This window comes from Stegostoma tigrinum, chromosome 19 (assembly GCF_030684315.1).
Source record: "Stegostoma tigrinum isolate sSteTig4 chromosome 19, sSteTig4.hap1, whole genome shotgun sequence".
NCBI lineage: Eukaryota > Metazoa > Chordata > Chondrichthyes > Orectolobiformes > Stegostomatidae > Stegostoma > Stegostoma tigrinum.
Window position 1 is genome coordinate 59,871,010 of NC_081372.1, and position 117,780 is coordinate 59,988,789.

A 117,780-nucleotide genomic window follows, 5' to 3' on the forward strand; every position below is an offset into this window, starting at 1 on the left:
CAGCCAGGGGCATCCTGATCTTGCAGCAGGGTCATTCGCTGATCACAGCCAGGAGCACCCTGATCTGGGGGGAGCAGGGTCATTGTATAATCCCAGTCAGAAGCATCCTGGCCTCAGGGGGGTAGAATTGACTGTATGACCCCCTCCTGACCTGGGGGTGGGGGGAGGGGTGGCACAGGGTTCGGTGTATGACCCCAGCTGGCATAGTCACCCCATGTGCCGGATCTGGGAGAGGGGATGTGCTTTGGTGGGGGGGGGGGGGGGGTGCGGTGGTGTGTGTGGGCTGGGAGTGGGGGCGAGGGTGAGGGTGAGGGCAGGTGCAGGTTTGGCCCAGGACCTGACGAGGTACCAAGCCAATGGGGTGAAGGTGAAAGGGATCCTGGGAAGGAGATTGGGATGTTTTGGGGGCTCACCCACACATTCATGTGGAGGCTGGGACCCTCCGGGTGAGGAGCAGTCACTGTCTCTGTTCATCGAGCTGGAAATGGACAGTACACAAAGGGCCAAGAAAATGGCAGTGAGTGGGTGGGGTGAGGGTCTCGATCTGTGAGGGAGGGGGTTGCAGCACCCACCCAATGTGAGGTTCTTTAATATCATACAAGGAGCCATGGGCTCCCTTGTCCATGACCACTCTCATGTGTAGTCTTCAGTACATTGTCTGCTTCCTCTTCCTCTTCCTCCCACTCTGTCTTTGCACGCTCCCTGGTTCCACAGCTGGGATGGACAGAGCCCATTGGCCCTATAGGTTTGGCTGGAGACCCTGTAGATGTTTGTGTTTGGGCAGCCCAGACAATACCAATGGTCTTCTTACCAGAAGCAAGTGAAGCCTCCTTGGAGTGAGTTCCTGAGGGTTGGGGGAGATAGGCAGAGTGGAGGGTCTGCGTAATCTCTAGACTGTCCTGACAGGAGACTCTGATGGATGATACAGGCTCTCTCTGCCCCATCATGGACTGTCTTCTCCTGGAGTATGAGAAAGGAAGGGATTGAGGGAGGGACACACTGATAGAAACGGTCTTTAGCCCAGATGCAGGTGGACAAAAGGAGGTGAGGGTGCGTTATCCTGAGCGAGTGAAGAGGGGAGCTTCGAGGCCATGCCAGGTTACAGTGTGGGAGGTGGGAAGGGGACAGAGTGAGGGAGGGGCGGAGGATGCTGATAGCCACACTGAGGGTGGCAAAGCCTGAGTCTCAGGGGGAGGAGGTTGCTAGAGCAGAGATTGAGGGAGTATGAGGCAGCAGTGAGAAGAGGGTGACAGAGAGGGGAAGATCATTCTCACAGCATTGATGGCCAGTCGTTCCCACCCTGGAGATAGCTCTGACCACAGCAGTGACCATGGACCAAGCTGCCAGGGTCTGGTGATGTGACCTTCTCTGCTGATCCTCTGAGGAGAGGAGACCCGTCCTCTGCACCATCCCCTCAATCAGGATCTACGGGTCCCTGTCGGAGAATTCTGGTGCCACCTTCCTTTTCTCCAACATGTTCAGACTGTGTCCTTGAGTGAGAAGCTTGCCTTCAGACTTCCAGCTCACCCAGGTACATGACAGCTTTTTAAAGATGATGGCTCAGACACAAGGGATGCTGGTCTTTCGGCAGATATCCATGGAGGTGTCCTGGGCAGCTGGGAAGATGGGGCTGGAATCAGATGTGAGAGATGCCATAGCGGGTGGGTGAGTAATTAATGTAGCGCGTTTAGTATGATACAACCTCACTGGGCCTCAGAACAGAAATCACTCCAAAAGTCTCAACACAATTTCGATTTAGTTGAAAGAAAATGTAAGAGCCGGGTCATTGTGTTTAACAGTGTCAGGAGGAAGGTCTTCAGTTTTAGACCCTTTGCCAGGGCAAAGTTATATTGGCTGGGACTCTGCTGCATTTATGAAGGTGGAACAGTCAGAATTCCCTGCGCCTTCACTAGCAGGAGGGCCAGGAACTTTGCGACAGCCTGCTGTGGCCTACGAACATAACAGTTGTGGTGGCCCTTTTTCTGCTGCTCGGCAAGTTTCACTATTACACATGCTGACCTCAAGGTTCAAAGGGAAGAAATAGCCATGGGTGAGAATGTGAACTTCCTGCTCACTCCTGCTTCATCATTTGTCATTTCAGGGCTGGGTGTTGTATCTCTGGGAACCCCATCATCAATAATTCAAAACTACAACTTAGCCCAAGAAGTGACTGGTATTTCAACTAGCTGTCAGCGGGGATCTGACTTTGTCAACTAGCTGTCAGCGGGGATCTGACTTTGTCAACTAGTTGTCAGAGGGGATCTGACTTTGTCAATTATTTAATTTGAGGACAATTGATTCTGACACAACATCAAACATACCAAAGATGTTCGTAACACTATGGTTTTCTATATGTTATCAGATAGAACCATAGGATAGTTATAGCACAGAAAGGTATTCAGCCAATTGTGCCAACTGAATAAACTGACTGTCCATTCTGACCCTATTTGCCAGCACATAACCCACAGCCTTGCAGGTTACAGAGCTACAGGTCCAGATCCATGTTCCTTCTCAATGAGATGAGGGTTTGCACTGGGCAGTGAAATCCAGTCACCCACTAAGCTCTGGATGGAAAAGGATTTCATCATGGTCCCTCTCATCCTTCTCCCAATCACCTTAAATCGGGTCCCCTGGTTACTGACATCTTCACTCAAGGAAACAGGTCTTCCTTGTTGACGATATCCCAGCACCTCATTATTTTGTGGACTTCCATAAAGTCTCCCCTCAGCCTCCTCTGTTCTAAGGAAAACAATCCTTGCCTGTCCAGTGTCCCTCCAATTGCAGCAATTCTCACGCCCTGACAACAATCTTGTAAATCATTCCTGAGCTCCCCTCTTTCTCTGGAGTAATTGTGTTCTTCCTGTAATGTGGTGCCCAAAACTACAGCTGTGATCTAACAGTGTGTTACACATTTCAAGTCATGCATCCCTGGTCTTGTATGGTATTGTCCACCCAATGAAGTAAAGCAGTTCATATGTCTTCTTTATAACCGTCCGCACTGCTGCCGCTATCAGGGCTCTAAGGACATGAACTCCAAGGTCTCTCAATAGACCTTTCAATATCCACCTGTTTATTGTGTTCTACCATGATCCGAGTGCACTCCCCAAATACATGATCTCACACTTGCAAATGAATTCCATTTGTCAGTTTCCAACCACCAAACCACTGATATCACTCTGTACCTGAGAGCTAGCTTCTTCATGATATGATGTCCAGGTCAATTTTTGTCTTATTTGTAAATTTCCAACCATGCCTGCTATATTTAAGTCCAAATCATTAAAATATACCACAAACAGTGAGGGGGCTAACACTGAGTCCTGCAAACTGACGTTCTGTGACAAAAACATCCATCAACCTCTGTTACCTGTCACGGAGCAGGTTTTGGATTCAACTCACCATATTCCCCTATATCTCAGGGTCTGTCATTTTTCTGACCTGTCTGACATGTTGGACCTTATCAAATGCCTAATTGAAGTTGACCTAGATAACACCCACTGTACTACCATCATCAATGTTCACAACTTACCCACCAAAGGAAACAGCCCCATTTCTATCTACGCTGACAATAACAAGATGGTGGTGGTGCAGGGAGGGTAGTATTCTGGCTCCTAAGCACATCCACGCCCCAGCAACAGGACGGATGCATCATTCTTCCTCCTTTTCTCTTTCAACTTCAGCGCCTTCTTCTTTTCAGCTGTGACAGAAAAAAAAGCAGCATCAGTGGGATCGGGTGTGCCCGCAATGAGAGAGGGATCAGGCGTACCCGTGGTGAGACAGGGATCAGGTGTGCCCGCAATGAGAGAGGGATCAGGCGTACCCGTGGTGAGACAGGGATCAGGTGTGCCCGCAGTGAGAGAGGGATCAGGCGTGCCCATGGTGAGACAGGGATCAGGTGTGCCCGCAGTGAGAGAGGGATCAGGCGTGCCCATGGTGAGAGAGGGATCAGGTGTGCCTGCGGGGAGAGAGGGATCAGGTGTGTCCGGGGTGAGAGAGGGATCAGGCGTGCCTGTGGAGAGAGTGGGATCAGGCGTGGTCATGGGGAGAGAGGGATCAGGCATGCCCGCGGTGAGAGGGGGATCAGGCATGTCCGTGGTGAGAGTGGGAACAGGAAGCCCAGGATGTGCTCGCGGTGAGAGTGGGATGAGCCATGCCTGTGGTGAGACTGGGATCAGGCGTACCCACGGTGAGAGTGGGATCAGGCATACCCATGGTGAGAGGGGGATCAGGCATGCCTGTGGTGAGAGAGGGATCAGGCATGCTTGTGGAGAGAGTGGGATGAGTCGTGCCCATGGTGAGAGTGGGATCAGGGGTGCCCATGGAGAGTGTGGGTTCAGGTGTGCTCGCGGGGAGAGATGGATCAAACATGTCCACGGAGAGAGTGGGATGAGTCGTGCCCGTGGTGAGAGAGGGATCAGGCGTGCCAGTGGGGAGAGAGGGATCAGGCGTGCCCATGGTGAGAGCGGGATCAGGCGTGCCCATGGAGGAGTGGGTTCAGGTGTGCTCACGGGGAGAGATGGATCAAGCATGTCCACGGAGAGAGTGGGATGAGTCGTGCCCGTGGTGGGAGTGGGATCAAGCGTACCCATGGTGAGAGAGGGATTGGGGGCCCATGTTGAGTATGGGATCAGGCATGCCCGTGGTGACAGTGGGATCAGGCGTGCCCGGGGAGAGAGAGGGAGCAGGCGTGCCCGTGGTGAGACAGGGATCAGGCATGCCCCTGGTGAGAGAGGGATCAGGCGTGCCTGTGGTGAGAGAGGGGTCAGGCATGTCCGCGGTGAGAGAGGGATCAGGCGTGCCCGGGGAGAGAGAGGGATCAGGCGTGCCCATGGTGAGAGAGGGATCAGGCATGTCGCGGCGCGAGAGGGATCGGGGTGCCCATGGTGAGTATGGGATCAGGCGTGCCTGTGGTGAGTGTAGGATCAGGCATGCCTGTGTTGAGAGAGGGATCGGGGTGCCCATGGTGAGTATGGGATCAGGCGTGCCCGTGGTGACAGTGGGATCAGTCAGCCCAGGATGTGCTCGCGGTGAGAGTGGGATGAGCCATGCCTGTGGTGAGAGTGGGATCAGGCATACCCATGGGGAGAGAGGGATCAGGCGCGCCTGTGGTGAGAGTGGGATCAGGCGTGCTTGTGGAGAGAGTGCAATGAGTCGTGCCCATGGTGAGAGAGGGATCAGGCGTGCCTGTGGTGAGAGAGGGATCAGGTATGCCTGTGGTGAGAGAGGGGTCAGGCATGTCCGCGGTGAGAGAGGGATCAGGCGTGCCCGTGGTGAGAGAGGGATCAGGTGTGCCCGGGGAGAGAGAGGGATCAGGCGTGCCCATGGTGAGAGAGGGATCAGGCATGTCACAGTGGGACAGGGATTAGGCGTGCCTGCGGTGAGAGAGGGATCAGGCGTGCCCGGGGAGAGAGAGGGATCAGGCGTGCCCGTGGTGAGAGAGGGATCAGGCGTGCCCGGGGAGTGAGAGGGGTCAGGCGTGCCCATGGTGAGAGAGGGATCAGGCATGTCCGCGGTGAGACAGGGATTAGGCATGCCTGCAGTGAGAGAGGGATCTGGTGTGCCCACGGTGAGAGTGGGATCAGACGTGCCTGTGGTGAGAGAGGGATCAGGCGTGCCCACAGTGAGAGAGGGATCAGGCGTGCCCACGGAGAGAGTGGGATCAGGTGTGCCCACGGGAAGAGAGGGATCAGGTGTGCCCACAATGAGAGAGGGATCATGCATGCCTGTGGTGAGAGAGGGATCAGGTGTGCCCACGGGGAGAGAGGGATCAGGCGTGCCCGGGGTGAGAGAGGGATCAGGCGTGCCTGTGGTGAGAGAGGGTTCAGGCGTGCCTGTGGTGAGAGAGGGATCAGGCGTGCCTGTGGAGAGAGTGGGATCAGGCATGTTCATGGGAGAGAGGGTTCAGGCGTGCCCGCGGTGAGAGGGGGATCAGGCATGTCCGTGGTGAGAGTGGGATCAGGCAGCCCAAGAAGTACTCGCGGTGAGAGTGGGATGAACCATGCCTGTGGCGAGACTGGGATCAGGCGTACCCATGGTGAGAGTGGGATCAGGCATACCCATGGTGAGAGAGGGATCAGGCATGCCTGTGGTGAGAGAGGGATCAGGCATGCTTGTGGAGAGAGTGGGATGAGTCGTGCCCATGGTGAGAGCGGGATCAGGGGTGCCCATGGAGAGAGTGGGTTCAGGTGTGCTCGCGGGGAGAGGTGGATCAAGCATGTCCACGGAGAGAGTGGGATGAGTTGTGCCCGTGGTGAGAGAGGGATCAAGCGTACCCGTGGTGAGAGAGGGTTTGGGGTGCCCATGTTGAGTATGGGATCAGGCGTGCCCGTGGTGAGAGAGGGATCAGGCATGCCCGTGGCGCGAGATGGATCTGGGTGCCCATGGTGAGTATGGGATCAGGCATGCCTGTGGTGAGAGTAGGATCAGGCATGCCTGCGGTCAGAGAGGGATCGGGGTGCCCATGGTGAGTATAGGATCAGGCGTGCCCGTGGTGAGACTGGGATCAGTCAGCCCAGGATGTGCTCGCTGTGAGAGTGGGATGAGCCATGCCCGTGGTGAGAGTGGGATTGGGCGTACCCATGGTGAGAGAGGGATCAGGCATGCCTGTGGTGAGAGAAGGATCAGGCGTGCTTGTGGTGAGAGTGGGATCAGGCGTGCTTGTGGAGAGAGTGGGGTGAGTCGTGCCCATGGTGAGAGTGGGATCGGGTGTACCCGTGGTGAGAGAGGGATCAGGCGTGCCTGTGGTGAGAGAGGGATCAGGCGTGCCTGTGGTGAGAGAGGGATCAGGCATGTCCGCGGTGAGAGAGGAATCAGGCGTGCCCGTGGTGAGAGAGGGATCAGGCGTGCCCGGGGAGAGAGAGGGATCAGCCGTGCCCGGGGAGAGAGAGGGATCAGGCGTGCCCGTGGTGAGAGAGGGATCAGGCATGCCCGTGGTGAGAGAGGGATCAGGCATGCCCAGGGAGAGAGAGGGATCAGGCACGTCCGCGGTGAGAGAGGGATCAGGCATGCCTGTGGTGAGAGAGGGATCAGGCATATCTGCGGTGAGAGAGGGATCAGACGTGCCTGTGGTGAGAGAGGGATCAGGCGTGACGGCAGTGAGAGATGGATCAGGTGTGCCTGCGGAGAGAGTGGGAGCAGGTGTGCCCACAATGAGAGAGGGATCAGGCATGCCTGTGGTGAGAGTTGGATCAGGCGTGCCTGTGGAGAGAGTGGGATGAGTCGTGCCCATGATGACAGCGGGGATCAGGAGTGCCCATGGAGAGAGTGGATCAGGCGTGCTCGTGGGGAGAGAGGGATCAGGCATGCCCGCGGTGAGAGGGGGATTAGGCAGCCCAGGATGTGCTCGCGGTGAGAGTGGGATGAGCCATGCCTGTGGTGAGACTGGGATCAGGTGTACCCATGGTGAGACGGGGATCAGGCATGCCTGTGGTGAGAGGGGGATCAGGCATGCCTGTGGTGAGAGTGGGATCAGGCATACCCATGGTGAGAGAGGGATCAGGCGTGCCCGCGGTGAGGGAGGGATCAGGTGTGTCCACGGAGAGAGTGGGATGAGTCGTGCCCGTGGTGAGAGTGGGATCAAGTCTGCCCGCGGCGCAAGAGGGATCGGGGTGCCCATGGTGAGTATGTGATCAGGCGTGCCCGTGGTGAGAGTGGGATCAGGCGTGCCTGTGGTGAGTATGTGATCAGGCGTGCCCGTGGTGAGAGTGGGATCAGGCGTGCCTGTGGTGAGTATGTGATCAGGCGTGCCCGTGGTGAGAGTGGGATCAGGCGTGCCTGTAGTGAGTATGTGATCAGGCGTGCCCGTGGTGAGAGTGGGATCAGTCAGCCCAGGTTGTGCTCGCGGTGAGAGTGGGATGAGCCATGCCTGTGGTGAGAGAGGGATCAGGCAGCTATGGAAAATACAAAGCAATAAGAGAATCGATTATGGCTATGCAGAACAAATTAAATATACATGAATGAAAAACAGTAAGAGTAGGTTAGTCAAGTCAAATCACGTGATCATCAGATGAAGGGTCTAGGCCCGAAACGTCAGCTTTCCTGCTCCTCTGATGCTGCTTGGCCTGCTGTGTTCATCCAGCTTCACACCTTGTTATCTTGGTCATGCTGATAACGTCAGAAAGAGCATGATAACTGAAAAGGTATAAAAGATAACAAACCCTGAGGATCAGGGGTGATCGGGAAATCATTTTCTGATTGTCACAGCTTTTGTTTGCAAATAAAAGTTTAACTTCTTGAAGAATTCTCTACATATCCTGGTGATCCTCCATGGCAAATTTGGCGCTGCGAGCAGGGTCGCGAAGAGACCTACCTGAAGACGGGCGGCAGCAACGGGGCGCTTCGTGGTCCGCTGGGGACACTCCCGAGGCTGGCAGAATAAGGGTGCACCTCACAAAAAGGTAAGCGTTTCGCTGCTAATTCGGACTGTATTCTGTTGGCTTTGGTTGGGGGGTGTCCTCAGGGACACGGAAGTACAGGGAAACTGCTGAAGGGTCTCTCCGATCCAAAGATCCAAACAGCGGGAGGCAAATTAAAGTGGAGGAGACGTGGAGGACTGTTCAAGAAAACTGCGCAGTGGGGTAAGATGTAAATAAGTGTAGTACGAATGGGTTGGCTGAAATTAAAATTCCACGTGGTGTAAGTAAGTCCCTGTGGATACCACCTCGCGGGTAAAGAGGGTCTGAACGGGCAGGGCAGAGAGTTCTGTGGATACCGCCCTGGAGAAAGCCGGGGTCTGTACCGGCAGAGCAAGTAAATTAGAGATTGTTTTACTAATAGCACTATTGAACTCGTTTAGAATTAAAAGTAGGCAGATTGGTAATAGTCGATTAGAGTAAAGTATAAGGAACAGCAAATTCTTCAAAGCATCATCAGATTGCTGAGCTGTGTGAAAACAAGGACCGTTTGCCAGTCAGAGATAATGGGAACTGCAGATGCTGGAGAATTCCAAGATAATAAAACGTGAGGCTGGATGAACACAGCAGGCCAAGCAGCATCTCAGGAGCACAAAAGCTGACGTTTCGGGCCTAGACCCTTCATCAGAGAGGGGGATGGGGAGAGGGAACTGGAATAAATAGGGGGAGGGGTTATATTCCCTCTCCCCATCCCCCTCTCTGATGAAGGGTCTAGGCCCGAAACGTCAGCTTTTGTGCTCTTTAGATGCTGCTTGGCCTGCTTTGTTCATCCACCCTCACATTTTATTACCGTTTGCCAGTCAGACTGACGTGACTTTAACCATAGGGTGGGCTACACTTGTCCCCACACCTCCTCGCTCACACCATTCCAGGCCCCAAGATGACATTCCACATTAAGTAGAGGTTCACCTGCACATCTGCAAATGTGGTATACTGCATCCACTGTACCCGGTGCGGCTTCCTCTACATTGGGGAAACCAAGCGGAGGCTTGGGGACCACTTTGCAGAACACCTCCGCTCAGTTTGCAACAAACAACTGCACCTCCCAGTCGCAAACCATTTCCACTCCCCCTCCCATTCTCTAGATGACATGTCCATCATGGGCCTCCTGCACTGCCACAATGAGGCCACCCGAAGGTTGCAGGAACAGCAACTCATATTCCGCCTGGGAACCCTGCAGCCATATGGTATCAATGTGGACTTCACCATTTTCAAAATCTCCCCTTCCCCTACTGCATCCCTAAACCAGCCCAGTTCGTCCCCTCCCCTGACTGCACCACACAACCAGCCCAGCTCTTCCCCCCCACCCACTGCATCCCAAAACCAGTCCAACCTGTCTCTGCCTCCCTAACCGGTTCTTCCTCTCACCCATCCCTTCCTCCCACCCCAAGCCGCACCCACAGCTACCTACTAACCTCATCCCACTTCCTTGACCTATCCGTCTTCCCTGGACTGACCTATCCCCTCCCTACCTCCCCACCTATACTCTCTCCACCTATCTTCTTTACTCTCATCTTCGGTCCGCCTCCCCCTCTCTCCCTATTTATTCCAGTTCCCTCTCCCCATCCCCCTCTCTGATGAAGGGTCTAGGCCCGAAACGTCAGCTTTTGTGCTCCTGAGATGCTGCTTGGCCTGCTGTGTTCATCCAGCCTCACATTTTATTACCGTTTGCCAGTCAGACTGACGTGACTTTAACCATGAACAAAGGGACTGTAGCTGAAATACTGAGTAGAAAATTCCCAGTAGCAAGGAATGATATGCTAAAAATTTCTGAGAAATTATTGACTAAATGGCCAAAACAGGGTACTTTTCATATAAGCCTATGAGATGAAATGGAAGGGTTAATTAAAAACCACAAACCAAAAGATAAATCTAAAAAGTGGAACAAGAAGAGGGAACAGGAGGCAGAGACACTAAAATGTTTTAGGAAGGAGAGCGAAGAGTTGAGAAATTCTCTTATCAGGGACCAGTTGTGACCCGGAGAGGTGCTAAAGAACAGATTAACCAGACTTTGGAAGCTGAGGAACAAGGGAAGGAATCCTCCCTGTATCCAAACGTGGAAGAACTGGATAGACCCCCTCCCTACTCAGATGATGGGAAAACGAGACAGTGTCCTGTTATAAGGGGAATGGTAGAGATAGAGGGAGAATTGGAATGGGAAAGAGGTGAAAAAGAGAAGAACGCTTTAAAGGAAAAAAGAGAGGCAGAGAAAAAGATGAGGCAAGAAGAAATGGAAGCTATACAAAATGAACAGGAGCTAAGGCATGAGATTAACGTGTTGTAAGAATTAAGGGAGCAAAAAAAGTATGAGGACTATCTGAATCGTAAAAGGAATGTGCAGCGGGGACAGAGTGGAGGTGACTTAGTGGTGAGGAAGAGGCTGCTGAGAGTGGGCAAGATGCGCAGGAAGCCAGTACTTCTCAGCAGGGCATTGAACAGTTGGTAAGGGAGACATCTGAGAACACTGACAACTCTGGAACTATTGGTGATGGGTCTGTGGCAGCTAGTTCTTCTCCTGATGGTGAGGCCGGAGAAGGGGTGGGGGAAACCACAGCTGCACCCCTCACCAGCGCCAGGGTTTCCTACCCATCTGCAGACTTGGAAACCATCACCTTGGCGGGCCTGGCAGATCTGGCCCCACAGTGTCACTAATGTGCAGGCCACAAGGCAGAGAGGGGTCACGAGTGTGGAGCCCATGTCCCTGGAATGGACAAGTGCCCGTAATAATTATTGGTACCAATGGGGGAATTACACAGCAGTGATGCTGGCCAGACAGGACTGTTTCCTGTGCGCCAAGGCAAAACCATCATATTTTGCTGTCCCTATGCGTTATACCTCGTCCACCTGCATCCAATGGCAGCAACAAAGGTCCAGTCGTCCATTTGACCCAAATGACTCATCATATTTGCAGCCCCATTGCCCTTTCTGGTGGCTTCTACTCCAGGCTTCTCCATTCTTTCAGTAAGACGACTCGGGGAGGCGGTACCTCCAACAGTGGTGCAGTTATAGCACTCCTTGGTCTACCAGTAAAAATAATCACATGTTCCCCATGACTATTTTTGACATACGTGAAGGTTTGAGCTTTGAATGCTTCAAATGAAATGGCTCTGCGCAAGTTGCCCAATTTGGAGGCCTTTGTGGAAACACTATTGACCTTTGGTGCAGTCCTGAATTCTCAACACACCCCATTAGCAGGTACCTGGTGGCTGTGTGGTTGGAAAGGGTGGTTGCGTCCGACAATTCCCTATGACTGGAATGGTATCTGTGCTCTGGTAATGCTCCTTCATGAAATTGTTGTGTCACCACGAGCTCAGCTTGATGCTCTATCGCAACCAACTTTGCGCCGCCCTAAACAACAGTATGTCCCTGATCCAGCGGTACGACTTGATAGCATAGGTCAGCCTAGGAGGATCCCCAATGAGTTTAAGGCCCGAAACGAGATTGCTGCAGGGTGGGAAGCTCTTCTCCCAGTTATAGGGGTTAGCAAGAATACTGAGTGGATTAATTTCATCTATTACAATCAACAAAGATTTATTAGCTTCCCTAATGATGCCCTCTCAGCCTTGGGAGAGCAGTTGGATGACATGGCAAAACAGACAGGTTGTGGATTGGATGCTAGCTGAGAAGGGAGGAGTACGTGTAATGTTTGGGGAGCACTGTTGCACCATTATACCTAACAATACCAGTCCCGAGGGGTCAATTACTCAGGCAACGGAGAAGCTGAAGAGCCTTAGGCAGGAGCTTAAGGACAACACAGGCTTTGGCCATCAGGTTTTTGGTTGGATAATGTGTTAAGGGGATGGGGGGGCTTGGTTTGCCAGGGTCAGAATTATTATATATGTCGTGCAGCTTCTCATTGCTCTTGTGTTTTGCTGTGCTCTACCTCTTATTAAGTCTCTTCTAGTGCTTTTCACTGCATGGCAACTCCTGGTTGTTTCGGCAACCTCCAAACAATCCCCCTCTTTGGTGGAGTTTCGAAGCTTTATTACTGTGATTTGACATCCGCAGAGGTGCAGAGGCCTGTCAGGACGAAGGCACCTGAGCTGTTTTTATGAAGTGCGCAAGTTTAGATTGTAAGGGTATTGGGTCTTTTTTCCCACCCTGGCTATTGACGGGCAGGTTTTTGGCCCAGTGACTCCAGGGACCAGAGAGAGAACCCTTTAAGAATTAGACCCCGAGATTATTTCTGCCCACTTTCGGGCCTGCAACTCCCCCATTGGCTAATATGGGTCTAGTCTTATTGCCTTCTTTCTCCCAGTGAGGCCAGTAGGTCTCAAAGGGGGGAACATATGGAAAATAAAATGGAACATAAAAAGCTATAAGATAATTGATTAGGGCTATGTAGCACAAATTAAGTATATATGAATGGAAAACAGTATGAATAGGTTAGTCAAATCACATGACATAAAGGTAAACATGCTGAGGTCCATAATGACATAATGTAATAGATTAGGTGGTATTAGATGGTACTAGGGGTACTGGAACAATGGGAGCACAGTATGATTAGGATAGTACCATCATGTGACATGTAATCTTAAATATTAAAGGCCAAGATGGCCTAATGTAATAGATTAGGTGTGGGGTAGGAGACGTTGCAGCAGAAAATAATCATAGTCCAATAAGTTGAGAAATCATTGTAGCAGAGATGATTCAGCAGACGAATAGCTTGGAGAGATAATGCTAACTAACACACTTGGTCATACTGATAACCTCAGAAAGAGCATGATAACTGAAAAGGTATAAAAGATAACAAACCCCGAGGATCGGGGGTGATCAGGAAACCATTTTCTGATTGTCACAGCTTTTGTTTGCAAATAAAAGTTTAACTTCTTGAAGAATTCTCTACGTCTTCTGGTGATTCTCCACGACACAGCCCAGGATGTGCCCGCGGTAAGAGCAGGATCAGGCGTGCCCATGGTGAGAGCAGGATCAGGCGTGCCCATGGTGAGAGCAGGATCAGGCGTGCTCATGGTGAGAGCAGGATCAGGCATGCTCACGGTGAGAGCAGGATCAGGCGTGCTCACGGTGAGAGCGGGATCAGGCATGCCCACGGTGAGAGCGGGATCAGGCGTGCTCGCGGTGAGAGCGGGATCAGACGTGCCCGCGGTAAGAGCGGGATCAGGCGTGCCCACGGTGAGAGTGGGATCAGGCGTGCCCACGGTGAGAATGGGATCAGGCATGCCCATGGTGAGAGCAGGATCAGGTGTGCCCACGGTGAGAATGGGATCAGGCGTGCCCATGGTGAGAGTGGGATCAGGCGTTCCCATGGTGAGAATGAGGTCAGGCAGCCCAGGATGTGCCAGCAGTGAGGGCGGGAGCAAGCCGTCTGCCAATTTAGAATTCTTACTCCTGCAGAATTATTGTTCCGTTCCATAATCTAACTATTTTATGATCACTATCTCCAAAATGGTCACATATTGCTACTTCATCCAGCCATTTATCTCCTAATATGGATTCCAGATTAGCCATTTATCTGACTTTTAAAAGTAAGTATAAAATTGTTGAATGCAAATTGTTTGGTCCCCACAATACTAGCTACCAATTTATAAATATTATGAAATTAAAAGTACCTGTTAGTGTGTAAAGTATTTTGGGATGATCTGAGTTGTTGAAGCTGCTTCATAACTCATAACTGCAACAAAAAAAACATGCAGTAAGCGAAAGGCTGGAGAAAATCTATGTCCGTGAACATTTGGTGCTTTATCTAATGTTATGTGTTCTCCATAGGTTAGTGCAGAGTCTTCATTTGGATAGATAGAGGTTCATATTTGTATTGTTAACGCGTATGAGTGGATATATTAACAACAAAATGTAATTTCCATCAAACATTACTGGAGTTTTTTTCGACCAGCTCATGGAATCATACAGTACAAAAAAGGCCCTTTGATCCATCAAAAATACCCTGCCCACCTACACTTTCCAGCACTACACCCATAGCCTTGACTAGTATTGATTTGATTTGATTTATTATTATCACATGTACTGAGATACAGTGAAAAGCAGTGTTTTGTGTGCTAACCGGACAAATCATGCCTTACATAAGTACATTGGGGTAACTGAACAGAATGCAGAATATAGTGTTACAGCTACAGAGAAGGAGTAGAGAAAGATCAACTCTAATATAGAAGAGGTCTGTTCAGAAGTCTGATAATTGGGGCAGAAGCAGCTCTTAAATTTGTTGGTATGTGTTTTCAAACTTATGTATCTTTTGCCTGATGGAAGAGGGTAGAAGAGAGTAGAATAGTGTATGGGAAGGTCTTTAGTTATGTTGGCAGCTTTCCTAAGGCAGCAGGAAGAATCAATGAAAGGAATGCTGGTTTTCATGATGGAATGGGCTATGTTCACAACTCTCTGTAATTTTTTGCGGTCTTGAGCACAGCAATTGCCAAATCAAGCTGTGATGCATTCACATAGGATGCTTTCTATGGTGTGTCTATAAAAATTGGTAAGAGTCGTTGCAAACGTGCCAAATTTCCTTAGCCTTCTGAGGAAGTTAGAAGCTTTGGTGTACTTTCTTGATGTAGTGTCAACGTGGATGGACCGGAAAAGTTTATTAGTGATATTTACACCTCGGAGCTTGAAGCTCTCAATCACCTCCACCTCAGGGTTCACCCAAATACTTCCTAAAGGTTGTGGGGCTTCCTTCTTCAGCTACTTTCACAGGCAGTGCATTCAAGACTCCCACCACTCTCTGGGTCACAGAAGATTTGCCTCAAATCCCCTCTAAACCTCCTGCTTTTCACTTCAAAAATGTGGCCCCTTGTCCTTGACCCTTTGGCTAAGGGGAACAGCTGCTTTCTATCCTCGCTGTCCATGCCCCCCATAATCTCGGAAATCCAGGTCTTCCTGGTTGTGTGCTGTCAGTGCACAGTAGCCAGTTCAGCAGTATTTTTTTTCTCTGGCTCAGATGTTAGCTTCTTAACCAAATCTTGCAAAATCTCAGCAAGGGGTCATGTAGAAATGATTGGCTGGTTAAGAAAAGCCAATCAAAATGGAACAATTGAATGAGGAAGCAGTGATCTTGTGGAAAGACCAGAGCAATCTCCCTGCCCAGTCATGTTCAATGGTCCAGTTCAGATTCACTAGACTGACTTACTTGAAGGGTCAGATAATTAACTCATCAATCTGTTTAATCTGACTGGGTCTTCCACTTCCACAGAGCATCTAGTGCCTTTTTGGGTTCACTATCCTTACCTCAGCTATTGCTCTTGATAAATGTGAGGTGATGCATTCTGGAAGATCCAATTCAAGAGTGAACAATGCGGTAAATGGATTAGCCCTGGGTCAAATTGATGCACAGACAAATCTGGGTGTTCAGGTCCATTGTACCCTGAAGGTGGCAACGCAGGTCAATAGAGTGGTCAAGAAGGCATACGACATGCTTTCGTTCATCAGACAGGATATTGAGTACAAGAGTTGACAGGTTATGTTACGGTTGTATAGGACTTTGGTTTGACCACATTCAGAATGCTGTGTACAGTTCTGGTCACCACATTATTAAAAAGATGTGGATGCTTTGGAGAGGGTGCAGAAGAGGTTTGCCAGGACCTTGCCTGGTATGGAGGGCACTAGCTATGAAGAGAGGTTGAGTAGATTCTGATTATTTACATTAGAAAGACGGAAGTTAAGGGCGGACCTGATTGAGGTCATGAGAGCTATAGACAGGGTGGACAGCAGAGCGTGATGGGTACCTAGAATGCGTTGCCAGCAGAGGTGGTAGAAGTGGGCATGATAGCATCATTTACGATGTATCTAGATAGATACATGAATGAGCAGGGAGCGGAGGGATACAGATCCTTGGAAAATAGGCAATAGGTTTAGATAGAGGATCTGGATCGGTGCAGGCTTGGAGGGCCGAAGGGTCTGTTCCTGTGCTGTAATTTACTTAGTTGTTATAATCAGTTCCAGTTGTTAAATACACTCGGGGAAACCAACACTGCTCACTGTCACGTCAATAATTTGATCATCACCCTGGTCAGACATCAGTCAGGGTGATGTGGGTGGCCTTGAACCTGTCAGCATTCTCTTGTAAAATCCCAACCGGTTCAATGAAGTCTCGTAGAGGAGGAAATCTGCTGTCCTTACCCAGTCTGGTCTACATGTGACTCCAGACCCACAGCAATGAGCTTGACTTTTAACTGCCCTCTGAAATGGTCCAGCAAACCATTCAGTTGTAGCGAACCACAACAGAAAAATCTAATTATAAAGCTGAACACCAAAAAAGGGCCCCACTAGAGCAGTCAGCATACCATAGTCCTTTTTAACATGTCTGGACTTGTCCAAAGGTCTGCAAGCCATCCCACAGGCTCATCAACTAGCAGTCCAACACTGCTCAACAAATCATATGTTCTGGTCAATATTTGAGATTCCTCCAACACCATCCTTGGGCATATCCTGTCTCAGCAGCAGGGGGTGGGCTGGTCCTAAGAGTCCTCAATGTTGACTGAACATCATGAAGTCTCATGGCACCAGATCAAACATGGGGAAGGAAACCTTCTGCTAATTATCACCTATCATCTTCATCCAGAACTACTGAACGGATAATCCCAGCTGAGCCTTCCCATACGGCTGCTACCTGGTTCACTAATGTCCTTCAGAGAAAGATACTTGCCATCCTTGCCTGATCAGGCCTACACATGACCCCAGACCCACAGCAACCTGGTTGGCTCTTAACTGCCCCCTGAAATGATCCCAACAAGCCACTCAGTTCGAGGACCATGAAAGTTGGGCCATGGATGCTAGCCATATTGGTGATGTCCATGTCCAATCAAAGAATAAAAGCCACCGTTTAAAAACCAAATTCACACTCAGTGTTTGACATGAATGACTCCCTGTTTCTTTGTGCAAATGGTGATATGTTTTTCCCTGCAATCAAGTTGAGAGCCCATACTTCATTACCGAGACACTCTTGTGAGGGGAATGAGAGTGGATTCTTGGAACTAAATGATCTGCTTGTGAATGAGAAGGCACAGTTTGAAAATCAATTTCAAACAAGGCAAAATTGATACTTCATTCAGTAAGTGGTTGAGTTCTGGAATGCACTACTGTTAAGTGTGGATGGGGCACATTCAAGACATTCCAAGGTGAATTAGACTGGTATCTGAAAAGAAGTAGACGTAGGGCTAAGAGAAGAGGCAGGAGAATTAAATTTGGAGAGCTAATAGAGGCATGATGGGCCAAATGGCCTCCATTTGGTCTAGCTCACAATGATATAAAAATGGACTTTGATCCTGAATTTTGATCTTTAACACGTGGGACCTTCATAGACGGTTTTAAAAGGGGGACAAAGACATTGATTAAAACTGGCCCTAGGCATCACTTCACCAGGCTGGCAAAGTTTTATAAAAATAATCTGGATTGGATAAGAGGTGCCAAGCTGGAATTAACATTTCATTCAAAGGAAATGAAAGTAGTTAATGCCCAACCAGGATTCTCATTTCCAACCTGTTTTTGCCCATCATGGGTATTTTCACGCTTTAAAGGTGAAACATTGCCTTCAGAGAGAATAGACAAACAAGCAGGTATTTTCCTTTTCTGGTGAAGGGTCTGGGCCCAAAACATCAGCTATTTTGAGCAACCTTTAGAATGGCAGAAACAAAGGAGATGGAGTTTTGACTGCAGAAAGCGAAACAGAGGAAATGGAGTCTTGACTGCAGAAAGCGAAACAGAGGAGATGGGGTTTTGACTGCAGAAAGCGAAACAGAGGAGATGGAGTCTTGACTGCAGAAAGTGAAACAGGCTGGAAAAGGCTCGCTCTCTTGCTCTCAAGAAAAGAAGCTTTCCAGCGACTAGAAAGAAACGTCTAGGAAATGAGGATGTAAAAATAGTTTCCAACTTACTGCCGACAGTCCTGGAAATCAAGCAACCTACTATCCTGGTGTCAGGTTAAAAATCTGATCCTCAGCTCAAGGACATGGAAAGTACTTCAATCTGCATTTCACTGTGCTTCCTTTTCTAGTATATTATCCCCTGTTTGCTTTGTATCTGCCTGTCTGGATCTGAGAGCGTGAGGGCCAAAAACCTGCATGCTTCATGTTACGCCTTATGAAGTTTCTCAGGGTGATGGTTAAATTTTATTTAGTTGGGGATGGTTATTGCCTGGCACTTGTGTGTTGAGAATGTGATTTGCCACTTGTCAGGATATTATCTGGGTATTTTTCAGAACTTATTGCAAATTGAACATAACAAAGTGTAGAGCTGGATGAATACAGCATATTTCGGATTCTCCAGCATTTGCAGTTCCTATTATCTCTGATGCAAATTGAACATGGACTCCTTCAGTATATGAGGAGTTGCAAATGGTGTTGACCATTGTGTAATCATCAGCGAATATCTCCAATTCTGACCTTCCAATGGAGGGAAGGTCACTGATGAAGCATCTGAAGGTGGTTGGGTCTTAGGATACTACCCTAAGGAACTCCTCCAGTGATGTCCTGGAGCTGAGATGACTGATATCCAACAACCCCAGCCCATCTTCTTCCTAAGTTTCTGAAGAAGGGTCCCGACCCAAAGCTTCAAGCTTTCCTGCTCCTCTGATGCTGCTTGGCCTGCTGTGTTATCACTGAGCAGGGTATTGCTTGACAGTGCTGCTGACATCTTCCCTCACTCTACTGATGACCTAGAGTGGATGAATGGGGTGGGAACTGATCAGGTTGGATTGCTGCTGCTTTTTACGTACATACCTTGGTAACTTTCCATGTTGTCATATAGATGCCAGAGCTGTAACTTTACTGGAACAGCTTAGCAAGGAGAGCGGCAAGTTTTAGTTCACTGCAGAAAGGTCTTTAGACAGCACCTTCCACCGCCACAAACATTCCATCTTGAAAGACAAAGGCAGCAAATACATAGGAACACAACCAAGTTCCTCTCCAAGTCACTCACCAGCCTGACTTGGAAATATATGCTCCTTCACTGTCACTGGGTCAAACTCCTGGAATTCCCTCCCAAAGGGCATTGTGGGTCAACCTACTGCATGTAGAGAAGGCAGCTCACCACCACCTTCTCAGGGGCAACTAGGGACAATCAATAACTACTGGCCAGTCAGTGATGACCGCATCCCTTGAATGGCTATCAAAATATTCAGTGCCTCCAACTGTTTCCTGATCTTACAGGCTGGTATCTGTGATGCTGGGGACCATTGGTAGAGGCCAACATGCATCATCTACTTGGCACTTCTGGTTAAATACAGACGCAAACAATTCAGCCTGATATTTTGCACTGGTGTGCTGGGCTCCCCTAACACTGAAGCTGTGGATTTTGTCAAACCTACATTTAGTTCTTTTATCTGTCCACTACTATGACTGGACATAGCAGGACTGCAGAGCTTGGATCTGATCTGTTGTTGTGGATTCACTTAGCTCTGTTTATCATTTGTCGCTAATGCTTTTTTTTGACATGCAAGTAGTCCTGTTTTGTAACTTCAGCAAGTTGACACTTCATTTTTATGTATGCCTGGTGCTGCTGCTGGCATGCCTGTTGTACTCTGCACTGAACCAGAGCTCTTGGCTTGATGGTAATGATCCAGTTTGAGGAGAGGGCAGTATTCTAGGCTGTTGGTTGATTCCAGTTGAATGCAATGCCGCTAATGGTCTCGGAACATCGTGGAAACCTGAAATAAAATATATCAGCCAATTCACAAATAGAAGTTGATGTGTTCTAGCCATTAGCTGAGATATAAGATTTGCACAGCAGACTGAACTCATCTATCTTCAAAATGGTGACTTTTAGTGGTCTTTTTCTTATTGTGAGGGCAGATGGAACCTCATTTTAATGTCTTATGCAAAAGTCAGCACCTTTAGCAATCCAGTACTCCCTTTGTCCTGCACGGGAATTTCCGCCTGCTGTTGAACCGACAAACTCTGTGGCTCAAATAGCAGCATGGCATGGAGCCAGGGATGACTGTGAAAGAAATGCTGTGTCCCTGCAACACCTGAACGTCAGTACCAGTTGAGAAGGAAACAGTGGAATTTGAATTGGATCAGAGATAATGGGAACTGCAGATGCTGGAGAAACCAAGACAACAAAGTGTGAAGCTGGTTGAACACAGCAGGGCAAGCAGCATCTTAGGAGCACAAAAGCTGACGTTTCGGGCCTAGACCCTTCATCAGAAAAGTGGGGTGGGGAGAGGGTTCTGAAATAAATAGGGAGAGAAGGGGAGGCGGATCGAAGATGGATAGAGGAGAAGATAGGGGGAGAGGAGAGTATAGGTGGGGAAGTAGGGAGGGGATAGGTCAGTCTGGGGAGGACAGACAGGTAAAGGGGGCAGGATGAAGTTAGTAGGTAGGAAATGGGGGTGCGGCTTGAGGTGGGGGGAGGGGATGGGTGAGAGGAAGAACAGGTTAGGGAGGCAGGGACAAGCTGGGCTGGTTTTGGGATGCAGTGGGGGGAGGGGAAGAGCTGGGCTGGTTTAGGGATGCAGTGGGGGGAGGGGAGAGTTTGAAGCTTGTGAAATCCACATTGACACCATTGGGCTGCAGGGTTCCCAAGCGGAAAATGAGTTGCTGTTCCTGCAACCTTTGGTTGGCATCATCGTGGCACTGCAGGAGGCCCATGATGGACATGTCGTCTGAGGAATGGGAGGGGGAGTGGAAATGGTTTGCGACTGGGAGGTGCAGTTGTTTGTTGTGAACTGAGCGGAGGTGTTCTGCAAAGTGGTCCCCAAGCCTCCGCTTGGTTTCTCCAATGTAGAGGAAGCCACACCGGGTACAGTGGATGCAGTATACCACATTGGCAGATGTGCAGGTGAACATCTGCTTAAAATGAAAAGTCATCTTGGGGCCTGGGATAGGGGTGAGGGAGGAGGTGTGGGGGCAAGTGTAGCACTTCCTGCGGTTGCAGGGAAAAGTGCCGGGTGTGGTGGGGTTGGATGGGAGTGTGGAGCGGACAAGGGAGTCCCAGAGAGAGTGGAAGGCAGACAAGTGTGGGGATGAAAAAGTGTCTTTGGTGGTGGGGTCGGATTGTAGACGGTGCAAGTGTCAGAGGTTGTATCCGGAGGTTGGTGGGGTGGTACGTGAGGAAGAGGGGTTCTCTTTTGGCGGTTATTGCGCGGATGGTATGTGAGGGATGAGGTACGGGAAATGCGGGAGACACAGTCGAGGGCATTCTCAACCACTGTAGGGGGGTGGGGTGGAAGTTGCGGTCCTTGAAGAATGAGGACATCTGGGATGTACGGGAGTGGAATGCCTCATCCTGGGAGCAGATGCGGCAGAAGCGAAGGAATTGGGAATAGGGGTTGGAATTTTTGCAGGAAGTTGGGTGGGAGTCGGTGGGCTTGAAATGGATATCAGTTGCTAGTTAGTTGCCTGAGATGGAGGCAGACAGGTCCAGGAAGGGGAGGCATGTGTTAGAGATGATCCAGGTGAACTTGAGGTTGGGGTGGAAGGTGTTGGTGAAGTGGACGAATTATTCGAGCTCCTCTTGGGAGCATGCGGCAGCACCAATACAGTCATCGATGTAACAGAGGAAGAGGTCCCCAACGGACTACAGTCCGCATTCAAGCCTTCCCAATTTGGCCCCAACCGTGACCATATCTACATTGAGACCCTTCAGAAGCGTTTCTCCGTGAGTCCTGAAACACATACTCGCAGCAATGCGCTGGCATCTCCAGGCACTACAATCCTGCCAATCCCAGCTCAGAGCCTCCTTCTCCCAGGCCTGCAAAGGACCGCTCCTGTTTTTTATCCTTCATAGGATCCACAAACTGAATACACAGTTCTACTCAGCTTTACTGGAACTAAAAATCGTAAGTAAAACACTCACTGGTCCCTGCCACCTTAAACAGGATTCCTCCACCTCCCACATCCCCAGCCTGACCCTACACCTCCCCCACAATGTACCTGCTGCCATTGGCCACGAGGACACTGCCGGAGAACCCACCGATGATGTCACATCCGCCACCGCTGGGTACACCACTTCCTGGGACCGCAAACGTGACCGCTGCTGGGGCCACCACCTCCACTTCTACAACGAACACCACACACATCACCGTTACCGCTGCCGCCTGTCCTGCTCCGACCACCGCCGATGCCACTTTGCCCATCAAGGACGTCGTCTCCACTCCACCCACCGTTGACGCCGATGGAACTCCGCCCACTGCCCTCAGCTGTCGCCTACATCGCTCCGCCCACAGCCTCCACAGCCAGCAACCCCAGAGGAGACAGCCACACTGAGCCCTGCCGAATCTTCACCTTCCCCTCAGACCTCCCACTGATAGAAGACGAACAGTCAGTCCTCAGCAAGGGGCTCACCTTTGTCCCCCTCCACCCACACATCAACGAATACCAGTCACATTTGGACTTTGAGCAGTTTTCCTGCCGCCTTCTCCTCCACGTTTACTTCTTTAACCGGGAGCCTAACCCTTCCTCCACTGACCCCTTCAACTGCCTCCAACGCACTCCCTCCTCCTGGACACCACCTCCAGGCTTCCTACCCTCCCTCGACCCTTTCATCTCCAATTGGCATCGAGACATCAACCGCCTCAACCTGTCCAGCCCTCTCACCCACTCCAAACTCTCCCCTACAGAACAGGCAGCCCTCCGTTCCCTCCGCTCCAACCACAACCTCACCATCAAGCCCACAGACAAGGGGGGGGGCGCAGTGGTAATATGGCGCACTGACTTCTACATCATTGAGGCCAGACGCCAACTCTCCGACACCTCCTCTTCGACACGTCCCCTGGATCATGACCCCACCCCCAAGCACCAAACCATTGTCTCCCAAATCATCCACAACCTCATCACCTCAGGTGACCTCCCACCCACAGCCTCCAACCTCATTGTTCCCCAACCCCACACCGCCCACTTCTATCTCCTTCCCAAAATCCACAAACCTGCCTGCCCTGGTTGACCCATTGTCTCCATCTGCTCCTGCCCCACCGAACTCATCTCTACCTATCTGGACTCCATTTTCTCCCCCTTGGTCAAGGAACTCCCTACCTACGTCCGTGACACCACCCACGCCATCCACCTCCTCCAGAACTTCCAATTCCCCGGTCCCCAACAACTCATTTTCACCATGGACGTCCAGTCCCTATACACCTGCATTCCACATGCAGATGGCCTAAAGGCCTCTGCTTCTTCCTGTCCCGCAGGCCCGACCAGTTCCCCCTCCACCGATACCCTCATCTGCCTAGCCGAAATCATCCTCACCGTCAACTTCTCTTTCGACTATTCCCACTTCCTACAGACTAAGGGGGTGGCCATGGGTATCCGCATGGGCCCAAGCTAAGCCTGCCTCTTTGTAGGTTACGTGGAACAGTCCTTCTTTCGCACCTACACTGGCCCTAAACCCCACCTCTTCCTCCATTACATCGACGACTGTATCAGTGCCACCTCATGCTCCTAGGAGGAGCTCAAACAGTTAACCCACTTCACCAACACCTTCCACCCCAACCTCAAGTTCACCTGGATCATCTCCAACACATCCCTCCCCTTCATGGACCTGCCTGTCTCCATCTCAGGCAACCAACTAGCAACTGTTATCCATTAAGCCCACCAACTCCCACAGCTACCTGGAATACACCACCTCCCACCCAACTTCCTGCAAAAATTGCATCCCCTATTCCCAATTCCTTCGATTCTGCCGCATCTGCTCCCAGGATGAGGAATTCCACTCCCGTACATCCCAGATGTCCTCATTCTTCAAGGACCGCAACTTTGCCCCCCTCCCACAGTGGTTGAGAATGCCCTCGACTGTGTCTCCCACATTTCCTGTACCTCATCCCTCACACACCGTCCCCGCAATAACCACCAAAAGAGAACCCCTCTTCCTCATGTACCACCCCACCAACCTCCGGATACAATGCTTCATCCTCCGACCCTTCCGCCATCTACAATCCGACCCCACCACCAAAGACATTTTTCCATCCCTTTCTTGTCTGCCTTCCGCAAAGACCACTCTCTCTGGGACTCCCTTGTCCGCTCCACACTCCCCTCCAACCCCACCACACCCGGCACCTTCTCCTGCAACCGCAGGAAGTGATACACCTGTCCTCACACCTCCTCCCTCACCCCCATCCCAGGCCCCAAGATGACTTTCCACATCAAGCAGATGTTCACCTGCACATCTGCCAATGTGGGATACTGCATCCGCTGTACCCGTTGTGGCTACCACTACATTGGGGAAACCAAGCAGAGGCTCAGGGACCGCTTTGCAGAACACCTCCGCTTGGTTCGCAATAAACAACTGCACTTCCCAGCCACGAACCATTTCAACTCCCCCTCCTATTCCTTAGATGACATGTCCATCCTGGGCCTCCTGCAAAGCCATAATGATGCCACCCGAAGGTTGCAGGAACAGCAACTCATATTCCGCTTGGGAACCCAGCAGTCCAATGGTATCAATGTGGATTCACCAGCTTCAAAATCTCCCCTCCCCCCACGCATCCCAAAACCAGCCCAGCTTGTCCCTGCCTCCCTAACCTGTTCTTCCTCTCACCTATCCCCTCCTCCTACCTCAAGCCGCACCTCCATTCCCTCCCTCCTAACCTCATCCATCCCTTTGACCTGTCCATCCTCCCTGTACTGACCTATCCCCTCCCTACCTCCCCACCTACACTCACCTCTACAGGTTCCATCCCCACCCCTTTAACTTGTCTGTCTCTTCTCCTCTACCCATCTTCGATTCACCACCCCCTCTCTCCCTATTTATTCCATAACCCTCTCCCCATTCCCCCTTTCTGATGAAGGGTCTCAGCCCGAAACGTCAGCTTTTGTGCTCCTGAGATGCTGCTTGTCCTGCTGTGTTCATCCAACTTCACACTTTGTTATCTCGGATTCTCCAGCATCTGCAGTTCCCATTATCTCTGGTCACGTATACCTTGAGGTAGGGCTGCTGACCAGAGCAAAAGCAGCCAGTGGCCAGCTTTGAATTGCAGTGAGCAACAGCGGGGCATAGAGGCTGTACCCAGAGATCAGTGCAGTTCACTGAGAAGGAAGCAAACGTGTTGGAAACAAGGGGAAAACCAACCGCTGCAAATACTAACACATCCCACTTCCTCTTCTCGGCGTCATGTGACCAGCCGGGGACAGGGTCACGTGATTACCGGTCACATGATCGGAGTCCAGGCATCGCAGTGAATGGGAGCGAGTGCCCCCTCTGAACAAGCGGATAGCGCAGCATCGGGGTAATGCCCGGTACCGGAACTGGCTTGGGTGGGGGCGACGCTGCTCTCGAGGAGCGGGAGCTGTGTCTCCATGGGGTACAGTGCACGGTTCCAGCCCATACTCCGCACCTCCCTGTCTGTGCCATCTCAGGAACTTGGGCAATGAACCTACACCGACATTCTCAGTGGGCTGCTGAGGGCCCCTTCGTCAGCTCACCGCAGAACTGGCGGAGGCCATTCGGCCCAGATTTTGAGTGGGAGTTCTGCTGGTTGTTGTGGCAGTGAGCTCTTTTAAGCTGCGGGATATCTCTGGACCCAGGAGAGAAAAACAAAGGGGTATGTAACTCGCTAGTTTGACAAAACAAAAAGCTCTTGGTTTCTTTCACACAGATGGTTTGGCTCGGGTTGTTAGCCGTGCTGTTGGAAGTCTCTCTTAGCGAATCTGCTCCAGCCAAGGACGAGATCACTTACCTCCCAGGGCTGCTCAAGCAACCCAGCTTTAGACAGTACTCCGGATACCTGAATGCGTCTGAAAACATACACCTCCATTACTGGTTAGTGATTTAGCTTCACTTTTTAGCTGCGAGTGACCTTGCTGAGCTACCTCACGTTTTTGTATTCACTTCCTCTTTCACCAGTGTGCAGCGGCCGCTCTATTTACAGGCGGCACGGCCGCAATGTCGGGACCTACATATAGACAAAGTAAATATCTGTCCCTAAGAAGCAGAGACAGGAGACGTTACCGTGGGGATTGAAGAATTGACAAACATTCTGCATGTTAGAGGATACAATTTACATACCAGTAATGGAGGGTAAACTAGGTGAGTGAGGAACCAGTGATTTAATACCAGCGGGTGAAATCTGAGAGTCTAAAATCTGGTAAATTCCGAGGACCAGATGATCTACATTCTCAGGGACAGCTACAGAGATATGGGATGCTGGCTGTGATTTTACAAAATTCCACAGATTTTTGTTATGGTCCCACTGGTTTGGAAGTTTAAGTGTAGTACTACTGTTCAAAGAGAGAGAGAGAGAGAAGACTGGGAAGTGCAGGCCAGGTGGGTGCCCATCAGTTGTTGAATAAATAATCATAGTTATACAGCATAGAAACATCTTCAGTCCAATTTGTCTGTGCCGACCAGATGTCCTAAACTGATCTAGTCCCATTTGCCAGCATTTGACCCACTTCCCTCTTAAACCCTTCCTATTCATGTACCCGTCCAGATGCCTTTTAAATGTTGTAATTGTACCAGCCTCCTCCACTTCCTCTGGCAGCTCATTCCATACACACACCATCTTCTGTGTGAAAAAGTTGTCCCTTAGGTCCCTTTTAAATCTTTCCCCTCTCACCTTAAATGTATGCCCTCCTAGTTTTGGACTCTCTTACCCTGGGATAAAGACCTTGGCTATTTACTCTGTCCGTGCCCCTCATGAGAATCCTGTTTTATGGAAATCTGATCAATACATTTAGAACATGATCAGACAAGGCAGTATAGATTTTGCTTTGAAAAAGGAATTGTTTTATAGATTCATTACTGTTAGACATGTACATGTGACTCCTACCGGTATTTCTGCTCCTTGCTTCTTAGCTCCATTTGATCCAACATATTATTTTCTGAAATCAAATCCTTCCTTTCCACTATCTCTATCCCATTCTTTATTGAGGGTAAGCTCACTCTCTTACTATTTTGCATGTCCCTTCGAAAAGTGAACTAATCTGAAACATCCACTTCCCAATCTAGATCACTGAGCAACCACATCTTTGTAATGACATCGATCAAACCCATTTGTTTCTGTCTGTGCCATTAATTGCTATTAATTGTGTATCTTTTATACCTTCAGATATAATACCTTTAGCTTTTAACACTCTTCTGTTTTATCCCAGTATCACCTTAGTCACAGATAACCTGATATATTTGGTAAACTATCTGGGTTGGAGGCTTTGAGCTATAGGAACTACGCTGGGGCTATTTTCCCTGGAGCGTCAGAGGCTTAAGAATGGCCTTATTGAGAATTGTAAAATCATGAAGGGCATGGATAGGTAAATACACATGGTCTTTTTCCTAGGGTGGGGAAGTCCAAATCTAGAAGACGTAGATTTAAGGCAAGAGGGGAAAGATTTAAAAGGGACCTGAAGGGTGAACTTTTTCACACAGACGGTCGTGTCTGTGTGGAATGAGCTGCCAGAGGAAGTGGTGGAGACAGGTACAATTACAACATTTAAATGGCACCTAGATGGATTTATGAATAGGAAGGGTTTAGAGGGATATGGGCCAAATGCTGACAAATGGGACCAGATTGATTTAGGATATCAGGTTGGCACTGATGATTTGGACTGAAAGGTCTGTTTCCATGCTGTATATTTTTATGACTCTTCTTGACCACATCTGCTTATTTATTTCATCCAATTGGAGATGCTAGAGTCTTGTTGTTTCTCATCCTGCTTTCGACGTTAACATATTTAAATCCTCCCTGTCTCCCACCTCAATTCCATGTGTAAAGCCCTGCCCATAGCATGGGCTGTTGGATTTGTTGGGACACTGCTCCCAGTTCTGTTTAAATGTAGCTCATTACAGGAGAATGACTTACTTTTTCTCTGCAGCTATCAGTGGCTCATGAATTGAACATTTTGTCTGTCGCACCAGTTCCTCGGCTTGTTTCTTTTAACTTTCTAATCTATTTATCCCTACATCCATTCGTGATTTGGTCAGGTAAGAACCCAGACATTACCCTGATGCTCAGTGTTTTAACCTTAACTCTTCCTCCTGAAGAATTCTTTGCAGAACCTAATTCCTGGGGGTACAAATGTCAGTTTCTATATTTTGGCAGGGGACCGGTGGAGGCTGACAAGTAGAAACCTCAGCAGCCCTCCACACACCACCCATTCCTAGTTCTTCTCTCATGTGGGGAAATGGCCTCAAGCATTCGGAACTGCTGGTTACGCTAGCGTTTTATTTTTCTTCTCTTGTGCAACATGTACACCACTGACTGGGCCAGGATTTATCGTGGAACTTGCTCGGCTCTTTGTGTGGAGTGAACAATCAGCCGCGTTACTGTTGGCCTAGAGTCACATGTTGGCTCAGATCAGGAAAGGAAGGCAGCTTTCCTTCCCTAAAAGGGCGCTAGTGAACCAGATGGGCTTTTACAACGATCATTGATTCATGATGATCAGTTATTGAGGCTAGTTTTCACTGGCAGATTCTTTATTAACTGAAACTAAATTCACCATCTGCTGTGGTAGAATTTGAAACTGTGTACCTAGAACATTAGCCTAGACCTCTGGATTATTAGCCACTTGACACTATAAGAATGCCACACTTCACCTTCTCTGTGCTTCTGTCTTCTGCTGTTACACCAGCACCATCCCTCACCTCTTTCTCTGCTGTATTGATGACTGCATTGGTGCAGCTTCATGCTCCTGCTCCAGCAGTTTATCAAACTTACCAACGTCTTCCACCCTGCTCTCAAATTCACCAGGACTATTTCTGACACCTCCCTCCCATTCCTGGATCCCTCTGTCTCTATCTCCAGAAACTGACTCCCCCCACCAACATCCATTTCAAACTCACTGACTCCCACAACTACACCTCCTTTCAGTGGCCATCCCAAAAAAAAATGCTCTGATAATCCCAATTGCTCCACTTCAGCTGCATCTGCTCCCAAGATAAGGCGTTTCACTCCACGAGATCCCAGATAGCCTCCTTTAGGGACTGTAATTTCCCCTCCTCAGTTAGTAAGGATACGTCGCCCTCATTTCCCGTGTTTCTGCCCTCAAACTCTCTTCCCCCAGCGACAATAAGGATGGAGTCCCCATAGTCTTCGCATACCACCGCACCAACCTCCGAACACACCATCCTCCAACATTTCTGCCACCTACAATCAGACCCCACCACCAAAAAGAGATTTCCCTCCCCACTCCTGTCCGCCTTCCCCAGGCACCATGCGCTCCATAACTTTCTCGGCAGATCAACGCTCCTCACCAATTTCTCCCTGACACCCGGTACCTTTCCCCGCAACTGCAGGAGGTGCAACATCTGCCCCATACCTCCCCTCTCACCTCCACCCAAGGCCCAAAACAATCCTTCCAAATTCATCAGAGATTCACCTGCACCTCATCCAACATGATCTATTGCATCTGTTGCTCCTGGTTTGGCCTCCTCTGTATCCGGGAGACAAAATACAGACTTGGGGACCAGTTTGTGGAACGTCTGCGCTCTGCACGCAACAACCAAACTGACCTTCTGGTTGCCATCCATTTTAATCTCCCCTCCCATTCCACAATAACATGCCTGTCCTTGGCCTCCACTGTCAGAGTGAGGCTAAACATAAACTTGAGGAACAACATCTGATATTTCACCATTGGGCAGTAAGGTCCCAAGGCCTTAATAATGACTTCACCAGCATATTAACCCATGTTCAGCCCTCCCCTTCCTGACATGACCTAACTTGTCCGAGTTCCTACTCACCTATTTGCTCAACCCTTCCCATAGACCCATCACAATAACCTTCTACCTGTATCCACCTATCACCATCTCTCCTACCCTTCCCCCAGCCCCTCCCTCTATTTATTTCTGGGCCTCCCTCCCCATTCCCAGTCCTGATGAAGGGTTTCAGCCTGAAACATTGACTTACCTGCTCCTCGGATGCCGTGTTTCTCCAGCCTCTCACCTATAGGCTCTGGCCTCTGGTTTGTGCAGTCCTTATTGGCTCCAACTCCGAGCTAACGTTGGTGATGTAGATGCTTCCTGCTGAAGTTGTTGTTCAGGAATACAATGTTGTCCATAAACTCCCCTGATCTGCTGTTACAGGACCGAAGCTATACTGCTATCCCCAACTAACCTTAATTGTTTAAGGTTTATTAATGTCATAAGCTTTTTTATTTGAAAAAATACAATGATATCCTCATTGGAAAAATATAAAGTACTCCATCTAACTTTAATTTGGAAGGATTTCTATGTAAAATTCCATTTAACTTGCCTTGCTCTCCAGCTTGATTCGGGTCCTGCTCCACACTCTCTCCTACTCCTGGGCTCGGCCTTTTTATTTGCCCCAGCCCGTTACAGTGTGTACCATGCTGCAGTCAGCAAGTTTCTTTGTGCTGAATATTTACCGGCCCTTGTCCTGCAGGTTTGTGGAGTCTCAGGGCCATCCTGAAAGTGATCCTGTTGTACTGTGGCTGAACGGAGGACCTGGCTGCAGCTCCTTGAATGGGCTTCTAAATGAACATGGGCCTTTCTTGGTAAGCAAGTAGGAATTTGGTGCTGGTGGGGTTAGGCCAGGCCAATGATAGATTTGATGGGTTTGGGATCCTGCTGAGAAATATGTGGAATATGTTGATCAGGTAGATGCATGCCCTGAATGAGGTTGTGTGGTTCAATGGATTTCCCTCGTGTGCTGAGCTGGTTAGCTTTGGCAAATTTCCAATTTGTCTCCATATTGCAAGGTCAGGGAAGTTTGGTGCATGGGATTAATGGGCTGTGCATCAGCTGCGTTCCTGCTGCTGACTTGGCAAAACTCCAGAACAATCATGGAACCCAGCCAGAGGATCAGAGATGGATTCTAGAGGTGACGGGTCTGTTTTATCAGGAAAGATTGTTGGGCCTATCCTCTCTGAAGTTTAGAAGAATAAGAGCCAATCTCATTGAGGGTATGGAAGATCATAAAAGTGGTTGACAAAGTTGACATTGGTTGTTTCTCTATTTGGGGCAATTTGGAGTGAGAGGAAGTAGTTTTAAGGTAAGGGGTATGTAGCAGATTTAAAACTAAGATGAGAAATGCCTTCCCTTCAAAGGTTGTAAATCTGTGGAATTCACTACACCAGTGAGCAGTGGACGCTGGCTCTTGATTGTATTTGAGTTATTATTGTCACATGTACTGAGATACAGTGAAAAGTATGGTTTTTCATGCTACCCAGACAAATGCTGCCTTATACAAGAACATCAGGGTTATAGAACAGAATGCAGAATACAGTGTTACAGCTACAGAGAAAGATCAGCTCTAATATATGAGAGGTCTGCTCGTAAATCTGATAATTGTGGGGGAGAAGCTGTTCTTGATTCTGCTGGTATGTTTTCAAGCTTTCTGCCTGATGGGAGAGAGTATAACTGGGGTGGGAGCGGCCTTTGATTATGTTGACTGTTGTGCCGAGGAAAGCAAAGTAAGACATTGAGTGACTGTGAGGAGGAGATCATTCATTAATTATTAATGCGTTAAAGGGTAATGGAGAGTGGGCAGGAAAGTGAAGTTGAAGGAGAAATAATCAACCGTGATCATATTAAATGGCACAGCAAGCTCGAGGGCTGAATGGCCGACTCCTACACATTGGTTTGATGTAATTGTGATGTTGTCTGAGATGAACAGCCTCTGAGAAACATTACTTCAGTGAGGATCGAGAGGAGGTCAGAGACTATTGAACTGTGGGTGCGCTGGAATGGCTTAGGGTGGTTTTCAAGCAACACCAACCTTGCAAAGTCCCACATACAAAAGAAAGAGCGTGCGTTTAAATAAGAAACAGGAGCACGAGTAGAGCAGTGATAATGAGCACTTGGGCCGGGCCCTTGCTTACTGCATTACTCAACACAACCGTAGCTAATCATTTGATCTGTCTCTGCTCCTCTTTCTTTATTAGCTGAGAGATCAGAAATTCTTCATCTTGGATGTACGGAACCATGGAGAACTGCAGTCCCCAAAGATTCACAACCCTTTGAGTGAAACTTCTTTTCATGTGTATGACTTTAATGATTGACCCCTGAAATAGATTTGATATGTATAGTGGAGCAGGCACAGTTCCCAGAAGTCACTACAACTTTGCCATGGTCCTCTCATTGACAGACACACCGAGAGGTAACTATCTGAATTCTCAGATAGGAGTCAGAGACAGCTCACAGTTCAGAATAGACTTGGTGACCTGTGAGGTGACATGTATGACATCATTGCTAAGCGTCATGGGAATCTTCAGTCCAACCCGTCCAATGCCAACCAGTCTTCCTAAACTGAACTAGTGCAATTTGCTTGCATTTGGCCCATATCTGTCTAAACCTATTCAGGTACCGATTTAAATGTTGTAATCGTACTCGCCTCCACAGTCACCTCTGGCAGCTTGTTCTATAGATGCACAACTCCTCACTGTGGATGAAGTTGCCCGTAGATCTGTTTTAAATCTTTCTCCTCTCACCTTAAACCTATGCAGTTTAGTTTTGTACTCCCCTACTACACAGGAAAATATCATGTGTATTCACTCACTATCCATGCCCCTTATGATTTTATAAACCTCTATCAGGTCACCACTCAGTCTGTGACACTCCAGTGAAAAAAGTTCTAGACTATCCGGCCTGTCCTTATAACTCCAACCTTCCAGCCTCAGTAACATCCTCGTAAATGGTTTTTTTACTCCTTTTCCAAGTGAACAACACTCTTTTCCTATAACGTGGAGACCAGAATTGTATGCTATACTCCAAATGTCACCTTATCAATGTCTTGGCTTAAATCAGATGTGCTGTTTCAGGATGATTTCTTGAACTCTATTAAATCTGTGCACCACTCACCTCAACGGCCCACCTCTCCTTGCAGTTGCCTGGTACATATCCATTGAGAGGAGAGAAAATCCTTACGGCAGTATGGACTGTGCCTGAACTGGTGCCAGTGTCCCCAATACAGTCATAACCATACAGCGTGGAAACAGACCCTTCAGTCCAATCAGTTTATGCTGACCGTAATCCCAAACTAAACTAGTCCCACGTGCCTGCTCCTGGCCCATATCCCTCCAAATTTTTCCTATTCATGTACTTGTCCAAATGTCTTAACTGTGCCCATGTTCACCACTTCTTTCTGAGCAAGTTCATTCTACATGCAAACTATCCTCTGCGTGGGGGGAGAAAAAGTTTCCCCTCATTGTCTTTTTTAAATCTCTCACCTCTCGCCTTAAAATTGTGCCCCCTAGTCTTGCAATCTCCCATCCTAGGGAAAAGGTAACTCCCATGTACTCTATCTATATGTCTCATTGTTTTATAAACTTGTGTCAGGTCACTTTTCTCAATCTCCTACGCTCCAGTGAGAAAAGTCCTCAGTTTATCTGAGATAACAAAGTGTGGAGCTGGATGAACACAGCAGGCCAAGCAGCATCTCGGGAGCACAAAAGCTGATGTTTCGGGTCTAGACCCTTCATCAGAGAGGGGGCTGGGGGGAGCGGAGGTGGACCCAAGATGGAGAGAAAAGAAGATAGGTAGAGAGGAGAGGAGAGGTGGGGAGGTAGGGAGGGGATAGGTCAGTCCAGGGAAGACGGACAGGTCAAGGAGGTGGGATGAGGTAGTAGGTAGGAAATGGAGGTGCAGCTTGAGGTGGGAGGAAGGGATGGGTGAGAGGAAGAGGGAGGCGGAGACAGGCTGGAGTGGCTTTGGGATGCAGTGGGGGGAGGGGACGAGCTGGGCTGGTTTTGGGATGCAGTGGGGGAAGGGGAGATTTTGAAGCTTGTGAAGTCCGCATTTGATACCATTGGGCTGCAGGGTTCTCGGTCTGTCCAGCCTTTCTCTGTAACGCAAACCTTCCAAATCCAGCAACATCCAGGTAGCTCTCTTCTGAAATCTTAATAATATCCCACATCTTTTGACTGTCAACAAACCTGACCCCAAAAGTGCAACTCTTAAAATGCTGCAGACGTTGATTTTTAAAAAGGAAAGTGTTGAAAGTCTTTCAGCATTACAGAAACTTAGGTAAGTGGCCATTTCAGAAACTCGGGTAACTCGAGGACAGGAATGGTTGTCGGAAGTTCCGGGATTTAGATCCTTTAAAAGAAATAGGGATGGTGGAAAGAGGCGGGAGACTGGCATTGCTAGTCAGGGCTAGTATAGCAGTTTCTGAAGGGCAGTTCAAGAATGATATGTATACAGAATCAGTTTGGGTTGAGATCAGGAACAAGAAAGGAGCAATCACTTTGCTGGGGTTTTTTTAACAGACCCCCTAATAGTTGCAGAGAAGTAGTGGAGCAGATTGGGAGGCAGATACTGGAAAGGTGCAGAAGTCACAGGGTCGTAGTCACGGGTGACTTCAACTTTCCAAATATTGATTGGAAACATTTTAGTTGTAATAGTTTAGATGGAGTGGACTTTGTCCAGTGCATTCAGGAAGGATTCCTGACACAGTATGTAGATAGACCAACACAAGGAGAGGCCACTTTGGATTTGGTGCTTGGCAATGAACTGGGCCAAATGTTAGACCTGTTGTTAGGAGAGCATTTTGGCAGCAGCGATCATAACTCTGTTACTTTTACGATAGTCATGGAAAAGGATATGTACACACTGCAGGGTAAGGTTTATAATTGGGGGGAAGGGTAATTACAATTTAGTTAGGCAAGTACTGGGTAACATAAAATGGGAACAGATGCTGTCAGGGAAGCGCACTATTGAAATGTGGAGATTATTTAAGGAATGCATACTGCGTGTGCTTGATGTGTTTATCCCTAGCAGGCAGGGAAGATGCGGTCGAGGTGAGGGAGCCTTGGTTCTCGAGAGGTCGAACGATTGGTTGAGGAAGAAGGATGCTTATGTAAGGTTTAGGAAACAAGGAACAGAAAAGGCTCCAGAGGGATACAAGTTATCTAGGAAGGAGTTGGAGAAAGGGCTTAGGGGAGCTATAAGGTGGTATGAGAAAACTTTGGCAGATAGGATGTAGGAAAACTTCGAGGCTTTTTACATGTATGTGTGAAACAAGAGGATGACCAGGGAAAGGGTAGGGCTGATTAAGGATTGTAAGGGGAATTTGTGCACGGAGCCTAAAGAGATAGGAGAGGTCATTAATGAATACATTTTTCTTCAGTATTCACAACTGAGAGGGACCTAGTTGTAGAGGAGGACAGTGTGAAATAGGCTGGTAGGCTAGAGGAGGTTGATGTTAGTAAGGAAGATGTACAAGGAATTTTGAGGAAATTGAAGATAGATAAGTCCCCTGGGCCTAATGGGACTTATCCAAGGATTCTATGGGAAGCGAGGGAAGAGAATGTAGGCCTTTGGCGATGATCTTTTCATCCTCGCTGTCCACGGGTATAGTGCCAGAAGACTGGAGAGAGGCAAGCGTCATTCCCTTGCTTAAAAAAGGGAATAGGGACAACCCAGGAGATTACAGGCCAACTAGTGTTACTTCACTGGTGGGCAAATTATTGGAAAGGGCTCTGAGAGATAGGATTTATGATTACTTGGAAAGGCACAGTTTGATTCATGATAGTCAGCATGGATTAGTGCAGGATCATGCCTGAAACCTTATTGAATTCTTTGAAGTGACCGAACATGTGGAGGACGGTAGAGCAGTGAATGTGGTATACATGGATTTAAGTAAGGCGTTTGATAAGGTTCCCCCATGGTAGGCTCATGAAGGTAAGGAGGCATGGGGTAGGGGGAAGTGTGGCAGATTGGATTGAGAATTGGCTGACCCCTAGAAGACAAAGGGTGGTAGTGGGCAGAAAATATTCAACATGGTGTTCAGTTACGTGTGGTGTACCACAAGGATCTGTTCTGGGTCCTCTTCTATTTGTGATTTTTGTAAATGATTCGACTGAAAGAGTGGAAGGGTGGATTAGTAAGTTTGCGGACGATATGAAGGTGGGTTGCATTGTGGACAGTGCGGAGGCCTGTTCTAAGTTACAAAGGGACACTGATAGGATGCAGAGCTGGGCTGAGAAGTGGCAGATGGAGTTTAACCCTGAAAAGCGTGAGGTGATTCATTTTGGAAGGACAAACTTGAAAGCAGAATGCAGGGTTAAAGGAAAGATTCTTGGTAGTGTGGAGGAGCAGAGGGATCTTGGGGCTCATGTCCACAGTTCCCTGGTGGATAGAGTTGTTAAGAAGGCACACGGTGTGTTAGCTTTCATTAAAAGAGGGGTTGAGTTCAAGAACTGTGAAGTTATTCTCCAACTATACAAAACCCTGATTCGGCCACATTTCAAGTATTGTGTCCAGTTCTTGTCGCCTCATTACAGGAAAGATGTGGAAGCACTGGAAAAGGTGCGGAGGAGATTTACCAGGATAGTAAGAACGGCTGATGCTGGAGAATCTGAGATAACAAGGTGTAGAGCTGGATGAACACAGCAGACCAAGCAGCATCAGAGGAGCCGGAAAACTGATGTTTTGGGTCTAGACCTTTCTGAAGATTTACCAGGATGTTGCCTGGAATGGAGGGAAGGTCTTACGAGGAAAGGTTGACAGAGCTAAGGCTTTTCTCTTTAGAATGAGGAAGGATGAGAGGTGACTTGATAGGTGTACAAAATGATCAGAGGTATAAAGAGAGTAGACAGCCAAACACTCTTTCCTCGGGTGGAGGTAGCTATTACAAGGTGGCATGGTTTTAAAGTGAGTGAAGGTAGATATAGGGGAGATGTCAGAGGTAGGTTCTTTACTCGGAGAGTGGTAGGGGCATGGAATGCATTGCCAGAGAGGGTAGTGGAGTTGGCCTCATTAGGAGCATTTAAGCAGCTATTAGATAGGCACATGGATAATAGTATAAGGTAGGGGTGGAGGTTAGATAGACCTTGGATTTAGGGTAAAAGTTTGGCACAACGTTGTGGGCCGAAGGGCTTGTACTGTTCTATGTTCTATGTCCTCAGCTGGTCTGAGCATCTGTGGAGAGAGGAAAACAATTCATATTTCAATTTGACTGTCCTTCATTGCACTCTGCAAAGAGTGTCAAGGTGCAGTAGACTTGTTTATCCTGTGCTTTCTATTCTCCTAGTACTGTATTAAATGTTTTCTAAAGCCTCCTTTCACAGCCACTTCCTTCCTCTGACTATCTCTGTTTTTATTATATTTGGTGTTCTGGTTTATTTTCTTTGCGTTTAGTTGAGAGGACCCATTCCCTCTCTTTATTTAAACCTTTGTATATATCTGTCTCATTCATCGCCATTTAAAGTGTTGTCATTTTGACTGGGCCTCTGCCTCTATCAAAGGCATTAAACCTATTTTCCAACACCTTGCAGTTCTAAAAAGTAATTCTGGACTCAAAACGTTAGCTGGGTTTCCCTTTGCAGGTCTGGGCAGCATCTGCTGAGTTTCTCCAGCATGCTGTTTTTTGGTTTTAAAACCAGGGAAGTATCTTGCTGTGAAGTTGCTGAACTTTTCATATAATGAAAGGAAAAGATTTTCACCTCACTGCTCACTCTGATGTTCTTTGTACCCTGTCATAATAACATTGCAAGTTTCTCTGACAAGACACTGGTGATCTTCACATATGGAGTCTCTTAAATGTACCAAGAGTTTAATATGTAATGTAACTGGATCTCTATGACTATTCATCCATTTGAAAAGATATCTTTCAGCTAACATTGGCAAACCATAGCACAATCCCAGAATTGCCCTCAGTACTGCATAAGCTGATCCAAATATTGCTGTTTACCTCGTAGATCCAACCAGATGGGAAGACACTCCAATACAATCCTTACTCCTGGAATCTGGTACGTATTTTTTTCCATTGCAATTTCTTTTTTTTGTTGCTGGTTTAATTGGCTTTTGTCTCCCTCTTCTTCTCCCCTCCAACGCTATGAGGAAATTTTGTGCAAGAAACCCACATAATTTCATCCCTTTAGCCCCAGTATCGCTTTAGAGCAGGGGAAGTCTGTTAGCCCCTCCAGCCTATTCCTTCATACTTGATCATGTACCTCAATGCTCCACTGCCACACTATCCTCCTATTCCACGACATTATTAGCAACTAGAAATTTATCAGTCTTAGTACAGAAGCATAGAAATGTGATGTTACTCACCGAGCTTTCGATGTATTTGTGGATAATCTGCGGTAAATATATCCTTTTTGAGGTGCTGTCCAAATCTGAACGCTGTATTCCAGATACAGTTTGTTCAAGGCAAATGAAGCACAATTTCCACCTCCTTTTGGTATTTATTTCAAGAGGATTAGTTAAAATGAGAGAGAGAGATCTTTGATTAGTTTTGGTACATATTACTCATTTTTAATGATCTCTGAATTTGGACTCTGAAATTGATTTGCCTTTCCATCACCCCACTTTCTGACTGTTTACAAAGTGTTTGAAGGAGAGAACTTCCTGCTTTTCCCCACTAAACTCTATTTGTATTGATGCACACACTCTCTGATAGCTATGAATCTATCCAGTGGAAATTGGAAGAGAGAATTTTGTGAATGGGGCACTTAGAAACATGCTGATTTTCTAAATTAGAGCAAGGCCAATTTTGACAATATTAGGCTGGAACTTTGAAAGGTTGATTGGGGTAGGCTAGTCACAGTTAAAGGGACAGTTGGGAAATGGGAGGCCTTTAAGAATGAGATAACGAGAGTTCAGAGACTGTTTGTTCTTGTTAGGGTGAAGGGCAAGGCTGGTAGGTGTCGGAATTCTGGATAACTGGAGAAATTGAAGCTCTGGTTAAGAAAAAGAAGGGAGCGTATGTCAGATGTAGACAGCTGCGACTAAGTGAATCGGGGAAGGCAAAGGCCAAGTGGTATTATCACTGGACTGTTAATCTGGGAGCCCAGATAACATTGAGGACCCAAGTTCGAATCCCACCACGATGGACGATGGAATTTGAGTTCAATGAAAATATCAGGAATTAGGAATCTAATGATGACAATAAATCAATAAGTCAATTATCAGGAAAAACCCCTCTGGTTCATTAATGTCCTTTAGGGAAGGAACCTGCCATCCTTACCTGGTCTGGTCAACATCTGACTGTAGACCCACAGCAATGTGGTTTACTCTAAACTGTCCCCTGGGCAATTAAGGATGGGCAATGAATGCTGCCTGATCAGCGATGTCCTCATCCCTTGAATGAATAATGGTTTTAAAAAAAAACTTCCCTAGAAGATTATACTGACAGTAGGAGTGTACTTGAGGGAAATTAGGAGAGCAAAAGTTAGTTTTGGCAATTAGAGTTAAGGAGAATCCAAAGAGATTCTATAAATATGTTGAGGGCAAAAAGAGTAATAACGGAGAGAATAGGGCCACTTAAAGATCAATATAGCCATCTTAATGTGGAACCACAGGAAATGGGTGAGATACTAAACGTATATTTCACCACAGTATTTACTGTGGAGGAGGACATGGCAACTAGGGAATTTAGGAAAATAAACCGTGATGTCTTGATAATTCATATTACAGAAGCGGTGGTGCTGGAGGTCTTAAAATGCATAAAAGGAGATACATCCCTGAGAACTGATGAGGTGTTTCCCAGAACTCTGTGGGAAGCTAGGGAAGAGATTGGTAGGCTCCTTGCTGAAATGTTTGTATCATCGATGCTGGAAGGCTGGAGGTTGGTTAATGGTGTCTTTATTTAAGAGAAGTTGTAAGGAAAGCAAGGGGATTGTAGCCAGGTGAACCTTATGTCACTGGTGAGTAAGTTGTTGGAGGGGATTCTGAAGGACAGGATTTACATGCATTTGGAAAGGCAAGGACTGGTTAGCATGGCTTTGTGTGGAAAATAACATCTCACTAACTTGAGTTTTTAAAGAGATGCCAAAGAAGATTGATTGAAGACAGAGCAGTCGATGTTGTCTATATGGACTTCAGCAAAGTATTTGACAAGGTTCTATATGGTAGACTAGTTAGTAGGTTAGATCACATGGGATCCAGGGAGAGCTAACCAGTTGGATGTAAAACTGGCTTGAATATAGGAGACAGAGGGAGGTGGTGGAGGGTTGTTTTTCACACTAGAGGCCTGTGACCAGCAGAGTGCACAAGGATCTGTGCTGAGTCCACTGCTTTTCATCAATTACATAAATGACTTGAATGTGAATATAGGAGGTATGGTTAGTAAGTGTGCAGATGACACCAAAACAGGTGGTGTAATGGAGTATGAGGGAGGCTACCCAGAGTTCAACAGTACCTTGATCAGATGGGCCAAGGGGTGGCAAATGAAGTTTAATTCAGATAAATGTGAGGTGTTGCATTTTGCTAAGGCAACCCAGGGCAGGACTTACACAGTTAATGGTGGGGCCCTGTGGAGTGTTGCTGAACAAGGAGACCTAGGGATGCAGGGGCATAGTTCCTTGAAAGTGGAGTCACAGGTAGCCAGGATGGTGAAGAAGTCATTTAGCATGTTTGCCTTCATTGGTTATAACACTTGAGTATGGGTGTTGGGATGTCATGTTGCGGCTGTACAGGATGTTTGGTGAGGCCACTTTTCTACTGTACCTGGAGTCACCAGCAGGGGTCGGATCCTACAGGAAGGATGATGTTAAACTTGAGAGAGTGCAGAAAAAAGATTTATAAGGATGTTTCTGGTACTGGAGGGTTTGAGCTATAGGGAGAGGCTGGATAGACTGGTGCTTTTTCCCCTGGAGTGTCGGAGACTGGGGCGTGACCTGAGGGGTTTATAAAATCTTGAGGGGCATGGATAAGGTGAATGGCCAAGGTCTTTTTACCCCAGGGTAGGGGAGTACAAAACTAGAGGATATAGGTTTAAGGTGAAAGCGGAAAGATTTGAAAAAGACCTGAGGGGTACCTTTCATGCTGAGGGCCGTGCATACATAGAATGAGTTGCCAGAGGAAGTAGTGGACATGCGTACAATTACAACATTTAAGAGGCATCTGGATGATTAGGAAGGGTTTGGAGGGAAATGCTGGCAAATGGGGACTAAATCAGATTGGGATGTCTGGTTGGTATGGATGATTTGGACCTATGGAGGCTGATTATCTGGGTGTAATTGTTAGTCTGCCCTTTCACCTGGTTATTTATTCTACTTTAACGGTATAATGAACCATATTTCCATTGTAGATTGCAAACGTACTGTACCTGGAGTCACCAGCCGGGGTCGGATTCTCCTATGCCAATGACCAGCAGTACCGGACCAATGATACTGCGGTAAGACCATGGGAAGGATAGTGAGATGGAGCATAATTACACAGTATAACTGCAACATAATCTGTCTCCTTTTATTTCATTCCCCTTGTGATGTATTATAACATTTCATTTGCTTTATTTAATCACTTGCTGAGTCTGTACAATATAATCTGGTGATTCATACAGGATGACACTCTGAACCCTCAGCATCTCGGAGGTCTGTATTCTCCCAACATTTAGATAATAGGCTTTTTTGTTTTGTTCATCTTGCCAAAATGGACAATTTTACATTTTTCCTAATGTCTGTCTCAATTATACTAGGGTTCGCAATCCTCAAGGATTAGCCTGGGGTCTCTGGGAATCGAAGCTCAATCTCCAAACCACTGTTGTGTGTAACAGCTGAGAAAAATGGGAGACACTGAAAATAAAGTCTTGCTCACTTTCTTTTAACATTTCCCTGTCACACACAAAATTCTGCATCTTGGTACAGAGGCAGGAGAAAAACAGAAGAATGAAAATCCAGCAGGCCAAGCAGCATCAGAGGAGCAGCAAGGCTGACATTTTGGGCCTAGACCCCTCTTCAGAAGTCTAGACTCAAAATGTCAGCTTTCCTGCTCCTCTGACGCTGCTTGGCCTGGTGTGTTCATCCAGCTCTACACCTTGTTATCTCAGGTTCTCCAGCATCTGCAATTCCTACTATCTCAAAGAAAATCCAGTTGGTTTATGTGTCATTTGCTTTCCAATTGCTGTAGGAAGACTGTCAGTTTATTGTCTGACTACGCAGCATGATGGTTCAGTGGTTAGCATGCTGCCTCTCAGTGCCAGGGACCTGGGTTTGATTCTAGCTTCGGAAAACCCTAAGTGTGGAGTTTGCATGTTCTCACCTTGTCTGTGTGAGTGTCCTCTGGGTGCTGCAGTTTCCTCCGACAGTCCCAACCTGTGCAGGCTAGACGGATTGGCCACGTTAACTTGCCCCATTGTGTCCAGGGATATGCAGGCTAGATGGGTTAGCCATGGTAAATGAGGGTTGCAAGATAGGGTAGGATGATGGGTTTGGATGGATTGCTCTTCAGAGGATTGATATGGACCTGATGGGTCATACAATCATACAGCATCGAAGCAGACCCTTTGGTCCGTCTCATCTGCACCAACCAGGCGTCCCAATCCCATTTCCCAACATTTGAACCCTATCCCTGTGAACCCTTTCTATTGGTGTACCCATCCAGATGATTTTTAAACGTTGGAATTGAACCAGCCTGCAACACCTCCCCCGGCAGCTTGTTCCATTACACTCACCACCCTCTGCATGAAAAAGCTACCCCTCAGGTCCCTTATAAATCTTTCCCCTCTCGCTTTAAACCTGTGTCCTCTAGTTTTAACTCCCCCACCCTAGGAAAAAGACCATGGCTATTCACCCTATCCATGCCCTGCATGATTTCATAAAGCTGGAAAGGTCACACCTCTTTCCACACCTTAGGGAATCTATGACTACTGGCTGGAGTCTGATCATGAGATGAAATCTCCAGGAATTGATTTCATCACAGTTGGCAGCCCTAAATGGTGCCATCATTTTGCTTGTTACAAACTGTATTCATAGATAGGAATGGGGACTGGGCAGTCTGACCTGAGGACTTCAAACTGCAGCTGTATGAAAAGGATCATCTTGTTTGACTAGCCTGTTCCACCATCCTGACAGATGGAGCATATGATTAGACTTTTTCTACCTTCCCCTCTATCCTGTTATGTCTTGCATCCATGAAGAAGCGAATCCCAGCACCTATAGTGGAATATATATCCTGCAAAATTCCTCATCCACCTCTTCTGGTGATCCAAATGAAGCTGGGAGACCATGGATCAGAAGTATAGTCCAGTCATGCTCTACGATTCAGAATCATAAGATTTTTATTTTGAACCATTTTGGAACTCTTGTAGTCCAAATAATTACAAAAGGAAGCAACAACGTTGGAGGGATATGGCCGAGTGCAGGCATGTGGGACTGTATACTTTAGAAACATGGTCGGCATGGACTGGTTGGACTGAAGGGACTACTTCCATGCTGTGTGATTCTATGACTCTAACATGGTTTAATGCCCTCTCATGGTCCTCTGTTTAAAACCGGTATCTCTCGATCTCGAGCAATCTCTCAATAGGTGTAACATGGTGCTCTCCTGTGATTTTTTTTTTAATCTAAATCTCTTACCAGATCACTGCAGTTGCTCAAGTAAATAGATGAAGCTTATTGGAGTAGTCTTTAAAACCAGGAATTATTCTTTTAACTCCCCTCTGGACCTTGTCCAAAGCCAACGTTCAGAAGTTGGGTTGAAGTGTGCCTGTGTAGCTGTCTCTGGAACTACATTATCATAGAATCATACAATTCCTAAATTGTGGAAGCAGGCTATTTAGCCCATCAGGTCCACACCAACCCTTCAGAGGGTCCCACCTAAACCCATTCCCTAGTCTATTCCTGTAACCCTGCATTTTCCATGGCTGATCCACTTAGCCCCCACATCCCTGGGCACGATGGGCAACTTCACATGGCCAACCCACCTAAACCTGCACATCTTTGGACTGTGGGAGACATGGGGAGAATGTGCAGACTCCACTCGGTAGCCTGAGGCTGGAATCAAACCAAGGTCCTTGGCACTGAGGCAGCTGTACTAACCAGTGAGCCACCGTGCTGCCCTTATGCTGTTAGAGAAATAAAATTATTTTCTTTCCCATGTTCATTTTAAGTCACAGATAACTGAAGTGACACACCATTTGTAGTTTATGCTGGGCCTGTTTTTCTTTTAACACCAGGGTTTCCCAGACTGTAGGTTGTGACCGTCATTGGAGGGTTCTGACAGTGATATGAGTCTGCTGTGGAGCTCTGACTCTCCACAACCTCAGGGTTTCTTTAAATCCTGCATGTTCTTTGACAAATGTATGTGGCTTCACTGCCTGATATTAATAGGCTGCAACCTGTCTGCAAGCAAAACTAATGGGAAGTAGCTATGTACTTAAAAGCCCAGTGATTAAACATACCGTACACATCTCCACCCCCTTACCACTGTCATGGGTCTCTGGCACCCACTTCTCCCTTATGTCCTGTGTTCCCTACAGCATTTCCCCCATACGCAAGCATCTTCCCTCGACATCCCCATCTCCCGTGTCCCCTCCACCATCTCCTCCCTTAGGTTGGGGGTCTTGGTGTCTTTTCAGCCCCAGAATAGGAGTCACAATGAGACCAGTTGAGCTTTGCCTTACACCATGACCTGGTTCACCAGGAATCCTCATTACCTGCACTGTCTGAACTGATGGAACATTTTTCTCTGTCTATTCCCACCCTATCTGTGTTTCTCCTGTCTCAGGTTTCATTCAATAACTACCTGGCTCTGAAGGACTTCTTCCGCCTGTTCCCTGAATACAGCAAGAATAGTTTCTACATCACAGGGGAGAGTTATGGAGGAATCTACGTGCCAACACTGGCAGAGCGTGTCATGACTGATCACAGCATCCGCTTTCAGGTAGGGAATCATGCAACGGAAAAGCATGAAGAAAATGCCAGAAAGTTTTTGAGTTGGTCAGGCACCATCGGTGGGGGTGGGAATCCCAGTTAATACCCCATGTCAGTGACTTTTTGTGTCCGTAAGTGGCTCAATGCTCGTTGTTGATCGGAATGGAGGAAATGGGATGTGTAGCCATCCTGATGGGAGTATCCTCGACTGGTGAAATGTCAGAGTTCGTGACCATTTGGAGAGTAACTCTTAAGGTTTCAAGAGCCAATGTTACCCTCAACTGACATTGCTAATAACAAAATAACCAGGTTGTCTGCTTGTTGCTGTTTGTGGGATCTCGCTGTGCATTATTGGATGACCATGTTTCCTATATTACAACAATTACTATATATCACAAGCACTTTGGAATATCCTGCTGTAAAATGCATGCAGTCCTTTTTTTATTGTTTTACTTCAGGGAAAACCAATAATTCTTTTGGTTTCACTTCAGAGGAGTCCAGGCAGGCATTAATTGCCCATCCTGTCTTTGCCTGAAGAAGGAGTTTTCCAAGTGGTTTCCTTCGTTGTGATCATATTCTGTGTCTTGCTGGAAGAATTCAGGTGTTTAGTAATTAATGGCATCAGACCAGCAACTCGAGATTATAATTCTGCTATGAAAATTGTAAAAGTCAGGTTGTTGCATGGTAACAAGAAGCTGTTGGGTTGTTGTGAAATAACCTCTGGGACATAAATCTGTTCTTTACAGCTGGTCCAGTTTACATGTGACTCCAGTCCCACAGTAGAAGGTGGACTGTCCTCATATTTAGCTGCATGTTCGTGATGCCAAAGGCTATGGGCCAAGTGCTAGAAAATTGAAATAATTAGGGGCTTGTTTTAGACTGTGGGCAGCATGGTGGCTCAGTGGTTAGCACTGCTGCCTCGATTCCACCCTCGAGTGACTGTCTGGGTGGAATCTGTACATTCTCCCTGTTGTCTGTGTGGGTTTCCTCTGGCTGTTCTGGTTTTTTCCCCACAGTCCAGGGATATGCAGGCTAGGTGGATTAGCCATGGGAAATTCGGGTTACAGGGGTGGGGTGCTCTTTAGATGGTTAGTGTGGACGTAAGGATTGAATGGCCTACTTCTGCACTGTAAGAATTCTATGACTGGCACAGATTCAGTGGGCCGAAGGACCTATTCCTGTCCTAAAGGCATCCGAGTGAAAAATGCTACTTTTTCAGAGTAGCCTTCATTTCAAGAAGTAATCTGATAAATTTTTCATTTCATTCCCCCTTGCCTTCTCAATTCTAGGACAATCTGAGCCCAATCCCTCAGGATATTTCCCCACAATCCAGTGACCATGACACTGGATGTCCTGCTTCAATCCAGACCAACTCTCCGTGCAAGTAGCTGGCCAGTGCTCTTGGGTCGGATCATCAGACAGATCTCCAATTATGAACAACAGCTTTCTAAATTCGCTTGCATTTTCCATCATTTCCTGGGCAGCCTAGTCAAAGCATTTAACAGGATTGGGTAGGAGCAATGCAGAGGAACTACTCACTGTTGCAGGCGAAACAACCAGAGAGTTCAATAGCCCTGTATGATGTGGATTCAGGAAGCATTTGTCTACTGGAAGACAGTGGAAATCTGGAACTTTCTCCATTAAAGGCTATGGATATTGAGATGTTAGCCAGGTAAGGATATAGAGGGTATCGAATAAAAGTGAGTGCATCTTTTAAAGAAGATTAGTCATGATCAAACTGAATGAGGGCCGATGCATCCCCTGGTTCCTTTGTTCCATAGTAATGTTAATGTTGCTTTTCCAGGGAATGGCTGTTGGAAATGGATTATCCAGCTGGGAATACAATGACAACTCTTTGGTTTACTTTGCTTTCTACCATGGCCTGTTGAGATCTACGTGAGTAGCAACAACTGATTTTGAGCCTTGAGCTATGCTTTGTGTGGTTTAGTGTTGCTGTTGTTTAGAGTTCAGGGCACCAGGGGGCGCAGGTTTCCCAAATGTCATGCACCTTTTCAAATGCAGGGCTTCTAAAATGTTGCCTTTTAGTTCCTGGGCAGCAGGATTAATATAGCGGAAGCCTTTTGAGCTGGAACTCTGCTTCATGAGGATGAAGTTGATGAGGATGGAAACAGTGCAAGATAAACTTAGTAGGCCTGGCAGCATCTGTAGAGAGAGAGTGTGTTTCAGGGCTGACCCATCACCTGGGCTGAGGAAAGTGCAAACTTGCTGCACTCCATTCTCTGCACTCCAAGCCCAACACTGTCATTAACACATGCTGCAGTTTGATGTTTGCAGTTATTTAATGAAACTCCTCTACCTTGGAGGTGGAAGGTCTATTCTCTGACACTTCCTCTTGCCTGCCCCCAGACTAAAACCTGACCATTAAACATCAGGCCTTTTTTTTCCATACCTATCACTAACCCTTTTCCTCCATATCCTTCACACCCATGGCCCCAAGATCCATAAGAAAATATTTGTTGGCAGCACCTTCATTGCAGCTTGCTACCCCCTCACACAGCTGGTTTCCTCCAAAAGATTTGGGATTTGGATTTTGGAAGATTTTTCTTCCTTTGTCCAGCCTTATGATGACCCCCAGCAGCATCACCACCAGAGACCCTCACTTCTCATTTTCCTACTCCTCCTCATTTCATTAACATAACCTACCACATGTCTAACTTCTCCCAACAATATTGGATGCTCCCAGACCTTGTACATTAATACAGAACAAACAGAAGAATTAGGAGAAAGATCAGGCCATTCAATTCCTTGACAATGTTCCATGATTCAGTGTGACCATTGTTGACCCAAATGTAAATCTCAAATCCACATTCCTGCTTGCTCCTGATCATCAGCTTTTACTCCTTTACTCACCAAGAATCTATTTACCATCATCTTTTTTTTTTTAAAAATCTAAATCTGTCGTGTTATAACAAGACATTTTGAAAATAGCAAAGGGATTACACAGTCAGGATAGATTTATGAGGTAAACTGATTTTGACAAACCTGCTGATGTTTTTCTTAATGTAACAGTAGACCAGATAAGGGAGTACCAGTGGGTGTGGTGTATTTGGACCTTCAAAAAGCAGTGGATAAAACTGAAACACGGGATTGCAATGGAACGGATTGAGAATTAGTCAGCTGTCAGGAAAAGGTTCAAATAAATAGGTCCTTTTCAGAGTTGCAGGCATTGACAAGTGGGGTACCACAAGCTTCAGTGCATGGCCTCCATGTGTATTATATGTAAAAATAATGTTCAAATATGTATGGAAATGTAGAGTAACAGTTTGAATGAGGGAATCAAATTTGATATTTCTAAGTTTACTGATGATGTAAAACTAAGTGGGACAGTGAGTACTGCAGATGATCTGAGGGGGCTACAGGGTGAAGAAGGTAAATGCATAATTAATAAGGTTTAACATTGACAAGTATGTCTTTGGCTTTCGTTCTTCCAACTAAGTGGACAGTATTATTTAAATGTCGACAGATTGGGAAAGGTAGAATTTGTGTGTCCTACACCAGTCATTGAAAGCAAGCATACAGGTGCCACAAGCAGTTAGGAAGGTAAACAATTGGCTTTCATTACTAGAGGGATTGAGTACAGGAGTATGTAGCTATGTAGGGGTTTGGTAAGACTACACCTGCAGTATTACATGAAGATTTGGTTTCCTTGCCTAAGAAGATCTATCCTTGTCACAGAGGGAGTGCAGCAAAGGTTCACCGGACTGATTCCTGCAAAAGCAAGTTTTGTTTCAGAGGAGAGATCAGTTTGATTGGGCCTATATTCAGAGGAGTTCAGAAGAATGAAAGGGGATCTTGTTGATATGGGGTTGGAGAGACTGGATCCAGGAATGATGTTTTAATGCAGCTGGGGGTCCAGAACAAGGTGTCAGGAGATGAGATGGACTGAAATGATGAAATATATTTTCACTGAAAGGGTGGTGAACCAGTGGAATTCTCTCCCACAGAAAACTAAGAAGACCGAGTCACTAAATGTAATCAAGAATGAAGTAGACTTCTAAAAGCTGAAGACATCAAGGGATATAGGGAGAGACAGTAATCAGCGATAATCATGTTGAACAGCAGGGAGGATTCAATGGGCCAAATGGCCTTCTCCTCCTCCTCCTATGTTTCTGTTTCCACCCTCTTATCAGAAAGAGTTCCAAAGATGTACGATCCTCTGAGGGACAAACATGTCTCCTAATCTGAGTGTTAAATGGGCAATCCCTTGTTTTTTAAACAGTGACCCACATCTCCAGATTTTCTATTAAGAAAACATGCTCTCCATATCCTCTTGGTCAAGGCCACTCAGGATCTTCAAACAAGGCTCCTCTTCATCTTCTAAATTCCAATTTTCTTTATAAGACCTCCTGCCCACTTCCAGGTGTTAATCTAGTAAACCATCTTTAAACTGCCTCCAATGTATTTACTTCCATAAATAAGGAGACCAAGAATGTACACAGCACTTCAGATATTGACTCTGTCCTGCAAAACTGAAGCACACCCTCCATTCTTTATTATTCGATTCCCTTGCAATAAATAATATTCCATTTGCTTTCCTGCTTACTTGCTGTACCCACATACTAGCATTTGCAATTCTTTCACAAGGATACTCCAATCTCTCTCTGTGGTCCTTCACAATTTAGATGATGTTCTATTTTATTCTTCCTGCCAAAATGGACAATACCGCATGTTCTCACATTATGCTATATTTGCCACATCTTTGCCCACTCGACTTCTCCTCTTCGTTTGTGGGATGCAGGTACTGCTGGCTAGGTCAGCATTTATTGCCCAACCCTAAAATCACTTGAACTGAATGGCTTGATGGACCTTTTTCCATTGCCCAAGAAAAGGTCCATTGACGACTCCTGTCTGTACCAGAGATCTTAAAAATTAAAGCTAACCACATTGCTGTCTGTCTGGGGTCCAATGTAGGCCAGACTGGGTAAGGACAGCAGATCTCCCCCCCCCCCCCCCCCCCCCACCCCCCCAAGCAGATATATGAACCTAAACCTAAAGCCCTTCTGTAAATCTAATGTTGTACGTTCACTTGTTACATTCTGAATAAAATGGATGTCACTTCTTCAAAGAGCTCCATTAGTTACACATGATTTCCCTTTGTCAAAACCACATTGATTCTGCCCGATTTCCTTGCCATGCTCTCAATGCCCTGTTGTACTGCCTTTAATTTTAGCTTCTAAGATTTTCCCTCTGGATGTTAAGCTAACAGGCCTGCAGTTTCCTGCTGTCTGCCTCCCTCCCTCTTTAAATAAAGAAGTTACATTCAAGGTCTTCCAGTGTAATGGGATTTTCTGCATGGAAGACATGTCTCCTGCAGTCCCACAGTGATGTTTGTGAGAGTTGGGCATAGCAGAAAACATGTCTTTCAAATGATACCTTGTCTATTTCTGATACGTAGACACTGCATTTGCTATGTTTGTATCCACAGCCTCAGAATCCCTACAGCGTGGGCTCTTGCAGCCTCCTGTCCAGTACCTTCTCAAAAGTCTTCTTGAAAACCAAATAGATCACCTCCACTGGCTGTCCTTTTAACTTGTTTGTTAGCTCCTCAAAGAATTCAAACAGATTTGTCAGGCATGATATCCCCTTGATGAAGTGTAACTGAGCACTTCCAAGTCCACAGCAATCTCAACCTTTTAATAATGGGTCTTAAAAATGTATCAATGACTGAGGTCAGATTAACTGGCCTACGTTTTCCTGTCTGCTACGTCCCTTCCTCCTTAAACAGGGGTATTACATTAGCCTTTTCCAGTCCTCTGGGACTCTGCCTGACTCCAATGATTCCTGAAAGACCACCAGCAATGCCTCTACAGCCTCCTCATCTATATTCTTCAGAACTCTGGGGTGTAGTTCATCTTATCTTGGTGATTTATCAACCACAGACTTCTCAGCTTCCCCAGCACCACCTCCTTTGTGATGGCCACTGCACTCACTTCTACCAACCCCCCCCCCCCCCAAACTTGAAGTTCTGATGTGTTACTGGTGTCTTCCACCATGAGGACTGATGCAAAGTACCCATCCAGTTAGAATCACAGAATCCCAACAATGCAGAAGGATGTTATTCGGCCCATCGAGTCGCACCAATCTGTCAAATGCTCCCAACCAGACCCAGCACCCTACCGTATCCCCATAACCCCACGTGGTTAACGCACTTAGCATGCGCAACCCTGAACACTGGGACTATTTTTTTAAGCCAGGCCAACCACCTAACCTGCACAGCTTTGGACTGAGAGGGGCAACTGGAGGGCCCTGAGGTAACCCACGCAGTCACAGGGAGAACGTGCAAACTCCACACAGACGGTCACCCAAGGCTGAAATCGAGCTGTGGTCCCTGGTGCTGTCAGGGAGCAGTGCGAACCACTGAGCTACGTGCCAGTTCCCTCAACTTTTCCTCATATAGTTATTGAGCTATATAGCACAGAAACAGACCCTTCAGATCCCAACTAAACTAGTTCTACCTGCCTGTGTTTGGTCCACATCCCTTCACCCATTTCCAATTCATCTACTTATCTAAATGTCTTTTAAACCTTGTAACTCTATGCACATCCACCATAACCAATGGAAGTTCATTCTCCACATGAACCATTCTATATTCATATAAAAATTGCCCCCATGTCTCTTTTTTTAATCTTTCACCTCTCGCCTTAAAAATATGTCCCCAATCTTGAAATCCCTTACCTGAGGGAAAAGACAGCTGTCACTAACCTATCTGCACCCGTCATGATTTTATAAACAGGAATTCCCTGTTACTGCTTCTTTAGCCTCGTCGTCCAGTAGTCCAACATCCACTTTTTGACTCTTTTAGATATCTAAATAAATTCTTGCAATTTTCCTCTATATTACTAACTAGCCTGCTGTCCTATTTCATCTTCTAACCTTCCTCATTGCTTGTTTGGTTGTCCTCTGCTGATTTAAGCGCTTCCCAATCCTCTGGCTTCCCAGTGATCTTCGCCACATTGTACGCTTTTTTTTTTGCTTTTACGCTATCCCTGACTTCCTTTATCAGCCGTGATAGCCTTATCCTCCCCTCGATATGTTTCTTCCTCCTTGGGATGAATGTTTGCTGTGCCCCATTAATTACGCCCAGAAATTCCTACCATTGCTACTCCACTGCCTTCCCTACAGTAATTATAACCTTTTTGTGGTGCTTGTTATTTTGGTGCCTCGCTCCGCATATTGGCTATGCGTAGCCTCTATCCTTGCCTTGCCTATATTGTGGTATTTACATGGACCCACATCCTATTCCACCTATTCCTGAAGAAATGTCCAAAACAAGCAACACATCCTGTGGATGCACACTCTTTGCTGGTGTCGGTCCATCCCCTTCAGTCTGCAGTCCCTGACTGTCCCTGCATTCGGTCCCCACCATGGACTCCATTCACATACAGCTCACTTCCCCCACCCTGACACACTGCAGTGTCTGCAGCTTGGCCTCCTTCTCCAAACCCTGAACTGAAACTCCTTGAGCCATAAACACAGCAGAGGCGTTTGCCTGGGATGATACTGGCATCCAGGAGCTTTCATGTGCGTCAGCTGTCGATGTACATCCTGTGTCCCACCACAGAGTCATACAGCATGGAAACTGGCCCTTTGGTCCAACCAGTCCATGTCAACCATAACCCCAAACTAAACTAGTCCCACCTGCCTGCTCCTGGCCTGTATCCCTCCACAAACCTTTCCTATTCATGTACTTATCCAAATGCCTTTTAAATGTTATAATCGTAAGCACATCCACTACTACTTCAGGAAGTTCATTCCAAATGCAAACCGCCCTCCGTGTTTAAAACAAAATTGTCCATCATATCTTTCATTAACTACTTCTTTTGCTCAATTAAATATATATATTTTAACCTTACCATCAATACTATAGTATTTTAATTCTTGCGAAAGGATATATCTTTAAATATCTACCAGCTTCTCCCTCTGTTGTGGGGTAAATGCTAAATCTTGGACAGTGACAAAAGTTAGAAAAAGCATAAACAAAGGGGCACCTCCTTCCCCAAATCCCCTACTCCCCAAACTCCTAGCACTCCATTCAAAGCCACAATCAACTGCTCCTTCAGTAGAGACCTCATGAAATCCTCTCGTGCATTAGAAGCTGGCGAATTGAAACAGCAGATTTCAGTTCAATATTAACGCTTTCTCTCTCTCTCTCTCCATGGATCTGCTGAGCATTTCCATAACTTTGTTTTTTTACTATGTCTAGTGAGGCCTGGGACAAAATAATTAAACAATGTTCTTTATTTTTTTCAGACTGTGGTCTGATCTCCAGAAGTTCTGCTGTTCTGAAGGAAAATGCAACTTCCATGACAATAAAAACAAGGACTGTCAGTTGAGGGTGAGTAGTGTTTTGCATGTTCATTCGGTCACAATAGATTATTTCAGCATCTGGGCTTCCCTCTGCTCCTTGAGTTTTAAAGAATCATAACACCAAAAACATTAGAAGGAAGTGGAGTTCATTGATGCATTTAAGATTGTTCCAGTGATCAGTAAGATTACAGCTGATTTTTACACTAGCTTCATTGCCTTGCCATGTCCACCCTCTCAAGGCCAAAATAAAACTTCTCAATCTCAGTCTCGAACAAATACAATGACTGAACAATCCATCTTCTTTGGTAGAGAGTTACAAACATCCGTAACTTCCTGAAGAAATTCCTCCTCCCTAAGGGCATTGTAGGTCTACCTACAGCACATTGACTTCAGTGGGTCAAGGAGGCAGCTCTCCATCACATTCTCAAGGGTGACTAAGGTCGGGTAATAAATCCAGCCAACAACAACATTTTACAAACAAAACAAAACCTCTGGGATTGAGAAAAGTCAGATGTTTTCATTAGGGAGGAAATTCTAGGCTTTTGACTTAGCCACCCTGAATGAAAGGTGATACATTTCCAAATAGGATGGTGAGTGGCTTGGAGAAGAACTTGCAGGTAGCAGCGTCCCCCATATAGCTGCTGAACTTGTACTTCTAGATGAAGTGCTTGTGGATCTGGAAGGTGCTGTCTAAGGAGTTTTGATGAATTCCTGAAGTGCACCTTGTAGATAGTACACACTGCGATAGGGGAGGGAGTGGATGTCTGTGGATATGGTGCCAATCAAGCGGGCTGCTTTGACCTGGATGATGTCAAGCTTCCGGAGCACTGTTGGAGTTGTACCTATCCAGGGCTGGTGGGGAGTATTCCGTCACATTCTTGACTTGTGTCTTGCAGATGGTGGACTGGCTTTGGGAGTCAGGAGGTGAGTTACTCACCATGGTATTCCTAACCTCTGACCTGCTCCTGTAGACACTATTTATGTGGCAAGTGCTGTTCTGTTCCTGATATAGTTGAAGTCACTATCTTCTCATGACACCGCCTCCCACAGAGTTCCCCCCCCCCCCCCCGCCTCCCCCAAACAAAAAGGAACATTATAATATTTCTTGGTTGTTCCTGTCAAACTGGGAAAGTTCACATTTTCACAAATCTGCCCAATCCCTTTAACCAATCTGTTTCTCCCTCCAACCTCTGTCTCTTCCTCATAGCTTACGTTATTTATTCTTTTGTGGGATGTGGGCATTGTTGGCAAGGCCAGCATTTGTTGACCATCCCTATTTACCCTTGAACTGAGTTGACATTTCAGAGGGTATATGAATCAATCGCATTCCTCAGTCTGGAGTGACATGTAGGCTGGACCGAGTAAAGATAACTGATTTCTTTTCATTACTGAACTTGATTGTTTTTTGTGACAATCGATCAGGGATGTTAGCAATGAAAAAAGTTGGATTGACTGGTTTGTTTTCACTGGAATGCAGGAGGTTGAGGGGTGACCTGATAAAGGTTTATAAGATTGTGGATGGCATGGTTAGAGTGGCAAGTGTGAGGCTATTTCCCAGGGTGAAAGGGTCACTTACTAGGGGACACTGATTCAAGTTGGTGGTGGGGAGGGGGTGGTGGTGGTGTGGGTGTACGGTGCTGTGGAGTTTAATAGAGATGTGTGAGGCAAGTTTTTCACACAAAGGGTGGTGAGTGCCTGGAACCCTGGATTACTAGTCCAGTGACATTATCACTATACCAGCACCTTAGTTCTAGCTTTGTTATTATCAGCAATCTCCAATAACAGTACTTTTGATCTTCCAATCCACATCATTAATAGAGATTGGAAATAGCTAAGGTCCAAGGACTGATCCTTGTGACACCACGCTATTTGCAAGTAAAAGCACTAATAAAAAAAATTATTTCTCCTATATTCAATCTATAATCCATTGTAATATAATATCCTCACTTCTAACTTTAAGTTGTAGCCTCTTATATGGTACATTAGTGGATGCTTTTCAAAATTCAAATTCGACAGCTCCACTGGTTCTCCTTTGCCCAGCTGATAGCTGTTCGGTTGATTTGTCAAATATTATTTCTCTTTCATAAAACTGACTCTCAAAATTCTAAGATTGTTTTCTAAGTGCCCTGTTGTTACCTTCCCAATAATGGATTGTAGTATTTTCTTGTTGATTGGTGTTGGGCCAATTGGTCTATCAACTCCATGTTCACTCTTTGCCCTTCCCCAAGGGTAGTGTTGTATTTGCTAACTTCTGATTTGTGGGGATCAGTACAGAATCTAAAGAATTCTGAAAGGTCAAAACTAATTCTGTCCTCATTTAGAATCATGGACTCTTAGCATAAAAGTAGGCCTTTCGGCCCATTGTGCTGTGTGACTTCCTCAAAGGGGTTATCCTACTAGTCCTACTCCTGTGTTCTTTTCCCCATAGCCCTGCACAGTTCCTTTCCATCTATTTATCCATTTCCCTTTTTGCTTCCTGCTCCTTCAGGGAGCACATTCTTGCCCATAGTGGAGGGGGGGTAAAACATTCTTCTCTGCTTTCCACAATGTTAATGCCAATTATCTATAACCTTTGCCCTTTACTATATAATCTCCATACCACTGCACACCATTTCCCTCCGGTTTACTGACTGATATTCCTAATGTTGAACCCTTCATTTTAAATTACTCTTTAACATTCTCTGCTTCATGTGGAATAATCCTACGCTCTCCAGTCTCTGCACATAACTCCAGTCTCTGTCAAGACCATGAGTCTGAGAAGTAGTAGGCCATTTAGGCCATTTAGCCCTTTGGGTCTGCTCTGCCATTTAGTGAGATCATGCCTGATCTGATCACCCTCAGTGGGGGAGGCGATGGCCTAGTGGTATTATCTCTAGACTGTTAATCCAGAGACCCAGATAATGTTCTAGTGACCTGGGTTCAAATCCCAGTGTAGCAGATGGTGTAATTTGAATTCAATAAATTGCCGGGATTAAGAGTGTGATGATCATAAATCCATTGTCGATTGTCAGGAAAAACCCATCTGGTTCACTAATGTCCTTTTAGGGAAGGAAACTTTCATCCTTACCTGGTCTGGCCTACATGTGGCTCCTGACCCACAGTAATGTGGCTGATTCTTAACTGCCCTCTGGGTAACTAGGGACAGGCAACAAATGCTGCCCTGCCGGTGACGCTTGTATCCCATGAATAAATAAAGGAAAAAATGTCCATTTTCCTACCTTATCCCCATAAAACTCAATCCCCTTACCGATTTAAAAATCTGTCTCCACCTTGGATATACTTAAAGACTCCGCCTCAACAGCCCCTCTGTGGTGAAGAATTCCATAGAATCATACCATTTAAGAGAAGAAATTCTTCTTCATCTGCCTTAAATATACGACCCCTGTTCTAAGTTTATGCCCTGTGGTCCTAGACTCTCCCACAACAGGAAACAATCTTTCTGCATCACCCTGTCAAGTCCTCTAAGAATCTTAGATAACAAAGTGTGAAGCTGGATGAACACATCAGGCCAAGCAGCATCTCAGGAGCACAAAAGCCTCTCTGATGGAGGGTCTAGACCCGAAACGTCAGCTTTTGTGCTCCTGAGATGCTGCTTGGCCTGCTGTGTTCATCCAGCTTCACACTTTTTGTTATCTTGTATTCTCCAGCATCTGCAGTTCCCATTATCACCTCGAAGAATCTTGTCTGTTTCAATAAGGTCGCCTATCATTCTTCTCTATGTAGTAGATTGAGTAGAAGCTCAATCTAGTCAATATCTCCTCAGAAGACAGCCCTTCCATACCCGGATTCAGCCTAGTGAACCTTCTTTGGACTGCCTCCAATGCCAGCACATCTAGCTTTCCTCCGATAAGGGACACAGAACTGTTGACAGTATTCCAGTCACCCCTGTTATATCTTGGTAAATCTCTTCTGCCCCTTCTCAGCGGTGCCTAGAATTGAACACATGGCTGAGATCAACGTAGTGGTTTAAAGAAGCTTAACTTGCATTTGCACTCTTCTTTCCAATAATATTGCTTCCCTGTGAAAGTGTTAACATTGCTCATGGTGTTCTGCAACTCTGATTATCCCAATCTTATGGTCATCCAGTTGCTGGAGATTAGCAGGTATTTTGAAGTGGAAAGCCAGAATGGAAGTGAATATTGGAATGTAGTTTTACTGGCATGGGGTGTTTTTTGTTTATGTGAACTGCAATGCAGTGATTTCTAAATTTCTTTTCAGGTTAAAGATGTGTCATTCATCGTGTGGTTCTCTGGTCTGAACGTGTACAATTTGTATGCTGATTGTGTTGGAGGTGTGCCTGGTGAGATTCAGTAAGTAATACAGGGTGAGAGTTAGGACTCCAGCAAGGTGTTACCACCCAAAAGATTTGGCTATGGCTGATGGTTCAGGTGGGCGAGGGGAGGTAACTTTAATAGACTATTCCATTATCATCTGTGTTTATCCAATGACCATTTAAATACCCTTAAAGTTGGCAGGTTTACTACTGCAGGCAGGTCATTCCATTCCCTTACTACTCTGAGTAAAGAACCTACCTCTGACATCTGTCCTATATCTATCACCCCTCAATTTAAAGCTACGTCCCCTCGTGCTAGCCATTTCCATCCGAGGAAAAAGGCTTTCACTATCCACCCTATCTAATCCTCTGATTATTTTATATGTTTCAATTAAGTCACCTCTCAACCTTCTCTCCAATGAAAACAGCCTCAAGTCCCTCAGCATTTCCTCATAAGACCTTCTCTCCATACCAGGCAACATCCTGCTAAACCTCCTCTGCACCCTTTCCAGTACTTCCACATCCTCCTTATAATGTGGCGACCAGAACTGTACGCAGTATTCCAAGTGCAGCCGCACCAGAGTTTTGTACAGCTGCAACATGGCTCCGAAACTCAATCCCTCTACCAATAAAACCTAACACACCGTAGGGTTGTTAAGGCAGCCTATCAACCTGGGTGGCAACTTTCAGGGATCTATGCACATGGACACAGATCTCTATGCTCATCCACACTACCAAGAATCTTACCATTAGCCCAGTACTCTGTTTTCCTGTTACTCCTTCCAAAGTGAAACATCTCACACTTTTCCGCATTAAATTCCATTTTCCACCTCTCCGCCCATCTCTGCAGTTTATCTATGCCCTTCTGTAACCTGCAACATCCTTCCACACTATCCACAATTCCACCAATATTCCTCTATCAGTCTACAAACTGACACCCTGTGGGAAGACCTTTCTTCACCTTGACCTTCCCACCTTCAGAACTCTGACTCTTCATTGGAACTGTAGAAAAGTTTCAAGAGGAGACTCACTGTAATGAGTATTTTGTGTTGTGTGCCTGTCAGAAGTCGTCCCTGTCCAATAAACAGGAACCAGACTCTGCTTGCTGAAAGTAAATAATCTGGCATTAAAATAAACTGGGGTCAGAGAAAGTGGACAGGGCAGTAAATTTGCTGACACTGGAGCATTTGTGCTATTCCCTGTGAATAGAGACCTTGTACGTTGTTGTATCATGGACAAAACCTGCACTGCACATGTGCACTGAGCATTGACACAGGAATCAGATGAGGGTTGGAAAGGAGCTGTGTGCAGTCTGTTCTCCCCCACTTTTTCCACCACTACCACCATTCATTCAAAACCCCCCATGCTGCTTATGGCCACGCCCATTAATGTATTTGCATACAGTCATGACAAATAGTGTGCATGCTTCAGTGTGAGCATACGCAGCTGTTTGGCTGTTTGCTGTGTATGTGACCAACACTAGGACTAGGTAGAGCACCGCTTCTGTGTATAAACCCACACAAACCCTTGCTAAGGGGCTTTACTCTGCAACGGGGGGGACATTAGGGCAATGTAAAGTACGACTCTGCCGGAAAGTGAAAGGCAACATATATCCAGTAGGGTAAAAGAAAAATATTGTGGATGCTGGAAATTTGAAACTACCAAACCACTGGAGAAACGCAGCAGGTCTGACAGTGTCTGCGAACAGAAGAGTCATACAGGACTCTGTGGAGACAGAAACAGAATTATCAGACGTATTGAGTTTCGCCAGCGTTCTGTGCTCATATCATACATCCAGTACCTCAGTTTAAAGTGGTATGAGACCACCATTAGAAGCAAACATGGACATGTCTGAGTCAGAATACGTGTTTAATGGGGATGCGGCAGCAATCAGTGCACTACAGGACAAACGTGAGTGTGTGTACATCTTAAACACTGTATTAGAACCAACATCAAATTCAGAGATAACAAGGTGTACAGCTGGATGAACACAGCAGGCCAAGCAGCAACAGAGGAGCAGGAAAGCTGACATTTAGGGCCCTCTGATGCTGCTTGGCCTGCTGTGTTCAACCAGCTCTACACCTTGTTATCTCAGATTTTCCAGCATCGGCAGTTCTATCTCTGTAGCATTCAAACGGATTCATTTGCTTTTGACTTGGAGCACACAACTCCGACAAAAATTCACACCCTGCAGCTAGATAAAGGCAAGCAGTTGGCTGTTTGTGCCATCTTGACTGTGTTGGGAACACCCTGTTAGTTGTTAAACCTGAGGCAGGAGTTAATTTAAAAGATGCAAACCAGTCTCCAAGTTCAACTCAAATTATCCAAATTTAAAATAGTTTTGGATGTGAGTTTGCTTGCTGAGCTGTAAGGTTAGTTTTCAGACGTTTCGTCACCATTCTAGGTAACAACACCAGCGCTTCGTCAGAGGCTCACTGATATGTCCCACTTTCTATTTATCTGGTTAGGTTTCCTTGGGTTGGTGATGTCATTTCCTGCATTGGTGATGTCATTTCCTGTTCTTTTTCTCAGCGACTGGTTAGATGGGCTCCAAATCAATGTGTTTGTTGATGGAGTTCCGGTTGGAATGCCATGCTTCTAGGAATTCTCATGCATGTCTCTGTTTGGCTTGTCCTAGATCGGATGTGTTGTCCCAATCAAAGTGGTGTCCTTCCTCATATGTATGTAAGGATACGAGTGATAGTGGGTCATGATATCACCAATGCGGGAAATGACATCACCAACCCAAGGAAACCTAACCAGATAAATAGAAAGCGGGACATAACACCAGCGCTTCGTCGGAGGCTCACTGATGATGTTACCTAGAATGGTGACGAAACGTCTGAAAACAAATCTTCCAGCTCAGCGAGCAAACTTACATCCAGAACCTCAACCTGAGCTACAAATCTTCTCAAAACTCGTTAAAATAGTTTCCCAGAATGAACTCTTGTTCAGATTTTGCAGTCCCTTATTTTATAATAGGACTTTGGTTTTTACACAAGTAGCAGGGTAATGTAAGATATATTTTTTATATGTCATTATTTAGTGAAACACTCATTATATCCCAGCACTTTTCTTTCAAATTTTCTCAGTTTTTATCATTAATTTTTAAGTTGACACTTTCTTTTGTGTTAACTTTCTTCTTCCACTTTTTAGTTCAAATGACAAATGCCTGCTAATCTTTCTTTTCATGACCCACTGGAAGGGTGTTCCTGGAACATTCCTGCCTGGGGGAAGTTGGAAATAGGAGTATATACAGAATGATTTGCCCTTTGAGTCCTGTTTTGCCATTGGGCCACTAAATGATTGACCCCTTGATCCAGTTGACCTGTCTTTGTTCCATATCCCTGGATGCCCTTGGCTTAAGTCGAACTGGCATGGACTGCTTTGGGCTGAATGACCAGTTCACACTATGTTCCAGTGACGTTTACAGAATAAAAATATATCTGCCTCAGTTTTGCGGGGGCAAAAAAACTTGATTCTCCCCCCCCCAGCATTTCCATCCTCTGTAAAGAGTGAATTCTCCCTAGGCATTGAGGATACTGTCAGTTTCCTGATTGTCTCACAATACAGTGTGAGCAGGTGTGTAAGGGAGAGGATAGAGAATCACTCGGAGTGGTGGCAACACTGCATCCTTTCAGAAGGTAGTGAGTTTAAATCTCAGCCCAGAAACACTGGCATTCTGTCCAGTATGTACCCCTCAACCGGTGTTGATTAATCACACTTTCTATTTGCTGTGCGTATCATGGTAGCCAAGTTTCATACATTAAAATGTTCTCTGTATTTCATAAATGTTTTAATGTCTGCAAAGCACTTTGGTGCTTCCAGAAGTTGTGAAAGGGGCTACGTAAATGCATTTAAATTGTTGGGAAAGCCCTGCAGGAGTGGCAGCATCTGTGGAGAGAAATCAGAGTTAACGCTACGGATCGAGTGACCCTTTCTCAGGAGTCCTGCTGAGCTTTTCCAGCATATTGTTGTTCTTTCAGATTTACAGCATCCACAGTTGTTTCCATTTTTATTTAATTTTTTTTAGAAATATACTATTTTTAGTACTCACCCCTCAGCTAGTATTGAGAGCTTCTTACCTTTAGCATCACATGGAAGTGGGAGGAATCTTTAAGAGAGGATTCCTGCAATTGCAAAGCAGGGGAGATTAGAACAATCAGAACAATTTATGTAAATAATCTTTATTCTCTATAGATCTCTGAGTATTAGAAGCACTCAGATAATGTATCTCAAAAGACAGTTTTTCCCAGTGCGGGACAAAATATCTTTTCAAAAAATAAATGGAAAGATCTGCAGAAGCTGGAAATAAACAAAAACAGAATTTGCTGGAAAAGCTCAGTTGGAGAGAAATCAGAGTTAATGTTTCGGGTCCGGTTTCGAAGAAGGGTCACTGAACCCGAAATGTTAACTCTGATTTCTCTCCCCGGATGCTGGCAGTCCTGCTGTACTTTTCCAGCAATTTATGTTTTTCTTTGGGAGAAATGTTTATCTTAGAGCTTTCAGATAAAACTTTAAGTATTGGATATTGTATTCCTAGCTATTGCTAGATATCCTTAAATATTCTTAAATGCTGTTAGATATTCTTGACTAGTCATAAATAACACCAACATAGATTCTTAGAGATTTGAATTATATTTTTTACTTAAAGTATAAAGCTTAATTTCAAAAGAAATTGTCAAATTAATATACTCTCATTTAAGTTTCTCTACAACTGAGATGAACCCTATTCTGAAGTGGGGAACTGTATCTTCTCAAGAGAAATCCCAGACTCTTAAAATATCTAGGATGCTGATTGCATAGATAGGGCTTATAAAATTTAGCAGGCTAGTTAGAGGAAGGTAACATTCTTGGGTCACTTGCCCTGTAAGGTAGTACTGAGAAAACTTAAGACTCAAGTATAAGCGTTTGTGAGATGGACTGACTGGAATGAACAAAATGGACAGTAGTTATCAGGGAAATACTCCTGATCCAAGTTAGTTCCGAACGAGGACTAAAAGCTATAAATCCCTTTAAAGAACCAAGCTTTAAACCAACAAGTGATCTGCTGTTTCATCTTTCACAGATTTGATGGGAATCGCAAACAGCTGGTCATCAATGACTTGGGAAACTTGTTCCCCAAAAATCAAATGAGTCTCTGGTGGCAGAAGGTAAACTCCATTCATCCTTTGCTGAAGGTGATAGCCAGGTTTATAATTTGGCAAAAATCTGCATTTATATCGCAGTTTTAAGATAGAACATTCAAGGCTGGAGTGTAATCAGATAATAAAATGTGAAACCAAGCCATGGGTGATCCAAAACTCGGTTAAAGTAGAGTTGAAAGGACTTCTTTGAGGTTGGTAAGTGTGACCACTGAACTGGTGCAGCTGCCAATGTTGGAGCAAAGATGTGGGGTGGTGAATAAGAGTCACTGATGATTTTTCATGTTGTAGTGGTGAATCTGGCGATACTTTTCTGAAATTGGTCTTTGGGAGAAAGACCCCGTTCAGACAACAATCCCTGTAAATTGAGACTGTTGTAGCACCTTCTACAGAGAAAAGACTGGGCTCCCACTGGGTTCACTTGTCAGGAACACAAAGCTTGCCTTGGTTTATTTGGGAAGGATTGAACAGAAACACAGGAATTTGAACAAAAAGACCGTGGCAGTGCTGGTTGAGGAGGGTAGAAGGTGCTCTAGCGTTGCCTGTTTACAGGGTGGGCGTTAGTGGTGCCATCTCTGCTGGCACAGAGTGAGCTGGATGGGATGCTAATGCTGCCGTGGGCATCAGGCTGTGCACTGCATTTGATTGGTGAAGATAATCTGAGGTCTCGTACAAAGATTCCTTCAGTTGAATTAAAGAAAGTGGAATAGAGGATGGGACTGAAACTAGATCTCAGTCAAAGCCTCAGGAAAATGTAGGTGATTGGATCTGGCTAATGGAACCAGTGCGGGCACCTTGGGCCAAATGGGCTCCTCCTGCACCTTAACATTTCCATGATATGTCAATGAGATTATCCCTCTTCCTTCAAATATGGACTTCCCTGTCCAATCTCCAAGTTCACCTTCTGTATGTCTTCCCCAGAAACTGCAAGATGTACATCAGAGACACAGAAATGTTCGGCTTGATCCCCCATGCACCAACACCACTGCCTGCAGCAACTACCTGAATGACCCGGCGGTGCGGAAGGCTCTGCATATTCCTGCCTTTGTGCAGAAATGGGAGATGTGCAGGTAACATCCAGCATCTGAATTAGAATGCAAATCTGTGATCAATATGAGAGTGAGAATGTCAATTTCATCTTTTTATCCTGTCCATTCTGTATTTTGACATAGTCATAGAGGCATGGAGCATGGAACGAGACCCTTTGGTCCAACTTGTTCGTGTCAACCAGATATCCTACATAAATCTAGTCCCATTTGCCAGCACTTGGCCCACATCCCTCTGAACCCTTCCTGTTCATATACCCATCCAGGTGCCTTTTAAATGTTGTAATCATACCAGCTTCCACCACTTCCTCTGGCAGCTCGTTCCATAAATGCACCATCCTCTGCATGAAAAAGATATCCCTTGGGTTCTTTTTGAATCTTTCCCCCTGACCTTAACTATGCCCTCTAGTTTTGGACTACCCCACCCCAGGGAAAAGACTTTGTCTATTTAGCCTATCTATGCCCCTCAGGATTTTATAAACTGGTATAAGGTCATCCCTCAGCCTCTGATGCTCCAGGAAAAATAGCCCCATCCTATTCAGCCTCTCCCTGTAGCTCAAACCCTCCAACCCTGGCAATGTCCTTGTAAATTTTTTCTGAACCCTTTCTAGTTTCACAACATCCTTCCCACAGCAAAGACACCAGAATTGCATACAGTCCTCCAAAAGTGGCCGAAGTAGTGTCCTATACTGCCACAGCATGACCTCCTAACTCCTACACTCAGTTCACTGACCAATAAAGGCAAATGTACCAAACGCCACCTTCACAATCCTATCTACATGCGACTCCACTTTCAAAAACTTATGAACCGGCATTGCAAGGTGTCTTTGTTCAGAAACTCTCCCCAGAACCTTACTATGAAGTGTATAAGTCCTGTCCCGATTTGCCTTTCCAAAATGCAGCACCTCACATTTATCGAAATTAAACTCCATCTGCCACCCTTGGCCCATTTGATCAAGATCCTGTCGTACTGAGATAACCTCCTTCACTGTCCACTACACCACATGAGATGTGTGTCCTTGCTTTGGGGTGGGTTCCAATCAGATGTGTCCCTTTTTGGTGGCGATCAATTTGTTTCAAGCCACCTAAAAAGTGAGCAATGTGCCACAAGTATTAGACAGTTCGCATCTGGTGTTTTGATGTGATCTACAAGCAAGTAATTAGAAAATTGTATAATTTATCACAAGCTGTTTCATCAATGCCCTTCTCTATTATATGGTCAGAAGTGGGGATGTTCACTGATGGTTGCACAATGTTCAGCACCGTTTGCAACTATGATATACTGAAGCAGTCCGTGTTCACATGCAACAAGGTCTGTTGAATATTCAGGCTTGGGCTGATGAGTGGCAAGTAACATTCGCGCCACACAATTGTTAAGCAATCTAACCACTGCCCCTTGACGTTCAATGGTGTTACCATCACTGTATCCCCCATTGTGAACATCCTGGTGGTTACCATTGACCAGAAACTCAATGGGACTCACCATACAAACACTGCCTACAAGACAGGTCAGAATCTAGGAATACTGCAGCAAGTAACTCCCTAAAGCCTGTCTACCATCTACAAGGCAAAAGTAGAGACTATGATTGAATATTCCCTGCTTGCCTGGCTGAACGCAGCTCTAGCAACACTCAAGAAGCTTGACACCACCATACGGGTCAAAGCAGCTCACCTTGATTGGTACCACATCCACTCCCTCCATCACCAACACTCAGTACACACTGCTGCTATTATCTACAAAATGCACAGCAGAATTTCACCAAAGATCCTCGGACAGCACTTTCCAAACCCACTATCATTTCCATTCAGAAGGACAGGGCAGCAGATGCATGGGAACACCACCTCCTGCAAATTCCCCTCTGAGCGACTCACCATCCTGACTTTGGAAATATGTTGATGTTACTGCACAGTCACTGGATCAAAATCCTGGAATTCCATCCCTAAGGGTATTTTGGTTCAAGCTACAGCATATGGACTGCAGTAGTTCAAGAAGGCAGCTCACCACCACCACAGGATGGATAATACTGGCTAGTGAGCAACGCCTGTGTCTCCCAAGAGAATTATTTTTTTAAAATACAAATATTGGGAGGTTATGCTTCAGTTATACAGGGTATTGGTAAGACCACATGTGGAGTACTGTGCACAATACTTAAGAAAGGATGTAAATGTATTGGGTGCACTGTAGAGAAAGAAACAAGCCTAATACCTAGAATGGCCAGGTTGTCTGATGAGGAAGGGTTCATCAGGCCAAGTTTGTATTCCTGGAGTTTAGAAGAGTAAGCGAGAACTTGACTGAAACATGTAAAGCCCTGAAGGGTCTTGGAAGGGTAGATGTGGGGAGTCACTGTGTAAAAATCAGGATTGGCTCATTTAAAACCGACATTAGGTTAATTTTCTTTTCTCGAGTTCAGAGTCTTTGGAACTGTCTTCATGAATGATGGTGGAAGCTTGAATCTTCGTTAAACTGAGGTAGATAGCTTCTTGGTAAGCTAGGGGCTGAAAGGTTACTGAGGATAGGTGGTGAAATCAAATTTACAATCAGATAAGCTGTGATCTTATTGAATGGCAGAACAGGCTTGAGGGGCTGATTGGCCTATTCCTGTTCCTTTGTTAGTATGTTGAATAATGTCCTTACAAAGTGTCACTGATTTGTAACTGAGGTATAAATGGTGTTCACACTGGCTGGGACATGACAGCGTACGTAGATGGTATGCTCACAGTCACACAATATTGGACATTATATGGCATCTTGTTTCTCCAGTCTTGAAGGTCCTGCCTCCTCACACTTGATTGTGAATCGACTTCAATTTTTTATTCTGTTGGACTTGGCCTTTGTTGCTACACAATAGCTTGCATTTGGTAATGCAGGCAGATCTCTCTCTCGCTAGTCTGGAGTATTTGGCTTTGTGTGGTTACAGGTGCCAGTATCCGTCCCAGCTTTACTGTACAGCCCCACGCAGGCTTCCTGGTGAGCCCAGGGCAGTTAATGGGGGCACACACCGAAATTATAATATCTATCACTCACTGCAACAGAATAGTTACCACGACATTTTTCCAGATGTATAGCTGCTGTCTGGGTCCAGCTACCTTTCACCTCGGTGTCAGCATGTCTGAGGGACTTTATCAAATGCTTCTAAAACCACGAGGTGTGCCGCATGATCCTTCATAAATAATTCTAGCATTTGCTGAGAACTTGCTGTACCTATCTCGGGCTGCAAAAGGGCAGCCAGCCTTCCTTGTCTTGATGCCATCAATGTTCTATCATCAAGTTTGTCCAGTAGTTATTCCAAATGAACTGGCCACCTTACTTCCAACAATCGCAACCCAGCAACATGACTCGTCTCTCCCATTGACTGCAAAAGATTAGTACTGTTATTCAGACTGGATTACAGTTTTCTGGAGGAGGATATATAATGCTGATGGTTTGGCACTCTGGGGAGGAAAGGAGCAGACCATTTAGCCCTTCCACGCTGTCCTGCTGTTCAGTGAGCTCCTGGTTGGTCTAGGACCTAACTCCACTTATCCACCTATGCTCCTTGATAACACAGATCCATCAATCTCCAATTTAAAATGAATATTTCATTGAATCCCTATAATGCGGAAACAGGCCCTTTGGCCCAACAAGTCCACACTAACCCTCAGAGCATTCCACCCAGACCCATTTCCCCCCGCCACCACCCTAGAACCCACCTAATCCGCACATCCCTGTACACTATATATATATATATGTATATATATATATATATGGGCAATTTAGCATGGCCACTCCACCTACATCTCTGGACTGTGGCAGGAAACTGTAACACCCGGAGGAAACTCATGCAGATTCAGCGTTAATGGGGATTGTACAAGTATTTTTTGATTTCATACTTAAAGCATCTGGCTCAAATCCTTAGACCATGGCCTAGACTCCGCAAAGAGCAGAGAATTTTCTCCATCTCTCCCTTTCTCATGTTCCTCTTCTCTCAATAACCTCAACCAAATTAACCTCTTAAACTGCGAATTCTAAGGGATACATTCCTAATTTGTGTAATCCCGCCTCAAAATAAAACATATCCTTGGCATTTGGATATAATTCTGAAAGAACTAGGTTGTATCTATCCTTCCTAATGTGTGGTGCTCACAGCACTGGACATGTGGCCTAACCAGGATTTTGTATGGCTGTAGTGTGATCTCTATGCTGTTCTATTTTAGTCATCCAGAACCTGATACTGTCAGTTTGTAGCTGAGGATTAAGTTCAGATTACCTGCATTAATTCTATATTATGTGAATTTTTAAAAAAATTTTCAACAAGAGTTTGACTGTTTTCCTTGGATTGCCTGCTTTATTGTGGGATTGAGATGGGGTGAAAGGAAGACTTTTCCTGGTGGGGTGAGTTCTATAGTCACAGGAAAGGTCTGGAGAAGGCTGTGACATTTTGCAAGTATTGCCTCCTTTAGGACATGTGGATGATGACTGGGTTACTTTTTAGTGTTTACTTTGATTTTTTTTTAAACTCCTGTTTAGCGCACTAGTGAACCTGTTATATCGCCGGCAGTACAGTGATATGAAAGATCAGTACCTGAAACTGCTGTCTACTGGGGTAATTAAACATTCTTTTCATTCCACTGTTTAATTTTAAATTAGTGGTTGATTTTCAGGGATTGTGCATGTTCTAATCATATAGAACTGGTTTAGGACTGTGGGAATGTAAAACTTCAATGCATTGTTGCAACAGCATGCGTTTATATTTCCCACTGTCGTGCCTACTATAACAAAAAGAAAACAGGAGCATTTATATTGCCCCTTTTTGCAGATGTCCCAAATTACTTTGTAGTCTGTGAAGCAGGTTTGAAGTACACTTACTGTTGTAACATAGGAAAACTCAGCAGCCTGGTTGTGCACAGCAAGATTCCATAAACAATCAGTTGGAACTGATGAAATAATTTGGTCCAATGATATTGATTTGAGGATGATGATTTGACCAGAATGATTTGGTGAGGTGGTTCACCCCTTGAGCCTGCTCTATCATGCCACTAGATCATGGCTGATTTCCCATGTCATTTTCCTGCACTATTCCCATATCCCCTAAAAAGCTTTGATATTTAGAAATCTATTGATTTCTCCCTTTTAATGTATCCATTGCCTGACTGTCCACAGCCTCTGGGGTGGAGAATCTGAGATTCACCACCCTCTGAAGAAATTCCTCCCCATCTCAGTCCTAAATGGCCTCCACCTTATCCTGATACTCTGCCCCTCACAGTTTGCTAGTACTAGAGTCCTTCTGATGTCTAGCTTGTGAGGCTATGTATCATACAAGCTAAGACCATTACTGTTGACAGCCTACCAATTGTGATTGCCTTTTTCAACCTTGCCAAGTACTGCCTTTACTGTGGGGCAGGCGATGGCCTAATGGTATTATTTGCTAGACTATTAATCCAGAGACCCAGATCATGTGCGGGGGACCTGGGTTTGAATCCTACCAATGAATGTTCAGTTAACCTGTGTGTTACTTTTTTTTTGGTCACATTGACTGACTGAGAAGAGAATGTTGATCAGGTTTACACACACTCTGACTTGTGCTGTAAAATCTCTTCACAGACACCTGACAGCGTCTTGGTTTTAATATTCATCCACAGATTTCCCATGTGCTAACAGCATGCTCCCCAATTGTTGCATTTAAAAATTCAGATTAATCCTTTACAGAACCCTTGCAAAAGGATACATTGTAATTGTTAAAATAGTTTAATACCTTAGATGAATTGCAGAAAGGACTTAGTAACTTACCTCCAAACCACGTTTTAGTCAATACTTTTGTGACCTGCCAGCAACATTTTAAGTGCAAATCCAGCTTGAAATCCTTGGGAGTCCACAATCAGCTCAAAGATTTAGAATTCCTGGCTGACAAACATGTAATTGCTGCTCTTGTACATCATTATAAATACTTTCCATTGCGTTGGCACTGCTTGACTTTGAGTAGCTGATGTTGTCACTTGGCTGTGAAGCTCCAGGCAATTTGTACACAGTCCAAATTTGAAAGCCAATGGTTTATATTTCCCACTATCGTGCCCACTGTAACAAAAAGAAAATAGGAGCACTTATATAGCCCCTTTTTGCAGTTGTCCCAAATTACTCTCTAGTCTGAAGCAGGTTTGAAGTTATAACAAGGAAAACTCAGCAGCCTGGTTGTGCACAGCAAGATCCCACAAACAAGTTGGAACTGATGAGATATTTTGGTCCAATGATATTGATTTGAGGATGATTTGACCAGAATGATTTGGTGAGGTGGTTCACTCAGATGCTGGGGGAGAGATTGCATTCATCTGAGGGGTGAAACAAGGCCTTCATTTAATGTCTAGTCTAAATTGTGGCATCTCTAACAATGTAGTATTTCCTCACCACTGCACTGAGTGTCAGGGTCATGTGTGTGAGGATCTATAGCCCCAGGTGTCTGCTCTGTCTGTAATGCAATGCTTTACAATCTCTTCAGAATCATTATTAATCTTAGTGGTTTGTTTCCCTCTCAATTTCCTGGATTTCTGGCAACAGCAATACCAGCTCCTAGTTTATAATGGCGACGTGGACATGGCCTGTAACTTCATGGGAGATGAGTGGTTTGTGGAGTCACTTCAACAAAAGGTGAGCTGCTTATTTCCATTGTTCATTGTTCTCATGACTGAGTTGGGTGGAAGTAGTAGGGGACTAACTGTGTGCACCTACATGCGAGTACTGTCTCACAATTCTGACACCAAATCAAAATTCAGATTCATTAAAGAAAGAAGATTCTTGCATAACCTCAATATGGCTAGAGAAAGAGAGTCTGAAAGAGAGCAGTATTGGGTTTTCAACTTATTGAAACAAAAATTCTTATGAACTATCCTCAATATTAAATTGGGATTCACTGATTATGAGCAATATCTGTTCAGCACATGAATTCATACTACCTACTCTTTGGACTTGGCAACTTGAATCTGAGATAACAAGGCGTAGAGCTGGATGAACACAGCAGGCCAAGCAGCAGAGGAGCAGGAAGGCTGATATTTCAGGCCTAGACCTCATTTCTGAAGAAGGGTCTAGGCCTGAAACTTCAGCCTTCCTGCTCCTCTGCTGCTTGGCCTGTGTTCATCCAGCTCTTCACCTTGTTATCTCAGATTCTCCAGTATCTGCAGTTCCTACTATCTACGAAGAATGTTATTGCTTAAATTTTTTGCAAAGATTTGTAGCTTAGCTTGTGGATGCTCACTGAGCCGTTGTTTGGTTGCAGGTGTTTTCTCGCCATATTACGTAACTTCATCAGTGTGCCTCTGGTGAAGCGTTGGTGTTCTGTCCTGCTTGTTATTTACATGCCTGCGTTTGCTGGAGTGGTTGGCATTACTTCCAGTTCTTCTTTTTTTAGTGGTTTGTATATCGGGTCCATGTTGATGGAGTTCTGGTTGGAATGCCAGGCCTCCAGAAATTCCCTGGCATGTCTCTGTTTGGCTCATGCTATTGTGGGTCTGTTGTCCCAGTCGAATTTGTGTCCTTCTTTGTGTGTATTGAAACCAGTGAGAATTGAAGTATATGGACGAGATACTTAATTACTCCAGCAACCACCCCAACACCCATAAATAGAGCTACATTGAGACATTATTCAAGGGGGCCATAACACTGCAGCAACCCGGAATTGTGCAAAGCAGAACAGGAGTACTTATACAGAGTTTCGAAAGGAATGGATTGCCAAAGAGCACATTCCACCGTTATGTCTGTGATGGACCACAGCAAGGCCAGACACATTAGTCACCTTACCGTACATCAGAGACATCTCAGAGTTGACCCCAAGACATCAGGGTAATCCACAATCAATCAATCAATCACCCTCTGACAACTACTGATGAATGTAAAGGATCCCATACCCACAACCAGTAAAACTAATGTAATATACAAAATATCATGCAAGGTCCATGAAAAATATTACATAAGACAAACTGGAAGAAAACTGGCAATCAAGATACACTAACACCAACTAACCACCAGGAGACATGACCAATTCTCACTCGCAGGGTGACGAAACGTCTTGCAACCAAACACACTGGCTTGGTGAGCAAGTTTACAACCTAATGTTATCGCTTTTATTGCAAATACTTTATTTAACAAAGTTTATTCAGACTTTGAGCCATCTTGTTTTTGTTTTCTTTTATTCATTCACAGGATGAGGATGTCGCTAGCTAGGCAGCATTTATTGCCCATCCCTAATTGCCCAGAGGGCTGTTAAGAGTCAACCACACTGCTGTGGGTCTGGAATCGCATGTAGCCCAGACCAGGTAAGGATTGCAGTTTCCTGCAAGGACATTAGCGAACCAGGTGGGTTTTTCCAGTAATGGATTCAGGGTCATCATTAGATTCTTAATTCCAGATATTTTATTGAATTAAAATCCCACCATCTGCCACGGTGGGATTCAAACCCAGGTCCCCAGAATGTTGCCTGGGTCTCTGAATTAACAGTCCAGCAATAATACCACCAAGGGAACTGAAATTTTGCCAGTTGTCTATCAGTAATCATGAGCTTTCAGTCTTTTGACACAATGCAGTGTGGAGCCAGAGGAGCACAGCCGGCCAGGCAGCATCAGAGGAGCAGAAAAGTTGATGTTTTGGGTTGGGACCCTTCTTCAGAAATGGGAAGGGAGCTCAGAAATAAATAGAGGAGTGGTGGGATAGTGATAGGTGAATGGAGTAGGGAGTAGTGGGGATTCGTCAGTGGGACAGATAGGTGGGAGAGACGATGGACAGGTGGTCTCAGGTTAAGGAGATGGGAATGAGAGGGAGGGTTGGACGTGGGATGAGGCTGGGGGATGGAGGGATTTCAAAATTGGTGAATTCTGTGTTTAGGCCATCAGGCTGCAGGCTCCCAATGCAGAATATGAGGTGCTGCTCCTCCAGTTTGCAAGTGGTGTCATTATGACACTGGAGGAGGCCCAGAATGGACATGTCACCCAGGAAGTGGGAGAGGGAGCTAAAATGGTTGACACCTGGAATATGTTGTCGTCTGTCATGTACCGAGTGCAGATGCTCTACAAAACGGTCTGAGTCCACGCTAGTACTCGCCGATATAGAGGCGGGCACATCGGGAGCAGTGGATACAGTCGACCAAGTTGATGGATGTACAGGTGAACGCCTGTCTGATGTGAAAGGTTTGTTTTAGGCCTTGAATGGAGGGGGGGGGGGGGCAGTACAGGGGCAGGTGTAGCAGTTGTGGTTGCAGGGAAAGGTGCCAGGGATGATGGGGCTAGTGGGAAATGTGAAATGGACAAGGGAGTCATGGAGAGAACAGTCTCAATGAAAAGCAGATAGGGGAGGGAAATATCTCTTTGGTTATGGAGTCAGATTGTGGGTGGCAGAAGTGGCGAAGAATGAAATGCTGGATGCAGAGGTTGATGGGATGATATGTGAGGACAAGGGGGATTCTGTCTTTATTTTGGGGGGGGGGGGCACGTCTGAAGGCAGAAGTACAGGAAATGCAAGAGGGCCTTTTTGATCACTGCTGACACCATCCGACCTAACTTCCCTAGCCCCACCCTCCTTTCTCTTTATTTCCCAGCTCCCTGCCCCCTCCCCATTTCTGAAGAAGGGTCCCAACCCGAAATGTCAATTTTCCTGCTTTTCTGCTCCTAAGATGCTGCTTGGCCTGCTGTGTTCATCCAGCTCCACACTTTGTTATCTCCGTTTCTCCAGCATCTGCAGTTCCCGTTATCTCTGATCACTATTTCCTGCTCCTCTGCTGCCTGGCCTGCTGTGTTCCTCCATCTCTGCACTGTGTTGTCTCTGACCCCAGCATTGGCAGTTCTTGCTATCTCTGTCTTTTTGCAGATGGAGGAGTCCCCTGAGGCGGTGCAGGAGCTGCAGGTTTTGGAATCTCTCTAGAATCTGGGCAAAGCAAACTTTATGCTTAAGACTGGGTATGGGAGGGCAATCACCTAGTAGTATTATTACTGGACTGTTAATTCTGAGATCTTGTTATGTACTGAGGGTGTGGATCTGAATTCCAGGGGATGCTGGAATTAAAAGTCTATTGAATACCATAAATTCATGTTGATCGGCATGAAAAGCCCAACTGGTTCACTAATGTCCTTTAGCGAAAGAAACTGCCATCCTCACTTGGGCTGGCCTACATATGACTCCAGATCCACAGCAATGTGGTGGACTCTTAACTGCCCTCTGGATGGGTTAAAGATGCCAGAGTAGTCAGTGATGCCCTCATCCCATGAATGAATAATGTTAAAAAAAACTACTCTACCTTCTGACCTTGTTCACAAAGATTGTTCTAGTGGAAGAGTTCTAAACTGGGGGAAGGCCAACTATACCAAAATTTGGCAGGATCTGGGGAATGTAGATTGGCAGAAACTGTTTGAAGGTAAATCCACATTTGATAACGTGGGAGGCTTTTAGAGAGGTTGATTAGCGTACAGGAGAGACATGTTCCTGTGAAAATGAGGGATAGAAATGGCAAGATTAGGGAACCATGGATGACGGGTGAAATTGTGAGACTCCCTAAGAGGAAAAGGGAAGCATACATAAGGTCTAGGCGACTGAAGACAGATGAAGCTTTGGGAGAGTACTGGGAATGTAGGGGGAATCTGAAACGAGGAATTAAGAGGGGACATGAGATGTTGTTAGCAAACATGGTTAAGGAAAATCCCAAAGCCTTTTCTCATATATAAAGGGCATGAGGGTAACTAGAGAAAGGATTGGCCCACTTAAAGAAGTTTATGCGTAGAGTCAGAAAATGGGTGACATTCTGAAAGAGTACTTTGCATCGGTATTCACCAAGGAGAGGGACGTGACACATGTTGAAGTTAGGGATAGATGTTTGCTTGCTCTAGGTCAAGTCGGTATAAGGAGGGAGGAAGTGTTGGGTATCCTAAAAGGCATCCAGGTGGACAAGTCCCCAGGTCCGGATGGGATCTATCCCAGGTTAGTGAGGAAATAGCCAGGGCTTTAACTGATATCTTTCCAGCATCTTTAAACATGGGTGAGGTCCCGGAGGACTGGAGACTTGCTAATGTTGTCCCCTTGTTTGAGAAGGGTAGCAAGGATAATCCAAGTAATTATTGACTGGTAAGCCTGATGTCAGTGGTAGGGAAGCTGCTGGAGAAGATACTGAGAGATAGGATCTATTTACATTTGGAAGAAAATGGGCTTATTAGTGATAGGCAAAATGGTTTTGTGCAGGGAAGGTCATGTCCTACCAACTTAATAGAATTCTTTGAGGACGTGACAAAGTTGGTTGATTGAGGGAAAGGCGGTAGATGTCATATACATGGACTTCAGTAAGGCATTTGATAAGGTTCCCCATGGCAGGCTGATGGAGAAAGTGAAGTCACATGGGGTCCAAGGTGTGCTAGCTAGATGGATTTTAAAAAACTGGCTAGGCAACAGGAGACTTGGTAGTAGTGGAAGGGGGTTTCTCAAATTGGAGACCTGTGACCAGTGGTGTTCCATAGGGATCTGTGCTGGGACCACTGTTGTTTGTGATATACGTAACAGATTTGGAGGAAGGGAGAGGTGGTCTGATTTAGCAAGTTTGCAGCTGACACTACAATTGGTGGAGTAGCTGATAGTGAAGGGGCCTGTCAGAGATTACAGCAGAATATAGATAGATTGGAGAGTTGGGCAGATAAATGACAGATGGAGTTCAATCCAGGCAAATGCAAGGTGATGCATTTTGGAAGAGTGAACTATACAGTAAATGGAAAAGTCCTGGGGTAAATTGATGTACAGAGACCTGGGTGTTCAGGTCCACTGTTCTCTGAAGGTGGCAACGCAGGTCAATAGGGTGGTCAAGAAGGCATATACGGCATGCTTTCCTTCAACGGACAGGGTATTGAGTACAAGAGTTGGCAGGTCATGTTACACTTGTATAAGACTTTGTTTCAGCCCCATGTGGAGTACTGTGTACAGTTCTGTTTGCCACATTACCAAAAGGATGTGGATGCTTCGGAGAGGGTGCAGCGGAGGTTCACGAGGATGTTGCCTGGTATGGAGGGTGCTAGCTATGAAGAAAGGTTGAGTAGATTAGGATTATTTTCATTAGAAAGACGGAGATTGAGGGGGTTCCTGATTTGAGGTCTACAAAATCATGGGGGGTTTCGACAATTTGGATAGCAAGAAGCTCTTTCCCAGAGTGGGGGACTCAATTACTAGGGGCATGAGTTCAAAATGAGAGGAGGAAAGTTTAAAGGAGATATGCGTGGAAAGGTCTTTACGTGGAGGGTGGTGGGTGCCTGGAACGCGTGGCCAGCGGAGGTGGTAGACGCAGACACGTTAGTGTCTTTTAAGATGTATCTGGACAAGTACATGGATGGGCAGGGAGCAAAGGGATACAGACCCTTAGAAAATAGATGACAGGCTTAGACAGAGGATCTCAATCGGCACAGGCTTGGAGGGCCGAAGGGCCTGTTCCTGTGCTGTAATTTTCTTTGCTCTTTGTTCAATGCATTGTCAGACCTGGGTCTCCTGTAATGGAAACTTGCTGTCTGTGTCAACCTGTTTTGTTTTCCCCTTAGGTGACGGTGAACCGTCGGACCTGGCTGTATAATGATAGGAATGGTGAACAGGTGGGCGGATTTGTCAAAGAGTTTGGCAACCTCACTTTCTTGACAATAAAGGTATGGCCACCTAGTTGTAAATAATACTTCTGGATATTAAAGTTACTGAGATATATGGGGGTTGTGCAGGAAAATGACATTGAGGTATGTGGTCCAGCACAAACTGACTGAATGATAGACTGGGCTTGAGGAGCCAAATGACTGCCGCCTCCTGCTGTTTCCTATGGTCCCAGTATTAGATAAGAGCAGGAAATGCTGGAAATGTTCAACAGGTATGGCAGTGTCTGTGGACAGAGAAAACTGGAAATTTTTATAATCCATGTCTTTGCAAAACAACTGCAAGAACTTTGAGATTTAACAGTTCATAGCTAACAGATTGGGGGAGGGAAAGAAAAATTCAATTATCTGAGGGACAGAATTTCATCTTTTGGGGATAGTTTACGTTCTTTGGGATTTAAATTGAGTTCACTATTTCAGATTGTAGCCTCTGCTTCATTCCACAACGGCAGTCATTTAAGCCAGTCAAGCACAGCGCATTGTGGCTATACCTGTGGACTCCCACTTTCACCCCAATGCCAAACATGTCACCATCAACATCCCTGGGTATGTGTGAGTGATATTGGGAACTTCAGATGCTGGAGAATCCAAGATAATAAAATGTGAGGCTGGATGAACACAGCAGGCCCAGCAGCATCTCAGGAGCATAAAAGCTGACGTTTTGGGCCTAGACCTTTCATCTCTCTGATGAAGGGTCTAGGCCCGAAACGTCAGCTTTTGTGCTCCTGAGATGCTGCCGGGCCTGCTGTGTTCATCCAGCCTCTCACTTTATTATCGCTGGGTATGTCCTGTCTTACGAGCAGGTCCACTCAGCAGAGGTGGTGGTACAATGCATACAGTCAGGGGAATTTGTCCTCAACATTGCCTTTGGATCCCATGATGGAGTCAGCTCCAGCACAAGTAATCTGCTAGTTATCACTTACTGTCCTTACCAAACTGATGTATCTATACTCCTAGATGCTGAACAGAACGCACCCAGTGTTCACCACCAAGTGTGTTTCAGTCAGACTATCTCTGTCCAACTAGATTCTTGGCGGCCTGGGAAAACTATGAATGGCCTACTTGATTCATCCTCGCCAATCTATCTGTTGTTGATAAGTCCGATGACAATGTCAGTAGAATGACCACCTCTCAGTCATGCCTTCATATTAAGAATATCCTCCATTACGTTATGTGGCACCACTGTCACGTGAAATGGGTTTTTTCCAGACACACTATCATTGACTTCCAAACCTGGACCCTCTAGGACAAGGACAGCAGATACATGGGAACACCACCGGTTGCACGTTCCCCTCCAAACTATTCAGTATCTAAACTTCGAAATATATTGTTCCTTCACAGTCTCTAGGTCAAAATACTGGAACTTCCTCCCTGTCAGCATTGTGGCTTTTCTTATAGTTCATGGCATCTTTTGATGTTTTACTTCATTATTTGTTTTCATTTAGTTTTTAGTCGTAATTCCTGTTGACATTTAATCCTAGCTTCTACCTTTCACACACCTTCCTTTCTCCTCTTCCTCTTTCCCTTGCCTGTGTTAACTCTCACCTCTCAATCTAATTTGTTTTCCTATTTTGATGAAATGGGCCATTGCAGCAAATATCAATGCAACTTTCTCCATAGATGCTGCCTGACCTGTTTGTCCAGTATTTATATCTGCCTCCAAACAGTGAAGTTGAAGACCACTTTCAGCTGGCGTGTGGCTAATGGGGTCGGCCTAAGCAGATGGATCTAGTCCTTCACAGTCTGAGTATTTGTCAGGATGTCATTTTGAACATTATCATGTGAAGCAGGAGCGAGTGATGCAGGGTATAACAGACTGGCATGGATATATGATTTGCTGGCAGAAAACTGTATTACTTAAACTGTGTTTCTTTGATTGGCAGGATTGGACAAGTCAGTGCTTACTCCTTCACTTTTTTGCAACATTTTTAATGAGTTAGAGGGGAGCAAAAGCATTGTAACTAAATTTATGAATGACACCAAGATAAATAGAAAAGTACATTGTGAAAAGGACATCAGAAAAATGCAAACAGACATGTTGATTAAGTGAGCATCAAATTTAAAAAACAGTCTTCTAGGTGGAATATAATGAAAAAATGTGAAATTTGTCACTTTGGAGAACAACTGTAGAATTCTGCAATGGGTTTGAGGTGTTCTAATACATGACAGTAGGCAAGTACTGCAAGTAATTGAGGCTAATTGGGTACTGCCCTTTTTACAGGGGGGATTGAACATGCAAATAAGAATGCTTTAGTTTTACAGTTTCTTGTGTCATTTCTGAAATGATGTGCAATTTTAGTGTCTTTATTTAAAAGAAGGATGTAAGTGTGTTGGAAACAGATCAGAGGAACTTTACTAGATTGACACCTGGATTGAACAGGTTGAGGTAACGTTGGAAAGACCAGGCTTATCTCCACTGGAATTCAGAAGAGTGAAAGATGATTCAATCAAAGTATACAAGATCCTGATCTTGACAAGCTAGACTTAGAAAGAATGTTTCCTCTTGGAGGTGAGTCCAGAACTGGGTGGCACTCTTTAAAAATTACAGGTCACTCTTTTAGGACTGAGATGAGCATTTTTTTTTTAGTTGTGTGCATATTTGGAACTTTCTGCCCCAGAAGGCAATGGAGCGGGGGTCTTTTGAATAAAGTTGCCAGTGTTACTAGATCTTAGGGCTGCCCTCTCATCAGAGGGAGACGTCTCGTGGTTTAGCCTGAAGGTGATCGCACCTCAGGTGAAGGGAGAGGTGGAGAAGTGGGTTCTTCATGATAACCTCAGCTGATGAGGGAATTGAACCTGCACTATTGGCATCAGTCTGCATTGCAAACCAGCTGTCCAGCCAACTGAGCTAACCTATCATGTTTAAGGTGAAGATACTTTCTTGTTTAGGCAGGAGAATCAAAACTTGAGGTGGTACATGAAAATGTGGAATTCAAAACACAAACAAGTCAGCCATGACCTTACTGAGAGGCTATAAATGGCTAATTTTTACTTCTGTTTTGTAAGTATGTTCATATGCTTTACCATGCTTATTAAAAACTGACCTCTCGATGCCTTTGCACAGAATTGAAATCAGTGCCTCCACTGTTATTGCACAGAATGATTATTTGATCACATCAGGAGACTGAGTTGGTCACTCCAGTAGCAAATGAGGAAGTTTAGAAGAAAATAGATTTGAATAATTGGGCATTGCATTGCAACAGGGTATTTCATTCATTTTGTCCCATCTTTGATCGACAGGGAGCAGGACACATGGTGCCAACAGACAAACCTCTGGCTGCATTTACGTTTTTCAGCCGTTTCCTTCATAACGAACCATACTGAGACTGACACAAGATGAACTGCACCAAGAAATCCACGGATTGAGGTGACGTTGCTGGACAAGTGTGCACCTAAATAAGAGTTTCAAGTTTGTTTTGAGGCAATACTTTGCAGGATTGAGAGTTGATGTTGGAGAGCTGTGAGCAATTCATGAAACATCACTTCCAAACTGAAAGGGTTATTGCCTCCTGACACACTCTTAAACCAAGTCTTTTCTGTGTTTGAGACCTATCTATAAATATTAAGTACTCCCTTTCATTATTGGCACGCTCCTAAGAATCACTCCTGAGGCCCAGCCTCTTTGTAGTTATTTGCATGTTACAGGTGACATTAGAAACACAAATGAAATTCTTCTATCTTTAAAATGATTCAGCAACTTTCTAGCAAAAAATAATTGTCCAACATAAGAAATGAAATGTTCTAAGGCTGAGCATTAGGGAGAGTGTGCAACTTTAAATTGTATGGTTTGCCATTTCTAACCTTTGCTGCTGTGCCACGTGTTATTTACTGTGATTGATTTCTCTTGTAAATCTGGGGCAATCAGATACATGGATTTTCTGAAGAAGGGTCTAGACCTGAAACATCAGCCTTCCTGCTCCTCTGATGCTGCTTGGCCTGCTGTGTTCACTCAGCTCTACACCTTGTTATCTCTCTTACCATGGGAAAGTGTCCTGCGTACAGCACCTAAACTGTCCACCCTTCGTGCTACTGTGCTGTTGTCTTCGACTTTCTTGTTCACAGCAAAGCACCTTGTTAGACAGATCTAGCAATCTGTGGGTGAGAACTGTTTTTGATGAGCAATTGATTGTACATGTGAGGTTGAGCCACAGTGATACCATTAAGCCATCTAAACAGCGCTTTGTTTTAAAGAATTCTCACAGGCAGAAAATGAAAATTGATGATCCAATCACTGAGTTGAGGCATGCAAACAAAAGTGAGATAGGACGTGGCGTATCACGAACAAACTTTAAAAATAGATTATTTTAAACAATGTTACTAACCATTATGGAGGTATTAAACAATATTCCACAGTCATAAAATTACTTGCTCAAAGCCAAATCAATTGTTCAGTATTAATTACTACTCTGATCACTCTTGAAAACCCCTGTTACACCTTGGAGTCAAGTTTAACTTGGAGTTTTCAACAGTGATGGGACTGGAAATTCTCACCAACTCAATTGATTTCATTGATCACTGGCTCAGGTTAGCAGATAGGACTTGGCCCATTATGTAATAAAAACCAAAAGAACTGCAGATGCTGTACATCAGGAACGAAAACAGAGTTGCTAGAAAGGTCTGGCAGCATCTGTGAGGGGAATAAACAGTTAACGTTTCAGGTCGGGTGACCCTCGGAACTGGGAAAGCATAACCTTTCCAGAAACGTTAACTCTGTTTTTTCATTCACAGATGCTGCCAGACCTGCTGAGCTTTTCCAGCAACTTTGTTTTGCTCTCGGTCCATTATGTGCCTCATGATAGAGCTGTCAATGGCGGACCACAACATCAGGATTTCTGCATTAATTTGCACTTGTGCTAAATCCCCAGGCTGTCAGTTTCAAAGTGGCAATGACGACAATGATTGCTAACAGTTCACCACCCAAAAATCCCACTCAGTTTCTGGACCATTAGCTTTCTACCTTCTCCCTGCTATTGTAAAGGGCTTTTGGTGGAAAGTCTCTTTTAACCCGAATAACTATCAAGTTATTTCGAATGAATATTCTTTTGCAAGCAGGTTCGATAATAACTTTAAAACAAACTGGGATAGATGTTTGATAATTCAAATCGATGCAGAGTTTTGAGAAGAGTGGGGGAATGGGACTTAGTGAATTCAAAGAACCAACATGAGTTTGAAGGGCTGAATAGCTCTGTGTATGGAAAAAAAAATCGCTCCTCCATTAATAGGATCCTAAGGCTCCACACACATCTGCCAGCTTGCTGATTAATGAAGATAGAAAGGTGAAGCCAGCACTGTCTTCACTGAAGACTTTCCTCCAAAATTTGCTCTTAGACTTGAATTACTCTTTGCTGTAATAAATGTTGCCAATTTGGCCTGGTCCCTTCTGTATTCAGGCTAATTATGTACAAAGAACAACCCAGGATAAATGTTCAAACATTCAGCTATTGAGAACAGTCAGGCTTCCCTGCAAAGGCTAGTCAGGTTTCAGGTTGGTGAGCAGGAAAAGTAACCAAAGTAGACAGTGTAAGGTTCAAGGAAGTTGAATATATTTCTGGATTGCGCAATGGTAGAGAGATTGGTTGATTTTAGGCAACGAATAAAGAGGGAACAAATTTGTTCAATGTTAGCTTTAATTGTTGTTGTGAATTGAGCACAGAGTAGGGATCAAGCTATTTCTGGTGGTTGGCCCGGGGGTTGGTTAACATTGTATCTGTAGACATGCCCTGTTAAAATAAGGTGGCTTTGTCTTTTCTCTGGGTGAAGTCTGGCCACAATGTTTGATTTACTGTACATTTTTGATATGTTAGTGTTGATAAAATTAAACTTGCAGAAATTTTAATGGAATGTTTTTGAGAACTTTTGTTGGTTTCTTGCTGAGTTCTTTCCTCATTTCTGAAAGTTGTCTCATGGACTTCTGTTGGATTGGCACATGCTTATGGGCAAACTACTGAGTAGTTTGTAGTTGCCTTCTGCAGAAAGACCAACCAGTAGACTCCCCCACTGTTACTGCCTGCCTTCAGGCATTGGAAGGATTTACAGGCTGATTATCAACTTGCGCAGTCATGCTGTGACTACAGCTTACTAAGTCACCAAGTCCTGGCATGGTACTCAAACCTGGCATTACAGACAGACAAAGATACTCCCACTACACCAAGATTTCCACTGGTTTCTTACTACCCAGACTCAATCTGTCAGCTGTGCTTTGCTGGTTACTTAAAGTAACAGATTGAAACGTGATTACAAATTTGAGGCTGATTCCCTAATGCAGCGCTAAGAATGCTCTACTTTTGGAAGTATTGGTTATGAGATATTAAACTGAAGACCTGTCAGTGCTTCCAAACAAATGTAAAGACTTCTACTCCAGACCTGCGATGTGGTTGACTCTGAATTATCCTCTGAAGTGGCTGAGTAAACTACTCTGCTGTATCAAATATTTGGTGAGAAATGAAACAGAACTGGACAAACCAACCAGGCATCAACTAAGGCACAGGAAATAACAAGGGCAAACACAGTGCTGTCAACTCTGCAAAACTCTCTTTACAAATATCTGGGAGCTAGTGCCAAAATTTGGGACAGCTGTCTCAGTCTAGTCAAGCAAGAGCCTGACACACAGTCATACTGATGGAATCATACCTTACAAACAATGTCCCAGATGACGACACCACCATCTTTGGGTATGACCTGTTCTATACACACACACACACACACACACACACACACACACACACACACACACACACACACACACACACACACACACACACACACACACACGCGCGCCAGCAGGACAAACCCAGCAGAGGTAGTGGCGCATTGGTATACAGGTAGGAAGCAGTGGCATTGGCTATCCTCAACATTGATCAAGGAGCCCCTGAACTGTCAAAGCATCAGGTCAAGCATGGACGAGTACAGTTGTTGCATACATACCTTGCTTTTGGCCGTTGAGCTAGCATTTTGGGTTGGAGAATGTACTCTGGGTGAGGAATTTCAATGTCCACCACCAAAAGTGTCTTGGCAGCAGTATTACTGATCAAGTCCTAAAGAACATCGCTGCTAGATTGGGTCTATACCAGATGAGGAGGGAATCAACGACAGAAAAAAAAATTAAAATAAAGAACTGTGAATTTTGGAATCTGAAACAAAAACAGAAATCCTTTCTAAATGAGGTTACTGGACTTAATGCACTACTCCCTCTCCAAAGATGTTGCCAGACCTGCTGAGTTTCTCCAGTAATTTGTTTTTATTACAGGGAAGCCTTGATCTTAATCTGTCCAATGACACATCTGTTAGAATAAAGGGGCACCAGTAATACTGAGGTGAGGAGGACTTTCTTCTGAGGATCAAGAGACTTTGGAACTCCTTGCAACAGAGCTTTGGGGACAGTGACCTTTTGTATATTTAAGGCTCTGACAGACAGATTTTTGAATCTGGGGAATCAGGGCTATTGAGAAAATGCAGGAAAGCGGATATGAGAATGTCAGATCAGCCATGATCCTACTGAATGGCTGACCAGTCTACCCCCCCCATTCCTATTTCAATGGCCTTGTGGACAGTATCAGTAAGGCGAACTGTGTGGTGGTCATTAGGGAGACAAAACATCATCTTAATCTAAATGTGTCACCATGCTGTGTGGCTTTATCAATGTGATAAATGGGATTGACTTCAAACAGATTATTAGATTAGACTAGATTCTGTACAGTATGGAAACAGGCCCTTCAGCCCAACAAGTCCACACTGCCCCTTGGAGCATCTAACAACTCAAGTCCAGACATCCATAAGGTGCTGTGGGTCTTCAGCAAAATAATAGCCCAACACAATCTGTAACCTCGTGGCTTGGCATACCCCCTCTATCAAGTCTACCTTGTTCAATTAAAAAAAAACACAGCAGTGTATGCCAAGAGCAGCATCAGACATACCCAAAAAATTGAGATGCCAGTCTCCAAAGCAGGACAGCTTGTGTGCAAAACAGCATGAGCAGCACATGATGCACTGCTAGCGCCTCACCGCTCCCTGTCCACATAACTCCCTCCCAACACCACAACCTCAATATCCTTACTACTCCAGTTAGACCCTCTTATTGCTATGCTTTAAGTGGAAAACGCCTTAACTAAGCCTGGATTTTCCTCACGAAATCTGAAATATCTTCTGACAAGAATTTCCCACCCTGCCCCCAAAGTAAATAGCTCTCCAAACTTTCGCTCACGGAGTGTAGATAATCTTGTGTGACTTTGCATCCAATGTTGTTCGATTATGGGAAAGATGTGACTATTCTTGGAGAGGGTGCGGAGGGGAGTGACTGGGATGTGTCCTGGAATGGTGTGGAGAGACCAGACATTTAATAAAGGGTCGGAATTTTCTGATGAACGGTCTAGGCCCGAAACATCAGCTTTTGTGCTCCTCTGATGCTGCTTGGCCTGCTGTGTTCCTCCAGCCCCACACCTTGTTATCTCTGGTCAAAATATGAACTCTGTTTCTCTACACAGAGGCTGTCTAGCATTCTCAGACAATAGACAGGGCTGGTGGTGTTGCCCTCAGGACGGGGGAAGCTGAGATTGTACATAATTGTGAAAGCCACAGGCAGGGACATACAAATGGACTCACTCACCCAGAGGGCAATTGCAATAGGTCAAACGGCCAGGGACTCAGCGTGCTGACGTAGTGACGAAGCCAGGTGTGACGCCCAAGGTCGCGCGGACGTCAGCGAAATGACGTTCTGACGTCGGGGGCGCGTCGACGCACGATCTGCGTGATGACGTAAGGGCCGGCCGGCGGGACCTGGCGGAGGCTGAGGTGAAGCCCGCTCCTGGTCTGAGGAGGATCCGCGACAAAATGAAGATCTGGACCTCGGAGCATGTCTTCAAGTGAGTGACCGCCTCACGGGCCGCGACCTGATTTCCAGCCGGCCCCGGGTGGGTGGGGCCGCGCCCGACTGCTGTCCCATCATGTGGTTCCTAAGGAGAGAAAGGGAGCGGCCTGGGGCTGGCCCACCGCCACCCTCGGCCATGCGGATTCTGGTTGCGGTCAAGGTGACCGCGCCGAGCATACTCCCCTCTCTCCCTTTGCCTGACATCTCCTTCCCCTGCCCCTCCATCCCTGACATCTCCCTTCCATCAGACGGTTTCCTCCTTCCCTTCCTGATATCTAACCCCCATTTCCGACCTCTCCCTAAGTCCCTGTCTAAACGCCGACCTCCCCACTCTCTGTTTATGTCTCTTTCCCCTCCTGACCTTGGATTCACAGTGGAGTCAGGCTTGCACTGTGCCCAACCTGTGACCCATCTGCCTTCCTGACTGCGGGGATTTGTGGACTACCCTGGAAATGGGCACACTCCAGCCTAACTTCCATCACCTCTGGTAGTTCTAACAGCTAGCTCATGTTTTCACTTCTCTCACTTGTCACATGCCTGGAGATGCATTATTTCTGAAAACAACATGGTGCATAGAGAAGACATGACTGAATTACCTTAATAGATAATTTGTTTTCCCTTTGGTCACAGATAACATTAGAGGGAGACAAACGCAAAGTCACTGTTCCTTTATTGTGATGTAAGCATTATGCAAGACCAGCATTTATTGCCCAACTCTAAATGCCCTTGAGAAACTGGTCAGCTGTCATCTTCAACCAGTTGCTGTATATGCACCCACAGTGTTGTTAGGGAGCGAGTTCTAGGATTTTGACCCAGTGACACAGAAGGAACAACAGTACATTTGGAGATAGTGGGAATTGCTGATGCTGGAGAATCTGAGATAACAAGATGTAGAGTTGGATGAACACAGTCGGTCCAGACCTGAAACGTCAGCTTTCCTGCTCCTCTGATGCTCCTTGGCCTGTTGTGTTTTTGAAGAGTTGTCCAGACCCTCCCCCTCTCTCCTATTTATTTCATAACCCTCTTCCCCTTTCCCATTTCTGAAGAAGGGTCTAGGCCCAAAACATCAGCCTTCCTGCTCCTCTGATACTGCTTGACCTGCTGTGCGCATTCAGCTCTATACCTTGTTATCTCAGTACATTTGGAGGCTGATCAGTAGTTTGGAGAGGAGAGGAACTTGTAGGTGGTGGTGTTCCAACTTATCTGCTGCCCTTGTCCTCTTTGGTAGCAGTCACAAGTTTGGAGATAATGGGAACTGCAGATGCTGGAGAATCCAAGACAACAAAATGTGAGGCTGGATGAACACAGCAGGCCAAGCAGCATCTCAGGAGCACAAAAGCTGACGTTTCGGGCCTAGACCCTTCATCAGAAAGGGGGATGGGGTGAGGGTTCTGGAATAAATAGGGAGAGGGGGGAGGCGGACCGAAGATGGAGAGAAAAGAAGATAGGTGGAGAGAGTATAGGTGGGGAGGTAGGGAGGGGATAGGTCAGCCCAGGGAAGACGGACAGGTCAAGGAGGTGGGATGAGGTTAGTAGGTAGATGGGGGTGCGGCTTGGGGTGGGAGGAAGGGATGGGTGAGAGGAAGAACAGGTTAGGGAGGGGGATCCTCTTTGGGCGGTTGTGTCTCAGTCTCCATCTCAGGCAACCAGCTTGTAACTGATGTCCATTTCAAGCCCACCGACTCCCACAGCTACCTAGAGTACACCTCCTCTCACCCACCCTCCTGCAAAAATTCCATCCCCTATTCCCAATTCCTCCGCCTCCGCTGCATCTGCTCCCACGATAAGACATTCCACTCCTGCACATCCCAGATGTCCAAGTTCTTCCAGGACCGCAACTTTCCCCCCACAGTGATCGAGAACACCCTCGACCGCGTCTCCCGTATTTCCCGCAACATGTCCCTCACAGCCCGCCCCCGCCACAACCGCCCAAAGAGGATCCCCCTCGTTCTCACACACCACCCCACCAACCTCCGGATACAACGCATCATCCTCCGACACTTCCGCCATCTACAATCCGACCCCACCACCCAAGACATTTTTCCATCCCCACCCCTGTCTGCTTTCCGGAGAGACCACTCTCTCCGTGACTCCCTTGTTCGCTCCACACTGCCCTCCAACCCCACCACACCCGGCACCTTCCCCTGCAACCGCAGGAAATGCTACACTTGCCCCCACACCTCCCCCCTCACCCCCATCCCAGGCCCCAAGATGACATTCCACATTAAGCAGAGGTTCACCTGCACATCTGCCAACGTGGTATACTGCATCCACTGTACCCGGTGTGGCTTCCTCTACATTGGGGAAACCAAGCGGAGGCTTGGAGACCGCTTTGCAGAACAGCTCCGCTCAGTTCGCAACAAACTACTGCACCTCCCAGTCGCAAACCATTTCCACTCCCCCTCCCATTCTTTAGATGACATGTCCATCATGGGCCTCCTGCAGTGCCACAATGATGCCACCCGAAGGTTGCAGGAACAGCAACTCATATTCCGCCTGGGAACCCTGCAGCCTAATGGTATCAATGTGGACTTCACCAGTTTCAAAATCTCCCCTTCCCCAACTGCATCCCCAAACCAGCCCAGTTCGTCCCCTCCCCCGACTGCACCACACAACCAGCCCAGCTCTTCCCCTCCACCCACTGCATCCCAAAACCAGTCCAACCTGTCTCTGCCTCCCTAATCTGTTCTTCCTCTCACCCATCCCTTCCTCCCACCCCAAGCCGCACACCCATCTACCTACTAGCCTCAGCCCACCTCCTTGACCTGTCCGTCTTCCCTGGACTGACCTATCCCCTCCCTACCTCCCCACCTATACTCTCTCCACTGTCTTCTTTTCTCTCCATCTTCGGTCCGCCTCCCCCTCTCTCCCTATTTATTCCAGAACCCTCCCCCCATCCCCCTCTCTGATGAAGGGTCTAGGCCCGAAACATCAGCTTTTGTGCTCCTGAGATGCTGCTTGGCCTGTTGTGTTCATCCAGCCTCACATTTTGTTGTCACAAGTTTGGAAGTGCTTTTGAACAAGTTTTGATGAATTGAGGCAATTATTTTGTGAATGGTGTGCACAGCTACTACTATGCCTCTGTGATTAAGGGCGTGAATGGCAAATGTGACAGATGGATCGCTGAGCAAGCAGGCTGCTTTGTCCTGGATAATTTCGAACATTTTGAGTTAGAGCTGCACCTATCCAGGCAACTGGGGAGTATTCCATCACATTCCTCACTTGTGCCTCGTCAATGGTAGACATGGTTTTGGGAGTTGGTTAAATAAACAGATATTGCTCGCCAAAGATTTTGGCTGCAAGGAGAGAACTATTTTGCATGGAGATACTAGCCACTGAAAATTTGCTGATGTTCTCATTCAGCCAACACATGGTTAGCATTCAGGAAACCCTGTGCCTATGAATCATACTCCAGCAAGGTTCTATACCAGGGGAGGAAAATTTGACAGATCAAATACTTTTTTAAAAAAGGAAATAATTTTCAGTTTGAAGCAGTCTTAACAACTCACTTGATAAACCCGAGCACAGTGTGCTTTAACTGTATTTCACAGTCAGTGAAGGTCTTAATGCATCTCCACAATAAGTTAGAGTTTGGTGTTGTTGTCGCAACAAACCCAGCTACTTTGTGTACAAATGGCAGAGTTTGGAGTTGTAATTTGATCTTCTAATTTATTGACTCCAGTGGTGTGTGTGGCAGTTTGTGTAAAAACCAGTGGATCTGATACTGTTAGAATAAATGAGACAATGTACAATACTATAATAAAAGTAATATCCATTCAGTGGACTATTCTGTCATTTTGTAGGATGATTTTAAACCAACAGTTTTAAGTCTGTGAAGCAGCTTTGTGTAAAAGTCTTCAGTTCACTTTGGGTTAATTGTCATATGTGAGGTTTGTTCCTGATCACAAGTTTGTAAATTTCTAGTTTTTACAATGCAAGAATAAAAGGCTTTCTACATGTTTTTACTTAATTAACATCTCCCTTCAACGCATTATCTTTAAAATACGCTATAACCTTGGATGAAACACGTGTCGTTTAAGTCCCCAGCATGTTGATAATGGGGAATTCAGTAATGGCAAGATCGGAGCTTGGTTAGGCAGCACCTGGAGTATTATGTGGAATTTTGGTCTCCTTATCTCAGAAAATAGTATTCCCATACAGGGGGTGCAATGAAAGTTCATCAGAGGTAACAGGACTGTCCTATGAAGAGAGATTGAATAAAACCAGCCTGTATTCTCTAGAGTTTTAAAGAATGAGAGGTAATCACATTGACACTTGAATGATAAGGGTAAACATTGGGTTCTCTGTGGTTGGAGATGATCAATGCCTGTCACTTGTAAAGTGGGTGTTACTTGCCATCTGTCCAGGGTTTATAGAATGCCAGCCCTGACTGTCTTTGCTATATATGTAGCAAATGGTGCTCAACATTGTGCGATCACCAGGAAATATCCCCAGTTCTGCCCTACAGATGGATGGTGGGTCATTATTGGGACTGGAACAGTATCCTGAGAAACTGTGGATTCTTGTGGTCCAGTTGTGGCATCCCTCCCTCTGAGCTGGGAGGCCTGTGGTTCAAATCCAACCTGCTTTAGAGATGTGTAATAATATCTCTGAACATGTTGATTAGCCAATACATCTACTCTGAAGACCTCCTGCACTAATTTCTTGAAACTGGAATGACTGGCGTCCAACAACTACCGTTGGATTGTTCTGCTACCTGGACATACCGAGGGAATTTTCAATATTGCTGGGTAGCTGTCAGTGCTGTGGCTATACTGGAACACCTAGACAAAAGGCATCAGTAGTCCTGGGACTTATGCCATCAGTACTATTGCTGAATGAACTCTGAGTCCTTTGTTTTTATAGTATCTAATGTCTTCAACTGTTCATTGATATCATATGGAGTGATTTGAAATGGCTGAAGACTGGCACTTTTGTTACTGAGGATCTCAGGAAGAGGTCAAGTTGGATCATCTACTTGACAATTTTGGCTGGTGGATGCAAATAGTTCAGCTTTTTCTTTTGTACTGACGTGCTGGGCTCCAGCTAAGCCTCCATTTTTCTCTCAGATAGTGCCTAGTTAGCATTTAGTGCTACAAGAATACTTTTCTGAAGTGGATTTCCAGTGGATTTTTCAGTGATGCCAAAAGTATTTAAAAATGAAAGCCCACTTTCAGAAACCCAGGATTAAGAAGGACAGGAAAAAAAAATCCATATTTGTACCTTGCCATATCCTAGCTAGGAGCCTTAGCCAGCAATACCAAATCAAATATTATAAGATCTTTGAGATGATTGCAGCATATGTCAAAGACAGTGGGCCACTTGCCAGGAATTCATGGTCAGCAGTGAAGCAACAATGCTCACCACTAACCTCAAAGTGTTCTTCACAAAGGTCTTACAATTTTGTGGCATGGATTTCCTCTTTTCTGACTTGAGTTTGACTCTAATGCAAAGTGAAAGGGCATCTCCAGGGGTCCAGCAGAAGCAATGTCATCAAACAATTTAAACAATGAAGCATATTGTAGTATTTTTTTCAGATAGCAAACCTGCAAATAAAATGCATTGGGACATACGCATGTGAGAACAGTAGAAGCAGCTTTATCATTAGCTTTTGAAAAATGTGCGTTTGTAAATTTACATTTTACAAGCGTACTGTTTCTCGATACAGTAATTATGCACATTATGTATGCAGTTAAAAATCAAATTACACCACAAAATGCTGTACCTTTCTGATTTGCTTTTACAGTGAACTACTAATATATAAAAATGAAGTGCTCTTCAGTTCAGTGAGATCGCAAACAATTGATTACTGCCTGGGGGACTTAAATTCTGCACCTTAAAAAATGTAGAATTGCTGACTGCTCATAGATTTCCATGCTAATCTATGCAAATTCCAAAAGTTATTGAGTGGTGGTGAACTTTGACAATTTCTTTGTCATTATCACCCGCCAGATCTGACTGGTGTTTGATCAACTTCTGTTAAATAAAAATAACTTATTTAATTCTTGTGTGGTTATGCTAATTGTAAGTGGATTGATAGAGTATTAAGGAATCAGATCTATCAAATCTAAATGAGGGTTTTTGTGCGTCTAGACTGATTCAAGTTCTAGTTTTAGACCCTTGCATTTCTTAATATTTTTATATAGTGCCTAATTCCCTCTGAGAATATTTGTGAGTTCTGCTTGAGTAACTTTTTTGCAGAATAAGAAAGTTACACAGCTTCGCTGGAATTTAGGATAAGCAACAAATGTTGGCAGGGTCAGGACTGATTTTTTTACAAGCTAAAATTTAATGAAATTGGAGTTCTAACCTGGAAAACTAACATTTCTCCCTCCTCACCTATTCCCTGACCTCTTGAGTTTTTTCATAATTTTCTGTCTTTGTTTCTAACCTTTAATGGTAATGAATTTGAGTCACAATCGGACAAACTGTCTGACCAGTGGGAAAGGTCCACCATTTATGTTATCACTATTCAAAAGTTGAGACTGTTCTTTAAATTTCACAATTCAAGTGAAAACATCCTTGAATGACTGACTGATTATTCTTTTTGCACATTTTTATTGCTTTTAAAAGAACATAGAACATAGAACAGTACAGCACAGAACAGGCCCTTCAGCCCACAATGTTGTGCCGACCATTGATCCTCATGTATGCACCCTCAAATTTCTGTGACCATATACATGTCCAGCAGTCTCTTAAATGACCCCAATGACCTTGCTTCCACAACTGCTGCTGGCAACGCATTCCATGCTCTCACAACTCTCTGCGTAAAGAACCTGCCTCTGACATCCCCTCTATACTTTCCACCAACCAGCTTAAAACTATGACCCCTCGTGCTAGCCATTTCTGCCCTGGGAAATAGTCTCTGGCTATCTATCTATGCCTCTCATTATCTTGTATACCTCAATTAGGTCCCCTCTCCTCCTCCTTTTCTCCAATGAAAAGAGACTGAGCTCAGTCAACCTCTCTTCATAAGATAAGCCTTCCAGTCCAGGCAGCATCCTGGAAAACCTCCTCTGAACCCTCTCCAAAGCATCCACATCTTTCCTATAATAGGGCACCCAGAACTGGACGCAGTATTCCAAGTGCGGTCTAACCAAAGTTTTATAGAGCTGCAACAAGATCTCACAACTCTTAAACTCAATCCCCCTGTTAATGAAAGCCAAAACACCATATGCTTTCTTAACAACCCTGTCCACTTGGGTGGCCATTTTAAGGGATCTATGTATCTGCACACCAAGATCCCTCTGTTCCTCCACGCTGCCAAGAATCCTATCCTTAATCCTGTACTCAGCTTTCAAATTCGACCTTCCAAAATGCATCACCTCGCATTTATCCAGGTTGAACTCCATCTGCCACCTCTCAGCCCATCTCTGCATCCTGTCAATGTCCCGCTGCAGCCTACAACAGCCCTCTACACTGTCAACGACACCTCCGACCTTTGTGTCGTGTGCAAACTTGCTGACCCATCCTTCAATCCCCTCATCCAAGTCATTAATAAAAATTACAAACAGTAGAGGCCCAAGGACAGAGCCCTGTGGAACCCCACTCACCACTGACTTCCAGGCAGAATATTCCAGGCAGAAAAGTGTCCTTATGACCTCAGTTACAAACTTAGATGATACTCCAACTAAACTTAATTGTCACATCCTAAAAATTCGACATTAATGTTGTATTCTACATCTTTAAGTGTAAAACCAAGGATTCTACTTTTTTTGTGGGTCATTTACATGTAGCAATTCTTAGTGCTTATATATTTGCACCCTAAGGTTCCTCGAAATTATTATAAATCTTTACAATCAATGTATTCTTCATTGACTTAAAATAATTTTGGATTGTTACTGAATGTGTTTCCATTTTTAAAAATTGAACTATATTCATTACCTAACTGCTGTACCCTTTAGCTATCTTTCATGATCTTTGTTAGTTTGCAGTTCGTAACTCCAGGTCATTTATATAGGGAGTTATTAAGAGCAGCCCCACATCACCCACCATATCCAAGTGTCCTCTGTTTCTATTTCCTTCAAGAAACAGCTCCCTACATTTTTTTTTAAAAGGCTGTGGAAACCAATTTTACTGCATTCTCCTGTGAATTTCCTAGGCTTTTCTTTACTACTACAAGGGATTCTAGAATCTTTGTCAGGCTCAGTTTGCTTTTAAGAGATCCAGGTAGATGGCCCCTGGTTGCAGGAACAGCAACTCATATTCCGCTTGGGAACCCTGCAGCCCAATGGTATCAATGTGGACTTCACCAGCTTCAAAATCTCCCCTTCCCCCACCGCATCCCAAAACCAGCCCAGTTCGTCCCCTCCCCCCACTGTATCACACAACCAGCCCAACTCGTCCCCTCCCCCCACTGCATCCCAAAACCAGCCCAGCCTGCCTCTGCCTCCCTAACCTGTTCTTCCTCTCACCCATCCCTTCCTCCCACCTCAAGCTGCACCTCCATTTCCTACCTACTAACCTCATCCCACCTCCTTGATCTGTCCGTTTTCCCTGGACTGACCTATCCCCTCCCTACCTCCCCACCTATACTCTCTCCACCTATCTTCTTTTCTCTCCATCTTGGGTCCGCCTCCCCCTCTCTCCCTATTTATTCCAGAACCCTCACCCCATCCCCCTCTCTGATGAAGGGTCTAGGCCCAAAACGTCAGCTTTTGTGCTCCTGAGATGTGCTTGGCCTGCTGTGTTCATCCAGCTCCACACATTGTTATCTTAGATGGCCCCTGGTTGGCCTGTTTCTCTGATCTGTTTGTAATTTTATTTCAAGACTGTATACACCAACATCTTATTTTGAAGTAAGATTTTGTTTTACTTTTAAAGAAGTGTCATATTTGCCTCCTTCCATTTCTTTGCCATAGTTTTCTGTCCTGAAGGAGTTGAAATTAATCAGTGGGATTCTGTTTGGCCCTGACTTCCCTCAACCTGCTAGGATATGGTCCCATTGTGTTTTTTTTGCCCAGTTTATCTTGGAAGCATTTGTAAAGTCTGCCACCTAGGGTCGTAGAGTCATACAGCACGGAAATAGAATCTTTGGCCCAACTCAAATTTATTGAAAATTATCAATGTTTACGCCTTAGTAATTGGTATCTCAGAATTTTCCTAAATTACTTGTTTAGTATTTCTGCCATTTCTTCACTTTATTTTGTTTCATTCAGCGTGTATCTTTTTAAGTATTTGCTAATATACATAGAAAAATCCTTTCTTTTACAGTTTTTTGAGATATCCTCTTAACATTTTCATAGTTCCTTAAATTTCTGACAGCTTTTGTTGTCTGTCCTTATTAGTTTTCATGTTTTAAATTGTAAATTCAGGACATACATTTGTATAAGTAAGTTACAGGCTTATTTTAAGAATGGTAATTAGTTAGTGTTGGTACGGTACTTGTCTACAGATTCTTATTGGGCATGATAATTTGAAACTTTCTGACCTCTTAATCTCTGGAAATACAATACTGTAGATTCTAGAAGCAATGTTGCAATTGGCATGCTGGACAGTGGAACTGGTAGAATCTTCTGAACGTGTAAAATTGTATTTTTAAATATCTAAATTTTGAATCATGATTCATTTAGGAATTAACAAACCACGGATAATGTCTTTAAATGAGACACTAATGCTTGAACAAGTAAGTTCGCAACAGAGTTGAAGTTTCTAAACTGTTAGAATTATCCTACTTCGTTGTTTTCAAGGCAAAATTCACCTATACACTTATGCAGTCTGTAATTTTTCTTTTCCAGTGTTTTGTTGCTGAATCTTTTTATTTCTTTCTTCAGCCACCCTTGGGAAACGGTTTTCAAAGCTGCCATGCAGAAGTATCCCAATCCCATGAATCCGTGTGTTGTAGGAGTAGATGTATTAGATCGACGTGTTGATGACCAAGGCAAGTTACATAGTCAAAGGCTTCTCAGTACGGAATGGGGTCTACCATCTGTTGTTAAATCAGTAAGTATTGTTCTTCTACTATGAACAATTAACCATCACTTTTAGATATTAAGGGGCAGAAAACGTTATCGAATTTTTCCATGTATTCTCTCGATCTTGTCAATTTTTGTTTTCTCACAAGCACAAACATTTTTAAAACCTCTGGCCCTATTTTATTTTAACCCTGCAAGGACAACGTCAGTCTGCAGTTGAATGAGTAAAAGATTTGTTTCCCAGCCTATATCAGTACTGCTCTTTAACTTTGCATGATCATCCTGGCAAATATTATCCTTTTGACTTTGTCCCAGTTGGTTGAGCCACAATGTACCTGTTCACCAAAGTGCTTTCTGTAAATCCTGTTATGTTATCCCAGTTTCTAAAAGATTTTGAACACTTTGCTTCACCATAACATCTCCTCTTCCTACCACTGATCCTCCTTTTTTTATCCCCCCTACTTTTAATTCTCTTATAGAAGTGAATGGTTACACCATAGAAAAAGGTCATATGTCCCATTGTGTGTGTGCTGGCTCTCTACAGGAACAACTTAGCTGCTGTTCATTTGCCTCCCTCCCATCTTCCCATAGCCCCTCTTGTTTTTTTTTAAGCAGCATATCTCATTCCCTTGTGAATGACCTGAAGTGGGTGGTCAAGGTTAGTGAGTGCACCTTCTCACAAAGCTTCAGATCCCCCAAACTCTTGCCCTGCTCAATGAACCATAACTATCGCTCAACCTGCAGCAATCCCTAGTAACCAGGCCACGTGCCAAATATTCCATCTCGCCCTCAAACCCATTTCGTTGATTCTGTGTACTAGGGATGCTATCCAAATGTACATTTTATTAGCCTGAAAATAATTCTGGGAAGTGGTGTAGCAGTGTTATATTGTAGCACGGTGTTTGTCTAACAAGTCAGTCATTTGTTTGTGACATTTTGAATTATATGTTAGTATATTTGGTGACATGTCTAATTACTGCTTTTCCAAATATAGTAGCCCCTAACCCATGATAGCGCAACTAAAATATCCCAATGAAGAACGAGTGTAAAAACGTATTCCAAACTGTTATCGTTAAGCAGGATCAAACTATAGGGTCATCATTAGCCACGTTTTAGAGTTGTCACTATGACATTAATCAATCTGGACCAGTGCCCAACCACCCAGAAGTTGATGAAATGGAATCTGATGACTTCATAATAGACTGTGAACAGCCCCTTTATTCAGGAAGAGAACCATATGCAACTTCGTATCAGCAGCTCGGGAGGATCCATAGTCAGGAGGGAAAGTTGGATCAAAATCAGCACTCTAAGTGTTTGGTAAAACAATAATCATTAAGAATGCCCATTTTTAAATTCTTGAGCATTCTAAATAAATATTTCGAAAGTAATTCAACCCTCTAACTGGATTTCCAGTTTTGATAGTGAGATAGTGATAGTGAGATGGTTTCAAGCTGTCTCATCAGTCCAGTTGAATTCTCAATATCATGTATAGATCCCTTAAAATGGCCACCCAAGTAGACAGGGTTGTTAAGAAAGCATATGGTGTTTTGGCTTTCATGAACAGGGGGATTGAGTTTTAGAGTCGTGAGATCTTGTTGCAGCTCTATAAAACTTTGGCTAGACCGCACTTGGAATACTGCGTCCAGTTCTGGTCGCCCTATGATAGGAAAGATGTGGATGCTTTGGAGAGGGTTCAGAGGAGGTTTACCAGGATGCTGCCTGGACTGGAGGGTTTATCTTATGAGGAGAGGTTGACTGTGCTCGGTCTCTTTTCATTGGAGAAAAGGAGGAGGAGAGGGGGACTAATTGATGTATACAAGATAATGAGAGGCATAGATAGAGTTGATAGCCAGAGACTATTTCCCAGGGCAGAAATGGCTAGCACGAGGGGTCATAGTTTTAAACTGGTTGGTGGAAAGTATAGAGGGGATGTCAGAGGTGGGTTCTTTACACAGAGAGTTGTGAGAGCATGGAATGCGTTGCCAGCAGCAGTTGTGGAAGCAAGGTCATTGGGGTCATTTAAGAGACTGCTGGACATGCAGATGGTCACAGAAATTTGAGGGTGCATACATGAGGATCAATGGTCGGCACAACATTGTGGGCTGAAGGGCCTGTTCTGTGCTGTACTGTTCTATGTTCTATGTTCTATGTGGTCATAGCTTGTATTAATTTGTCATCCAGTAATGGTTGGTAAATTTATAAAGCGGGTTTATTGATACGCATTTACATTTAAGTCTGAAACCCGTTATCTGTACAGTTTCTAAGCCACGTGTGGCCCACGAGCCTTGGCACCAAGATGTATTAATGGCTTCTTGGTGACAAACTAGATTGTCCTTTTTGGCTTTCATGTTCCTGGATGTTCCAAAAGACCTGTTCTGAGTCCTGTTAGAAGTAACTTGCATTTATGTAGCACCTTGTCGGTTTTCTTAATCATGTGATTGAAATCATTAAAATTTTACATGGGAAATCTGTTTAGTTATATAGGTAAGTTGTTGTCTTGCTGTATAAATTTTGAGTTATTGTACCCGGTTTTGTTGGATTGACTAGTTTTCAACATATAATTTAAGTGGCCCAGTCTGATAGATGTATGCACTTGGGGATCAAGAAACTAGAGTGTGCTTCATAGATGTTGTGGCCCTCCAGCTTCAATCTCCAGTCTCCCTATAAGGAGTTCTCTTTTCATAGATCTGAATTGTGTTTGGTTCACTGTTCAGGTTGGACTTGTGAATTTGGATGAGTGACATTCTAGCCTGCGTCCTGTTATGAGTAGCTATATATATTGTGCTGGGTTAACTCAGTCCATTGTATATAATGGCAGGATGAGGGAAGATGAAGTTATAAAAGAACTTAATCCTAGTAGGCTGAGTTTTGTGGTTTAGGTTTATAGCATTGCTATTTATTTTATCAAATGAATGTATGAGTTGCATAATGCATTTACTTTATCAGTTCAGCCTGACAAAACAGGTAAAGTTCAATCATAATAGCAACGATCATGGACTTGGATTCTGTCATGGAATGTATGTTAAAGGTTACACTGGTTGCGTTAACTTCAGTTGTGTAATTCTGTATCAGGCTACCTCCTATTGCACAGCACAACAATTTAATGCATCAAAAAGTAGGTCAAGGTCAACTTTCTGTTCTTTTACTATGTCTCCTGGGTGGATCAGCAAGTTACTACTAAGAATTTTTTAGAAAGTAAGGAATGGATATGCGCGTGAGAGAAAGTCAGGAATTGCACACTCCCTTTATTTGATGCTAATTCCTGTTTGCGTGTGATACCTTATCTGATGACTTCGATTGCATTACTTCCCAAACTAGGTCAGGAGCCAAGAGTCTAACTCATTGCTTTAGTCTAAGTAGAGGAATTTAACCCATGGGAGGAGTTTTTTTAAATTGGATGGTATCAGTTTACAGCTTAATTACATTCAAGTGTTTCCCATTTTGAGATTTACTGGAATGATACCAGGAATGAAGGATTTTAGATACAAGGAAAGAGATTGGTTGTCTTCTCCTTCGAGCAGACAAGATTAAGAGGTGCCTTTATTGAGGTGTTCAAAATTACAAAAACTCTTATTGAGGATTTTCTGGATATTCTGTTTCCACTAGCTGGTATGCTAGGAGTCACAATTTCAAGATTGTCAGTTAGAGAGCTAGGAGTGAGATGAGGCTTTCTGGGAGACTGCTAGAAGTGGATTACATATGAAATTTCAAAAGAGAGCTGAGTATTTGAAAGTGATGAATTTAGAGGGCTACATATATGGCTGGAGAGTGGGACTAGGTGGGTAGCTCTTTTGGGAGTTGGTATAGACAACAATGGGTCAAATGGGGTCCTTCTGTACTGAAAAATTCTATTAGTCTATGTGGCACAGCTCATCTGTAGGATAGACCATGGTGTCTGTTTCCAACAGCTTGATAAATAAATTATTTGTGCAAGATGTAGCTAGAGTGTTGTTGCAATTGAGAATGTTCGGGCATCTAGAGTCCTTAAAAACAAATTATCTACAACTTCCTTTATTTCTTGTGTAGCTTGACCTAATACTCTTTGTCCATTGTTTAGAGTCATTATAGCCCATGAGCAGTCCATTCACCCATCCATGTCTGCTCTAGAGAAACTCAGTCAGTCATATTTGTTTACTGTCTGGCTGTAGTCCAACAACTTATTCCCTCAAGTGCTGATGAACAAGGGGTTCCTGGTTAACTGAAGTGGATCAATGTAATTGAGGCTTTTATGTTTAACCAGCTGAAATAGAAGGGAGTATCTTGATTGTTGAATGTGTTAGATATCTCTGTTACCCCACTTATCCACCACTTCTATCTGGCTCCGCAATCCAAACATTCTGCATATGTGTCCAAGCAGGATGAGAGACATACCTTAGGTTTTTCTGTATGATGAGGGAGAAAGGGCTGGACAACTAATTGAATGATTAAAGCTCTGCTACAGGGAGACATTTGTAAAAGTGACCTGGAGATCTTGAACCAGGGAATCACTCAGCGGTGACACAGTAAAATGGCAACACGTCCCATGGGCTGTGGATGACCACCACAACCAGTGGGTAAAATGTTTGGCAACAAATGCCAATGCTAAATGCAACAATTGACAGCAATTAGCAACTTCATGTGCAGCAAGTGGCAAAGCCTGCCTCAAGGATTGGCCTCCTAGCCCTTTGCAATGGTGCATCACGTTAAAACGCATCATCAGAAATGGCCATTTCGTCCATGTATGTCACCTTTCATAGGTGGACAGGTAATGGGAGAAAGGACTGTAACACAATAAATGGTTGTCTCTGCTTTGACAAGGAACTGAAATATGCTGGGGCTTCTCGGCTGTGTCCACGAATGCAGCATTGGGAATCTGGAGAGTCTCACTTAAAAACTATGTGGTTGGGGAGCAGTCATGTGGCTAGTTCCACCGTAACATAAAATGTCATTTTTGTCAAATGCTAAATTATTGCTGACTGGTAACATCGATCTTTCTTTCAATTTTTCAGCTCATTGGTGCATCGAGGACACGGACGTACGTGCATGAACACTCTGTTGTGGACCCTGTGAAACGGACCATGGAGCTAAGATCTGCAAATGTCAGTCAAGTAACGTGACTAGAAATCGTACATGGTTTTCCCTTGCCTAATGCATGGGGATTAGTTGGAGTTTTAATACGTGACCAAAGATTCTCCATCATTTTAGAAACTCCAGATTTGGCTAGTAATCAGTCCCATATTCTGAAATGATGAGACCTTGCTTTATGTAATGGCCTGCATTTGAAGTCCAAGATGTGGTGTTTCTTGATCTGTATTTCCTTCTGTAGGGTTAACAGATAAAAATTAACCATTAAATTCCAAGCATGGTGACTTAAGTGCCAGGGAAAAATCACACACCAAAAATGTCTTGTGGCAACCGGTTTGTACCAGTGAGTTGCAGGTATAAGCAAACTAATTAGTATCTTTTAGGTACACAGTGGATCATACTTTATTCTTGCTATGACGGCATTTCAACTATATTATCTTACCCAAAAGTAGATCTATTATTTATTACTTTTGCTTATTTGTTCCAAGGTGTATCACATTTATGGTATAACAGGAAGGTTTTGCACTAATCTTTGGATAGTTTACTCTGAAACTGTTGCTATAACCTGGCTGTACATTGGGCAGCATCTTGCCAGTGCCCTAGTCCATGTGTGAGGCAGCTATTTGATGTAAGGGCACCATAAGCTGAACCCAGCTTACTCATGTCAAGTGCACATTTTCCACAGTGTCTTTGCTTTGTGAATGGGTGCTAAAGCTGGCACTTCCACCCCGCTCCCTTTCCTAATCGAGAGATCCTGCAGTCAATTCTGTTAATATTACTTCAATTTGGCACAGACTGGGTATCAAATCGACGACTCTCTAATGCAAAACAGAGTAGATCTGGAGAACATTAAGCGTCTGAACATTACTTTAAAGATTTGCCAAATCAGTAAATACTTTTTTTTTCCCAGTGTGCCTTTGTCATCTAAAACATGCTCGTGGAATTATTCACTGTTATGGACTACTCTGAGCTGAATTCTTAGCAAAATTCTTAAATGTTGAATACTGAGTCTGTTTTGGAATCTTGGCAATCATATCCACTGGAAGCAGTATCATTGTGGTCAAATGACCTTGATTGTGCTCAGGTATTGGAGATTAGGAAAGCTTGCACTTTTTTCCAAGATAAAATTAATTTCCTTTAGTTTCAGTCTGCCAAAAGTGTGATCAACTCCATTCTGTGCAATTAACTGCTGCACACCTAACAGTAAAAGCAAAGGTTGACAAGTCCATAAAAATATAAACAAGACACTAGAGTAAACTTGTCGAGTAATAGAATTGAAAAGCAGGACTGACAGGCTGCACCCTGACTGACTACAACTAACTCCTATCTCTCTATCTGAAACCAAAAAATGCTGGAGATCGCAGCTGCCTGACCTGTGATCTCCAGTAATTTTTGTTTTCAGTACAGATTCCAGCATTTGCAGTAATTTACTCCTTTATCTCCATCAATCTACTCTGCCTCTCTACTGCTTGTGTCCCCAGATTTCTTGTATTACACTCAGTTTTAGGAAGCGTTAATTTTCTCCTTTCACATGTTGGTGACACGGCTCAGTGTTTAGCACTGCTGCCTCACAGAGCCAGAGACCCAGGTTCAATTCCAGCCTGGGCCAACTGAATGTATGGGCTTCCGCCAGGTACTCCAGTTTCATAGAAATCATAGAATCCGAACAGTGTGGAAACAGACCCTTCAGCACAACAAGTCCACACCGACCCACAGAGCATCCCACCCACATCCACCCACCTAATCTACACATCCCTGAACGCTACAGGCCATTTAGCATGGCCAATCCATCTAGCATGCACACCTTTGGACTGTGGGAGAAAACCGGAGGAAACCCACGCTGACATGGGGAGAATGTATAAACTCCACACTGACAGTCATCTGTGGGTAGAATCGCACCCGGGTCCTTGGCACTGTGAGGCAGCAGTGCTAACCACTGAGCCACTTTTCCTCCCACAGTCCAAAGATGTGTAAGTTAGGTGGATTGACCGTGCTAAGTTGTCCATCATGTAGGTTAGGTGCATTAGGTATTGGAAATACAAGGATAGAGTTAGGGGATAGGTCTGGGTAGGATGGTTTTCAGAAGGTCTGTGTGGATTTGTTGGGTTGAATGGCTTGTTTCCACACTGGGGATTCTATGTTTCTAAAAGGTGATGGGTTTGGCATAAACTCTATTACTTTGCTGCTAATCCTGTCACTCACCTGCCAGGTTAAACCTTTTTAGCCTTTTCCATCTTGAGGTGAGCTTCTAACTTCATATATTTGCCTACTTCCACTGCCTTGTTTCATTTCCTGCATAAATCTTCATCTAAGACTTCTTTAAACCTCCAAACCAAATTATTCCACTAAAAGCGAAATACTGTTTGTATTTCAGATTTCTTGCATCCACAGAGGGCTGGAGAAATTCAGCAGTTCTGGCATCATCTGTGGAGCAAGAAACAGTCAGCATTTCAAATCTATATTCTGAAGTAGCGTCATTGGACTCAAAATACTAAGTCTGTTTCTCTCTCTAAGATCAGCTAAGTTTCTCCAGCACCCTTTGTTTCTATTTCTGATCTTTCTAGTGATCTCTTCCTTCAAAAACTTTTAAATCCAAAACTCTGCTGTTCAGAATCCAGTCCCTACATCAATATGACTATCCATGTAGTTACTGACCTACACTGTCTTCCAGTATCTCAATGTCTCCGATTTTAAAGTCTTATCCAGTATTTAAATCCCTCTGTGACCTTGGTTCTCTGATTCTGAACACCTAAATCCCTTCTCTTTGCAGTGAATTCATCTGTCTGTACCCAAAGCTCTAGATTTTCATCCCTCAATCCCTGTGGCTTTCTTTCCACCTTTAATCTGTTAAAAACATCTCTTTAACCAAGCTTTGAACCACCCCAGGTCATCGTGTTTAATACGTATTGATTACTGCATATACATTTCTGGATTTCCCTTTTTCATTTTATAACATTAACACATTCCAATCAATGGATTTCAGAGCAAGCTGTGTAGTTGGTCCCACTCCCTCTTCTATACCTGTAACTCTGCAATATTTTTCCACTATATATACTCATCCAGTTTCTCTTTTGAAATTGATTCCATCACCCTTTCAAGCCGTGCATTCCTGATCAGAAAATGAACTGGAGAGGAGTTATCTTAAAACTCTTCTGGTTACTGACTCTCCTGCGAGTGGGGACAATTATTCCAGGGGCAAAAGATTCCCTCACTCGAAGAATATCAATAAACTAGTTGGGTTTTGAAATCAAAGTGACTTTTGTGGAAAATATTATTGGTACAAACTCGGATTTTACTACCAGATTTACTGTGACGCACCTTCCTGTCCGGATCTGTGGCCAGGTGAATATTGAGGTGATTGATGCTAGTGCTTTCCACCAGTTTAAAATTTCAGGTACCTGAGATGGCGTGACAGTGCACGAATGAAAATTTCTCCTTTGCTTTCCAAAATCATACGATAGAACTGCGTCAAAAAGAATCAAAATAACATAGTCCTTCCATCTGTCTCCGTATTTGTACTTGTTGCAGTGATCAATTCCAATTTGATGGAATAGAGACCTTGTTCAGTCTCTCAAATCATTTAAAGTAGAAACACATTAAAATGCATTTGTAAAGTAACAGAATTAAAAATCAAGATAATAAAATGTGAGGCTGGATGAACACAGCAGGCCAAGCAGCATCTCAGGAGCACAAAAGCTGACGTTTCGGGCCTAGACCCTTCATCAGAGAGGGGGATGGGGAGAGGGAACTGGAATAAATAGGGAGAGAGGGGGAGGCGGACCGAAGATGGAGAGTAAAGAAGATAGGTGGAGAGAGTATAGGTGGGGAGGTAGGGAGGGGATAGGTCAGTCCAGGGAAGACGGACAGGTCAGGGAGGTGGGATGAGGTTAGTAGGTAGCTGGGGGTGCGGCTTGGGGTGGGAGGAAGGGATGGGTGAGAGGAAGAACCGGTTAGGGAGGCAGAGACAGGTTGGACTGGTTTTGGGATGCAGTGGGTGGGGGGGAAGAGCTGGGCTGGTTGTGTGGTGCAGTCGGGGGAGGGGACGAACTAGGCTGGTTTAGGGATGCAGTAGGGGAAGGGGAGATTTTGAAACTGGTGAAGTCCACATTGATACCATATGGCTGCAGGGTTCCCAGGCGGAATATGAGTTGCTGTTCCTGCAACCTTCGGGTGGCATCATTGTGGCAGTGCAGGAGGCCCATGATGGACATGTCATCTGGAGAATGGGAGGGGGAGTGGAAATGGTTTGCGACTGGGAGGTGCAGTTGTTTGTTGCGAACTGAGCGGAGGTGTTCTGCGAAGCGGTCCCCAAGCCTCCGCTTGGTTTCCCCAATGTAGAGGAAGCCGCACCGGGTACAGTGGATGCAGTATACCACATTGGCAGATGTGCAGGTGAACCTCTGCTTAATGTGGAATGTCATCTTGGGGCCTGGGATGGGGGTGAGGGGGGAGGTGTGGGGGCAAGTGTAGCATTTCCTGCGGTTGCAGGGGAAGGTGCCGGGTGTGGTGGGGTTGGAGGGCAGTGTGGAGCAAACAAGGGAGTCACGGAGAGAGTGGTCTCTCCGGAAAGCAGACAGGGGAGGGGATGGAAAAATGTCTTGGGTGGTGGGGTCGGATTGTAAATGGCGGAAGTGTCGGAGGATGGTGCGTTGTATCCGGAGGTTGGTAGGGTGGTGTGTGAGAACGAGGGGGATCCTCTTAGGGCGGTTGTGGCAGGGGCGGGGTGTGAGGGATGTGTTGCGGGAAATACGGGAGACGCGGTCGAGGGCGTTCTCGATCACTGTGGGGGGAAAGTTGCGATCCTTAAAGAACTTGGACATCTGGGATGTGCGGGAGTGGAATGTCTTATCGTGGGAGCAGATGCGGCGGAGGCGGAGGAATTGGGAATAGGGGATGGAGTTTTTGCAGGAGGGTGGGTGGGAGGAGGTGTATTCTAGGTAGCTGTGGCAGTCGGTGGGCTTGAAATTGTCATCAGTTACAAGCTGGTTGCCTGAGATGGAGACTGAGAGGTCCAGGAAGGTGAGGGATGTGCTGGAGATGTGTCCCGGAAGGTGACGGATGTGCTGGAGATGGTCCAGGAAGGTGAGGGATGTGCTGGAGATGTCCAGGAAGGTGAGGGATGTGCTGGAGATGTATCGGCGCCACCTCTTCCTCCCCAGAGGAGCTCGAACAGTTCATCCACTTCACCAACACCTTCCACCCCAACCTTCAGTTCACCTGGGCCATCTCCAGCACATCCCTCACCTTCCTGGACCTCTCAGTCTCCATCTCAGGCAACCAGCTTGTAACTGATGTCCATTTCAAGCCCACCGACTCCCACAGCTACCTAGAATACACCTCCTCCCACCCACCCTCCTGCAAAAACTCCATCCCCTATTCCCAATTCCTCCGCCTCCGCCGCATCTGCTCCCACGATAAGACATTCCACTCCCGCACATCCCAGATGTCCAAGTTCTTTAAGGATCGCAACTTTCCCCCCACAGTGATCGAGAACGCCCTTGACCGCGTCTCCCGTATTTCCCGCAACACATCCCTCACACCCCGCCCCTGCCACAACCGCCCTAAGAGGATCCCCCTCGTTCTCACACACCACCCTACCAACCTCCGGATACAACGCACCATCCTCCGACACTTCCGCCATTTACAATCCGACCCCACCACCCAAGACATTTTTCCATCCCCTCCCCTGTCTGCTTTCCGGAGAGACCACTCTCTCCGTGACTCCCTTGTTTGCTCCACACTGCCCTCCAACCCCACCACACCAGGTGAACTGAAGGTTGGGGTGGAAGGTGTTGGTGAAGTGGATGAACTGTTCGAGCTCCTCTGGGGAGCAAGAGGCGGCGCCGATACATCTCCAGCACATCCCTCACCTTCCTGGACATCTCCAGCACATCCCTCACCTTCCTGGACCATCTCCAGCACATCCGTCACCTTCCTGGACACATCTCCAGCACATCCCTCACCTTCCTGGACCTCTCAGTCTCCATCTCAGGCAACCAGCTTGTAACTGATGACAACTTCAAGCCCACCGACTGCCACAGCTACCTAGAATACACCTCCTCCCACCCACCCTCCTGCAAAAATTCCATCCCCTATTCCCAATTCCTCCACCTCCGCCTCCTGCACTGCCACAATGATGCCACCCGAAGGTTGCAGGAACAGCAACTCATATTCCGCCTGGGAACCCTGCAGCCATATGGTATCAATGTGGACTTCACCAGTTTCAAAATCTCCCCTTCCCCTACTGCATCCCTAAACCAGCCTAGTTCGTCCCCTCCCCCGACTGCACCACACAACCAGCCCAGCTCTTCCCCCCCACCCACTGCATCCCAAAACCAGTCCAACCTGTCTCTGCCTCCCTAGCCGGTTCTTCCTCTCACCCATCCCTTCCTCCCACCCCAAGCCGCACCCCCAGCTACCTACTAACCTCATCCCACCTCCTTGACCTGTCCGTCTTCCCTGGACTGACCTATCCCCTCCCTACCTCCCTACCTGTACTCTCTCCACCTATCTTCTTCACTCTCCATCTTCGGTCCGCCTCCCCTTCTCTCCCTATTTATTCCAGTTCCCTCTCCCCATCCCCCTCTCTGATGAAGGGTCTAGGCCCGAAACGTCAGCTTTTGTGCTCCTGAGATGCTGCTTGGCCTGCTGTGTTCATCCAGCCTCACATTTTATTATCTTGGAATTCTCCAGCATGTGCAGTTCCCATTATCTCAGAATTAAAAATCAGTTAAGTTGTACCATGTTTGTGGAGAATCTTGGGTGGATCACTGTTTATAGATCCAGTTTCCACTTTACAAAAAGAAATAGAGGCGCTGCAGAAGCAGCACCATGGATGTGCAATGATATTGGAACTGAGAGGTTATAACTTTGCAAAGGCTGAAAAGGCTAGGACTCTTTCCTCCCCCACCCAAAAAAAGATGAGATAGTTGTGGGTGACTCAATGGTTGGTCTTTATGACAATGAAAAGAAATGATAGGGTAACTGTAAGGAAGATGTTTCCACTACTGATGGATTTCAAAACTAGGAGCCATAAATATGAGCGGTCACTCATGAATCCAAGAGGATTTCTTTACCCAGAGAGCTGGACAGAGTAGAATTCATGATTATGTGGAGAGGTTGAAATAAATATGGGGTGGCATGGTGGCTCAGTGGTTAGCACTGCAGCCTCACAGCGCCAAGGACCCGGGTTCGATTCCAGCCTCAGGTGACTGTGCAAACTCCACACAGACATTCTCCCTGTGTCTGCATGGGTTTCCTCCAGGTGCTCCAGTTTCCTCCCACATTCCAAAGATGTGCAGGCTAGGTGGATCGGCCATGCTAAATTACCCGTTGTGTTCAGGGGTGTGTGGTTTATAGGGGGATGGGATGCTCCAAGGGGCAGTGTGGACTTGTTGGGCTGAAGGGCCTGTTTCCATACTGTACGGAATCTAATCTAATCAAATAGCATTAACACATGGAAGGGAAAGGAACAGAAGAACATGATGGAAACAGAAAGAACTGTAGATGTTGTATACAAGAAACAAAACAGAAGTTGCTGGAAAAGCTCAGTTCTGAGGAAGGATCACTGACCCGAAACGTTAACTCTGATTTCCCTCTTCACAGATGTTGCCAGACCTGTTGAGTGTTTCCACAACTTCTGTTTTTGTTTCAGAAGAACATGATGCCATAGTTAAATGAAGAAAATAAGTGGGAGACTCATATACAGCATAACAGCCATGGGCCTGCTATATCAATATCCTGTCACTGTTGTAAAGTTAGCGTAATTTAGCATTATTATCTCCATGGCAGTGTGTAAGAGTGTGATAATGTGATGTTAAATGTTCTGTAACACTGTGCTGCAAAACAGCAAACCCTACTATACCAATGATGAGTTTCCATTCACTGAAACATCCAACATGTGGTCTCTCCAGGATTGCGTACAGTTTCACCTTATGTTTTATACCAGTAAGATTATCCAAGCTGATGTCACTTCATAGCCTTCAGTCAGACCATTATTCTGGATTTGACATGAACTCAAATTTCAAAATGAAACTGGGCACCGTTGTCTACATGGCCGTGTTTTCAGTTATTATTGGTGTATAATTCTGAGCATCTTCATTTTCAAGCTCAGTGTTCTGAATAATATCTAAACTCTGGATCTTCATTGTGGTATGTTACAGATAACATTAACAAATCTAGTATCGGTGGATGAACGATTGGAGTATAAACCCCATCCACAGGACCCAGAAAAGTAGGTACATGTGTTGGTCAAGTGCAATGATTCTACTCAAAGCCCTTGCAAATATGTATAATAGCAATGTGATGAGGATGTATTACTAATCCACTTTGGAAAGGAAATCTTTCTGTTTCTTCTTGGTGTGGTTGCATGGATAACTTGCAAGTTTTCCTTTTGGATGACTAACATTGTCTGCCTTGCAGATACCAAGTTGAGAATCAGCAACTTTGCATCAACTTGATTAAGAGCAGAAATTTGTTGTGTCAACCAATGGCATTCCAGCTGCCAATCTGGTGCCACTCCTTTTCTATCATTTTCAATACTTAGCTGTTCGATAATATAATTAAGCAATTAGGCTGAATGAAGCAAGTGACAAACTCCAGACAATGCATTGGTTTGTAAGATGCATTCATTCCTTGGTTTTTTATGTTTCTCTGCCCCCCTGCTTTGTTTGATCTTTTTTATGTTCAGTGTAAAGGTGTTTACCAATACTGAGTCACTTGACTTGTTGACTGGCCTTAAGTGGAAAGAAGGGTTGATTTCTGCATTATATCTTTATAGTAGAATTGAGTAAAAGGTGAACTTGGAAATTGTATATTAATTGCTTTGCTGCTGTTCTTTTGTTAGGATCTCGTGTATGATTCTGTTTTGTTGTTTCAGAACAATCCTTACCCAAGAAGCTATTATCAGTGTGAAGGGGGTCAGTCTCAGCAGCTATATGGAAGGTATAATGGCAAACAGCATCTCTGCTAATGCAAATAAAGTGAGTATAGTGGTTGGGAAATAGAATTGTAAGTTTCACAACCTAAAAGAGAATTTTTAAATTACCTGTCTAGTGTATTTTGCTACGTGACTTCCGAAAATTAAGCAGGTCCTGCATTTTGCAAAGTATTATAGTTGTGAATGCTGAAATGATCACAATTATGCAATGTTTTGATACTTCTGTTTTGAATAATCTGCAACTTTTATGAATAGAGTGCATGTTTTATTTTTGTCATCGTCAAAACTTGTATCTGCCACAGTGACTTTTTCAATAACTCAGTTACTGATCTATCTGTGTGCTTGTCCTAGCCCCTCATCCACCCTCCCAACCATTTCTTCATATGCTTTTAAATATAGTTCTAAGCGTGCAGGTGGTCCCTTGTCTGTCTCTCCTCTGATCTGGTTATTCCATGGATGTGAGTTTACTTGGTTGAGCATTTTAGGCATACTGTCTTTCTTCCTGTCAACCTGCCACCTTTCCACTTTCTGCCTTGTGGGCATCAAGGGCAATTGCAGCACCAGTCATGCTTGCCTGAAAGTTGCTGACAAGAATTAAAAATAGTTGTGATGCTACTTTTGGGTTCTGTGGTTTAATTAATGGGTTGAATTGCTTTCAACAGTTCAAACAGTGTTACTGCATTGGTTAATAATTGTCCCTTCCTCGCCATACACTTTTAAATGTATTTATTGTATGACTTGCCCTGTTTTTGCCACTGCTGTCACACTCCATGTCTGTTTTTCTGTGCAGGGCCGTGAAGCAATGGAGTGGGTAATCCGCAGGTTAAATGCAGAAATTGAAGAGTTGGCAGCATCTGCAAGAGGAAGTATTAAAATGCCAATGGCTGCAACATCAGTGGAGTAATGAAGAGCTGTTAAGAAATGTGTTGCTGGCCTCTGAGCTACTTAGCGAATTGCTTCCCACTGTGCGTTTCATTTTCCATGTTCACAGGGCTTCATGTTGAAGACGTATATAGCAACATGAATCTGCTTAATATTTGCTCTATTTCAGTAGCACGCTGTATACAGCTGTCTGCTGACTGTAGTTGTGCCCCTGCCATACAGTGCAGAGGCTTTCCTGAAGGGTTTATTTTTTGTTTTGATGAGTTTCTTGGAATAGATGCACAGAGGGAAGTGATGTTGTCAGTATTTATTACGAGGTATATTGTCTTATCAGAATTGAGAGGTGGCAAAGTTGGCAGCGGAGGAGCTTGTGATCTCCAATTTGGTGGCCCATATACTTGCAGAGGTTAAAAATGAAAAAGTGTTTGAAACAGTTACTTGAATTGATCAGAAAGCAGAACTTTCTCTGGTGAATCACTTTGACAAAGATCCTGTCTGTTGTCTGGATGCTTAACTGGCCTGAGAACTTGAAAAAATTGTATGCTTTAACCTCCTGTAACAAACAGCCCAACTGTTGGTTCCAAACAGCAAGTATTACAGCATGAGTATTTTTAAATTTCAGTACTAAAATTAAGAAGTTAAACTTTTAGAACTTGTATTTAGTTCTCAGTCATGCAAAGCAATATTCTTAAATAAATGGGCGTTTATCACATAAAATTGTACAGAATTTATGGAGTTAGTATGTTTATATTTGAAGTCTTCAGGTTAAGAGAAGTCTGTAGCAGAAAACTAACATTATGGCTATCATCTCGAAAAAAAATTGCAGTTGTACATTTTAAATGAATATTCCTGTGAATTTCTGAAAACTAGATTTTGGTAATCTGTTTGTTCTGTTAACATTTACAATTTAACCTAGGATGAATTATCCAACAAATTTGCCAAGCATTTTCTATGTTGTGTCAATATTCCTAAAGCACTGAAACATAACTGAAAGTTTTATGTACCCTATAGAACTTGGTTGTAGTGCTTTTTAAAAGAGAAGACATATGATTGTTCTGCCTTAATTATTTTTCATCATTACAGGAATGTCCTCTGATCCAACAGTGAAATAGTACAAGAAAATGCCCTTACCTCAATCATATTAGTTTCTGAAATTATCAACGTCACACTGACACCTTGTGATCACCCTTGCATATCATGGCTACCTAAATAACTAGACTTAGGCCTCTGCCTTCTGACCCTAAGAACCAGTATTGGCTTTGGCTGTTGATCTTATACCTAGGATGCTCCTGTAGCCATTTTTGGACCGTAGGGAAACAATACTTTTGTAGCTGCACACTAATATCTCACAAACATTATCAAACGAGAATTCTTGTGCTAGGCTTTCTAAAGTGAAGATTCTTCCTTCTTGTAAGAGACTCTCAACATATTCTGTAGCAGGGCTGCACTCTGTGGTCTCTTTTACTGGAAGATGCTTTTAAGATTTTTGAAGCACTTGAAAGTGTACAGAATTTGAATTTCATTGTGTTTTTGCAGGATTCTCTGTTACAAAACAGTTTCCTGTTCTGAATGTAAAGTGATTACTGTAACCTGCAGAGTTGTTGATTAAAGTGTCAGTTTGGCAGCAATCCTGCCTCAGGATCAGAAGGCAGCTGGCACAAGCCACACTAAAATATTGAACACAGCACCACAGCAACACAGTACTCAGTAATGCTACTCTTCACATGAGACTTTATTAAGTTACATGAACGTGAAAGACCCTGAGTCAGTATTTGACAAAGGGAGATTTTCCACTATCTTGGCTAACATTCCTCCTTCAGTGCCATCAGAGATGTATTAATTCATCACCTGTGGGACCTTGCTGTATTTGGAACTACTGTATGTTTCCCTATATAAGTCACTCAGTGGTATTTCATTAAAGATGAGGAGCTTTAAGAAGTGAGTGTTTTATGAATACCATGCTTTCATTAATTTAATAGAGCTTTATCTGAACTTTCAGGACATTTGGAATTGAGAATTCTATCTGGGTTGGCGTGCCTGAGAGCTGCATATCTCTGAGCTCTCTTCCTGTACCTCTTTCTTTTTCTTTTTCTTCTTTTTCTTGGGAGAGTTGAGAGCTTTTGTCTTCTGAAGTGACGCTGTTGAGGTCTTCTCTGTACAGTCACTGATGTTACACAGTACCAACTACATGCAGCAGGATTTTGGCTTGCTCTCAGGAATGGTCATGTGCTCTGTCTCTATTACACTTAGAGAGAGGGCAAATGCAGAGCTTGTGCCTCCTGTGTGAAAGTTTACTTCAGTGCAGAGAATGGCAGGTACCAGTTAACAGTGCCTTCTTTCACCTGCGCCTTCTGACCCAGGACCGATAAATCTAATACAGAGACTTTTGGGCAGCACTGTAGTTCAGGATTCTTCTGGTCTTTACTATTCCACACTGAATGGCATCGCACACAGCATTTGTTGTAATAAGAAAATTCCTCTTTTATTCCAAATTTTACGTTTTAGTTTAAGCAATTTTCTTATCAATACTTATTATAATTTTCTCTCGGTTCTCTTTGGAATTTTGCTACTGCCTGGGCATACAGATAATTTGTGCCAAAACTCATTTATTAGTTGTGAATAGAAATGACATTTTAATAAATTAGGTTTTCCAATTAATAATTTGGAAAATGTCACTGCATATAATGAGTCTGCTGCTCAGCTTGGGTTTGTATAACTGTACAACAAGGAGTTGCGCTTCAAGTAGATAAATACATAGAGGAAGGTATGCTTAATATTTCAGGTTGTTTAACTTTTTATCAGAACAATTTCTGACGAAGGTCATCAAACTGATGTATTGATGCTGCCTTCATCTTGCCACCTACGCTGAGTGTTTGGCGCATATTTTATATTGTACTTCAAATTTTCAGCTTCTATGGCGTTCTGTTGTATAGTAGGTAGCTCCAGTTGAAGAGTTCACACCGGTACAGTTTTGTTTTGTGCTGTAGTTTGTTTGATTCTCTGGGAATACTAAGGTTCGTGCCATTTCTGGAGGAGTAGGTGATATGGACAGTTCATCTCCATAAACTATATGGGGTTTAGTCTGCTTTACTGCTTAATATGTACAAGCACAAAAGCTTGTTCTTTCAAAAGTGGGGTTCAAAAGGAAGCAGATTTAATTAGGCAGCGTAATATATACTGTTAAGGGTTTAAAGGGACAATTTTACATTGAATTCTGTTATATGTGACTTGGGCTCAGAGGACTGTTCTATGTTCCACCCTTAGACCTACTTTATTTGATGGTTTTGCCATAGTACAATGGACAATCCTCCCTGGACCAACCTGGATCTACTTTTATTTCCTTCTTGACATAAAATGTCCCAAGATATGAAAAGTTTTACAGCTACAAAAAGACGAACTTTTTTAGATGCTGCTAGTAACATTTATTATTTAATGTTTTGCTGGATGAAGATTTTGTTGAAGTTAATGTGACCAACAAGAAGAATGAAGCATTGGATTAGGCTAATACAATTAAAAGACAACAGTATTAGTTTTTTCATTATGATTTTCCTGTGTGAGATCTCTGCTATTTTTCAGTTCCATGACATTTTGTATGGAATAGTATTTATTTAATGGCACTGAATTGTACTTCAAACGCCAGCCAAGTTGTTAACATTTTTTAACAACTGACAATAAAATTTAGTGTTTTTAAAGTAGTGAATTGTCAGTGTATTTCTTTGGATTTGAACATTTGTCCACACTGCATTAGCTATTAAACCAGAAGTCAGATAGCTGACTTTAGATGATACAATGGAAGTCAAATACAGCATGGATGGCGAAGTCCGAGAAATGAAACTGTAGTTAACTGAACCATAGATTTATGAACCCGTGCAATAAACAAACTACGAGAGGTGAGCTTGGTGTGGGAAAAACTGGTTGGGGTCAGGGCATGGAGGTTGGACAGAAGTGGTTTAATTTGTTGTGTTGCTACAGCCATTACTTTATTTTTAAAAAGTCAAGGTATTATTCAAATGGAGATTTAATTTATATATTAACCGTATCCAAGGAGCCTTTGGTTCAGCATCTTCTCCCACAGGAATCAGAGAATAGAATGCCTACAATGTGGGCACAGGCCATTTAGTCCATTTTAGTCAGCACTGATGCTCCAAATAGCATCTCTCCCCTGCCCCCAACACCCACTCTACCTCTGGAACCCTGCATTTCCCATGGCTATTCTACCTAGCCTGTACATTCCTGCACACTATTGGCAATTTAGTATGGCCAATCTACCTAACTGGAAGAAGTAATTGCTCCTTTTGTTGATGAATGAGGATTGGGTGAGCTGATTTAGCTGGATGACTAGAGTGTGGTGAGGAATAAAGCCAATAGTGTGGCTTCAAGACCCATAGCAACCATAGTGGACCGTGGAGGTGCTGCCTCCTTGCATTACCCCACCCTAGTGGAATGGTTACCATCAAAGTACACATCCAATTGTCCTTCTCCAATAGGACTGATACCAAAGGTAAGGTGCAACTGTGATTTGAAACCTTCCAAGTGGAGATGGGAACTAGACCCTACACATTAAGCAAAATCACAGTTTGTTGATCAATGATATATCAGGCGACCACTTTAGGAGAAATCACCCAATGTAGACATCTTTTAGATGACATATCAGGCACTAATATTTGATGTCACCCTGTTAAACTATGAACTTGATTGAAATGTATGATTCTGAGGGGTCTTGACAGGAGATGTGGAAATGTTTCTTGGAAAATTAGCAGTAGAAGTCACTGTTTAAAAATAAGAGCTTGCTTACTTAAGATATGAGTTAGACCATAAGACATAGGAGTGGAAGTAAGGCCATTCGGCCCATCGAGTCCACTCTTGCCATTTAAGCATGGTTGATGGGCATTTGAACTCCACTTCCCTGCACTCTCCCCGTAGCCCTTGATTCCTTGTGAGATCAAGAATTTATCGATCTCTGCCTTGAAGGCATCTAACGTCCCGGCCTCCACTGCGCTCTGTGGCAATGAATTCCACAGGCCCACCACACTCTGGCTGAAGAAAAGTTGAAATGTTTTCTGAAAGAGGGTCATGAGTCTTTGGAATCCTTCCTCAAAAAGTAGTGGAGACAGGGTCTTTGAAGAATGCTAAGGCAGCGGTCGAAGCTTCCTGTGGTGTCCTTTCCTCAAATGAGACTCCTGTGGAGGGAAATCCCTGCTCTGGCAACGATATCCCCCTGGGGTAATCGGAAGTGCAGATGTAAAAAGAAACTTCTAACAATGTAACACCATGGTTACTCTTATACACTAGGTAATGAAAAAACTCCCATTCACAAAATGCTTTTAAATTTTGTATATCTCCTCAAGAGGTTAATCATAGAACATAGAACATTACAGCACAGTACCGGCCCTTCGGCCCTCGATGTTGTGCCGACCTGTCATACCGATCTGAAGCCCATCTAACCTACACTATTCCATGTCCGTCCATATGCTTGTCCAATGACGACTTAAATGTACCTAAAGTTAGCGAATCTACTACCGTTGCAGGCAAAGTGTTCCATTCCCTTACTAAAGAAACTACCTCTGACATCTATCCTATATCTTTCACCCCTCATTTTAAAGCTATGCCCCCTCGTGCTCGCCGTCACCGTCCTAGGAAAAAGGCTCTCCCTATCTACCCTATCTAACCTCTGATTATTTTATATGTTTCAATTAAGTCACCTCTCAACCTTCTTCTCTCTAATGAAAACAGCCTCAAGTCCCCCAGCCTTTCCTCGTAAGACCTTCCCTCCATACCTGGCAACATCCTAGTAAATCTCCTCTGCACCCTTTCCAAAGCTTCCACATCCTTCTTATAATGCGGTGACCAGAACTGTACACAATACTCCAAGTGTGGCTGCACCAGAGTTTTGTACAGCTTCAGCATAACCTCTCGGTTCCGGAACTCGATCCCTCTATTAATAAAAGCTAAAACACTGTATGCCTTCTTAACAGCCCTGTCAACCTGGGTGGCAACTTTCAAGGATCTGTGTACATGGACACCGAGATCTCTCTGCTCATCCACACTGCTAAGAATCTTACCATTAGCCCTGTACTTTGCCTTCCGGTTACTCCTACCAAAGTGCATCACCTCACTCGTGTCTGCATTAAACTCCATTTGCCACCTCTCAGCCCAGCTCTGCAGCTTATCCATGTCTCTCTGCAACCTATAGCATCCTTCGTCACTATCCACAACTCCACCGACCTTAGTGTCGTCTGCAAATTTACTAACCCATCCTTCCACGCCCTCATCCAGGTCATTTATAAAAATGACAAACAGCAGTTTGTCATAAAAATAAAACAAACTCCTATTCAGATCTCATGTCAAAGATGGCAAATCCCTTAACAGATTCTAGTCCATCAAGCGCACTAAATGCAGAACAAACTGTTGAGACAAATGAAGATTTTGAGCCTCAAATAATAGGCATTGGGGAAATATCAACGAGGAACTATATCGAAGCCTCAGGACTAGGTCCTGCGCTCTTTTTTGAACTGGTAGCAGTGTCCAGCAATTCCTTTCAAATTTTGTGACAGCTGCAGTCCTTTTCTCTAAAGTTTACAAAAACAGAATTTAAAAAAAATTGTGTTAATGACGTAAGCATTCCTTATCTACTCTTGAGAGCTTTTACATCTATTTCATTAATATATGACCTACACAATGTGAGTTAAGGCCCTTGGAACAATTAAAATTGACTTTGTTTGAACTCAGCCCCTGAACCTCATTTCCTGCATAGGCAAACTCGGATCTATTGAATAAAGGGTTGTGGGTGGGACTTCCACATCTTGTTCCTGACCTTTAGGTCTCAGTAGGTGAAGGCACAGCCACGAAGGCTAAAGCGATTAAAATCAGGGATGCACGTAAGCCAGAAAGATAAACATAGAGACTATGGAGAATTATAGGGCTGAAGGAGAAAACAGAAATAGAGAGCTGCAATGCAAAGGACGCATTTTTTAAAACTGATGCAATATTTAATTTCTACTGAAACTCAATTAGGCCAGAGCAAGGCTGCCCTGCATAAATTTACATTTATGAAAGATGGAATGCTAGCTAGTGTATTAGAGAAGAGTTATAAGCTGTACAGCACAAAAACAGATCCTTTGGTCCAATCTGTCCATGCTGACCATACATCCTGAATTAATCTAGTTCCCATTTGCCAGCATTTGACCCATATCCCTCTGAAACCAAGCGGAGGCTTGGGGACCGCTTTGCAGAACACCTCCGCTCAGTTCGCAACAAACAACTGCACCTCCCAGTCGCAAACCATTTCCACTCCCCCTCCCATTCTCTTGATGACATGTCCATCATGGGCCTCCTGCACTGCCACAATGATGCCACCCGAAGGTTGCAGGAACAGCAACTCATATTCCGCCTGGGAACCCTGCAGCCATATGGTATCAATGTGGACTTCACCAGTTTCAAAATCTCCCCTTCCCCCACTGCATCCCTAAACCAGCCCAGTTCATCCCCTCCCCCCACTGCACCACACAACCAGCCCAGCTCTTCCCCCCCACCCACTGCATCCCAAAACCAGTCCAACCTGTCTCTGCCTCCCTAACCGGTTCTTCCTCTCACCCATCCCTTCCTCCCACCCCAAGCCGCACCCCCAGCTACCTACTAACCTCATCCCACCTCCTTGACCTGTCCGTCTTCCCTGGACTGACCTATCCCCTCCCTACCTCCCCACCTACACCCTCTCCACCTATCTTCTTTACTCTCCATCTTCGGTCCGCCTCCCCCTCTCTCCCTATTTATTCCAGTTCCCTCCCCCCATCCCCCTCTCTGATGAAGGGTCCAGGCCCGAAACGTCAGCTTTTGTGCTCCTGAGATGCTGCTTGGCCTGCTGTGTTCATCCAGCCTCACATTTTATTATCTTGGAATCTCCAGCATCTGCAGTTCCC

The 117,780-nt window shown here is 45.0% G+C and overlaps 2 protein-coding genes across 2 annotated transcripts; both read left to right on the top strand.

Annotated features, from left to right (window-relative positions):
- Positions 1 to 25,414: 25,414 nt before the first annotated feature.
- On the top strand, positions 25,415 to 82,036 carry ctsa (cathepsin A). The gene is made up of 15 exons (XM_048549721.2): positions 25,415 to 25,530; positions 25,900 to 26,063; positions 30,637 to 30,748; positions 37,892 to 37,942; positions 41,230 to 41,316; positions 44,646 to 44,801; positions 46,596 to 46,687; positions 53,063 to 53,147; positions 57,338 to 57,429; positions 62,461 to 62,545; positions 63,458 to 63,606; positions 68,090 to 68,165; positions 70,112 to 70,201; positions 76,102 to 76,203; positions 79,441 to 82,036. The coding sequence occupies exons 2-15, from the start codon at positions 25,900 to 25,902 to the stop codon at positions 79,522 to 79,524; spliced, it is 1,425 nt and encodes a 474-aa protein (XP_048405678.1). The 5' UTR covers positions 25,415 to 25,530; the 3' UTR covers positions 79,525 to 82,036.
- Positions 82,037 to 84,924: 2,888 nt separating this feature from the next.
- On the top strand, positions 84,925 to 113,523 carry LOC125461318 (PRELI domain containing protein 3B-like). Its single transcript, XM_059652884.1, has 6 exons — positions 84,925 to 85,058; positions 94,837 to 95,005; positions 99,966 to 100,055; positions 108,204 to 108,274; positions 108,920 to 109,022; positions 109,770 to 113,523. Exons 1-6 carry the CDS (start codon positions 85,027 to 85,029, stop codon positions 109,881 to 109,883), a joined length of 579 nt encoding a protein of 192 aa, XP_059508867.1. The 5' UTR covers positions 84,925 to 85,026; the 3' UTR covers positions 109,884 to 113,523.
- The last annotated feature ends 4,257 nt before the right edge of the window (positions 113,524 to 117,780 follow it).

Bases quoted from the DNA above. Each gene is read 5' to 3' on its own strand.
- ctsa (XM_048549721.2), top strand. From the start codon at position 25,900: ATGGTTTGGCTCGGGTTGTTAGCCGTGCTGTTGGAAGTCTCTCTTAGC. The intron at 26,064-30,636 runs GTTAGTGATTTA...CTTGTCCTGCAG, and splicing joins AACATACACCTCCATTACTG to GTTTGTGGAGTCTCAGGGCC. The intron at 30,749-37,891 runs GTAAGCAAGTAG...TTTACCTCGTAG, and splicing joins ATGAACATGGGCCTTTCTTG to ATCCAACCAGATGGGAAGAC.
- LOC125461318 (XM_059652884.1), top strand. From the start codon at position 85,027: ATGAAGATCTGGACCTCGGAGCATGTCTTCAA. The intron at 100,056-108,203 runs GTCAGTCAAGTA...GGTATGTTACAG, and splicing joins TGGAGCTAAGATCTGCAAAT to ATAACATTAACAAATCTAGT. The intron at 109,023-109,769 runs GTGAGTATAGTG...TTTTCTGTGCAG, and splicing joins TCTCTGCTAATGCAAATAAA to GGCCGTGAAGCAATGGAGTG.